The 116483-nt window shown below is 47.4% G+C and overlaps 6 protein-coding genes across 16 annotated transcripts in view; 3 read left to right on the top strand and 3 right to left on the bottom strand.

Annotated features, from left to right (window-relative positions):
* The window catches only part of PIGR (polymeric immunoglobulin receptor), a 15389-nt gene extending 3442 nt beyond the window's left edge, over positions 1 to 11947 (bottom strand). The window contains exons 1-6 of the mRNA XM_064732921.1: positions 11750 to 11947; positions 8077 to 8172; positions 5636 to 5965; positions 4470 to 4793; positions 3553 to 3879; positions 2119 to 2436 (exon numbers count right to left, since the gene is read on the bottom strand). Coding sequence (XP_064588991.1) covers positions 2119 to 2436; positions 3553 to 3879; positions 4470 to 4793; positions 5636 to 5965; positions 8077 to 8158 — 1381 coding nt within the window. The 5' untranslated portion in view covers positions 8159 to 8172; positions 11750 to 11947. The remainder of the gene's footprint in view (positions 1 to 2118; positions 2437 to 3552; positions 3880 to 4469; positions 4794 to 5635; positions 5966 to 8076; positions 8173 to 11749) is intronic.
* Positions 11948 to 38884: 26937 nt separating this feature from the next.
* C26H1orf116 (chromosome 26 C1orf116 homolog) lies at positions 38885 to 49962 on the bottom strand. Of its 5 annotated transcripts, XM_064733010.1 has the most exons (5): positions 48711 to 49323; positions 47669 to 47752; positions 44625 to 44754; positions 41705 to 41867; positions 38885 to 40749 (listed from the first exon to the last, which is right to left on the bottom strand). In XM_064733010.1, the coding sequence occupies exons 3-5, from the start codon at positions 44709 to 44711 to the stop codon at positions 39635 to 39637; spliced, it is 1365 nt and encodes a 454-aa protein (XP_064589080.1). In that variant the 5' UTR covers positions 44712 to 44754; positions 47669 to 47752; positions 48711 to 49323; the 3' UTR covers positions 38885 to 39634. The 5 variants fall into 5 exon arrangements, with proteins under 5 accessions (XP_064589080.1, XP_064589081.1, XP_064589078.1 ...); XM_064733011.1 differs by lacking the exons at positions 47669 to 47752; positions 48711 to 49323 and adding an exon at positions 49832 to 49962; XM_064733008.1 differs by lacking the exon at positions 47669 to 47752.
* A 5814-nt stretch (positions 49963 to 55776) lies between these two features.
* YOD1 (YOD1 deubiquitinase) lies at positions 55777 to 60238 on the bottom strand. 2 transcript variants are annotated; one of them, XM_064733294.1, is made up of 2 exons: positions 60201 to 60238; positions 55777 to 59086 (listed from the first exon to the last, which is right to left on the bottom strand). In XM_064733294.1, the coding sequence occupies exons 1-2, from the start codon at positions 60235 to 60237 to the stop codon at positions 58380 to 58382; spliced, it is 744 nt and encodes a 247-aa protein (XP_064589364.1). In that variant the 5' UTR covers position 60238; the 3' UTR covers positions 55777 to 58379. The 2 variants fall into 2 exon arrangements, with proteins under 2 accessions (XP_064589364.1, XP_064589363.1); XM_064733293.1 differs by lacking the exon at positions 60201 to 60238 and adding an exon at positions 59650 to 59866.
* A 286-nt stretch (positions 60239 to 60524) lies between these two features.
* On the top strand, positions 60525 to 79880 carry PFKFB2 (6-phosphofructo-2-kinase/fructose-2,6-biphosphatase 2). Of its 6 annotated transcripts, none has more exons than XR_010442880.1 (16): positions 60525 to 60777; positions 61354 to 61479; positions 61589 to 61685; positions 61992 to 62058; positions 62185 to 62259; positions 62358 to 62414; positions 62827 to 62951; positions 64078 to 64285; positions 66744 to 66890; positions 68625 to 68729; positions 69364 to 69493; positions 72486 to 72548; positions 73084 to 73157; positions 74425 to 75017; positions 76051 to 76114; positions 77811 to 79880. XR_010442880.1 is itself a non-coding variant. In XM_064733289.1 (16 exons), exons 1-15 carry the CDS (start codon positions 60714 to 60716, stop codon positions 76075 to 76077), a joined length of 1608 nt encoding a protein of 535 aa, XP_064589359.1. In that variant the 5' UTR covers positions 60527 to 60713; the 3' UTR covers positions 76078 to 76114; positions 77811 to 79880. The 6 variants fall into 6 exon arrangements, 4 of the variants coding, with proteins under 4 accessions (XP_064589359.1, XP_064589361.1, XP_064589360.1 ...); XM_064733289.1 differs by having other exon boundaries at positions 60527 to 60777; positions 74425 to 74667; XR_010442881.1 differs by having other exon boundaries at positions 60528 to 60777; positions 74449 to 75017.
* Positions 79881 to 82635: 2755 nt separating this feature from the next.
* Positions 82636 to 104058, top strand: CR2 (complement C3d receptor 2). Its single transcript, XM_064732819.1, has 23 exons — positions 82636 to 82790; positions 83436 to 83581; positions 84949 to 85140; positions 86764 to 86863; positions 87365 to 87450; positions 87886 to 88098; positions 89284 to 89466; positions 89749 to 89937; positions 90313 to 90510; positions 91149 to 91331; positions 91752 to 91940; positions 93632 to 93811; positions 93926 to 94089; positions 94222 to 94372; positions 94940 to 94944; positions 95411 to 95519; positions 97802 to 97975; positions 99163 to 99342; positions 100950 to 101132; positions 102033 to 102218; positions 102450 to 102629; positions 103258 to 103451; positions 103775 to 104058. The coding sequence occupies exons 2-23, from the start codon at positions 83494 to 83496 to the stop codon at positions 103925 to 103927; spliced, it is 3480 nt and encodes a 1159-aa protein (XP_064588889.1). The 5' UTR covers positions 82636 to 82790; positions 83436 to 83493; the 3' UTR covers positions 103928 to 104058.
* A 1722-nt stretch (positions 104059 to 105780) lies between these two features.
* OLFML3 (olfactomedin like 3) lies at positions 105781 to 109309 on the top strand. The gene is made up of 3 exons (XM_064733206.1): positions 105781 to 105958; positions 107097 to 107382; positions 108329 to 109309. Exons 1-3 carry the CDS (start codon positions 105848 to 105850, stop codon positions 109114 to 109116), a joined length of 1185 nt encoding a protein of 394 aa, XP_064589276.1. The 5' UTR covers positions 105781 to 105847; the 3' UTR covers positions 109117 to 109309.
* Positions 109310 to 116483: the final 7174 nt, after the last annotated feature.

Consider the following 116483-nt stretch of genomic DNA (forward strand, 5'->3'; position numbering starts at 1 on the left):
GAAAAAGTCTTGTGTTTATAAATTCTGCATCTAATATTTCCAGGTCAAATTTTACCTCCTTGCTTTGCTTTTTACTCCTGGCTCTTTGCCCACCAAAAGCAATGCAAAGGGGCTGTTTTACCCTGCTTTCACTTTGGCCATCACCCACTCAGGATGGGTAAATATCAGATACCCAGGGCTCTATTCTTTCTCTGCTTCTAACAATATTCCTCCTCCCAAAACCATTTCAATTCCAAAATACTCCTCCAAAGCTGAGACTAAGCCCCTTGCTGTTTATGTCAGCCTCTCCTGCTCCTTCCTGGTTTCCTGATTATTAAGATAAGAAGTTCCCTGGAGCTAGAGCTCTGAACTTAATCAGTTCTTCACCTCAGAGATGCCAGATGTTGCCTAAACTAAATAAACTAAGTAAATTATTATTATAAAGTATTATATAATACATTGCATTATTATAAAATGGCAATAATTATTATTAGATAATAACATAATAATACATATATGTAATTACTATAAAACTAAATTAATATATTATAACATAAATAAAATTTTATGTTATATATTATATTATTAAATAATAATTATTATTATTAAATAATAACATAATATGTATATATAATTATGGAATTATGATTAAAGATTATTTATTGTAATTAATTCTATAATAATATAATTATAATCTAATTAATATAACGATATAATAAATAATTGTTATATCTAATAATATTACTATATTATATCTAAATAATATTACTATATTATTATATATAATAATATAGCAATAGTATTTATTAAAAATTAAAAAGATTATAAAATAAAATATTAATTGTAATAGGAACAATTAATCAGCACGGGGCTAAAAGTAAAATTGATATAGAAATAGGTGAGTTTTAGACTGAAAGAGGTTTTTTACGATTGGGAAGTCAAAACTGAGAGACAAGAGCCCTGAAGGCAAAGTGTGCAAAGCCGGGAGGCTGCGAGGTGCCAGCGCTTGTGCTTTGAGCTGCTGCTGCCTAGCGGTGATGGAGAGCACAGGGACCCGCAGGCACAGCCAGCCGAGAGCTCTCTCGGCACAGGGACCAGCAGGCACAGCCAGCCGAGAGCTCTTCTGGGCACAGGGACCAGCAGGCACAGCCAGCCGAGAGCTCTCAGCACAGGGACCAGCAGGCACAGCCAGCCGAGAGCCCTTCTCAGCACAGGGACCAGCAGGCACAGCCAGCCGAGAGCTCTCTCGGCACAGGGACCAGCAGGCACAGCCAGCCGAGAGCTCTCCTCGGCACAGGGACCAGCAGGCACAGCCAGCCGAGAGCCCTCTCGGCACAGGGACCAGCAGGGACAGCCAGCCGAGAGCTCTCTCGGCACAGGGACCAGCAGGGACAGCCAGCCGAGAGCCCTCTCGGCACAGGGACCACACACACCCACAGTGGGGACCACCAGGGCACAGCCAGCCGAGAGCTCTTCTGGGCACAGGGACCAGCAGGGACAGCCAGCCGAGAGCTCTCTCGGCACAGGGACCAGCAGGGACAGCCAGCCGAGAGCTCTTCTGGGCACAGGGAGCAGCAGGCACAGCCAGCCGAGAGCCCTCTCGGCACAGGGACCAGCAGGGACAGCCAGCCGAGAGCTCTTCTGGGCACAGGGACCGGCAGGGACAGCCAGCCGAGAGCTCTTCTGGGCACAGGGACCGGCAGGGACAGCCAGCCGAGAGCCCTCTCGGCACAGGGACCAGCAGGGACAGCCAGCCGAGAGCTCTTCGGCACAGGGACCAGCAGGGACAGCCAGCCGAGAGCTCTTCTGGGCACAGGGACCAGCAGGACAGCCAGCCGAGAGCCTCTGTCAAATCAGGGACCCGCAGGGACAGCCAGCCGAGAGCCCTCTCAGCACAGGGACCAGCAGGGACAGCCAGCCGAGAGCTCTCTCGGCACAGGGACCAGCAGGCACAGCCAGCCGAGAGCTCTTCTGGGCACAGGGACCAGCAGGCACAGCCAGCCGAGAGCTCTCAGCACAGGGACCCGCAGGCACAGCCAGCCCAGAGCTCTCTCGGCACAGGGACCCGCAGGGACAGCCAGCCGAGAGCTCTCTCGGCACAGGGACCAGCAGGGACAGCCAGCCTTGCCCGGAGCTCACCTTCGCTCATCTGCAGCTCCACGGCCATGGTTTCCCCGAAGACCCCGTTGCGCTTCACCCCGCACCAGTACCAGCCTTCATCTTCCTCGGTCACCGGGTCCAGGCTCAGCACCACCGTCCTGGCGTTTGGTTCACAGGCATCCCCTGGCTGGGGCAGCCCCTGCTGCTGCTGCACGGGCAGCATGGCACAGCCCGTGTTGCTCCACCTGCACCAGTATTTCTCGTAGGAGTAATACTTGCAGGGGTAGCAGCAGGTTAAATTCACCCGCGAGCCTGCTTGTGCCTTCACCACCTTCTTTCCCGTCAGTGAAGGTTCTCCTGTGAAGGCAAACAGGACATCAGGGCTGGGGGAGAGGTTTCAGGGGTGGGAGAGGCTCTCAGCTGGTGGTGGTGCTGCCGGGGATAAATAAAACCCCTGGGAGGAGACATCCTTGGGACCCTTGCCCCTTGGGACAGCCTTGGGACAGAGTGCAGGCCTGTGGCCACATCTCCCAGCTCAGTGGCCTCTCTCCTGCCTCCTCTGACCCTTCTTGCCTTCCTTGTGTTGGCAGCACTTTCCTGCTTGGAAGGAAAGCGCTCCTTGTGTTGCTAAATTAACATGAAGATGCTGTTTATGGTTCTCTTTGTAATAGATGGTGTGTATAAATTCATGCTCAGGCTACAGTAATCTCACCTGATGAAAATCCTGATTACCTACAGTAATCTCACCTGATGAAAATACCAAAGGAGGGTTCTGGGAAATTTCCTCTCACGAGATTACAGTGATCTGCACCAAGATCCTAGCCTGAATATTCGTCTCCAGAAATGTTGATTCCAGAGGATTATTTGTCTGAGCAAACCCCAGCAATATGCATTCATCATCCATAAGATAAATATGCATCTCCTGGAATTTGTGTTGCAGGAGATTTTCCTCTAACAGTTTGGGAAACTCTCAGCAAGAGCTGGCAGCAAGAAAGGAAAAACTACATGAATATGCTAAAAGGATAAAATCAACAATAAGGAAACAAGAAACCCTTCCCAGCAACCCTTGAACCTTAGAAATGTATAAAAAGACTTTGTGAGAGCTGTGTCTTTGTGATGTACAGAGGAGAGGAGATAGAATGCCCTCCCTGTCTCACCCAACCTGGTTCAGCACCAATCTGATCTTTGCTTGTGGCCTTTTTACAATTGTATTTTAATTATGGAATAAATTCTCCTTATTAATCAAATTGGCGAATTAATTTATAATGTCTTCTTGTAAGGCTTAGAAAATATTTCATGAGAATTTTCTGTGAATGCCTTCCTGTAAAACTGAACATTTCTGTCTCAGTTTTAAAGCTGCTGGGGTGAGTTCAGGCTTGGAGCTCACATCCCTTCCCAAAAAGCCAGATTGCTCACGTGGGGTGGTTCTGTAGCTCCTGAGCAGGCAGAGAACTGCCAGTGCACAGCCCTTACCTGGAACAACCGTCAGGTCTGTTGATGATTGCTGCTCCCTCAGCTGATTTGACATGCACCAGTAAGTGCCTTTGTCCTTCTCCTGCAGCTGGTTCAGGATGATGGTGAGAGTTTTGTTTTCGGGGTTCTCAAACATGGTCACTCTTCCTTCATAGGTGTCCTGCACACGGCCATTGTTGTCTATGATTGTGGTACCACACTGCCTGCCTCTCTGCTTGCACCAGAACCTCGAGGAGTCATTTAGCAGAGGGTCATAGAGGCACTCGAAGCTTGCTGAACCTCCAACTTTTCCAGTTATGTTGGTCTTGAAGTGAGGGAAATTTTTGTCTGTTGGTAAGAATGAAATGAGCAGTTATAAGAGTCTCACTTGTGTCCATGGGGCACCCTCCCAAGGAAATCAACATTATCAGATCAAACAAAGCTGCTATGGGAAGGCTCAGTGGTGCAAACATCAGGAGATTGTCCTGGCACTGGTGGGAATTCATCCTAAAAGGTCAGTCAGGCCTTGCTTTTTCCCAAATTCACGGAGTGTTGTTGGCTTTGTGGACAGATATTCCAAAGCTTTGTTCCCTTTGCTAGAGGGACCATCTACATCTGTCAGTTTGAAATTTCAGGAGCTGGGGGCTTGAAGAGACAGCTTGCTTGCCTCACACTGGGAGGGTGGAATTTGTTTCCTGCAGTTTTGGGTTGGGGAACAGAGCTACCCAGGTCTGGGAAGGTGAAGTCTGGCTACAAGCTTCATTTAGTGATGGTTTAGTACATTACAGGTGGTTAAATGAATAGAAATAAGTATATGGATGAGAGAATAGGGTAATAGCAAAGAGAAATTCAAGTTCCTGCTAAATCAAGTGACACTGCTGCTGATGCTTCTGAAAAGCAGAAGAGAGGAAGGGGAGAACACTCTGGGAACAGCTCACCCTCGTAGATAAACACATCCAGCTCCTTCTTTGGGTCGTCCTTCTCATAGTCACCGGCCCCACAGTAGTACAAGCCTGCATCTTCCCAGTCCATCTGAGTCATGGTGACACGGAACGAGCCTGAAGTGTCCTCAAAAACCAGCTGAAGTCCCCCTGGGACATCTGTGCTCTGATAGCTGTTGATGATGTTCCTGCAGCCGTCCTTCTCCTTCTTGCACAGGTATTTCTTCATGTCGGCTGTCTCCTTCCCAAAGCTGCAGGTCACGGTCCAGGTGCTGCGCAGCTTCACGTAGAAGAGCTCAGCATCCTCAGGAACAGGTGGGGCTGTGCACAGAGACACTCAGGGGATGAAATGAACCCTCCCTGAAAGCTCCTGCAGCCCTCTCACACCGGGCAGGCCAGAGGTGGAGCCTTCGTTAAGAGGGAGAGGGGGAAAACTCAAAGAAAATGGTGTTTTAGGGAGTAAAATATTGGTAAAGTACCAAGAAAATGGTATTTGAGGGAGGCCTAATATTGGTAAAATACTAAGAAAAAAACTCAAAGAAAAGTGGTATTTTAGGGAGTCTAATACCAAGAAAATGGTAAAATGCCAAGAAAATGGTCTTTGAGGGAGGACTGAGGATGTAATAACTTATGTTTAAGAGGGAGAGGGGGAAAAAACTCAAAGAAAATGGTATTTGAGGGAGTTCTAATATTGGTAAAGTTACAAGTTGGTAAAATACCAAGAATATGGTACTTTAGAGAGTTCTAATATTGGTAAAATACCAAGAAAATGGTATTTGAAGGAGTCCTAATATTTGTAAAGTACCAAGAAAATGGTATTTTAGGGAGTTTCAGGGGTGTAATAACTAATGTTCAAGAGGGATAGGGGGAAAAACTCAAAGAAAATGGTACTTTAGGGAGTCCTAATATTGGTAAAATACCAAGAAAATGGTATTTTAGGGAGTCTTAATATTGGTAAAATACCAATTGGTAAATTACCAATTGGTAAAATACCAAGAAAATGGTGTTTTAGGGAGTCCTAATATTGGTAAAATTACCAAGAAAATTGTATTTGAGAGAGTCCTAGTATTGGTAAAATACCAAGAAATGGTATTTGAGGGAGTCCTAATATTGGTAAAATAGCAAGAAAATGGTATTTGAGGGAGCCCCAAGGTTGTAATTACCTTCAGCAACGCTGAGGGTGACTCTGAAGGAGAGCCCTCTGCCATTGATGCCCACGCCACACTGGAAGGTGCCGGCATCGCTCATCTCCAGCGCTGAGATGTTGACCAGGAAATGGTTCTCCTGGGGGTGGTCAGTGAGGGTCACCCTGCCCTGGTAGGCAGCAGCCACGAAGTCGGAGGACACCACGGTGAGGCAGCTGGAGCCCTTCTGCCTGCACCAGTATTTCCTGTCGTGCTTGTTCATCGGTGTCGGGGGGTAGAAGCATTTCACGGTGACCGAACCTCCCTTCACGCCGTGCACCTCCCTGGGGCCGAACACGGGGCTGGAGACTGCGGGAGAACAGGCTGGGTCAGTGTCCTGTGTGCCCCAGGGCTGTGTGTGCCACCCTGTGTGCCACCAGGTCCATGCCTTGTGTGCCACCAGGGCTGTGTGTGCCACCCTCTGAGCCCCCAGGGCCCTGTGTGCCCCGGGGCTGTGTGTGCCACCCTCTGTGTGTGCTCCCCCAGTGCCCTGTGTGCCCCAGGGCTGTGTGTGCCACCCTGTGTGCCCTGTGTGCCACCAGGTCCATGCCTTGTGTGCCACCAGGGCTGTGTGTGCCACCCTCTGAGCCCCCAGGGCCCTGTGTGCCCTGGGGCTGTGTGTGCCACCCTCTGTGTGTGCCCTGTGTGCCCCCCCAGTGCCCTGTGTGCCCCAGGGCTGTGTGTGCCACCCTGTGTGCCACCAGGTCCATGCCTTGTGTGCCACCAGGGCTGTGTGTGCTGTAGCAGATAGGGCCTGGCGTTTGGAAGATCTCGTGATGTTACGGGAAGACAGGGCCCCTGTCCCCTTAGATAAGAAAATTAACATAGGAATGTAGCCCCCTGAACCAGATGCCAGTAACTTTCCACTTGCCCAGTAACTTTCCATCCCTACTAACCATAGATGGTAAAGACAGACCCTCGCCTGACGTAGAAGCCCCTTAGACTATAAAACCCCACGAGAAGAGAGAATAAAGGCCTTTGACCGTCCACCATGTTGGTGTTAGCGTGTTTCTTAGGCCCGAGCGACCCTGGGAAAGGGGGTCGCCGTGCTGTTTCCTGAAACCAGGCCACCTGCCTTGTATCAGAAGGCAACAGTGTGCCACCCTCTGAGCCCCCTGGGCCCTGTGTGCCCTGGGGCTGTGTGTGCCACTCTCTGTGTGTGCCCTGTGTGCCCCCCCAGTGCCCTGTGTGCCCCAGGGCTGTGTGTGCCACCCTGTGTGCCCTGTGTGTGCCACCAGTGCCCTGTGTGCCACCAGGGCTGTGTGTGCCACCCTCTGAGCCCCCAGGGCCCTGTGTGCCCCAGGGCTGTGTGTGCCACCAAGGGCCCATGAGGTCCTGTGGCAGTGAGGGACACCTGTGAGGTAAAGGTGCTCCCCATGACGCCTTCAGATTTTAGGTTTTATATTTTTCACATCCTGTACTGCACTGGTGTAGAACTCTGAACTCCCCATGGAATGTTAGAAGGCCTCCACATTTTGGTCAGACAAAAATCCCTTTGGGCCTGCAACTCAAGGACACCTCGTGCCTCAGGCCTCAAATATAAACAAAACTGAATTTTGGGGAGCAAGCTGGGGGTATCTGCCTTCATTACCTGAAGTTGGAATTGGAGAATTAACCCTTGATGTGCAAAGAAACCAAACTTATTTCAGTCTGAGAAACTCACTACCAGTGCCCATTTTGGGTGTAGCCTCATAGGAGGCTTTGCCTGCCCTCAATGTACCTGAAGACCCTTCATGAAATACATCCACTTTTATCCTTTTTATCTGGCCTCTGTTTCGAGAAACTCTAAAAACTGTTTTTGAGAAACATTGTCCATTTTGGGTGTAGCCTTGTGGGAGGCTTCGTGTGCCCTCAATGCACCTGAAGGCCCTTAATGAAATATATCCACTTTTATACTTTTTACTTTTTGTTTGGCCTCTGTTTCAAGAAACTTGTGACCATCATCCATTTTGGGTGTAGCCTCATAAGAGGCTTCATCTGCCCTCAATGTACCTGAAGGCCCTTCATGAAATATATCCACTTTTATCTTTTTAACTTTTCGTCTGGCCTCTGTTTCGAGAAATTAAAAAAAACGTTTTTGAGAAACATTATCTATTTTGGGTGTAGTCTCATGACAGGCTTCATCTGCCCTCAATGTACCTGAAGGCCCTTCATGAAATACATCTACTTTTATCTTAATTTTTTGTCTGGCCTCCATTTTGAGAAACTCATGACCATCATCCATTTTGGGTGTAGCCTCATGGGAGGCTTCATCTGCCCTCAAAGTACCTGAAGGCCCTGCATGAAATATATCCACTTTTATCTTTTTAATGTTATATTTTTCTCTTTTTAAGCACCATCCAGATTCTCCTCCTCCCTTCCCAGTGCCACCCCTGGTCCTTGGCCACCCCAAACCTGTGCCCCATGCAGGTGACACTCACTGGCTGCCTTGGGGGGGTGTCTGCTCCTTACACACCCAGCTGGGACCAAGGTGAGCAGGAAGAGGAACGCCAGTAAAGTCATTTTTCTTGCATTCCCTGGAAAAAAAAACGTGGAAGATATTGAATAATCATATTTGCAAAATGTTAATCATCTAATAATCTTCGTGCTTGGAGGATCTGAGAGTTGTGGCTATGTGAAGTAGAGAGAAATTTGGTTTTTAATTGCTCCTGTTGAGGAATTAGATGGGAAAAAGGGAGTTAATAATAATTCTGTTCTTGCCTGGGCTGCTGCCTGTGGATCTCATCCCAGCACCCCAATATTCCCTTTGTCACAGAATTCCTGATTGGAGCCTCTATTTAGTGACTCTTTGTTTCCCTGGTCTCTCCAAGGACTCACAAAAGAGAATAAAGAGGATATTTTCACCTCTACTTTTCAATTCTTTCCTCATCTGCTAAGGAATTGAGTGAGCTGTAGGGATTTACCTCCAAAAATCAGATTTTATATGGATTTCCTGAGCACACCTCTTGATCCACCTGCCTGTTCCAACTTCATAGAAGGCACCCACAGGAGCTGATGAGAGGTGCCAAGGAAAACCCTTGTAAACAACCAGAGCAATTTGATTTCAGGGCATCAAGTGACACAATTTTATTGAGGGTAATTCCCAGCAGAAGAAAAAAATTTTTATTTCCCTGTTAAGATGAAAGGTGTTCTGTTGTGCCTCTTCCTTGTATTGTGATTTCTCCTTGCTCAATGGCCACTTGTCCATGGCTAATAATTAACTCACTGAGCATGAAAAATTCTCTTTCAAACACATCCCAGCAGTGGCCAGCAAGGCAAACATAACAAATTCTGCACAAAGCAAACAAGGTGGCACAAAGAGAACCTTGATGTTTGCCCCTGGCTGACAGCAGCTCCTCTGCCTGATGGTCACCTCCAGCCTGTGGTGCAAGCAGGACCCAGCTCAGCCTTGCCCAGCTGGGCAAAGTTGAAATAATCTCTTATTCTGATTTCTTCTAAAAGTTCAGCTGGTTTTGGGGTGCAGCCCATGTTGTTCTGTCAGGTCTGGAAGGGTTACCAAGATCTGAACCCACCCAAACCAGAGGTTCCTGTGCTCTTGCACCACCAACACCGACAGCTCTGAGCTGTCCCCAGCCCTGTTTTCTCAGATGCTGTTAAAATGTAAATGGAAAATGACAACATAATGACCTTTCCTCTTGCTTTCCAACTCAGGGCAGATAATTTTGTTGTTGTTGTTGTTGACTTCATGTAGTCCTGAGAAGGAATTACACTGTTATTTATCTGTTTTGATTTACTGCTGGGCTCTAAACCTTGCTGCAGCTCCTCTGCCTGACAAGGACATTTTACACATTTTGTGTGTAAAGCCCTGGGGAGGGCAGACCCCCCCTCATCTCTAGAGATGTGTTTTTAGTGTCTTTACCCTTAAAACTGGCTGATGGTCATTTCCAGGACACTTCTCTGGATGTGGGTTGGGACCATCACCTTCCTCTCCAGTACTGTTTTATGGCTAAATTTTGATATTTTCCAGGTTTCCAGCAGCAGTGCTTTCTGGCCAGGCTGGCTTTTCCAAATCTCCTCCATAACAAGACTTTCCTCATATTTCTGTTGTGCTTTTGGGATTCTGTCAGTTCTGGAGAGAACCATCTTCAGATTTATGGTGATTTGGGAGAGACCAGGACCTGACCCTCAAGCTGTGCAAACTTAAGCCTACAGCTGCTCTGTCTGGGTATGGAACACCAGACTCCAACTCCCAAATTCTGCTGAATTCCTGCTGCAGGGATTGCCAGGGATCAGCCCAGTCCAGCCCATTAGATATTAACTATTGCCCCTAACAATGACCAGCGTCAAGGCCATGCCATGGCATTGACAAAACACGAAGGTTTAATTGTGACATTTGTCACTCCAGCCTGGGATCCCTTCTGGCTTTTTGTGGAATGTTTGCTGCTATTCAAATAGTTGAGAAATAATAACATAAATGCAATATATTGCATATATTCTATATATTTTATATATATGTAATATTTTGCCCCTCAAATCCTCTTGACCCATGGGGAAGCTGTGCAGATGCAAATTGTTGTAGAGAGAGTTGTGCTATGAGGAGGTGCTGGAGGCTTCTGTGCCCAGAAAAAGGGCACAGCAACAAGTTTAATTTTGATTATTCACGTCTTCAACTGCCCATCAAAGTCACTGCTGATCTTGCCTTGCCATGGGTTTTATTTGCTGCAGTGGAATGGGAAAAGCCACCAGTCCACCCCATTTCCATGGGGTTAAGAATGAGCAATCAGCTTCCAGATAAAAGATCGAGCTGACCAAACATGTGCAGATAAAATAAATAAATTTTTCCAGTTCCAAGCAGATACCTCCTTTACAATATTGAGAGAATAAATAAAGGGGGGCTCATTTGGTGATGCACTGAGCAGAAACAGCAAGATAATTTCTTGCTGAAGATTATCAGGGTTTACCAAGAAATCAGCAGTTTTTAGGAATGCTTGGGACCCTCTGAACTAAGATTTTTTGTGTCAGTTAAACATATGAGCAACTTATTTCAGAAAAGAAATAGAATAGAATAGAATAGAATAGAATAGAATAGAATAGAATAGAATAGAATAGAATAGAATAGAATAGAATAAGCAGCAGCTCTCATGGCAGTGACTGCAATCCCATTTGAGGTTGTGCTGCTGGCTCAGTTTTATGTTCCTTTCAGCTGTTGGATCCACTCTACACTAACCTGAAACCTGATTTTATGTTCCTTTCAGATCCTCCATGCACCCGCTTGTTGTTTTTCAGATCAGACCTTCATGGTTCATTTGTGTCTTGGGCCAGAAAGTGAAACCAACTTCAGCACTATTAAATTATTTTAGTTTAATTCTCCTCTGCCTGCAAGGAGCAGGAACATTCCATGGCCCAAGAGCACAGGTTCACCTCAGTCTGGAGGGATGGATGGTGCTACTGTGGATTCATTAACAATTGCAATTAGGTGATGTTTATTGGTAATTCAGAAATGTATTCCATCTATAGGAATGTTCCCTTTGCAGAGTAGGGATTCAGGTGTGTAGGACCCACACCTTCACGGGTCTGAGTGGGACAGGGCTCTGCCAGGCTCCTCTGATTTCACTTTTAGGACACCACATCCAGTCCATTCATTTAAGCTTCAGGTTCTACTTATCCTCCTGTAACTGTACAAACGTCTCAGGGAGCTTCCAAAGCAGCTCCTTCAGGACACAGCTGCACCAATTCTCTTCTAAAATTTCAAAATATGTCTGTTGGAGTTCAAAAGCCAGTAATGACCTCAGGCTGCGTCGCAAAATTTAGATTCCTACAGTAATAATTACTGACTTTTCTTTCCTATGTTAAAACTTAATGCAAATATTGTAATGATAATTTATGTTGGGTTTTTTTTTCCCAGAAATTAAGTATTAAAATTCTGCCTCAGAGAAGAAACCATAACTGCCACAAGCCTGTTCCTATGGTTCTTCCAGAAGAAATCAGCCTCCCACCAGAGAGCTCTGAACACGAAATGGCTCCAAATCGCTGCTTCCCTCCCGTGTGAGGAAGGCTCCTCAAAAGTGGCTCAAGACTCGTGTTCTTCTCCTTCCCCATCCCAGCACAGCCCTACAAATTGGCATTCCCAGATGCCAAAGCAGCATTACTTACACTCCAGGCTCCTCCTGGCACTTCTGTCTTCCCCTCTCAGGCTGACCCTGGTAGCTCTGTGAATGTCCAGTGTCCTGTGTCCCCGTGGGGCTGTGGCAGTGCCAGCCTGCTTTAAATACTCCCTGCACCTTCAGCCCTGCCTTTCCACCTGCTGTGCCTTAAAGGAACAACATCCAGCAGCGCTGCCAGGTGAGCTCTGCCCACATGGGGCTGGGAGCCAGAGCCCAGCCAGAGCCCAGCCAATGCCCAGACTGCCCAGACACTGCCCAGCCATTGTCCAGCCAATGCCCAGCCAGAGCCCAGACAATGCCCAGACAATGCCCAGTTACTGTCCAGACAATGCCCAGACAATGCCCAGACAATGCCCAGTTACTGTCCAGACAATGCCCAGCCAAAGCCTGGCCAATGCCCAGACACTGCCCAGCCATTGTCCAGCCAATGCCCAGCCAGAGCCCAGACAATGCCCAGACAATGCCCAGTTACTGTCCAGACAATGCCCAGCCAAAGCCTGGCCAATGCCCAGCCAATGCCTGGTCAAAGCCCAGCCACTGTCCAGCCAAAGCCCAGCCAATGCCCAGCCCATGCCCAGCTCATGCCCAGTTAATGCCCAGCCACTGCCCAGCCAGGGCCCAGCTCATGCTCAGTCAATGTCCAGCCAAAGCCCAGTCAATGTCCAGCCCATGCCCAGTCCATGCCCAACCAAAGCCCAGCCATTGTCCAGCCAAAGCCTGGCCCATGCCCAGAACTGGGATCTTCAACAGATTTATCAGATCCTAAAGCCAGCCTTGGAAGTATCTTTCATTTAGCTGAGGGTGTTGAGCTCCGTTTTTTCTATGAATGTGTAGGTCTTGGGGTGAGAAATGATCTTTTGGGGTGAGAAATGATCTTTTGGGGTGAGAAAGGAGCTCTCGGAGCAAGGAAGGATCTTTTGGGGTGAGAAAGGAGCTCTTGGGGTGAGAAAGGAGCTCCTGGGGTGAGGAAGGATCTCTTGGGGGAAGGAAAGAGATCTTGGTGTGAAAAAGGATCTTTTGGGGTAAGGAAGGAGATCTTGGGGTGAGAAAGGAGCTCTTGGGGCAAGGAAAGAGCTCTTGGGGTCAGGAATGATCTTTTGGGGTGAGGAAGGATCTCTTGGGATGAGGAAGGAGCTTTTGGGGTGAGAAAGGAGCTCCTGGGGGGAGGAAGGATCTCTTGGGGGAAAGAAAGAGATCTTGGGGTGAAAAAGGATCTTTTGGGGTAAGGAAGGAGCTCTTGGGGCAAGGAAGGAGGTCTTGGGGTGAAAAAGGATCTTTTGGGGTAAGGAAGGAGATCTTAGGGCGAGAAAGGAGCTCTTGGGGCAAGGAAAGAGCTCTTGGGGTCAGGAATGATCTCTTGGGGTGAGGAAGGATCTCTTGGGATGAAGAAGGAGCTTTTGGGATGAGGAAGGATCTCCTGGCTGTCGCTGTGCTTGGTGGGGATCTCGGACAGAGGGAGCAGCCTCCACCACCTCTCCTGGATGGGAACAAACCCTGCTCCCCTCCAAGCCTCCCACCAGAGCTGCTTCCCTGGGCATTCCAAACATTCCCCAGGTCATGCTGGCAGGACTTCTTTGGTCTCGTGGCCACCACTTGTGCTGGCTGGGCCATGGTGGCCACAGCTGTGTTTGCTCTCCTGGAGCTCCCACTCTCCCAGGCACGGATCCCAAGGGATCAGCTTCCCTGCTTGGTCCTGCAGAGGGATGGAAATCTGCTTTTAACACCTTGCAGAGAAAGGCAGCATGCCCTTGAGCAGAACAAAACCTACAGAAATATGGGAACTTCTACCTGCTGGTGCATCTCAAGGAGTAAAAATTAATCCAAGGTGAATGAAGAATTTTTTTAAAACCAAACCCCCCTTTTCACCCTCAAGGTTTCCAGTAAAACCAACTCCTTGCCTCATGCAAATATATTTGAAATGTATTTCCTTGCTTTAGCACACGAGGAAGCGTTTCCCTGCCAAGTCCCAGGTTCCAAAGCATTTTGGCATCTCCAGAAAACAAACAACCTTCGGATTGCTTTTATTTGGGGAGCGCAGATTGCAGCACGAGCCCTGGTCTGAGCGTGGAACCAACGCTGCTGCTCGGGGCTGGGCTGAATTTCAGCTGCTTCTGAGGCTGTGGAGGTCCCTGCAGCAGAGGGGAAGGAAAATCAGCACTTTGGGGACATGGGTGTCTGAGAAACTGAAATGAGACGTGGTTTATGTGTTGGAAAATTAGTCCATGGATCAGGATTTTTTAAAAAACACAAAAAATCCTTATTTTTTGAGCAGCCTGATCCTTTCCAATTCTGTAATTCTCTGATATGAGCAACCCTGAAGCCAGGAGAGGTAAAGGAAAAATATCACTTTGGGAACGTGGGTGTCTGAGAAACTGAAATGAGATGTGGTTTATGTGACTCCATGGATCAGGATTCTTAAAAAAACAGAAAATTCTTATTTTTTGAGCAGCCTGGCCCATTTCAACTCTGTGATTCTCTGATATGAGCAACCCTGAAGCCAGGAGAGGTAAAGGAAAAATATCACTTTGGGAACGTGGGTGTCTGAGAAACTGAAATGAGATGTGGTTTATGTGACTCCATGGATCAGGATTTTTAAAAAAACCAGAAAATTCTTATTTTTTGAGCAGCCTGGTCCATTTCAACTCTGTGATTCTCTGATATGAGCAACCCTGAAGCCAGGAGAGGTAAAGGAAAAATATCACTTTGGGAACGTGGGTGTCTGAGAAACTGAAATGAGATGTGGTTTATGTGACTCCACGGATCAGGATTTTTAAAAAAACCAGAAAATTCTTATTTTTTGAGCAGCCTGGTCCATTTCAACTCTGTGATTCTCTGATATGAGCAACCCTGAAGCCAGGAGAGGTAAAGGAAAAATATCACTTTGGAACGTGGGTGTCTGAGAAACTGAAATGAGATGTGGTTTATGTGGCTCCACGGATCAGGATTTTAAAAAAAAACCAGAAAATTCTTATTTTTTGAGCAGCCTGGCCCATTTCAACTCTGTGATTCTCTGATATGAGCAACCCTGAAGCCAGGAGAGGTGAAGGAAAAATATCACTTTGGGAATGTGGGTGTCTGAGAAACTGAGATGTGGTTTATGTGTTGGAAAATGACTCCATGGATCAGGACCTTAAAAAAAACCTCAAAAAAATCCTTATTTTTTGATCAACCTGATCCTTTCCAATTCTGTCATTGTCTGATATGAGCAACCCCGAAGCCACAAAACTCCTTCCTTCCCCCCTCTCCCCAGTTTTACCTTTCCCTCAGAGGAACAACCCACAAATAGTTGGTTTCAGGGCATTATTTTATTCTCTCTTCTGCAAAACAAGGAGCAATTTGGGCAGTGTGGGGGTTCAGCTCTCAGCAAAGGGGATTTGGGTTCTGAGGAGTGCAGGGGGAGGTGTTGGGGGCTTGGCTTCCCACAGAGAAAATTCCCAGCTCAGACACCCAGGGGCTTTCACAGAAGGTTCTGGCTCAAGTCTTCATCAGGCACCTTGAAAAGTAATTTTTCCCCATAGGGTAACTGTAAAATAATGAAACAGAAGAGAAGCTGTGATCTGGCATTGGTATTTCTGGGTTTATGCCAATATTTCTGGATATTTTAAGGAGTTTCGAGAACAGAAAGGTGGAAAAACCCCAGGTCAGAGGGGACTTCTGGAGTCACCCTCCTGCTGGGTTTGGAGAATTACCCCAGGCTTTACCCCAACCCAGACATTTGGGAAGGAAAGGCACAAATAATTTCTGGGTTCCATCCCCCCTTTTAGGAGTTCTTAACTGAATGCTGATTTAGTTGATTTTCAAGATTTTAGGGGAAATGTAATTTTTCCTTTTGTTATTTATATTTAGGAGCCCTATTGGCTCTGAGTGCATTGGAGTGAGAACATGAAATCATCAAATTTCTGAGCCACTATGCCACTAATTTTTTTTCAGTGGAGTCCTTCTCACTGGTACAAATTCCTCCAGATTAGAAATATTTAAATTATAATATTAATATTTAAAATATTTTCTGAGATGATTTTTACAGGGGCATTTCTCCAAAAAGCATCAACAATCTGAGACTCTTACATAGAAGCTGGTCATCCTGATATTTCCAAGGATAGCAGAGATTGTCCTGCACAACAGAACAAAAGAGAATGACACGGTTGCAACACTGTGAACAATAATTACTTTTGTGTAATGTTGAGAAATGAGATAAGAAATAAGAATTTACTGAAAGAGGCAGGAAGTCAGATAACAGCTTTACTGCTTGCAATCAAAAATTGTAATCAACCCTACAATAAATATATAAACTTGATGTAGGATTGAATCCAAATCTTATGAAATCCACACCTTAAGGATTCTTGGGAAGCAGTAAAGGCAGGAGTTTGGCAGCAGAATGTGATTCTTGGGCCGTGGCTTGTGATTTCTGGACTGCAAACCTGATTTTCCTCACCGAGCCACAAATCCCCTGCTTAAAATGTCACTTTACTCTCTTTTATCAGGGGAGATGACACCTGCAGTGCCGGTTGCAGCAAGCACCCACCTACATTTGCCAGAGCCCATCCTGAATTCCTGCTCCTCCCCTGGGCTTGGGCTCTCCTCCATCCTTTCCTCCTTTCCAGCACAAGCCAAAGCTGGTTCCAGGCTCCCTGTGCTGCTTCTTCCTCCTCCTGTAAAACAAAACACAGGGAAAACCCCCACCAGCACCTCTTGAAGTGTTCCAGCGTGTCAGACACCAAATTAGGCCATTATTGGGCCATTATTTCACAGTTTCCTTCTTGTGAATTGCGTGTTTCCCCTCACCGCTGTCACCCCTGAAGGTTCTCTGTCCCTAAATTTATTTCTGTGGATATAACATGGTCTGGATTGAGATAGATGCACTTTGCAAATCAGTTCTCAGAAAGGATTTTTTGGGCCTTTGTCACTTTGCACAGAATGAGTTGGATTTATTTTTCTGGACATAACACAGTCTGGATTGAGGTAGATGCACCTAACTTTGCAAATCATTTCTTAGAAGGGATTTTTTGGGCCTTAGTCACTTTGCACAGAATGAGTTGATTTATTTCTGTGGATATAAAATTTTGGCCTTAGTCAGTTTTGCACAGAATGAGTTGGATTTATTCTGTGGATATAACACAGTCTGGATTGAGGTAGATGCACCTAACTTTGCAAATCATTTCTTAGAAGGGATTTTTTGGGCCTTTGTCACTTTGCACAGAATGAGTTGTATTTATTTCTATGGATATAACACTGTCTGGATTGAGGTAGATGCACCTAACTTTGCAAATCATTTCTTTGAAGGAATTTTTGGGCCTTAGTCAGTTTTGCACAGAATGAGTTGGATTTATTTCTGTGGATATAAAATTTTTGGGCCTTAGTCAGTTTTGCACAGAATGAGTTGGATTTATTTCTGTGGATATAACACAGTCTGGATTGAGGTAGATGCACCTAACTTTGCAAATCATTTCTCAGAAGGGATTTTTTGGGCCTTAGTCAGCTTTGCACAGAATGAGTTGGATTTATTTTTCTGGATATAACACAGTCTGGATTGAGGTAGATGCACTTTGCAAATCAGTTCTCAGAAGGGATTTTTTGGGCCTTTGTCACTTTGCACAGAATGAGTTGGATTTATTTTTCTGGATATAACACAGTCTGGATTGAGGTAGATGCACCTAACTTTGCAAATCATTTCTTTGAAGGAATTTTTGGGCCTTAGTCAGTTTTGCACAGAATGAGTTGGATTTATTTCTGTGGATATAACACAGTCTGGATTGAGGTAGATGCACCTAACTTTGCAAATCATTTCTTAGAAGGGATTTTTTGGGCCTGTCTTTGTCAGCTTTGCACAGAATGAGCTGGATTTATTTCTATGGATATAACATGGTCTGGAATAAGATAGATGCACCTAACTTTGCAAATCAGTTCTTTGAAGGGATTTTTTGGGCCTTAGTCAGTTTTGCACAGAATGAGCTGGATTTATTTCTATGGATATAACATGGTCTGGAATAAGATAGATGCACCTAACTTTGCAAATCAGTTCTTAGAAGGAATTTTTTTGGGCCTGTCTTAGTCAGTTTTGCAGAGAATGAGCTGGATTTATTTCTCTGGATATAACACAGTCTGTATTGAAGTAGATGCACTTTGCAAATCAGTTCTTAGAAGGGATTTTTTGGGTCTGTCTTTGTCAGCTTTGCACAGAATGAGCTGGATTTGGCCCAGAAGCTGCCCAGGGTGAAGCCACTCACACCACACAGGTCCCTCCCTCCAGGGTTTTCTGTCACCCACAGAGCCACAAATCCTCCACACACAAAACCCCAGATTTCCATTTCCTTCATTTGCTTTGCTTTTCAGCACGTTTCCAACAAAACCAAACAACTTCTCAAGGACTTTGCTTGCAGGTCCAGTCACGTTCTGTGGCTCCAGGACAGACACGTGTCTGGGAGATGGAAATATTCCATGGGTCAGATTCCAGCCCTTGGAAATCACAAGCAAAATCCTTGCAAAACAACCACTGCAGCCCCAAAAATTAGTTGCCTGGCCAATTTACCGGTCTGCTTTTGAAGCTTGATTTTGGCCAGGCTGAGGATGATGATGGTGATGCAAATCAGCAAAAGCAGAGCTGATAACACGACTGGGAGCAGCTGTGGTTCACCTGAGGAGCTGGGAAGATGAAAGATCAGGATTAGATGAGGTTTGGAGTCGCCTTTGTGGTTCATACAGGTTGTTGTTTTCACACTAAAGAGTACCAAGGAACTATAAACTCTGAATCAAAGCAAAGTCAACAGAGTCAAGGAGAGTTGCAATCATTTGATCTGGAGTTTGGCTTATGAGGAAGTGATTTCTACAGCTGCTGTGTGGGGTTTGTGCTGCCAGCCGAATTGGCCCCTCCAAAGGGAAAACGAGCTGTTTACACAACACAAATTCACAAGCACAATGGGAATTCACAAGCAATCCATCCTTGTGGTGGGTTGTTACAACCCTCACACTTTTGGAAGCTGTTTTGCCTCTTTCTGCCAGGATGGTGTGGCTTGGGGGAAGCTGGGGATGGGGAGGATGGGGTGGATGAGGATCCCAGGTGCCCACCTTGGTACTTGGGTGAGGATCCCAGGTGCCCATCTTGGTACTGAAGGGGATTTGGGGACTTTGCCCAGCTGGGTTCTGGTGTTCCCTGCAATTCCTGGAGCAGCTGCAGGATCCCTCCAGCAGGGCTGGCTGGGGGAGAAGCTGGAGCTGCTCACAGGTGGGGAATCCACTGGGGACAGCTTGCACTGGGGTGAAATACAGGAACTGGTGTGGAGAACGACCAGGGAATAATTCCTGCCCAAAACCTGCCAGCCTTGGGATGAACCTTAAAGCCCAAAGCTCACTCCTGGTTCAACAGCAAGCTTCTGCCTGTGGGCTCCTGGTGTGATATTCACATTTTCTGAACAGAGAGAGACAGAATTCCCTCTCCCAGAATTTTCCTGGGAAGCTGTGAAAGTATCTGAGAAAGCTCAGAGAAAGAAGAAAATCATTCTTACCTCTATTTGCTACTCCTGTTGTTTAGCACATGTGGAATGTGTTAGAGAAATTGTTTATCAAAGAGTGATTTCTTAATTGGCCACTAGTGGTAGTTGTTTTAGATTGATTGACTAATTAAGTCAAAGCTGTGTTGTGACTGTCTAAAAGGAGGGGTTTTTTAATATTATATAGTTTTAGTATAGCGTAATATAATATAATGATTTATTAAGCACTTTGTATAGCTTAATAAAGCATTCATATATAATATAATATAATTAATATAATATAATATAATATAATATAATATAATATAATATAATATAATATAATATAATATAATATAATATAATATAATATAATATAATATAATATAATATAATACAATATAATATACTTAGGACTTTGTTAAGCCCTAAGTATAGCTTAATAAAGCATTGATATATAATATAATATAATATAGCATAATAAAATATAATATAAGCATATTATAATATAATATTTAATATTAATATAATATTATTTATAATATATCTGTATTAAGCTCTTCGTATAGCTTAATTAAGCATTTCTTCAACCTTCTGAAATCATAGAATCATTACACATTATTCCATAAGAGTCACCCTGCTGCTCCAACACTCCTGGCTGCTGCAGGGCTCAGAGGGCTGCCCTGGGCTGAGCAGCAGCCCCACATTCACCAGGGCTATTGCTCAAACGTCCCCAAGGTCCTGGCAGTGCCCTGGGCACAGGGAAACAGGCAGGAGCACGGCTGTTGACTCTGGCATCTGCTCCAGGGCAGCAGCCAGCACCAGCAGGGTCACAGACAACCTCAAAGTGTGCACGGACATGAGTTGGCCTCGTGTGGCATTCACATTCCCTGGAAAAATCCCTGTGCTCGGGATTTTTCTCCTGGGAAGCTGAGAAGCCTCAGAGGAAAGGGAAACAATTCTTGTATAATTTGCTTCTCCTGTGTTTTGTTCATCTGGAATGTGTCTGGAGATTGTTTACCCACAGGTGATTGTTTCATTGGATTCTGCGGTAAATTATTTTGATTTATTGGCCAATCAGAGCCAAGCTGTTTCAAGACTCTGGAGAGAGTCATGAGTTTTCATTATTATCTTTTTAACCTTCTGTCTGTATCCTTTCTGTATTCTTTAGTATAGTTTAGTATAGCATTTTAAATAACATAGTATAATAAAATAATCAATTAGCCTTCTGAGAACATGGAGTCAGATTCATCATTCCTTCCTTCATTGGGGCACCCACAAATGCAATAACCTCACTGCCTTCTCTCCCTTCTGGTGTCCCTGGAGGTGTTTTAGCTGTGCACAACCTGCACAGGGCCCTGGCATGGGGCAGACAGGCTGGAAAACACCAAGGATGTGGCTGTGGACTCACCTGTCCTGAAAGGTGTCACCTGGGGAGGCTGCAGAGGTGCCAGGGGTGGCAGTGGGCAGCAGGGAGATGGTGCCATGGGTGACAGGGCCCATCGTGGTGTCCTTGGGGGCAGTGCCCATGGAGGTGTCCTGGGTGGCAGCGGTCATGGTGGTGCCATAGGTGACAGTGCCAATTCTGGTGTCCTGGGTGACAGTGCCCATGGAGGTGACCTTGGTGACAGTGCCCATCCCGTGGGTCCTGCTGCTGTGCCTGGCTGTGCTGTGGGCAGCAGGACGTGGTGCTGTGGCTCTCTCAGGAGTGGCTGTTCCTGGGTCCCATGAGGAGCAGGTTTCTACAGAGAAAGGCTTTATTATTGACTTATTATTTATTTATTTGTGATTATTATTATTTATTCATTATTTATTTATAATTTATTATTTATTTTATTTATGTCCAATTTTATTTATTTATTCATTTATTTAATTATTCTTTTATTTATTTCTTTATTATTTTATTTTATTTTTTATTTATTATTTTGAGGCTTTAGTACCCAGGCTTTGGCAGGGGCAGTGCGTTTGTTAGATTTACCACAGATTTACACATTTCACCCGGCATCTCATGTGGAAAACCACCAGACTCAGGCATTCCTGGGAGTGCTGTAAAAGCACTGATGAACACCTGGATACCTGGCAAACACTCCTGCTTTAACCCCCCTCGTTGTGCCTTTGCCAGAGGAGCAGTTCCATGGATCTGTCTGTTTACCCTCTGCAGTTTCTCAAACTGCAAAATAACCTTCAGCTCCTCTCCAGAGCCAAACACCTCCCTGTGCTGCGCTTGCCAGTGCCAGGACGTCACATCCTGGGGGTTTGCATCATAACTAATCAATAAAATCACCCAAACTATTCCATTTCTTTGGAAAGCTCAGCTCTCCCACCCCTGAAAACGTTCACCATCACTTCAGCTGCTTGCTAATAATGAAAGGAAAATGTAGAATGGTTTGGGGACTGTTGTATTTGTGGGGTGCCTCGTGGCAGGAGGGAATGATGAATCTGACTACGTGTTCTCAGAAGAATAATTAATTATTTTATGATGCTATATTATATTAAAGAATACTAAACTATACTAAAGAATGCAGAAAGGATACTTACAGAATGCTAAAAAGATAATTATGAAAACTTCTGGCTCTGGAAAGAGTCACAGCACAATTTGGCACTGATTGGCCAATGAGACAAAACAATTTACATGAAACTGATGCATTGAAAATGGAACAATCTCCAAACACATTCCAAAGCAGCAAAACACAGGAGAAGCAAATGAGATAAGAATTGTTTTCCTTTTCTCTGAGGCTTCTCAGCTTCCCAGGAGCAAAATCCTGCGTGAAGGGATTTTTCCAGAAAACATGAATGCCACAGGGGACCACCCAGGCCATGCCACCCACCATGCCACCTACCCTTGTGGATGAGCAGCTTCAGGGGGGCTGTGAGCTCCGTGTGCCCACTCCTGGCCCCACACCAGTACCAGCCTGCATCCTCCTCCTTCAGCTGCCCCAGCATCACCGTGGAGCTGCTGGACATGCGTGCCCGCCCTCGGTGGGACCCCAGCACGAAGCCCTCGGTGTCCAGCAGCACCTGGCAGCTCCCTGCCCTCCACCTGCACAGGTACCTCCTCTCGTAGGTGCCCTGGGGGTCGTGGTGGCACTGGAAGGACACCGAGCCCCCGACGGTGCCCTTGAGGAGTTTGGGTCTCCTGGGAAGGGTGGAGGCTGCAGGAGAGGGCACAGAGTTAGAATTTCATATCCTTCACCCAGCACTGAGACCCCCATCTGTAAGAATCCATAAAATCAGAGGGTTTTGAGAAAGCTGCAAAAGGCCTCAGAGACAGCAGGACTGGGATTAGAGTTAGGAGCAGCCATGAGATTGGTCAGCAGAAAAATTATGTAAGAAGTAGAAAAGTAAGGACAAAAGAACAATGGTCTGTGTATTAATGCTTGTCTAGAATAACTCCCTAAGCTGCAGAAAAGTATATCAGTGAGATAATATAATATAATATAATATAATATAATATAATATAATATAATATAATATAATATAATATAATATAATATAATATCATATCATATCATATCTAGGGAGTTCTAAGCTTAATAATGGAGCTCTGTGCATTGTGTTTTAAGGCTTACAAGCAAATATTGTATTTTAAATAAGCAAGCATTGTTTTAACCAAAGGTACCTGTGCTTATAGTGGTTGGATAGAGCTACTGTCAATATAGAATATATACTATACAGATATAAATACTGTCAATGTGCTTTTGCGTTGTGTGATTGGTCAAAAAACTTTTAAAATGAGTTTTAACATTGAGTTCTTTGTCTGCTGCCTGGGATGTGAGCTGATGGCATCTTCCCATTGTCATAACCATGTAATGAGGCTGATGCTGGAAAATAAAACAGCTCAAGGCACATTCCCAGCAGTCCCATCCCGTTTGTGATTGTACAGGGTGACAGTGAGGCCCCAGCTGTGCCCCTGAGGAATTTGAGTCTCCTGGGAAGGGTGAAGGCTGCAGGAATGGGCACAGAGTTAGAATTTCATATCCTTCACCCAGCATTGAGCCCCCCATGCCCTGTCCTACCTGGGAAGGGTGGAGGCTGCAGGAATGGGCACAGAGTTAGAATTTCACACCCCTCACCCAGCACTGAGCCCCCCATGCCCTGTCCTACCTGTGGCCACCTGCAGAAGCACCTCCTCTGGGCTGTCCTGACCCTTCAATCCTTTTGTCCCACACAGATACAGCCCCGAATCCTCCTCCTTTAAGTCGTTGATCAGGACTTTGAAAGCTCCAGAGCTCTCCTGGGGGGCGATGACGATGCGTCCTTGGTACCTCCTGCTCACAAAGCCGTCAGAGCTGGCGATGGGAGTGCAGCCGCTTCTGCCCACCTTGCACCAGAACCTCTTCTGGTCACTGTGGGTGTCCCCAGAGTGGCACAGGACTGTGACAGAGCCATGGAGCTGCCCTTGGATGAGCTGGGTTGGCTTTGGCACTGTGGCATCTGTAGGGAGAGAGCAGGACAGGGACTGTCAGAGACCCCCAAACCTGCCCCGTCCTTTTGGCTCTACAACTTTTCTCAGGCCATGCTGCTGAGCTCTGCTCTAGGATAATAAATATTCATCTTTTTAGCTTAAAATATCTCAGAAATATCCACACATATAGTTCACACCCTGCAACTCCAGCAGTTATTTCCTTTACCTCTCCAAAACCTGTTAATTCAGACATTACCCCTGTGCCCTTCCCCAGAACCTCCAAACCTTTGTTTCCAACAGGCAGCAGAAGGAGAATCCTTTCACATTTCTGAACAGCTGATTTGGCAAAACCTGGGTGCTTTTACACCCCAAAATTATAAAAGTTATAGAATAACTTCATATAAAAATATATTATAAAACTCGGTTATCTGGCTTGTCACCGTTATATTTTGTGGAAAAATCCCTTCATCCAGGATTTTTCTCCTGGGAAGATGAGAAGCCTCAGAGAAAAAGGAAAATAATAATTATCTGATTTGCTTCTCCTGTGTTTTCCTGCTTTGGATTGTGTTTGGAGATTTTTTGCCAACAGGTGTTTGTTTCATTGGGTTTCTGCTGTGAATTATTTTGATTTATTGGCCCATCAGGAGCCAAGCTGTGTTGGACTCTGGAAAGAGTCCTGAGTTTTTCATTACTATCTTTTTAGCTTTCTGTCTGTATCCTTTCTGAATTCTTTAGTATAGTTTAGTATTCTTTAATATAATATTGTGTCATGGACATTTTCTGAAAAATGCTTTTGCTAAAATTTTTCTCTTGAGAAGCCGAGAGGCCTCAGAAATGAAATGTAAACAATGATTATCTGCTGCTGTGGAATGCAACAGGTGCATCTGTGATTGGTCTCATGTGGTTGTTTTTAATTAATGGCCAATCACAGTCCAGCTGTCTCAGATGATCTGGTCAGTCACAAGATTTTATTATAATTCAATTTTTTTTCTTTTGCTAGCCTTCTGATGAAATCTTTTTTCTTTCTTTAGTGTAATTTTAATATATAATTTTCTTTTAATATAATATATATCACAAAATAATAAATCAGCCTTCTGAAACATGGAGTCAAGATTCTCCTCTCTTCCCTCATCCTAGGACCCCTGTGAACACCACTACAATATAGATAATAAAAAAAAAAAAAATTAACCTTCTGAGAACATGGAGTCAGATTCATCATTCCTTTGTCTGAGAACCCCATAAATACCAGACTGGCTAACAGCTAAACCTGAGGCTGACCCCAAACCTCTGCCAGGAGCCCAGACAAAGCCCTACCTGCCAAAACAGCCAGGGTGAGGCTGGCATGGAGCCCTCGGTTGGTGCTGCCAATGCCACACCTGTAGGTGCCCGAGTCGCTGCTCCTCAGCCCTGTCATTGTCACCGTGATGGTGCCATTCTGGGGGACATCCCGCAGGGCCACCCTGCCCTGGTGCTGGCTGGAGGTGAAGCTGCTGGAGATGATGGTGGAGCAGAGCCCCTTTTCTGTTATTTTGCACCAATATTTCCGCTGGTGTTGGTTGGCTGGGCTGGGGGTGTAGAAGCACTGGTGGGTGATGGAGCCCCCAAGGGTTCCTGCCAAAATCCTGGAGCTGTGCAGGCTGCTGGCCACGGGCTCTGGGGGACGGACAGACAGACAGACACTATATTATATTAAAGAATACTAAACTAAACTATACTAAAGAATTCAGAAAGGATACAGACAGAAGGCTAAAAAGATAGTAATGAAAAACTCAGGACTCTTTCCAGAGTCCAACACAGCTTGGCTCCTGATTGGCCAATAAATCAAAATAATTCACAGTAGAATCCAATGAAACAATCATCTGGTGGTAAACAATCTCCAAACACAATCCAAAGCAGCAAAACACAGGAGAAGCAAATGAGACAATAATTGTTTTCCTTTCCTCTGAGTCTTCTCAGCTTCCCAGGAGAAAAAACCTGGGTGAAGGGATTTTTCCACAAAATATAACGGTGACAAGCTTTTCATTAGTGAGGCACAAAATGGCCAACAATCTCTTGTTATAAGGTCTTCTAAGCCTAAACTATCTAATTAAGAAATGACACTTAATTATTTTCTCTTTTAACTCAATAACTGATCTCTCGAAGCCCTCAGTGCAGACTTTTCTGTCTAATTACAAAACATCCCTCACACTTATGAAGAAGGAAGAAGAAGGTGAAGAAGAAGGAAGAAAAAAGTAAAGAAGAAGGAAGAAGAAGGTAAAGAAGAACAACTTGCTTCTACCCTAAAACCTCTACCTTGCTTCATATTTATTTCTATATTCTAAAACCCCAAACTTTAAGTTTTCCACCCTGTGACATTACACACTTCTAACCAACTCCACACCCGTAATCCCAGTGCTATTAATCAATTTTGGGAAGCTTTCTTTACAGCCTCTGATCAAATGCAGTGTTCTCGGGTGAGTCTGTGCCAATAGTAATAACAATAATAATATTTAAAATTTCAAAATTTCAAATTCTGAGCATCCAGGATTCCAACCCAAGTGGAGGTGTGGGGTTGTCCAGGGGAGGATCCAGCCTGGTGCCCAGGTCCAGCTTGACTCTTACCTGGCAGCAGAGCTGCTAGAAGGAGGAGAAGCACCATGTCCAGCCCTCCCGAGTGTTCCCTGGGCAATCCTCACCGTGGGGAGGGAATTTTGCTGATTTCTGTGTTATCAAGGAGAAAAGAGAGAGATTGTGGCAACCTCTGCAATGCTCTGGTGGCCACCCAGGGCAGGGCTCTGCCTCCCTGCTGAACTGAGGCTCTGACCTGTGCTGGGCCAAAAATAATTTTAGAAGAAATTTTAAAAGGAAAAAAAAGGTGATAATGGTGCTCTGCAGATCTCACACTCCTGCTCTGAACCCTGTGTGTCCCCCCAGTTTGTGCTGGTTTGGGGCACAGCTCCAGTGTTCCCAGTTTGTGCTGGTTTGGGGCACAGCTCCAGTGTCCCCAGTTTGTGCTGGTTTGGGGTTTGGGGCACAGCTCCAATTCCCCCAGTTTGTGCTGGTTTGGGGCACAGCTCCAGTGTTCCCAGTTTGTGCTGGTTTGGGCACAGCTCCAATTCCCCCAGTTTGTGCTGGTTTTGGGCACAGCTGGAATCTCCTCAGTTTGTGCTGGTTTGGGGCACTGGGCACAGCTGGAATCCCCCCAGTTTGTGCTGGTTTGGGGCACTGGGCACAGCTGGAATCCCCCCAGTTTGTGCTGGTTTGGGGCACTGGGCACACTTCCAGTGTCCCCAGTTTGTGCTGGTTTGGGGTTTGGGGCACAGCTCCAGTGTTCCCAGTTTGTGCTGGTTTGGGCACAGCTCCAATTCCCCCAGTTTGTGCTGGTTTGGGGCACAGCTGGAATCTCCCCAGTTTGTGCTGGTTTGGGGCACAGCTCCAGTGTCCCCAGTTTGTGCTGGTTTGGGGCACAGCTCCAGTGTCCCCACCTCTGCTCACTTCAGAGCTTCAGCAATTCCCTCACTGCAGCCAACAGACACAGAATATGATAAAAACTGGGATTTTCACTCAAAGTCACAATTCCCACCAGACTGGAGGACTTGAAGCAATGAGAACTAACAAAAATGCCCAGTAAAAATGCAATTCTAATGCTGATTTCATCTTTTTTGATGTCCAGCAGTACAATCCCTCTTTTCCTTATTTCTGCTCTGCAGGACAGAACCCTCAGCTCCATTTTAATCTCATTTCATGTTAGTTTTTAGGCAAGGAATTGTTTTTTACTGCCAACCCACAAATAGGCATTAAATATAACGCAGAAAGAGACAAGAGCTAGAGAAATCCCAGGAGTAAACCATGTATGGTTGGGTTTTTCCTGTCTTTATTTCAATTTTATCTTGTGAAAATGTTTTTAGGATCCATTTTTGGCACCATCCAGAACTGGGGTGCATTTTACCCCATCCATATAATTTTTTTGGTTATTCATGGCCAAAAAGGGCAGTAATTCAATTCATAGCTTTAAAAGGAAAAAAAAAAATAAGGGCACAGTGGGGAGAAAAATCATCATAAGTTGCTACCTTTATTTTTATAGAAATAATTATGTTGAATTTCAGAACTATTACATCCAGTAGGTGAAATCTTTCTCCTATAATCACTCTAAAACAGCACTGTTTTCCAAAAAAACAGTATTTTAAAGGCAAATTGAGACTCACCTACCTTAAATTCTGATGCTTCTGCTGTTGGAAATTTTCTCTTCCACCTCCAGCTCAGATTTTGTTTAATAAAGTTGTTTTTGCAGCTTGCAGATCAGTCTTTGCTTTTCTCTTGATGCCTAATTCTTTTTTTTTTTCATATATTGATGTGTAGATTTTAAAATGGATGCACTAAAAATCTTCTGAGGTCTTGGATTGCTGAGCAAAGTGGAGATGCACAAAATGCTCAGAGGAGTGGCAGAGATGTCATCAAAAACACCCAAAAATGGTCTTTTTTAGCTCTCTAGGGATGTGATGACACCATGGAAGGGGGGAAGAAAATGGTGAAGAGGCCAAGAGCAGAAATTGCAGAGTTTGAGAGGAATTCCCCTGCTTTACAGGCAAAATGCTTTAATATCAAACATGTAATATGGCACAAAATGGAGTTTGCTGTGAGCCACTTCCAGGCAGAACTTCCCACCAAGAACTTTGTGAAAGGTTCCTCAGCCCCCTGTGGTTTGACTGGCCCTTCCCTGAGCTCATGTCTGTGTTTTGATCCTGTTTTGGGGTCAAAAAGATGATTTCTGCTTCCATTTTCGCCCTAAACTGTCGGATCTCAAAATCTCAGCCCTGAGATTCTGAGCCTCCGAGACCACTTTGGGGGTCTCGGGAGTCCTGGAATGTTGCCAGAAGTGTCTGGTGGCAGGACTTTAACCCTGCACAGGAGACGACAAGGATGAGGGCTTCACTGGGTGAATGGTGAAGGGATTGGTTAATTAGAGGGTGAGAAACAAGGTTTAGGATTTATGTACAGGGGGTTTAGAGGAGTAAGATGGAGGAATTGGGGTGTGTCCTGTCCTCCTCCTTCTTCCTCCTCTCCTCCATCTTCTTTGGCCACGGTGGCACCTTTCTATTGGTTATTACTAAGAGTACACCGAGTTATAACAATAGATGGTATTGGGGAAAAATGATAAATATTGTATACGTAGCAAAGGGTATAAAGATAGGTGCCTGCCCCGGAGGGAGGCACAGTGTGCCCATGGCTGACTGCTGTGCAGATCTCTGCTGGCTGAAAGAACATCTTTTAGATAAACAATTAATAAACATAAAACCAGAAAGAAGAACTGAAGCCTCTTCTCGTTCTTTGATACGCGGGTGCCCCAAGGCCACCTCCGGGCCACCTCCGGGCCTCCCAGGCCCCTCAAACAGCTGAGATAAACCGGACACTTGGCGTCCCTGGGTGGGCTCCACCACCACAACCTTTCGGGGGAAGATAAACAGAGCATTTGGCTTCCACTGGGTGAGCTCTGACCACCAGAACCTTTCGGAGGGGGGCACCACCACCACCTTCAAAGCCCTGAAGAAAAAAAAGAGAGAAGAAGAGAAAAAAAGCCAGCAGAGACTGCAAAAAAAAACAGCAGTCACTGAGAATTCCACCTCTCAGTTTCTGCCGAAGAATATTCGTAGCAGAACAGCCCGGACTGGAACCAGAAGGCGCCCTGGGTCCACCTCTCGTGATCTGCTGGACAGATCGAGACGTCCAGACTGCTCTGGCGACAGATTTGGTAAGAAAGCCTGAAAATAAGAACATGGGAGGCACACCTTCCCAGGAACAACGGGAAATTTTGTCCACCTTATAAGGTGTGACACAAACATACAAAAATTAATTAGCTCTGGCCTTAAAAGGCCGAGAGGAAAACCCCCGAGACGCACCAGACGTCCGGGGGGGGGCCCTCGGAAGAGGGGGGAGCAAGACTCCGGAAAAAATTAGCTCTGGCCTTAAAAGGCCAGGAAGAAATAACCCCGAGACGCACCAGACGTCCGGGGGGGGACTCTCTGAAAGAGAGGGGGGAGCAAGGCTCCAGGAAAGGAAAAAATTAGCTCTGGCCTTAAAAGGCCGAGTGGAAAATGCTCTTGGAAAAAAAAAGAGCAAGAAATATTATTAAAACACCCGGTCCCAAAACCCAGAAACCCTGGGAAACTCCCAAATAGCGTCCAGAAAGCCCAGAGAACATGGAGGATTCAGGACCGAGGGGGGAGAGCAGGGGGGGAAGAAAAAGGGATCAGGGGAGGCGCTTTTTCGCGGCAGCCAGGCAGCGGCGGAGCAGGCGGGGAGCGCGGCTGAAGAAAAAACAAGAGACGCGTGTTCAGATACGGCTTTGCTAAGCTCAGGGCCGGGGGGTGCAGCGGCCCCGGGGGCCGGCAAGGTAGCAGAAACGCGCGCGGCAGGCAAAACTCGCAAGAACCCGGGGCAGAAGTCACATGCCAGCGCAGCAGGGGCGTCCGACATGGGCAGCGGCATTAGGGGAATTGCGCAATCCCAGAAAAGCTGCGTGAGACGCAGAGGGCGCGCGGTTGTGACGCAAAAAAACCCGGGACGCAGATGGGAGCGAGTCGCGGCAGAGCGCGGGTGCCGGCGGGACGGCCGCGCACACACTGACAAAGGGCCACACACACACACAGCGTCGGAGGAGGCGGAGACACAGTCAGGGGCAGACCGAAGGGGGAAAATTCAGAGGCGGAAGAAAAAGGGAGAGGAAAAAATTACCTCGGGAGAGACAGAGAGCAGCTCGGAAAGCACGCATGCGCCGAGCGCGGGCGGGGGCGGGCCAGACCCCCGGTGACGTCTCAGGCGAGGAGGGGCCCTCTCCAGACTTGGTGCCTTTGGTAAAAACCCTCGGAGTCCTAAGCCTCTCCCCTCCCGGGGAGGCTTGTGTGTTTTCTAACCCTATTGTCAGTTGAATCAAAAACTAGGTAACCCCTGAGTGCACGACATGCCAGATCGGTTCAGCAGAGCTACAACATCATTTCGTAACAAGTCTGCAACTATCCAGCGATTTTCCTCAACAAGATATAAGAAGAAACGAATACTCAGACAAAAGTCGGGACTCAGACTGCAAAGGACAACTCAGAAGAGAAACAAGAGGAACGAAAGACTCTGGGGGGTTTTTTTTCTTTTGGGGTCTTGAATATTTCTGTATAAGAACGAAAGACTAGGAGGTTTTCTCCTTGGGATCTTGAATTGCAATAAGCAATGGGGTAAATTTATCTATTACAGGGGAAACTGACAAAGGATCATAAATTGATCAGCTGGTAGGATTTCTTTGACATTTCTCCCATTTGGAGAAGAATTTTAAGGGTAGATTTCTTTGACATTTCTCCCATTTGGAGAAGAATTTTAAGGGTAAGATTTTATGTTTTAATAGTTTAGGATTTTATATTGTAATAGTTCTTCTAGTCCTCATCCATGTCGTCCCAGATGCCATGAATCGGATTGTAAAAGAGGTTTTCTTGGGGCAAACAGAAGGGGGAGATGTCGGATCTCAAAATCTCAGCCCTGAGATTCTGAGCCTCCGAGACCACTTTGGGGGTCTCGGGAGTCCTGGAATGTTGCCAGAAGTGTCTGGTGGCAGGACTTTAACCCTACACAGGAGACGACAAGGATGAGGGCTTCACCGGGTGAATGGTGAAGGGATTAGTTAATTAGAGGGTGAGAAACAAGGTTTAGGATTTATGTACAGGGGGGTTTAGAGGAGTAAGATGGAGGAATTGGGGTGTGTCCTGTCCTCCTCCTTCTTCCTCCTCTCCTCCATCTTCTTTGGCCACGGTGGCACCTTTCTATTGGTTATTACTAAGAGTACACCGAGTTATAACAATAGATGGTATTGGGGAAAAATGATAAATATTGTATACGTAGCAAAGGGTATAAAGATAGGTGCCTGCCCCGGAGGGAGACAGAGTGTGCCCATGGCTGACTGCTGTGCAGATCTCTGCTGGCTGAAAGAACATCTTTTAGATAAACAATTAATAAACATAAAACCAGAAAGAAGAACTGAAGCCTCTTCTCGTTCTTTGATACGCGGGTGCCCCAAGGCCACCTCCGGGCCACCTCCGGGCCTCCCAGGCCCCTCAAACAGCCGAGATAACCCGGACACTAAACCAGCCCCTGAAATGTGACCAGCGTGGGTTCAGACCGTGGGGTGTGATGAACAAACCCAGGGCAGTTTGTTCCATAAAAACAATTCCTCTTTTGCACCAACCAAAGGATTGAGAGGAGTTTATTTGTTATTTATTTATTTACTGAGAGATAGCTCCAAACCTACAGAGGCATTTCAGTTATTGCCAGGGACTTGGGGGCTGCTTTGCTTTCTGTTAAAAATGATGGATTAAAAATTAAATTTTCTCGCCTGTGGCACCTCTGAGAGGGCCTGGGCTCTCCTGAGCTCTCAGAGGAACACATCCCACCTGAGATAGCTCTAATACTTCAAAATGCTGCTTCAAATGGCATAAAATCAGCAGGATGGCTTCTGAAGTAGTGCTAAAAACACAAAAAGGTTTAATAAAAGGTAAAATAACAAAGCTTTTATAGAGAAAAACCGAGCTAGGGGTAAGCGGTTCTTGCTGCTGCTAAAACACCCCACAGAATTATTTTCTTTGTTGTTATTTCCTTTATTCTCTCCTTTTTCTGGTGGATTACCCAGGCTGGACCTCTTGGCCTCTGTCCAATGGGAGCCCCAGGTCTGAGGTGAAGTCCCAAAGGTTCTATGAGGTGTCTTTGTACCAAATTAAGGAGAAAAACTTCTGGGCTTTGTCACAGACATCTTCCATGAAAAATCCTTTTCTCCTGAGAAGCTGAGAGGCCTCAGGAACGAAATGTAAACAATAATTATGTGCTGCTGTGGAATGCAACAGGTGCATCTGTGATTGGTCTCATGTGGTTGTTTTTAATTCAAAATGTTTTTAATTCAAAATGTTTTTAATTAATGGCCAGTCGCAGCCCAGCTGTCTCAGACTCTCTGGTCAGTCGCAAGATTTTATTATCATTCCATGTCTTTCCTTTCAAGCCTTCTGATGAAATCCTTCCTTTTATTCTTTTAGTATAGTTTTAGTATATAATTTTCTTTTACTATATCATAAAATAATAAATCAGCCTTCTGAAACGTGGAGTCAAGATTCCCATCTCTTCCCTCATCCTGGGACCCCACCACAGGGCTTTTTACCCTTTTAAGCAGACAAAAAAAAAATTAATTTGGTCACTCCATCAGCAGGGAGCACATTCCTACACCTGGGTGAGGAGCGGGAAGGGCTCAGAGGGAGATTTAGAGATTTTCTCAGTCCTGTGGGCTCCAGGGCCTTGATCTTGCCCTCTGTTTTCTGTGTGAGACAATCCCTGAAGCACTTTGGAATCTCCCTGGCTGGGGATAAATTTCCAGTGAACAGTTCTGCGCTGTTAATGGTGATATGATTAATCTTGGATTGCAGTAATTGTTGTGTTTTGTACCAAACCTGGGCCATAAATTCCCCCCTCCTGGCTGGGCTCCAGCAGAACTGAGGGCATTTATTGCCCCGAGAGCAGCAAAGCACCAGGATTGGCTTTGTGGGAGCAATAAAATGGGATAAAAGTGCTGGTGGGAACCCCCTGGGAAAAATCAGTGTTATTCCAGAGAACCATAAAATCATGGAATTCCAGGAGACCCTCCTGGGGCACTACCACTGCCTTGCACCTTCCACTGCTAAAGGAGAGTCAAATTCAATTAAATTTAAGTTTTAACAGTCTATAAGTTATATTTAATTTAAAAATGTATATATTTAATAAAAATTTATATATTTATTTATATATGTATATATTTAATTTATTCACATTATATTTATTTATATTATATTTATTATAATTTATTTCTATATTTATATGTTTATATAAAATATATCTACATATAAATATATTTATTTTATTTATATTGAATTTGTTTTATTTATATATATTCTTATATAAATTATTTTATAAATATAAATTTATAAATTTGCATTCTAAAATATATTTATTATTTATATTTATATAAATATATTTATATCTTTATATATTATATTTATATAACTTATATTTATTATTTATATAAATATATAAATTTAAAATATTTAATTTTTTAAAATTACATCTTCACTAAAAAATTAAATCTTGATTTTAAACTTAATTTTAAGTTTAAATTGAAAGTTAAAATTAATTCAGTTAATTAAAGGAGTGTTAAATTCTTCTGGGCTGTGCTAGTAAAGCAAATTCCTCTTCCTTCCTCTGACAAAGGTGCTGGAGGGGGAGCAGCACCAGGACAGGCAGAGACTCCATCCCTGTGCAGATGTGGAGGTCGCTGCCACCACCTCAGCCCAGCCTGTTTGTGCTCAGAGCTGTAATTAATAAATTAATTAATTAGAACAACCCCTGGCTGCTCCTCAGTGCCCAGTTAATGATTAAACCCCTCTTTGGAGCCAGCCAGGGCTGGTTTTGTGCACACAAACCCCTCTGCAAGGAACAACACTGCCCCTGTCTGTCTCCTCCTGGACTTCCAAACCCAGGGGTGTTGGGAAGAAAAGAGACCTTGGGGAGGTGGAGACCTGCAGTGATCCCAAACCCAGCGGGATTTAACAGCAGGAACTCCAGGTTTGGCTCTACTTTAAGATATTATCAGCTAAATTTGCATCACTGGCAAATAGAGGAAAGCAAAACCCAAACGAATAAAATGTGGTTGCTCTGACACAGCAGTGAGAGGCTGCAATGGCCCTGGTGGGTGTTGGTCCTGTGGGGCCAAGCACGGCTTGGGTGGGAGCTGCAGTGACGAGCTTGGGCCTTTTTTCATTTACAGCTCCATTAGGAACAAAGAACAGAGGCAAAAAAAGAGAAAAAAATGATAATGGATGCTGCTGGACCAAGCTGGGGAACAGCAAACCTGGGCTCCAGGGTCCAGCTGGGATCTCCAGGACTGATCTGGGCTCTCTCCATCCCTGTGGGAGATGCTGGAGGTGTTTGAGGTTTTTAACCCCATTCCAGCACGGTCTGGTCAATAACCAGGAGCTGCCCTTTCACAAGAAGACAAGGACCTTCTCCAACCCCACCATGCTTCTCTCTGTTATATTTTTTTTTCTCTTTTTGCCCCTGTTCTTTGTTCCTAATGGAGCTGTAAATGAAAAAAGGCCCAACCTCGTCACTGCAGCTCCCACCCAAGCCGTGCTTGGCCCCACAGGACCAACACCCACCAGGGCCATTGCAGCCTCTCACTGCTGTGTCAGAGCCACCAGATTTTATTGGTTTGGGTTTTGCTTCCCTCTATTTGCCAGTGATGCAAATTTACCTGATAATATCTTAAAGTAGAGCCAAACCTGGAGTTCCTGCTGTTAAATCCTGGTGGGTTTGGGATCACTGCAGGGCAGGGTGAGGGTCTGCACCTCACTGTCAGCCCCAATTCTCCCCTGATGCAGCCCTGGAGGGGCTGTAATTAACTGCAATTAACACAAATTATTTCTGTGTGCAGCTGCTGCTCCCTGACACTGCCAGAGTCCCACCAGCCACTGCTCCTGGGTTTGATCTTTGTAATGAGAGATGTGCACAAGGATGTTTTTAACTGGGACAGGAGGTCTTGACAGGCTCATGTAGACATGGAAATGACAGGTCTGAGCCAGGGTGGGACAGCTGGGTAGGAATTAGATGGATATTCTCTGCAAAATGCAAAGCTGGGTGTTTTCTTTGTTGTTTCTAACATTGTTAACACATAAACTCAGTCTGGATAATCAGCCTGATGACACTGAGGGTACATTTACCAACCCTTCTGAGACTTGCTCCTTCTGCAAGGCTGTGATCTCTCTTCCTGGCTGTTTTGTGTCTGGGCCCTGCTGGGATTTTGCCTTCCAGGCACAAATCAAGCTAAATATGCCCTGAATTAGATTCCCAGAATCACAGAAGGGTTTGGGTTGGAAGGGACATTAAAGCTCATCTCATTCCACCCCCTGCCACAGTGTGAAGCCTGATTCTGATTTCAGGGGTCCCAAACAAGACCCCAGGAGTTCTGCTGGGCTCTGCCTGAACCTGGGGGTGGATTTTGTTTGTGTTGTCCCCACCCAGCCTTGGAACAAGCTGGGATAGTGAAAGGGGATGGAACTGGAGGAGCTTTAAGGTCCCTTCCAACCCAAACCATTCCATCACTTTATGGTGATGACAAGGAAAAGCCTCTGTTCCTTACAGGCAATTTACTTTCCAAACTAATGCAGGCTTTCTTTAGAGAGAGAGGCTGACCCGTGGAGGTAATTACACTGAACAATTAACTGACGTTAATGAACTGCCTGCAGCACTGAGCTGCACTCAGTCCTTGCCATCCCTGACCTTGCAGCAGCAGCACCTTCCCAGGACAGGCTGGGAATCCCAAACAGGCTCAGGCTGGCACAGTCCACAGCCAGGCTTTAATCCCTCTCCAAACATCCCTGGAGGTGCAGGGCATCCTCCTCGAGAGCTGCACCACCCCAAAGGTGTGCACAAAGTGCTGACCCTCAGAAGGAGTCCAAGGGATGTGAGGCACTGAGGCAGGGAAAGGAGCAGGGAAATGCTGGTTTGTAGCTGAGCAATGAATTGAATTCTTCTGGTGTCGCAGACATCTTTTATGGAAAATCCTTTCCTTAGGATTTTTCCTCCTGAGAAGCTGAGAGGCCTCAGGAACAAAATGTAAACAATGATTATGTGCTGCTGTGGAATGCAACAGGTGCATCTGTGATTGGTCTCATGTGGTTGTTTCTAATTAATGGCCAATCACAGTTAGTTGGCTCGGACTCTCTGTCCAAGCCACAAACCTTTGTTATCATTCCTTCTTTTTCTATTCTTAGCCAGCCTTCTGATGAAATCCTTTCTTCTATTCTTTTAGTATAGTTTTAATGTAATATATATCATAATAAATCAAGCCTTCTGAAACATGGAGTCAGATCCTCGTCTCTTCCCTCATCCTGGGACTCCTGTGAGCACAGTCACATTCTGGGGCTGGCACAGTCCTCAGCCAGGCTTTGAATCCCTCTGCAAACATCCTTGGGGCTGCTCTGCATGGAGAGAAGGGCAGGGCGTCCTCCTCAAGAGCTGCACCACCCCAAAGGTGTGCACAAGGTGCTGACCCTCAGAAAAAATCCAAGGAATTTGAGGCAGGGAAAGGAGCAGGCAAATGCTGGTTTGTAGCTGAGCCATGAATCCAGTTATTGTGGGGCTGGCCAGCCTGGTGCCAACCCCTGCAGCAGCAGGAGAAAACTCCCCAGCAGCAGCAGCAGGGAGGCTCCTGAAGGTGCTCCAGGTGGAGCTGAGGTGGCCTCAGTCCCTGCAGGAGCAAGAGGAGGAGTGGGGCAGGAGTACGAGTAGGAATAGAAGCAAGAGCAGGAACAGGAGCAGGAGCAGGGTCAGGATCCCTCCACCAGGAGGAGAAGGAGGAGGAGGAGGAGGAGGAGGAGGAGGAGGAGGAGGAGGAGGAGGAGGAGGAGAAGGAGAAGGAGGAGGAGGAGAAGGAGGAGGAGGAGGAGGAGGAGGAGGAGGAGGAGGAGGAGAAGGAGAAGGAGGAGAAGGAGAAGGAGAAGGAGAAGGAGGAGGAGGAGGAGGAGAAGGAGAAGGAGGAGAAGGAGGAGGAGGAGGAGGAGGAGGAGGAGGAGGAGAAGGAGAAGGAGAAGGAGAAGGAGAAGGAGAAGGAGAAGGAGAAGGAGAAGGAGAAGGAGAAGGAGAAGGAGAAGGAGAAGGAGAAGGAGAAGGAGAAGGAGAATCCCTCTGCCAGGAGCAGGGGCAGGAATAGGAGTGCAGGAGCAGGATCCCTCTGCCAGGAGCAGGGGCAGGAGCAGGAGCAGAGGAAAGAGCAGGAGTAGGATCAGGGGCAGAAGCAGGGACAAGAGAAGGAGCAGAAGGAGCAGGAGAAGAAGGAGAAGCAGGAACAGGAGCAGGATCCCTGTGCCAGGAGCAGGAACAGGAGCAGAAGGAGCAGGGGCAGGAGAAGGAACAGGACCAGGAGTAGGATCCCTGTGCCAGGAGCAGGAACAGGAGCAGAATCCCTCTGCCAGCAGCAGGAGCAGGAGTAGGATTAAGAGCAGGAGTAGGAGTAAGAGCAGGAGCAGGATGCCTGTGCCAGGAACAGGAGCAGGAGTAGGATTAAGAGCAGGAGAAGCAGCAGGAGCAAGATCCCTGTGCCAGCAGCAGGAGCAGGAGCAGGATTAAGAGTAGGAGCAGAAGCAGGAGTAGGAGTAAGGGCAGGAGCAGGATCCCTGAGCCAGCAGCAGTAGCAGGAGTAGGAGTAAGAGCAGGAGCAGGATCCCTGGGCCAGGAACAGGAGCAGGAGTAAGGGCAGGAGCAGGATCCCTGTGCCAGCAGCAGAAGCAGGAGCAGGAATAGGAGCAGGAGCAGGATCCCTGTGTCAGGAACAGGAATAGGAGTACAATTAAGAGTAGGAGCAGAAGCAGGAGTAGGAGTAAGGGCAGGAGCAGGATCCCTGTGCCAGCAGCAGGGCTGGGCTCTGGGTGGCACCAGGCACAGTCGTGGGCTGCTCTTGCATCAGGCCCCAGCCCTGGGGCACAAACAGCTCAGTTTCTAAGGGCTACAAACACATCCAGCAGGTAAAATTCTATATTCCCCTGGCAGGATTAAACAGCTGGTGGAATGGGGCTTGCCTGTGGTGAGTGATTCAGCCCAGAGCATCCGGCAGCTCCAGGAAAGGCACAGAAATGTGGAGTTCATGCCCAGAGGAATGACCCTGCTGCTCCCTGGCTGTTGTTTTAATTTGTTCCCACTTCATCCCAGCTCCTGTTTGTGAGCATCACCACGTCACAGAGTGATAAGGGATCTTTGGGAGTGAGGTTTCTCCTTGGAAATCTGAACAAATCTCAGCCCTCACGACACCAGCACACAATGGCTCTGACAAAAGCCAAGGATTGGAAGAGAAGCCTTTTGTTTCCAAAACAATCTGGTTTTAAGAAATGTTTAGGTTCTGTTTCAGGGCAAAAATGCTTTGAGAGAGTCCTTCATGCTCTCCTCCTTTCTCATAGGTGAACAAGGTGAGATTTCCCTTGGGACTTGCACCATGCAGGTGCTGAGCAGTCAGAGCAGAAAAAAGAATGGAGCACAGGGATGAAAACACAGCTTTAACTGATCAGCTTTGCTGATCAAATAATTCCATTTTCTAGGTGGTGCAGACCTGACCTGCCTCATCCTTTCTCTCAGAACTCTTTGTTTTAAACCCCTTTTGTTTTTTTTGTTTTTTAAATATTTAGGGGGCATTAATTATTTACCTGACTGTGACATAAATCTGTACCACATGGCACTTGGTGATCACACACAGGTTTATTTAGGGACATCAGCCACCTCTGTTCCCCAGGGTGAGCAGCAAAGTGTTGGCAGCATCAGAGGGGCCAGGACAGCTCAGAAGGGAGGAGCTGGAGCTGTCCCAGCCTTGCATCTGCCCCATTTTGGGCAGCACTTCTGGGTCTGACACCAGCACAGCTTCTGGCCTCCTCAGCTGTGTTTTCCTGCAGTTCAAGCCTCTTCCAGGTGCTGGATGCAGGTGGTCAGGGCTGGGTGGGAGAGCAGAGCGTGCCAGGGAGGCAGGGATGGTTTTGCAAGGCACTTTGCAGTCTGGGCAGCCCTCCAGCCCACCCAGCAGGCAGTGATGGTTTTGCAAGGCACTTTCACATGGCAGGTGAGTGCTCAGCTCTCAGAGGCTGTGATAAAATTAAAAAAATAACCCAAAAAAGTCCGAAAAGAGCAGCAAAGTCCAGCAGTTCTTCCCAGAGACGCTTTATCCACAGGCAACCCTTTTGAAAACAAGCCAAACCCCGAATTCCACGGCTTCCCTGTTTTGATGGGTCCCCAAAAGCACTACAGCCCTTGCAGGAGAACACACCCCATCCACGCTGAGAGCTGCTTTGTATAAATATCCCATGTACACCTGCTATATACAAAATATTCTGTACACGCCGCCTTCCTTTATGAAGCTCCCAGCACCTCTGGCAGCGGATGCTGTGCAGGCCACTGGATTTGGGGTGAAAACCCCCATTTCCACCAGCCCCACCAGCTACTCCTTGAGCAGCCCCAACTTCTTGAGCGCCTCGCGCCGGTTCTCGTCGGCCGCGCCTTTGGGCGAGATCTTCACGCTGACAGCGGAGCGCGGCGGCCTGGGGAAGCCGGGCAGAGGGTGGGATCTCCTCTTGCTGCTCTTGTCCTTCTCCTCCTGCTCCTTGGGGCCCCCAAAGTCCTTCCCAGCCCCGAGGGAGGCGGGCCGGGGCCGGCTGCGGAGGAAGCTGGGCGCCAGGCGCTCGATGAACGACATCTTGCCCAGGGAGCTGCTGCTGCCGCGCCCGTTCTGCTCCTTGGGGCCGCCCATGGAGCTGCCCAGCCCCACCCCAGAGCGCTCCAGGGTGTTGGATTTGAAGGGGATCTGGCGGATCCCCGGCACGGAGCCCTCGCCAGGATGCCCAGGGATGGGCAGTGGTGTCTCCCTGGGGTGGGGATGGAGGTGGGCGCTGGGCTCCCGCCTGTCCTGGGACAGTCCCAGCTTCTCCAGGGCCTCCCTTCGGGCTTTCTCCTTCTCCTTGGGGTCGAGGTGGCCTGGATTGCCCTTCTCAGCCGTGCTGTCGCTGGCAGGGCTGGCCTGGCCGGTGGCTGAGGGTGGAGGTGCTGTTTTTACCTTCTGGTTATGCTCCGGCATGGTGCTGCTCCTGCTGGTTTTCAGGATGATGTTTGGTGGCAATTTCCGCGGTTTGGGGGCGGTCGGAGGCCCACGTTTGGCATCGGGGTCCTGAGGGGCCTCCTCCAGTGTGGATTTCTCCAGGTGGCCCCACGAAGTCCAAGTCTTGGTCTCCTTGGGCGCCTCCCCCCTGGCATCTGAGCGCTGGCTGCGTGACCACTCCAGCTCATCCTGGAAGGGGTCTGGAGGTTGGATAATGACGGACTTGGTGTGGCTTCCTAGGTCCAGCCTGCCCTCCTTGAGCACCTCCTGGGCTGGTTTTCCTGCTGGCACCGTGGGGACACCTCCTTTGCTGCCAGAAGCTCCATTTGCTGCAGGGATGTTCCTTGGGCCTGGAGCAGCTGCTGGGGCTGAGCTGGATGGGGCAGGGATGATTTTGCCACTCCTCTGTTCAGCCCCACGCTGCTGGGCTCTGCTTGCAGGGGGAGTCTTGTTCCCCAAATCTGGGAAGAGAGGGAATTGGAGTCATGCTCTGGTCACAGAACACCCCTCACCCGTTCTGGGCCAGCACAGGCACCCAGGAATCCCCCAGCTCCTCTGATGTGCAAACCCAGAGCACCAGGAATATTTCTCTGTCTGTTCTGGGGTGCCCTGACCCCAGAGGAGCACTGACTTTGACCCTCATCTATGGAGAAAGTTTCCTAAACTTCAAATTAAACTAGAATCCACAAAAGTGTGAAATAGATTATACAGAGCAGTGTAGGTGTGTCACTTGGTGAGAAATTGAGGTTTTGGGATTTTAGTATGTTGTGGATGGAAGCAAGATGGAGGGCACAGGGTGTCATCCTGGGTTTCTTCTTTTTCCTCCTTCTCCAAGGGTTTGGGTGGCGTTTTGTAATTGGGCACAAAAGTCTGCACTGTGGGCTCTATGGGATCAGTTATTGGGTTAAAAGGGAAAATAATCCAGGTGTCAGTTCTTAATTGGATGGTTTAGTCTTAAAAGACCTTGTACCAAGAGATTGTTGGCCATTTTGTGCCTTCTAATGAAAAGCTGCCCCACTCACAGTAGTGAGACTGTTTTAGTGATAAGAAATAATGAATATCTGAGTCCAAACATGAACTATCATCTCAACTGCCTTCAATCCACGCCCAGAGAAACCCAGAACTGGTACCCCCACACTCTGATCCATCACTGCTGGGGAAATTGGATCCTTTGGGCCTGATAGAGCCTCGTTAATTACTGTGATTACTGACACTAAGCAAGATCCCTGCAAGGTATTTATATATTGTAGAATTTCAAAGCCATTGAGTTGTGGTATCAAAAAATTCTTGAAAATATTCATATCTAGACAGGACGTGTATTGTACAAATCTGTACTTGAGAATAAGGCCTGTATGAAATACATAGATTTTTATATTTTATACTAAAATCTTATCTGCAGAAGGGTTTCCAGCTCACCCCGGGGCACAGGGCCTCTCCTGGGCTTGGAGGGCTCCCCGTAGTCGGTGTCATCCGTGGACACCCCACTGTCCCCCTCTGCATCCAGGGAGCCAATGGTTTCCTCCAGGAACATCAAACACTCCTTCTCTTCCACAGATAAATAGTCATAGCTGTTGTCACTCTGGAAAAAAAGAAGATAAAGCAGAGCAGGTAAGAAAAAGAAAAAGCATATATACTACATATATGTAGTTTGTATATATAGTATATAGAAATATAAATATATAAGTATATATTTATTATATATACATATAAATATACAAATATACATGCATATATTTATAATATATATGTGTGTATAAATATATATAAATATATATAAGAAAGAATGTTTACTTTATACTACATATATATATAAAATATATAAAAATATATATGTAGTGTGCATTTATAGTATATAGAAATACAATTATATATATATTTATTGTATATACATATAAAATATATATATGTATATATTTATAAGATATATATGTATATATTTATGATATATGTGTATATAAATATATAAAGATATATATAAGAAAGAGAGGTTTACTTTATACTACATATTTATGTACATATAAAAATATATGCAGTATATATAGTAAATATAAATATATATCTATTTATTATATATATAAAATATATTTATTTTATACTACATATATATTATATATACATATATAAATATATATAAACATATATGTAGTATATACAAATATATATTAATATATATGAATATATATATTTATAAGATATATATGTATATAAATATATATATAAGAAAGAGGTTTACTTTATACTATATATATGAGAGGTTTATGTTATACTACACACATATAACTTTATATCTGTAACTTTTAATATATATTAATTCTGTATATATTTTAATATATTATATATTATTTTAATATTTTATGTATTTATATTTAATGTCCAGGTAGTTTAGAGAGCCTGTGACAGCTGCTTGGCTGGTGGCTGTTCAATAATGAGTACTTACAGCTCCAGAAAATTTGCCAACCTCCTCTAAAAATAAGAAATATATATGTACTTAAAACCTTTTTTATATTACCCTCCTCTGTGGGTCAGAAGGTGGATAATTCTGAACATGGGAACTCGGTCTCTAACTTTCAGTTTTTTAAATTGAAATGTGAGCAGATGGGTAACAAATCTGCAGGTACAGACACCTGCAGTGCTCAGCAATGCTGAACCTTCGAAAACACCACCAACACTGAAGGGTTCTGTGCAGGTGATGAACTCTCCTTGTTCTCCCATTCATTCCTGAGCCAGAATTGTTTCGTTTTATTTGTATTTTGAGCACCAGGAGTTGTTATTGTAGTATCAGATATCAAGGTGATTTCTGCAATCTGTCATGAACAAAATGAGGCTTGGGACAGGATGGAATGTGCATCAGATCAACAAGCACAGGGCAGGAATTATTATCCCAGGTGGAGTTGTTTTGCAGAGACACCTTATCCAAATCTTTTACCAGGCAGTATCACAACCAGTTCTTCCATCCCCATTAAACTCAGAGGGTTTGGTTCTGGTTTGCAATACATCAAATGGAAAAGCTGCCAGCACTGAGCTGCTCTCACACATATCAATTATGCTCCAAGCCAGGCAGGATGTAATTAGCCCATCAATCTTGGGATCAGTGTTGGGAGACAAACAAGCTTTAATGCACAGATAGTGAAAAATTACACATCTACACCCATGGTCCCAACTCATCCCTGCCTTAACTGGGAATTCATCTGGTGCCAGGCAGGAGGAGCTCAGCTCGCTGTCTGCTGCAGGTGTTGTCACTGCTCGGAGCCAGCGTGACCCAGTTACACAACTGCTGTCATCCCTGCACCCCTGGCAGCACAGGAGCCTCTGCAGGGACAGGATTCCATCTCCACAGATCCTAGCTCCAGAGAGAGGATCCCCTTTCTAGGTCTCCCCTTTCCAGAGACAGGATCCCCTCTCCGAGGATCCCCTCTCCAATGACAGGAATTCCAGTCCAGGTACAGGATCCCCTCTCCAATGACAGGAATCCCACTCCAGGTACAGGATCCCCTCTCCAATGACAGGAATCCCACTCCAGGGACAGGATCCCCTCTCCGAGGATCCCCTCTCCAATGACAGGAATCCCACTCCAGGGACAGGATTCCCACTCTAGGTACAGGATCCCCTCTCCAAGGATCCCCTCTCCAGGTACAGGATCCCCTCTCCAAGGATCCCCTCTCCAATCAATGACAGGAATTCCACTCCAGGGACAGGATCCCCTCTCCAGGGTTCTCCTCTCCAATGACAGGAATTCCACTCCAGGGACAGGATTCCCTCTCCAAGGATCCCCTCTCCAATGACAGGAATTCCACTCCAGGGACAGGATCCCCTCTCCAAGGATCCCTGCTCTAGGTCTCCCCTCTCCAGGTACAGAATCCCCTCTCCAAGGATCCCCTCTCCAGAAACAGGATTCCCACTCCAGGGACAGGATCCCATCTTCAGGACAGGATCATCTCTCCAGGAATGGGATCCCCTCTCCAGGATTCCCCTCTCCAGGGACAGAATCCCTTCTCCAGGGCATGGATCCCCTCTCCAGGGATGGGATCCCCTTTCCAGGGACAGGATTCCCCCTCCAGGGCTCCCCTCTCCAAGGACAGCATCTCCTCTTCAGGCACAGCATCCCCTCTCCAGGGAATTCCTGCCCCAGAGCAGCCCCTGCAGCACCGAGGGCTCCCCACACAGGATGGGAAGTGCTCTGGGGCAGGAATTCAGCAATCCACCTGGTCCTGCTGCTGCTCAGGGCCTCCAGCTGCCCCCAAAGCACCACCAGAGAGCAGATTTGGGCTGAGATCTGCCCAAAATCCTTCTCCAGCCCAGAGGTTTGAGCTGGGCTGGGCACCCCAGGGTTACTCACCCGCTGGGAGTGGTTGGAGGCCGTGCTGACCATGCTGTCACAGCTGCCAGAGTTGCAGCCTGCCATCCCCAGCTCCTTCCTAGGCATAGCCTGGGCTGCCCTGGAGGCTGGCACGGCGGGAATGTCCTGGCTGGAGCAGGAAAAAGGAGAAAAATTAAGTTGTGAGGTTCCCCCAGGGGTGACTCAAGCACGCTGGGAGGGAGACAGGCTGGCTCTGCTGCATGGAGGAATTGTGCTCCATCTTCAGCTGCTGGATTGAGGAATTTTTCTCCATTTCTAGCTGCTGGATGGAGGAATTGTGCTCCACCTTCAGCTGCTGGATTGAGGAATTTTTCTCCATCTCCAGCTGCTGGATGGAGGAATTGTGCTCCATCTCCAGCTGCTGGATGGAGGAATTTTTCTCCCTCTCCAGCTGCTGGATGGAGGAATTGTGCTCCATCTCCAGCTGCTGGATGGAGGAATTGTGCTCCATCTCCAGCTGCTGGATGGAGGAATTGTGCTCCATCTCCAGCTGCTGGATGGAGGAATTTTTCTCCCTCTCCAGCTGCTGGATGAAGGATTTGTGCTCCACCTTCAGCTGCTGGATGGAGGAATTGTGCTCCACCTTCAGCTGCTGGATGGAGGAATTGTGCTCCACCTTCAGCTGCTGTTTCCAGGAGAAGGCACAGCTGGGCTTTTAAAAATCATCCTCGAAGTTTTCCTGAAAATAATTGGCCATGGGGAAATCTCTGCACAGCCAGCTCGTGTTGGCGGCTCTCTGCTCACCTCACAGGGGTGGATAAGGCACAAGAAAAGCTGCAAGCCTGGCTCAGAAATCCCAGCACAGCCCCAGCCCTGACCCATGGGATCTCTTTCCTCTGCCACACCCTGTGCCAGCCCTGCAGCTTGAACTTGTGAACGCGCTGGCCCAAAAACGCTGCTGCTTACTCACATCCTTGCTCTGTCAGGAGCTTCCTCCTGGCCAGGAGCTGCCTCTGCCACCCTTCCTCGGGGGCCCTGGGGAGGTGTCCCCAGGGAGGTGGCCCCAGGGAGGTGGCCCTGGGCCTTTGGGGCACGCCTGGGTGTGTTTGGGCACGGGGCTGGGGAGCAGGGCAGGCTGGGGGGGTTCAAGCTGCACCCCAATGTCCCCTCTGCTCACAGCAGTGACCTCCCATCACCAGTGGGACCCCAGGGTGGCAGCAGCAGGGTGACAAACAGCCTGGATTTGGGTTTCTCACACTGGGACAGGGTTCCAGGGGGTAGAGAGGACAATTATCCCTGCCCAGAGCTCTGCTGGGCACCCATAGAAGGTGCCATTGCATTCCACATGCACCACCCTGTTCTTGGGGAGGGATTTGGGTTTCCCCTCAGCCAGGGGGCAGAGGGCACAGTTATCCCTGCCCTCAGCTCTGCTGAGCACCCACAGAAGGTTCCATTACTGATGGGAGCAAAGCACTGAGCTTCCAAAAATTCCTGGCACCACAGAAGGTGCCATTACTGATGAATGCAAAACACTGAGCTTCCAAAATTTCCTGGAGTCTCCTCCACATGCACCACCCTGTTCTTGGGGAGGAATTTGGGTTTCCCAGGGGGCAGAGGGCACAGTTATCCCTGCCCTCAGCTCTGCTGAGCACCCACAGGAGGTGCCATTGCCATTACTGATGGATGCCAAGCACTGAGCTTCCAAAATTTCCTGGCACCACCAATGAGTCTCCTCCACCTGCACCACCCTGTTCCTGGGGAGGAATTTGGGTTCCCCCAAGCCAGGGGGCAGAGGGTACAGTTATCCCTGCCCAGAGCTCTGCTGAGCACCCACAGAATTGTGCCATTACTGATGGGTGCAAAGCACTGAGCTTCCAAAATTTCCTGGCACCACAGAAGGTGCCATTACTGATGGATGCAAAGCACTGAGCTTCCAAAATTTCCTGGAGTCTCTTCCACATGCACCACCCTGTTCTTGGGGTGGGATTCGGGTTTCCCCTCAGCCAGGGGGCAGAGGGCACAGTTATCCCTGCCCTCAGCTCTGCTGAGCACCCACAGAAGGTTCCATTACTGATGGGTGCAAAGCTGAGCTTCCAAAATTTCCTGGCACCATCAATGGCATTAAGAAGGTGCCATTACCGATGAATGCAAAGCTTCCAAAATTTCCTGGCATTGCCAATGAGTCTCCTCCACCTGCACCACCCTGTTCTTGGGGAGGGAACTGGGCTGTGGGGGCGAGAGGGAGCAGCAAAACAAACACCAACAGCCCCTGCACGACACACGGACCCACGCGAGAGGATTTGCTGCTCGGCACACACAGAGCCCTTTGTGCTGTAACCTGCAGGCAGGAACACACTGCTGCTTTTTTTTTTTTTTTTTTCCTTCTAGCAGGATCAGGGAATTAGATCCAGAGATAAAGTGAGCAGAACTGGCTGCTTGTTCAGAGTGTTAGACCCTGAAAGAATTCCTTTGTAATTGGAATACGCCGCGAAAATCAGATTTCGACACCCACGCCCTGACAGGTCTAATCCTTCCACGCAGGAGGAGTTTAATATTTCAGGCTCAGCTTTGCATTATTTACTGCTTAAGTGACGTTGAGGTAAGTGGTGGCTTTGGAACAGCAATTCCCTGGATTCTTTGAATTCAGATCTCTTCACAGCCGGGGATTTGAGCTGTGAGGAAGCAGAGCTGAGCTTGGGGGGCTTCAGGCCTCTGCAGGGTTTTGCTGTGCACTGGAGCATCCACAACGTGAAATTTAGATTTATATCAAAACTATTCTAGATTTACATCGGCTCCTCAGTAGCAGGAGGCCTGGCCATGGTTGTTGTGCTGTTCCTGGCTGCCTCCCTCCCAAATTTCAGACAGCAAAACCCTCCTGGGGAAGTGAAAGCCTTGCTGGAGCTCGAGCGTGCAGCTGCTTGGGGCCAGCAGGGAGGCGTTTTCTCCACGAGGATCCCCCTCACCACTAAAGAAATCATTTTCTCTCATTCAAAACCAGCATTTCAGGGACCTCAAGCAGCTGCCAAGGCTTTGACACCCACGGAGCCCCAGCTCATGGGAGGCAAAGTCCAGCCTGAGCTCACCGGGCACTGCAGAGGAACTGCACCGAAACAAGAAGTTCCTTTTCCTCCCTCTGATGTGATTACAGCTCCAGCACACTCATCCAGCTGAGGAAAGGGGAAAAAAATCAGTATTGAAACCCCCAGTTTTAATGATTCAGAAGGATTTTAGTTCCTTCTTTGCCACAACAGTAACAGCCACAAACTAAAAACGTGACTGAGCGTTTGATTTAAAAGACACGGGACTCAAAAAACTGCTTTATAGCTGGGTTTCAGTGGTGTAGCTCTCTTCCCCAACTAAAAACATATTTAGAAGAAGCTATTTTTTATCAAAATCCAAAGGCCAGGTCCCTCAGCTCGTGTGGCCGTTGCCGTAACTGTCCTTTAAAAGCCATCAAAGAGGTGCCGGGTAGCAATTAATGCTAATTGCTTTAGAGAAGAGGCTACTTTCTTTCAGCCAGCACCACTCCATGCTCTTCATCCCGGCTTAGAACACCTCGGTTTTGCTGTCTGGGGTATAACAACCAGACCCTTCCTGCCTGGGAAAGGCTTTGTGCTGCCAGCCCCAAACACAACCCAAAGCAAACCCTGTTTTGCAGGCACTGTCCCAGCTCTGGGCAGCTCAGGGGAATGGATCCCAGCTCTGGGTATCCCAGGGGATGGATCCCAGCTCAGGGGATGGATCCCAGCTCAGGGGATGGATCCCAGCTCAATTCCAGCTCTGAGCAGCCCATGGGATGGATCCCAGCTCAATTCCAGCTCTGGCTATCCCAGGGGATGGATCCCAGCCCAGGGGCAAAGGGGTCAAGGGCAGATCTGAATTTCCTCCTATCTCAACAAGTAAATTAGGCACCCCAGCAGCTGCCTGAGCTGTTTGCTGTCCCCAGCACAGCTTTCCCCAGCCTTCCTCCCACCTGGTCCAGCTTTGCTGGTGAATCCCCCACCACATTTCACCCTTGCACAAGCAGAGTACCCAGAGCCCCCCAGCCCACCCAGCAGCAAAAGCACAGAAAGCAAAGCACAAGCAGGAACAGAAATGAGAATTAATCCATTTTTGCAGTTTTACCGGGCTGTCCGTCGTTCCGTGCTGGCAAATTCCTCGTCCCGGCCGTGCCTATCCCGGGACTTCTTTACTTTTCTGGGCTAACCAAACACGGCCGGGTTACACATTAACCCCGCTCCGCCGCAGATAAGGCGGAGTGCTGGGCAGGTCCGTCCTGCCAGGCGATCCCTGGCCCCTCACCTGCGCCCAGCCCGGCTGCAGCTCATCCTGCAGCCCTGCCAGGGCGCTTTTCCTGCTGTCCCAGCGCGGCTGAACCCCCAAACCCGGAGCGCTGGGTGTGAGCTGGGCCAGCTCTGCCGGTGCCACCCAGCTCCTTCCCTTCTGTCCCCTGCTGTCCTGGGCACGGCTCGGCCGATAGGAGAGCCTTAATCCGACATCCTGTTCTGCAGCATAGCTGCTGGCTGACAGCGGAGCCCCGAGCCCAGCCTTGCCCTCGGTAATTGCCGGTTCTGCTCTCCGCGATGCCGCAGCTCAGCTCTGCCAACAGGTCGCTGCTTGCATTGCGCCACAGCTTCCCAGAGGCCAAAAGTTTGCTGCTTGCGAAGGAAGGAGGTTGTAAAAGGCAGGCAGAAAGTGTTTTGGGGAGGGAAGGTTCGGCACCGATTGATTTACGTGCCCGGGTCTGCGCAGCTCCCCGGCTCCTGTGCCTGTCCCGACCTGCAGCTGCTTTTGCCCCAGTTGGCACCGTGCCCTGTGGGCACCAAAAAAACCCTGCAAGCTCCTGCCCTGTGCTGGGACTCCTTCCACAGGCGGCTCCTGCAGCTCTGGTGAAAGCTGAAGCCCCTCAAGGTGCCCATCAGGCTCATCCTCACACTGACACCTTTCAGAGCTTCTGCTGGTCAAAGCTGAAGATGCCCAAGATGCCCATCAGGCTCATCCTTACACTGAAACCTTCTCAGAACCTCTGCTGGGGCATTTCTCCAGCAGCATCTCCTGCCCTGAGCCCCTGGTGCCACCTCCAAAGAGGGGCCCAGATGTCCCCACCCTGTGCAGGGTGACACTGACCCCCAGGGGCAACAGAGCCTCCGTCTTACCCTGACTTTGGGCTCTGTTGTTAAAATTGGAGCTTTTCCTGCTGGTTAACAATGCTTTGGCCATCCCCCACACACAGCATGGACTTGTACCTGCTTGACAAGGTGCTGCTCACTGCAAATCCACAAACACCCTGCAGGAAATTTCCAGGGCTGACACAGCTGCTGCATTCATTCACATTTCCACGCTCCAATGATTATTATTTTTTTAAATTGGTATTTTTAGCAAAAGGATTTGTTAGCACACATGTTCCCTGCTCCACAGAACAGGGAAGTGGAAACATCAGCTAATTAAAGGCAGGGGAAGATGGAGGGAGAGCAGATGAGGCAGAGGCTCCCACGGGCAATGCTGAGCCCAGCCAAGTGCTGTTCCAGAAGGGAACATGTGCTGCAGAGCAAATGCACAAAGCTGAGAGCCCCAGCCAGCCCCGGCCCTTTGAGATGTCCCACACTGGCCTGGTGAGGGATGGGGATGCAGCCAAGGCTGCTGGGGCATTGTCACAACCAGGGATTGAGGGCAGGACTGGTGCCAGGGTGTCACAGACATCTTTTATGGAAAATCCTTTCCTTAGGATTTTTCCTCCTGAGAAGCTGAGAGGCCTCAGGAACAAAATGTAACCAATGGTTATCTGCTGCTGTGGAATGCAACAGGTGCATCTGGGATTGGTCTCATAGAGTTGTTTCTAATTAATGGCCAATCACAGTCAGCTGGCTCAGACAGAGAGCCGAGCCACAAACCTTTGTTATCATTCCTTCCTATTCTATTCTTAGCCAGCCTTCTGATGAAATCCTTTCTTCTATTATTTTAGTATAGTTTTAATGTAATATATATCATAAAATAATAAATCAAGCCTTCTGAAACATGGAGTCAGATCCTCATCTCTTCCCTCATCCCAGAACCCCTCTGAGCACCATCACACCAGGGCTTTTGGAGCTGTGAGCTTAAACATGGTATTAATTAATTAAGTAATGAACTGGGTTTGGTTGATGCACCCCAGCAGCTGCCTGAGCTGTTTGCTGTCCCAAGCACAGGATTCTCCAGCTTTTAATGAATTAATTTTAATTTGAAGTGGAAGTTTTAGACCTGTGTGGGTTTTGTTGAGTCGTGCCCTGTGCTGAGGCTGCTCTGAGAAGAGAGGAAAGTGATGGGTGATTTTGGGGTGATTTTGGGGTGATTTTGTTCTTGCAGTGCCAGGGTGTGAATGAGCAGCAGCAGGGCTCCAGTCTGGGCAGCCCAACAGGCAGAGCTGCAGGAAAGTGTCAGCATCCATTAGGGGAAATGTGGAGCTCCTCTGAATCAGGAACCCAAAAAAGAACCTGTTCTTTTGCCACATACCTTTCCCTGCTATAAATATAAATATAAATATAAATATAAATATAAATATAAATATAAATATAAATATAAATATAAATATAAATATAAATATAAATATAAATATAAATAGCTGCAACCCAAAATTTCAATGAATTAATTTTCATTTGAAGGGGAAGCTTTAAAGCTGTATGGGCTTTGTCGAGTTGTGCCTGGTGCTAAGGCTGCTCTGAGAGAGGGAGGGAAGCAAAGCTGGGGTGATTTTGTTCAAATTCTAATGAATTAATTTGAAGTGGGAGCTTTAGAGCTGTGTGGGTTTTGTCGAGTTGTGCCCGGTGCTGAGGCTGCTCTGAGAAGGGAGGGAAGCAAAGCTGGGGTGATTTTGTTCAAATTCTAATGAATTAATTTTAATTTGAAGTGGGAGCTTTAGAGCTGTGTGGGGTTTGTCGAGTTGTGCCCTGCTCGGAGAAGGGAGGGAAGCAAAGCTGGGGTGATTTTGTTCAAATTCTAATGAATTAATTCTAATTTGAAGTGGAAGATTTAGAGCTGTGTGGGGTTTGTCGAGTTGTGCCCTGCTCTGAGAAGGGAGGGAAGCAAAGCTGGGATAATTTTGTTCAAATTCTAATGAATTAATTTTAATTTGAAGTGGGAGCTTTAGAGCTGTGTGGGTTTTGTTGAGTTGTGCCTGGTGCTAAGGCTGCTCTGAGAGAGGGAGGGAAGCAAAGCTGGGGTGATTTTGTTCAAATTTTAATGAATTAATTTTAATTTGAAGTGGGAGCTTTAGAGCTGTGTGGGGTTTGTCGAGTTGTGCCCTGCTCTGAGAAGGGAGGGAAGCAAAGCTGGGGTGATTTTGTTTTGCAGTGGCAGCAGCACAGGAGTGGGCAGGGGTGTCTGAGAGCAGCTCCAGTCTGGGCAGCCCAACAGGCAGAGCTGCAGGAAAGTGTCAGCATCCATTAGGGGAAATGTGGAGCTCCTCTGAATCAGGAACCCAGAAAGAACCTGTTCTTTCTCCACATTCCTCTCCCTTCAACAAACATAAATAGCTGCAACCCAAAACAAGGTGTGATTTCACACAGGTGGCATGAAGGATATGCCAGGAGTCAAATGATGCAGAGAAAACTTCCCTGAAGTGCCCTGGAAGGACTTTGGCAGCTTCACAGCCCTGCTGAGCCTCACCCTGTTCCTAAACACCAGGGCACGAGTGACTCAGGGCTGGCCCTGCAGGAAAAGCATCCACAGGCGTCACTGATAAGATTCCTGTCAGGGTAAGGAGGTTTGGGTGACTCTGTGGGCACTTTCCTGCAGCCAAACTGCAGGCACAGCCTGTGTGCTGACAAATCAGGGATGGGAAATTGCACACAGTTAATGCCTCCTGTTGCACTGCACTCAGCAAACCTTCCTATGGCCAAGGAAGGTTTTATTTCTTTATGAAATTAATATTTATTTATTATATAAACATTATTTTAATATTTATATAAACATTATTATATATTTATTTTCTCTGTTTCACAAAAAGGAGCTGGAGAATGTAGTTAAACCCTCCTGTTGCACAGTGCTCATTAAACCTTCCTATGGCCAAAGAAGGCTTTATTTATTAATTAAATAAACGCATATTTATTATATAAACATATTCTATAATAGTTATGTAAACATTATTATATAATATTTATTTTCTCTGTTTCACAAAAAGGAGCTGGAGAATGTAGTTAATGCCTCCTACTGCACAGCACTCATCAAATATTCCTATGGCCAAAGAAGGTTTTATTTATTTATTAAATTACTATTATTTATATTATTTAATTTTTTAAATTTATTTATTATTATTTATTAACTAATTATTTATATATTTTTTTTCTCTGTTTCACAAAAAGGAGCTGGAGAATGTAGTTAATGCCTCCTGCTGCACAGCACTCATCAAACCTTCCTATGGCCACGTTTATTTATTAATGCAATAAATATTTATTTGTTATATAAACATTATTTATATAATATTTATTTTCTGTTTCACAAAAAGGAGCTGGAGAATGTAGTTAATGCCTCCTGTTGCACAGTGCTCATTAAACCTTCCTATGGCCAAAGAAGGTTTTATTTATTTATTAAATATTTATTTATTTATTATATAAACATTATTTATATATTTATTTTCTCTGTTTCACAAAAAGGAGCTGGAGAATGTAGTTAATGCCTCCTGTTGCACAGTGCTCATTAAACCTTCCTATGGCCAAAGAAGGTTTTATTTATTTATTAAATTATTATTATTTATTTATATTACTTATTTATTAAAACCTTATTAAAGGTTTTATTTATTTAAAAATTATTTATTATTATTTATTATATAATCATTTATATAATATTTATTTTCTCTTTCACAAAAAGGAGCTGGAGAATGTAGTTAATGCCTCCTGTTGCACAGCACTTATCAAACCTTCCTATGGCCAAAGGTTTCATTTATGTATTAAATAAACACATATTTATTGTATAAACATATTCTATATTATTTATGTAAACATTATTATGTAATATTTATTTTCTCTGTTTCACAAAAAGGAGCTGGAGAATGTAGTTAATGCCTCCTATTGCACAGCATTTGTCAAACCTTCCTATGGCCAAAGAAGGTTTTATTTATTTATTAAATTATTATTATTTATTTATATTATTTATTATAACTTTATTAAAGGTTTTATTTATTTTTAAAATTATTTATTGTTCTTTATTATATAATCATTTATATAATATTTATTTTCTCTTTCACAAAAAGGAGCTGGAGAATGTAGTTAATGCCTCCTGTTGCACAGCATTCATCAAACCTTCCTATGGCCAAAGGCGGCTTTATTTATTAAATATTTATTTATTATATAAACATTATTTATATATTTTTTTTCTCTGTTTCACAAAAAGGAGCTGGAGAATGTAGTTAATGCCTCCTGCTGCACAGCACTTATCAAACCTTCCTATGGCCAAAGAAGGTTTTATTTATTTATTTATTATTATTTATTTATAAATATATTATTTATTAAAGGTTTTATTTATTTTTAAAATTATTTATTATTCTTTATTATATAATCATTTATATAATATTTATTTTCTCTGTTTCACAAAAAGGAGCTGGAGAATGTAGTTAAAGCCTCCTATTGCACAGCATTTATTAAACATTCCTATGGCCAAGAAAGGCTTTATTTATTAAATAATTATTTATTATATAAACATTATTTATATATTTATTTTCTCTGTTTCACAAAAAGGAGCTGGAGAATGTAGTTAAAGCCTCCTATTGCACAGCATTTATTAAACATTCCTATGGCCAAGAAAGGCTTTATTTATTAAATAAATATTTATTATGGAAATATTATTACATAATATTTCTTTATGATCTGTGTTTCACAGAAAGGAGCTGGAGAAGGGAGCTGAAGTGTTCCCATTGCTTGCTTACCTTTAACACCAGAAGGGAGAATGCAGCTCTCAAGCTTTAATAGTTCCCCAACGTTTTCCTCAAGACTTTAAATTAAAAATAATAAACAAGAATAATAAACAAGGGCACTGTGATCCTGGACAAACTGATTTTGTTACTCCTCTGTTTAATTCCTGTTTCAGGGGGAGTTGGTGCTCAGACAGCTGACACAGCAGGAGTGATTTCACCAATTTGCAGGAATTTTATTTGGAACAAACCCGACAGCAGTTTCAGAGCTGGATGCAAAGTCTGATTTAAAATGCAGGCAGACATTTCATTGCACGGCAGCTGCAATGTTGCAAACAGCAAGCTGACAACTTTGAGTTCCTCTTGTGGAGTTCCCTTGGCAGGGAGAGGCTGCAGGGCTGGCCCGTGGGTGGGTTGTGCAGTGAAATCAGGCACTCACAGATGATTCAGCGCTCGGCCTGTGCCAGTCTGATTGCTCAGAACCTCCTGCAGCCGCACAGAATTCCTGCTCTCCTCATTCAGCCCCTCCCCAGAGGGGAACAAACACAACACAGAGAGGTTCCAGCTGCCCCAGAGCTGGGATGTTCTCCAGGAGGGGCACAGGACACTGTCCCCAAAGTGTCACCACGGCCCCCTGTGAGTGTGCCCAGGGAAAGGTGCTGCTTTGAGATGTGCCATGGAACAGGATGTTCCTTCTCTCAGTGCTCTTTTGATAGGAGTTTGCTCAGAACTTCAGAAATTAGGTTTGTCCTTCAGAAATTCCAGTTATTACTGATTTTCTCCTCCAACTCCTCTCTCAGTTGCATCCATGGAGTAGATCTGTGTAATACTGGACACAAATATTTGTGAAGTTGCTTTAATAATTTGTATATAAGATTCTGGAGGGATGCAAAACTCTCTTTACAGCTGAGTCCTGATATCCCAGGTACCAAATTTCATAGAATCCCAGAGTGGTTTGGCGTGGAAAGGATCTTGAAGCTTATCTCATCCCATTCTGATATTCAGAGTTCATCCCACCACTAGAAGAATGCCATTTTTGGGATAATTCCCTGTCTGTGTCATTAAGAGCAGGAAAATCCTAGTTAAAACATATTAAAAAAACACTCTAGTACAAATTTTTAAAAAGGAGTTGTACTTTAAATCTATCCAGTTGTGACTTGGAGATACTTTTTGTTTGGGAAAGTTTAGGAGAAATTTTTCTTGCAGTCAAGGAAAGTTGAGGAGAGTAAGGAGAAATTTTTCTTGCAGTCAAGGACTTGCTCTTTGTCAGCCTGTAACAATATCAGCTTTTACCACCACAAATTACAGGTATATCTTTTTTTAACCAAAGAGATTTTATTTTTCTAGGCAACAAAAGAGAAACATCCAAGCAGTGATAGTGACACGTTCTCCCTCCAAGGGAACTGATTCTCTGGTAGCAAATTCCCAATGCAAACATAATCTAGCAAAGCTCAACACTCTGGATTAAATAAAGCTCATTTTTCAAATACTGCAACTGAGAAACACCAAAAAAAAAAAATAAAAATGTTTCACACACTTAGAGAAATCCATCCAGGACGCAAAGCTAAAATCTAAAGGTTGCTCCCCAAAGTCAAGGCAGACAATAAATATGGATCTTCCACTTGTGTTTCAGACACCTGGTGCACCTCTCTGAGGTAGGTATTGTGTCCATGTGGCAGATGGCAAAGGGGAGGGTCAGCTCCGTGTCCCAGGGTGTCCCTGCTGCCCTGGGACAGGCAGAGCACACCTGGGGCTTGCCAGTCCCTTGGTCTCGTTCCTAGCCAGTATTTCAGCTCCAGTGTCATCTTCAAGTTCCTTTGAGCTGTCAGGTATTTCTGGAGGGTTTTAAGCATCAGCTTCTACAGGGCTGGGTTTAATGTTGGGTTTTTGGGGGGGTTTAATCTTCTTTTCCTAATGACAGGCTAAAAGCAGAGTGGGGTTTAACACTGGAAGCTAAGTGGCTTTCTATAGGGAACTCCTACCAGTGCTAATGTGTGTTTTAATACTGAATTAAAAACAAACCCAGTCCACAGTGCTCTGGGTGATCCTAGAGCTGTTGAATTATTCATGCCTTAATTCAGCAAAGCACTTAAGTAATTCTGTTCTTTCTTCTGTAAAACCCTCCTGTATTTCAAGATCTCTGCTGAGAACCAGAAATGGGATTTTAGCAGAAAAGGTGATGTGGCTGCACCAGTTTGGTGGGGTGCCTGAGGGAACAGAGCCCTTTCAAACTGGGTTTCAGGTTAAACCCACGTGGGGTTTATTTCTGCCTCAGTCTGAGGATGCTCCTTCTTGTTCCCCAGTCTAAAAGTGCAAGGAAGGTCACTCAAAACAGTAACAGAAGAATGGCAGGCAAAGGATATTTTAAAATTCAAGAAATAAGGATGTGTTGCAGGCATTTCAAATTCAAAAAAAAACAAACAAAAAACATAAATCCCCTTCAGTAATATGCACCTTTACAGCACCTTTTAAAAGCCCTCAAAAGCACTTGCTGTTAAGCTTCACAACCCCACTGTGAGGTAAAATAATTCCAATTCAACCTTAAATTTCACCTTCCCTGATTCTGAACAGTCCAAGGAGTGGGGAACTTTCCCCAGCTTATTTTCATCTGAATATTCAGCTGTGATATTTCATTATCACAATGAAAGTCTTGCTACTCCACAGTCAGTGGTGACAAATCAAACACATTAAGGCAGAAAGCAGATGGAATTTCAAGCCTCCCTTCTGGCTCTGGCCTTCAGAGGGCAAAAAACTTTTTACCAGCAAAGAGTGAGAACTCAACCTTAAAGTGCTCATTCACAGTATTTGGAAACTGGAACAGCTTAGTAACACCATGGCCTTAATTGGCTCTACTCAAGTAAAATATTCAATGTATTCATTAACAGATGCAAATGAAGTCACTTCCCTAACTAGTCACTTCCCTCTTGCAGGAATTCCCAATGCTATTATGAAGAAGAATCCCAAGTATTCCAGGCAACATGCTTATGCTCTGATGCAGTGTAAACACCAGGGGGTTCAGAGTTATTTTTCAAGCAACTAAAAACTACCTACGGAGGATTAATAAGTTTTATTCAACACTTATCCATCTACTCATTAATTTAAAGGCTACCTTAAAGCTTAGAGGCCATTGCTTTCCCTAAAGTTCTCAGCACACAAACTACACAGGCTATTCCTGATGGTACAGGGCAGCTCAGAGATCCTTTTTCCACTACAACTTGTATTTTTGATATTGTACTTGGTATTTCCATTATAAATCATGCACCACACGAGCAGTTTCCCCTCTGAGAGCTGCTCATATGTGCAGAGCCCAATTCTCAGTGTGAGTGATGCTGATATGTGTGTTTGCCAAAGCCTCAGATTAACTGAATTCCTATGAAAATGTACAATCAGCACCTCAGAGGTGGATTTTACAGCAGTGTTGGTGTAAAATCCTGGCTGAGGATTTTACAGCAGTGTTGGACAAGCCTGGCTGTGCCTGTCTGCTCATTCAGCACCTCAGAGGTGGATTTTACAAGGCCTGGCTTTTTCTGGCTGCTCAGATCACACATTCAGCACCTCAGAGGTGGATTTTACATCAGTATTGGTGTAAAATCCTGGCTGAGGATTTTACAGCAGTGTTGGACAAGCCTGGCTGTGCCTGTCTGCTCACACACACACACACACACAGAAGGTGATGCAATCGAGGTGTGGCTGCCACTGTCCACCACCAGCCCAAGTGCCATCCCTACTCCCAATCCCCTACTCCCAAACCTGCGCGTTGGCCACCATGAAGTTAATTTAGTTAATTAGTTAATAAGCTTTTCAAGCTCTGTGAACGGAATTTTATGATTACAAACAGCTTATCTGGGACTCCAGAATCTGATTCCAGAGCGCTGAGGTAGTCGATGGCATCCTCCTCGTGCTGCTGAGAGAGCTCACACCTCCCCAAAGTTGGTGTGTCCGGTCTCCCTGGCGTGCTCCCTGGCCTCCAGCTGCCCCGTCAGTCCCTTCTGGCACACCATGCAGCGCAGGGCGAAGCGATTCACATCCGTGAACTGCCTCTTCCTGCGCGCTTCATCCGCCAGCTCCAGAGCCTGGGCCAGCACCACGTCATCGCTGCTGGGGAAGATGGTCTGGGGAGGAAGGTCCGAGGAGGGCAGGCGGCGCTCCAGCGGGTCGTAGTGGATGCCGTCGTAGATGAGCAGCACGCGCTTGCTGTAGCCGGCGTCCTCGCCGAAGCGGTCGATGCGCACGGTCTGCGTGTCCACCACGCAGATCTCGCACTGGTAGAACTTGGAGAGGATGGAGACCTCGATGGCTCCTCCCCAGGTCTCCTCCCTGCGGATCCAGTCACAGTATTCCCGGTTGGTTTTGCCCAGCACGGCCTCGCAGTACGACTCGGGGTCGCTGGCCACGATCTGCGCAATGAGGTTGCGCATCTCCGGCGCGCAGCCGGGGTCGTACACGCCGCCCTCCACCACGTAGAACACGCTGGTGAACAGGCAGGAATTGTCTGCTGGCACCACCCTCCGGACCAGCACGGGCACGGCTTCCCTCACAGGCTGGGACATCGCTTTTTTGGCCACCACCGGCGAGCCGGGCTCGGGTTTGGATGTGTCCTCTTCCACTATCAGAGTGTCACCTGCCACACAGGAGGAGGGACATAAAGGGGGAACTTAAAGCTGGTGCTGCTCCTCCAGCATAACAACACAGCCGTGCTGGCATTGCTGAGAGTCACAGAAGAGAATCACAGAATAGTCTGAGGTATTAAACATCACCAGTCCCACCCTGGAAGGGACAGGGACAATTTCCACCAGCCCAGGCTGCTCCAAGCCCGGTCCAGCCCGACCTCGCCCGTTTCCCCCAGCTCGGTATCCCGCCGGGAAACAGCCTCGCCCAACAGCCGCCGGCACCACAACGGTCCCCGCGGGACTCACCTGGCCTGGCCCGGACCCCGTCCCCTCCAGCCCCGCCGCTTCTCCCTCCGGACCCCCGCGACGCAGCCAAAGCACCGGCGGCGAGCAGGAAGCGCTGCCGAGCCGGGCGCTGACGCCTCCCCCAGGAGCAGGAACCGGCCCGACCGCCGGTTGATGAGGGGCGTGTGTGCCACGGCCTCTTTAATTAACGTAATTACAGCCGGCGGGGCGGCAGAGCCCTCAGAGCGCCGCCCGCCTCCCTTCTTCCTCCGCCCCCCGGGGCCCTCACCCGAGTGGATGCCGAGCTCGCCCAGCCGCCGCTCGCCGTCGCTGAGGTCGAGGCTGCGCGGCGGGAAGCCGAGCAGGAGGCGCTGGGCGGGCGCGGGCACTCCGGTGAGCGCGGCGAGCGCGGCCTGCATGTCGCGGAGGCGGGAGTGCGGCGACAGCCCCGGCAGCGCGTGCGAGCCGCTCCGGGCCTTGCAGCGCAGCCGCAGCATCCTCGGGGCCGCCGCCGCACCGGCCACCGCCGCTTCCGCTTCCGGCCCGTGCCCGCCCCGCTCTCGCGAGAGCACGCCGAGTCCCACCCCCCCCCCCCCCCCAGCAACCCCAGCAAGCGGCCAATCAGAACACTCTCGGCGGCCGTTCATTTGCATAGCGCCGTTTATTTGCATAGCGCGCGGCTCATTTGCATAGAGCCCATGTCATAAGTATGGCACGCCGGGCGTCTGATTTGCATACAGCGGTGACACCGCCCACTTAATTTGCATGCAGCCGGGCACCTCCTTGCCATCTCATTTGCGTCGCCGTGATTTGCTGTCCCCTCCCTTCCGCGACGATTACCTCCTATTTGGTTTGCATAGCCCGCCTGAATTGGCATAAAGGCGCGAGCTCCTCTCCCGTCATCACCGCCCATCTCATTTGCATGGCGCGCGTGCTCCGCTTCCCCTCTCGCCCCGCCCACCGCCCTTATTTGAATACAGCTCGCGGCTGCCCCGCCCTCCAGATCTTATTGATCTTATTTGTATAGAGCGCGCAGCTCTCCCTCCCTCCTGGTCTTATTTGCATATAGCGAACGGTTGCCCCGCCCTCTTGGTTATTTGCATACAGCGCGCAGCTCTCCCTCCCTCCCGGTCTTATTTGGATATAGGGAACAGTTGCCCCGCCCTCCCGGTCTCATTTGCATACAGCGCGCGCCCCCGCGCGCGTGACGCGGGCCGCTTTTTCCCGCCCCGCCGCGCCCCTTTTCCCGCGTGTTCGGTGCCCGGTTTCCGTTCGCCGCCGCTCCGCCGTGCGCGCGAGCCCCGCCGCTCATTTGCATGCGATTTGCATGCGGCGGGGCGGCGGAGCGGAGCCATGTCGGCGGCGCCGCGGGGCGGCGGCGGGGCCCCGCGGGGCAGGGCCGGCGAGAAGCAGTGCTGTGAGTAACCGCGGGGCCGGGAAGGAACGGAACCGGCACCGGGAGGGGGGGATTGGGCTGCGCGTTCGCCCCGAGCCTCGCGTCCGTGTCCTGGCTGTCCCCTCCCGCCCGGATCCCGTCCTGCTGTCTGTCCTGCTGTCCCCTCCCGCGCTTCCCCTGTCCCCATCCTCCCGGATGCTGCATCCATCCCCATCCCGAGCTTTTCGCCCCAAATCCGCCTCTCCGCGGGCGTTTTGGGAGCCGGTTCGGGCTGTTCCCCGAGGGAACGTGACCGTTTTGTTAAAAACATCTTTGGTTCGCCCTTGACGGCGCTGCCCGGGCGGGAAATGCTGTTAACACTGAAAGCCCCATTAGGCAGCGGTGCTGCCTCATTAACAAACACCTGGAGACCACAGAGCGGTCACAGCAGCTCATTAATGACAAGGACACAAAGCGAGCCTGTCCTGGGATGCTCGGAGATGCTTTAACCACCAGGAGATGGGATAACGCCGTGCTGAGTCTCACTTTATACTCTCCAGCGCCCCTGATGCCGTTTTGGGGTGGTTTTGGGGTTGTTTTTTGTTTTTTCTTTTTCAGCATGGGCTTCCTACATGACCAACTCCCCGACGCTGATCGTGATGATCGGGCTGCCTGCCAGGGGCAAGACCTACATGTCCAAAAAGCTCACCCGCTACCTCAACTGGATCGGGGTGCCCACCAAAGGTGGGTGGGTGTGTGGGGACATCCCTGTCCCGTGCTGTGACATTTCTAACATTTCTGGGACATCCCTGCCAGAGGAATGCCCTCACCCTCCCCTCTCCCGTGTGTGAAGTGTTTAATTTAGGGGTGTATCGGCGTGAGGCAGTGAAGTCCTACAAGTCCTACGACTTCTTCAGGCACGACAACAAAGAGGCCATGGAAATCCGCAAGTGAGTCCCTGGCAGGGCTGCGGGCACTGGAGTTTTGGCAGGCTGTGGGTGTGAGGAGCAGAAAATAACCCAGAGTCCCTGGGGAAGGCAGAAGGAACAGCACAGGCTGTGCAGGGATCCTGCCAGGGATGGACGTGGGAGTTTGGGGTGGCACAAAGCTCAGATCTTGGTGCCCCAAGATTTTTGGGGCTCTTAGGACAATACAGGGATGTGAGGGAGGTGTTTGAACCCCTCCCTGCTGGCTCAGAAGCTTTGCTGTGGGAATGCTTTCCGTCAGCTGTGACCATCCCTATTTCTGTCCCGCAGACGCTGTGCCCTGGTGGCTCTGGAAGATGTGAAGTCTTATCTCTTGGAGGAGTGTGGGCAAATAGCGGTAAGATCCTCTGCACTAAAAATAGCTTTACATCAGGGCAGTTCAAATCTGGGGTGTTCAGGCACCCCCTGATTTGGGGTTTAAAAGGCTTAAGATGCTCAGTGCTCCTTCCTCATTTTCTGCCAGGTGTTCGATGCGACCAACACGACTCGGGAGCGCCGGGACCTGATCTTGAACTTTGCTAAGGAAAATGCTTTCAAGGTAGTGCTTTAACTGTGTGTGTGGTTTAATTTGCAGTCACTGTGGCTCTCTGGCACAGAAGTTTTGGCTCTGAATGTGCTCCCTTGCCTTTTCCCCAGGTGTTTTTCGTGGAGTCTGTCTGTGATGATCCAGAGGTCATTGCTGCCAACATCCTGGTGGGTGCTGCCCTTCCCAGACTGGGCTGCCGTGGGAGTTTGGGTGCTCAGTGCAAGGTCTCAGGCTCAGGGAGCTCCCCATTGCCTTTCACCTGCCCAATAAGCAGCTGGGATTTGCAGGTTTATTAAAAGCCAGAGATGCCGTTATGTGAGAATGTGGGAATCGAGCGGAGCCGGGAATGGGTGACCTTGAGGCTGTGCTGGCCAGGGAGGGAGGGCAGAGCTCTGAGCCAGGGTGTCTGTCAGGGCCAACCACTTCAGTGCCTTAAGAGTCGCCCTTTGTTTCCTCTCCAGGAGCAGGTTTTTCCTCGGGGCAGTGTTAAACAATGTGGATTTGTTTCAACAGGGGGGAATGTTATTCATCTTTTGTTCTCTCTTGAGTTTGCTTAACTCACAGCTGTCTGTTGGGCAGGAGGTGAAAGTTTCCAGCCCTGACTACCCAGAGAGGCACAGGGAGAACGTGATGGACGATTTCCTGAAGAGGATTGAGTGCTACAAGGTCACCTACCAGCCCCTGGACCCGGATGCTTATGACAAGTAAGCAAATCCCTTTGTCCTTGGGCACAGGAGCTGCTTTGCTGTCAGGATGCTCCAACACCTCTGCCCTCCTCAGGTGTGGCTGTGTGCAGGTGAATCACAGGTGCCCAGTGAGGTTTGAAGGGATTTTTCTCTGTGTGCAGGTGAATCACAGGTGCCCAGTGAGATTTGAAGGGATTTTTCTCTGTGTGCAGGTGAATCACAGGGTGGTTTGGGTTGGATGGGATCTCCAAGCCCATCTCTAAGAGCCGTGGGCAGGGACACCTGCCACTATCCCAGGGTGCTCCAAACCCTGTCCAACCTAGATTTGGTCACTTCCAGGGATCCAGGGGTGCCCACTCAGGGCAGGATTTTTAAGCCCAGCAGTTCAGAGCCTGTCCTACCTTTCCTAGAGGAGTAGTAGCTGGATGACACCAGGTGCTCCTGCCTCATTTTTCAAGCCACCCATGTGGGTGTTCTTATTTTATATCCACTCCAGAGATCTCTCCTTCATTAAAGTGATCAACGTGAGCCTGGTGAACCAAGTGCAGGATTATATCCAGAGTAAAACTGTCTATTACTTCAAACAAGCCACCCATGTGGGTGTTTTTATTTTATATCCACTCCAGAGATCTCTCCTTCATTAAAGTGATCGACATGGGGCAGCAGTTCCTGGTGAGCCGAGTGCAGCACTGTCACAGACCTGTTTTATGAAAAATCCTTTCCTTAGGATTTTTTCTCCTGAGAAGCTGAGAGGCCTCAAGAACAAAATGTAAACAATGGTTATCTGCTGCTGTGGAATGCAACAGGTGCATCTGGGATTGGTCTCATGTGGTTGTTTCTAATTAATGGCCAATCACAGTCAGATGGCTCAGACAGAGTCCAAGACAGAGCCTTTGTTATCATTCTTTCCTATTCTGTTCTTAGCTAGCCTTCTGATGAAATCCTTTTTTCTGTTCTTTTAGTATAGTTTTAATATAATATATATCATAAAATAATAAATCAAGCCTTCTGAAACATGGAGTCAGATCCTCATCTCTTCCCTCATCCTCGGACCCCTGTGAACGCTGTTTACATCCAGAGCAAAGTTGTCTATTACTTCAAACAAACCACCCATGTGGCTGTTTTTATTTTCTATCCACTGCAGAGATCTCTCCTTCATTAAAGTGATCAACGTGGGCCAGAGGTTCCTGGTGAACCGAGTGCAGGATTACATCCAGAGTAAGATTGTCTATTACCTGATGAACATCCACGTGCAGCCGCGCACCATCTACCTGTGCCGCCACGGCGAGAGCGAGTACAACCTCCTGGGCAGGATTGGAGGGGACTCTGGGCTGTCACCCCGGGGCAAGCAGGTAGGTGGGAGCCAGGGCTGAGGCCTTGGAGTGGTTACCCTTCAGTTTTAGCTTTTGGGTTTCTCGGATTCTGTGCTGGCTCAATGTGGGGTTCTGAGCTTTGTATGAGGTGTTGGCACAGATGTGTTTTATGAAAAATCCTTTCCTTAGGATTTTTTCCTCCTGAGAAGCTGAGAGGCCTCAGGAACAAAATGTAACCAATGGTTATCTGCTGCTGTGGGATGCAACAGGTGCATCTGTGATTGGTCTCATGTGGTTGTTTCTAATTAATGGCCAATCACAGCCCAGCTGTGTCTGTCTCTGGTCAGACACTGGATTTTGTTATTCATTCCATTCTTTTCTTTTGCTTGCAAGCCTTCTGATAAAATCCTTTCCTCTATTCTTTTAGTATAGTTTTAATATAATATATATCATAAAATAATGAATCAAGCCTTCTGAGACATGGAGTCAGATCCTCATCTCTTCCCTTATCCTAAGACCCCTGTGAACACCACCATGAAGTGTTAGTGAGTTCTCTTCATGGAATCACAGAATCACCAGGTTGGAAGAGATCTTTAAGATCATTGAGTCCAACTCAGCCCTAACCATGGCACCCAGTGCCACATTCAGTCTTTTTTAAACACATAGGAATGGTGACTCCACCACCTCCCCAGGCAGACCATTCCAGAATTTATCACTCCTTCTGTAAAAAACTTTTTCCTGATATCCAACCTAAATTTCCCTTGGTGCAGCTTAAGACTGTGTCCTCTGGTTCTGTCAGTGCTGCCTGACACATTCAATTCCTTTAGAATTCCTGACCTTTTCTCAACACTTTTATCATCTATCATTTTCTCTCTAAAGCAGCATCTCCTTCATATTCTGTCCTAATCACTGCAGAATCACCTGCTTTGGCTTTCACTACACATGCATCACCTTTTCAGTCTTTACAAATTATTGCAGCAAATTCCTCTCCCTTGGCCAGGCTGATCCCCCAACATTCCCTTCTGAAGCCTTACATAACTTACACTTTCAAAATAAGACTCAACTGAAAAATGCAGTTTAATAGAATCAGAAAATGCTCCAAAGTACAGTTGAAAAAGCAAAACAGAAATGTTGGAAATAATAACACTAGAACATAAGTAACACCTTATTGAAAATATATCCTGATATAAACTGTGTCTGGTTTTCAAACAGGGTAGTTAGACTAAAGAATCCTTTTCCAGCTGGAGAAAATCAAAAAGCATAAACAAGAGTGAATTGAGGGGAGCAGACTTGAGGATGGGACTTCATGACCTGAAGCTGTAATTGGACAATTAACCCCAATATGGAAATGGACCAAAACTTATAAAAGTATAAAACCCTGTGACTGGGATCCATCCTGGGTGTAGCCCTGGCCAGGCTCTTGTATCCTTTAAAGGCTTTTCAATAAATACCTGTTTTATTGCCTTTCAATCAATTCCTGCTTTATTCTTTTAACTCTGTTCCAGATCAGCCTCTCTAAGCATCACAGGGGCTGGACAAGACTAAGAAAATAAAAGTAGATATTTATTAAAGGCCTAAATAGTTACACCTTGGGCAGTCAGAAGCCTCCCAGAGGCTGCATCCAACATGAAATGATGGTCATGAGTTTTTCAGACTGAAATAAGTTTGGTCCATTTGCATATCAGGGGTTAATTCTGCAATTACAGCTCCAGGTAATGAAGTCAGATACCCCCAGTTCCTCTCCCCAATTCACTTTTGTTCCTTTTCTCCTTGAATTCCAAGCCCAGAGGGTTTGTTTTGCCTGACCAAATGTGAAGATGTTAGTTAACTCTTTATATGGAGTTTAGAGTTAGGCACTAATGCAGTACAGGATTTGAAAATTATAAAGGTAAAAATAAATTAGAAAGGTTAAAATTTGAAGGCATCAGGGCTCCACATCTCCACATCCCCCGAGGATGCTCTGAGCAGCTGCAGCTCCCCTTTCCCCTCAATGCCTTAGGATTTTAGCTTTTATGTATTTAATATATTTGTAATTCTGCAGTTCTTTATTGTATAACTGTAAACTCCATATTCACTGTGAGCTGCTGCTTTCCCATTTTGGGCAGACACAACAAATTCCTCTCCAGGCCTGGCAATCAGGGACACCTCACTGCCTCAGGTCCAAGAGATGTGCACAAAAGTGAGTTGTGGGGAGCAAACTGAGAATAAATTACTTCATTTTCTGAGGATACATTATTTCACTACCTGAAGCTGTAATTGGAGGATTAACCCCCAACATGCAAATGGACCAAATTTATAAAAGTGTGAAAACCTGTGACCTATAGACTATTTTTGGGTGTAGCCCTTGTGGGGCTTTTTCTGCCCTAAATACACCTGAATATTTATATTCCATAAATATACCTGCTTTTTATTCCCTCAATTTAGTCCGACCTGTGTTTTTAGGGAGCCCAAAAAGGCATCACCCTCCTCCTAACCTCCCTGGGGCTTTTCTCCCCAGTTTTCCCATGCTCTGAAGAAGTTCATTGAGGAGCAGGAGATCGTGGACCTGAAGGTGTGGACGAGCCAGCTGAAGAGGACAATCCAGACTGCAGAGTGCCTGGGGGTGCTCTATGAGCAGTGGAAGATCCTCAACGAGATTGATGCTGTGAGTGAGAGGCTGCTTAAAAAAACTCAGCTTTTCCAGGTGGGGAATGATGTTTAAAGCCAAATTAATCGCCATGAACCCAGCTGATTTGTGTTGGAACCCTGGATGGTGAGGATTTTCAATTTTCTGTGCAGAGCACTGCATTTGACCTGTGGAGAAGGCTTCCAAAATTGATGAACAGCAGTGAGATTTTTGGGTGTGTAGTTGGTTAGAAGTGTGTAATGTCACGGGGTAGAAAACGTAGAGTTTAGGGTTTTAGAATATAGTAATAAATATGAAGGTTTTAAGGCAGAGACAGGTTGTTGTTCTTTACCTTCTTCTTCATGGGTTTGGGCAGGAAATAATGTTTAAAGCCAAATTAATCACCATAAACCCAGCTGATTTGTGTTGGAACCCTGGATGGTGAGAATTTTCAACTTTCTGTGCAGAGCACTGCATTGGACCCGAGACTGTGGAGAAGAATTGATAAATAGCACTGGGATTACAGGTGTGGAGTTAGAAGTGTGTAATGTCACAGAGTGGAAAATTCAGAGTTTAGGGTTTTAGAATATAATAATAAATATGAAGCAGGATGGAGGTTTTAGGGCAGAAGCAAGTTGTTCTTCTTTACCTTCTTTTTCCTTCTTCATGGGTTTGAGTGGAGAATAATGTTTAAAACCAAATTAATCACCATAAACCCAGCTGATTTATGCTGGAACTTTGGATGCTGAGAATTTTAAACTTTCTGTGCAGAGCACTGCGTTTGACCTGTGGAGAAGGCTTCCAAAATTGATGAACAGCAGTGAGATTTTGGGTGTGGAATTGGTTAAAAGTGTGTAATGTCACAGAGTAGAAAACTTTAAGTTTAGAGGTTTAGAATATAGTAATAAAATTGAAGCAAGGTGGAGATTTGAGAGTGGAGATAGGTTGTTGTTCTTTACCTTCTTCCTTCTTCTCCATGGGTTTGGGTGGTATTTTATAATTTAACAGGAAAGTCCACACTGAGGGCTTTGAGAGATCAGTTATTTGGTTAAAAAGAAAAATAATCTAGGTATCATTTCTTAATTAAATAGTTTAGCCTTAAAAACCTTATAACAAAAAATAATTTACCATTTTATACCTTCCTAATAAAAGGTTACAGGACTCATTGCTGTGAGGCTGTAGCACTAACAAGAAGCAATCAACACCAGAGTCTAAACATCTCAAGTGCCTTCAATCTTAACCCCAACAAAAGCAGAGAAAAAACAAACAAAACCCCACAATTTCTGTTGATTTGTAGCCATGGTTTTGTATTATGGAGCTCAGCCTTCCAGGATGGGGTTTGGGGTGGTTTTTAGAGGGCTGAGAGTGTTGAGAGCTGCCAGGGGATGTATTCCAGGTGGTGTGGAGGAGGAAAAGAACACTGAACATCCCAGACATCTGTCACACCCTCCTGCCTGGCCAAAGGTTGCTGCTCCCACTCTGATTCCCTCAGGAAATTGCAGGCCGGTTGCTGGGGAGGTGAGGGCTCATTTGTCATCCCTTGCAAACACCACGGATGTAATCTTTTTTTTTGGTTTTGAGATAAAAACCAAAGCCCAGCCTCTTCAAACCAGCCTGGCACCCACACCAAGGGCAGGGCTGGGTCACTTGGAACACCTAAAATTTCCATGCCAAAAAGGGATCTTGGCCTCAGCCTCTGCTTTTCCCGCCCTCCCTGCTGGCCCTCTGATGAAATGGGGTTTGTTTGTGGTAAGCAGTTTTTCCTTCCCTCAGGGGGTCTGTGAAGAAATGACCTATGCAGAAATTGAAGCCAAGTATCCAGAGGAGTTTGCCATGAGGGATCAGGAGAAATATCTTTATCGTTACCCTGGAGGGGAGGTGAGGACCCTAAAAAACAACAACAGCACACAGTGCAGTGAAACAAACATTTATGTGGGGGTTGGACTTAAAACTGATTCCATTTGAAGTTATTCTGCCAATATCTGTATGCAAAATTGCAAATTTTCATCCTAATGAAAACTATTAGGATCCCAGTTGTCTTTTGGGGGAAATGTTTCTTGATTTCCCCCATTGGGGTGTGCAGATCCATTTTCAGTCCATTCATTTGGCCCTCAGACACCACCAAGGGGTTTCTGCATCCCAGAATTGTCACTGAGAAACCACCTGGGAAACAAAATTATCCTGGATGTGGCCTGGAGTCATTTCTGGCTTTGCTTCACAACCTGTTTAAATGAATCATTTACTATTTTATTTGGTTTTTTCCCTGGCTGCCCTCATTGAATTCCCAGTAATCCAAGCCCTCCCACAGTCTGAGGCTTCTGACACTGAATTTCACTTTCTGCTGTTGCCTTTTTTTGGTTTTTTTGTGCTATTTTTACCCCACCACCCATAACCTCCTTGAACTTTCTGCTGCTTTAACTGATATTTCCCTGAATGTGACTGTGTTAATTGCCACCTCTGTTTAACCCTGTGTTTACACAACCCCTTGACCAATTCCTGTTTGGTTTTCCAGTCCTACCAGGACTTGGTGCAGCGCCTGGAGCCGGTAATTATGGAGCTGGAAAGGCAAGGAAATGTCCTGGTTATCTCCCACCAGGCAGTTATGAGGTGCCTCCTGGCTTATTTTCTTGACAAGAGTGCAGGTACAAAAATAAAGGGATGGCTCCTGTCCTTGCTTCCCCTCATGGGGTTTTTGGGAGGGTGGTTTGCAATGACTGGGTGGATTTTTAAATTTTATTTTATTTTTATTCTATTTATTTTTATTTTTTATTTTACTTTATTTTTATTTTTATTTTTATCTTACTTTTTTTTTTTTATTTTACTTTATTATTTTTAATTTTTTATTATTTTTATTTTTTTATTTTAATTTTTTTAACTAGGTGGTGTTTTTTTAACAAGCTGTTTAAAAAAGGAGGAAAGGAAATGTTTCAGCAGTGGTTTAACCTCATGGGGTTTTTGGGAGGGTGGTTTGGAATGACTGGGAGGATTTTTTAATTTTATTTTATTTTTATTCTATTTATTTTTATTTTTATTTTACTTCATTTTATTTTTTATTTTTCTTTTATTTTACTTTATTATTTTTTATTATTTTTATTTTTTTATTTTTATTTTTTTAACTAGGTGGTGTTTTTTTAACAAGCTGTTTAAAAAAGGAGGAAAGGAAATGTTTCAGCAGTGGTTTAACCTCATGGGGTTTTTGGGAGGGTGGTTTGGAATGACTGGGTGGATTTTTAAATTTTATTTTATTTTTATTCTTTTTATTTTTATTTTACTTTATTTTTATTTTATTTTACTTTATTATTTTTAATTTTTTATTATTTTTATTTTTTTATTTTAATTTTTTTAACTAGGTGGTGTTTTTTTAACAAGCTGTTTAAAAAAAAGGAAAGGAAATGTTTCAGCAGTGGTTTAACCTCATGGGGTTTTTGGGAGGGTGGTTTGGAATGACTGGGTGGATTTTTATTTTATTTTATTTTTTATATTTTATTTAATTTTTTATTTTTCTATTTTATTTTTTTTTTTTAAATTTTATTTGTATCTTATTTTACTTGTATCTTATTTTATTTGTATCTTGTTTTATATGTATCTTATTTTTATTTTTTTTACTTCATTTTATTTTTTATTTTTCTTTTATTTTACTTTTATTTTTTTTTTTTTTTAACAAGGTGGGGTTTTTTTAACAAGCTGTTTAAAAAAGGAGGAAAGGAAATGTTTCAGCAGTGGTTTAACCCTTGAATTGCAGCAGTGCAAGGAGCTCCCCAGGGATGTGCTGCTGTTTTGCTGCCCAGATGTTGTTTCTGGAGCTGTTTTCAGCAGAATGTTTAAGGGAGTGGTTTCAATGGAAAGGAAAATAAAAATTCATCATTTTCTGATGAATTTAAGAGCCTCAGTGGCCTGGAAGGGGTGGCAGGAGTGCTCCACCCCAGGGAAATGCTGATTTCTTGCACAGCACACACACCTGGAATGTTCCAGTGTCCTGCAAGCTCCAGTGAGTGGCACTAGAGCTTCATAAAACTTTTAATGACATTATGAAGTTTTTTAGAAGTTTATTAAACTTTCAAATACAGCTCTGAATAAATCTCCTGTGGGCAGCTGTTGCTGAGGTGCTTTCCCAGCCCTGTGCCATTGAAGAGGTTTCCTCTGGCTGGCCCTGTGCACTGGAAATGGAATTATGGAATTATTTGGGTTGGAAAAGCCCTTTTAGAGGGTGGGATCCAACCCCTGAGCCAGCACTGCCCGGTGTTGGAGAGCCCTGAGCCAGCCTGGCCTCCTCTCTCATTCCCAGCTCCTGTATTTTGATTTTCTGTGCCTCGCTGCTGTCCTGAGGGACTGTCTGGGTGCCATCCACAGGCTCATCCCCAGGACAATTCCCATTCAATCCCAGAACAGTTTGGGTTAAAAAGACCCTTAAAAGATTTATTCTGGGTGCCATCCACAGGCTTGTTCCCAGCACAGTTCCCATTCAATCCTGGAATGGTTTGGGGTGAAAAGACTCTTAAAAGGGTTTAATCTGAGAGCCTGAGGGCCATCCACAGGCTCTGACTCCCAGCACAATTCCCATTCAATCCCAGAACACTTTGGGTTAAAAAGACCCTTAGAAGATGTATTCTGGGCGCCATCCACAGGCTTGTTCCCAGCAAAATTCCCATTCAATCTTGGAATTATTGGGTTAAAAAGACCCTTAAAAGTGTTTAATCTGGGTGCCATCCATAGGCTCTGACTCCCAGCACAATTCCCATTCAATCCTGGAATTATTGGGTTTAAAAGATCCTTAAAATGGTTTAATCTGGGTGCCATCCACAGGTTCTCATCCCCAGGACAATTCCCATTCAATCCCAGAATGATTTGGGTTTAAAAGACCCTTAAAATGGTTTAATCTGGGTGCCATCCATAGGCTCTGACTCCCCAGCACAATTTCCATTCAATCCTGGAATTATTGGGTTAAAAAGACCCTTAAAAGGGTTTAATCTGAGAGCCTGAGTGCCATCCACAAGCTCTCACTCCCAGGACAATTCCCATTCAATCCCAGAATGATTTGGGTTTAAAAGACCCTTAAAATGGTTTAATCTGGGTGCCATCCACAGGTTCTCATCCCCAGGAAAATTCCCATTCAATCCTAGAATACTTTGGGTATAAAAACCATTAAAATGGTTTAATCTGGGTGCCATCCACAGGTTCTCATCCCCAGGAAAATTCCCATTCAATCCTGGAATGATTTGGGTTAAAAGAATCCTTAAAAGGATTTAGTCTGGGTGCCATCCACAGGCTTGTTCCCAGCACAATTCCCATTCAATCCTGGAATGATTTGGGGTAAAAAGACCCTTAAAAGGGTTTAATCTGAGAGCCTGAGTGCCATCCACAGGTTCTCATCCCCAGGAAAATTCCCATTCAATCCCAGAATGATTTGGGTTAAAAAGACCCTTGAAAGGGTTTAATCTGAGTGCCTGAGTGCCATCCACAGACCCTCACTCCAAGGACAATTCCCATTCAATTCCGGAATTATTTGGGTTAAAAAGACCCTTAAAAGGGTTTAGTTTGACCCCTCTGTGGTGGGCAGTGCTGCTGTGGGGCTGGGGAGGGGACAGGGGGGCTGTGGCATCCCAGGTGACCCCAAAACATCTTTTTGTGCCCTAGATGAGCTGCCCTACCTGCGCTGCCCCCTCCACACCATTTTCAAGCTCACGCCTGTTGCCTATGGTAAATAACTGCTTTGTTTTCATTTTTCATTTGAATTCCTCTCCTGGTTTGTGTGTGGGGATGTTGTGGGAGGTTTGGGTCCGTGTGTGGCAGCGCCTGGCCATGCTCTAGAAGCTTTGGTAATACATCAAGAGGTTATTTCCTGGTTAAAATACAAAAAGTTAACATAGAAAAGGGTTCTGGAGGGGTGGGGAGCAGATGTGGAGGTGCAGGGTCTTCTTCCCTGACCTCTCTTTTAAACAATTGGATTTTCCCAATTTTTTCCCAATTTTTTTCCCAATTTTTGTGGGTCAGCAAGGCTGTGCCTCCAAACTTGGGGTGCAGTCAGTTAAAATTGGCTTTTCTGTGCAGCCCAAACAACTCAGGGCTGTGCTCTCACACTTAAAAACCACCAAGTGTAAAATTCTGTTTGTGGGGTGAGCTGTGGATTTATGATCTGTGTTATTTTTATAAATAAGAGATTTATTCCTGTGCATTTTCCCTGCTGTTTTGTTAACAAATTACTCATATAAATTTCTCTTTCTCTGGGGTGAAGGCTGCAAAGTGGAGACAATTTCCATGGGTGTGGAGGCAGTGAACACCCACCGGGAAAAGCCCTCCCTGAACTCAGTAAGTTTTGCTGCACCCTCTGGCTCCACCTTTTCCAAAACAAGCCACAAACCCTCTTAAAACACTTGCTAGAACTGCCTGGTGCCTTTCAGTGAGCACAAGGATTCTCTATTTTGGGAGAAATAACCCCCCAAAAAGCAGAATTAATTTTAAGGTGCTTCCCAGGCCAGTGGGGACATTTTTCAGAGCTGCAGAAATGGGCAAATTTAGGGTATAAGATTTTAAACTCCAGGTTTTGCTCTCAGTTTTCAGTGCAGTGTTTGTTGCTGATGCTTATTGGTAATTTCAAAAAGACTTAGCAGAAGGGTTAAAGTGGATTTTTCTCCTTGTCTTGATGAGTTTTCTCTTTCTGAAATCCTCTCTGCCATCGTTTAAATGATTGTTGCCATTGTTTAAATTGCTATTTAACCTTGTAACCACCTCAAAGATCTGGGTGACATCTCTGAGGGCCTTGACTTTGCAAACCCTGTTTTCCAAAGGGACTGTAAGGAAAACCTCAGTGATTGCCTCTAATTAATTCCCCCAATTAGAGAGCAGAGATCAGCTCTGCTGGCTCACAGGAACTCTGAATGCATCTGATTTTAGGTTTTGTCCATTTGGGCTTTTTGTTGTATTTTATGAAGATCCCTTGGGCTGGGATCTGGTTGTTCCTTTGTGCTGAGGGAATGGGGAAATTGGGAACCTGCAGCTGTGCCTGGAGGCTCTGTCAGATGCCAAACTGAGGACTTTGGGCATGATTTGTGTGGATCCTCGTGGTTTCCAGCATGTCCCTGCTCACAGGGGGTTGGATTAATGATGTTTAAAGGTTCTTCCAACCCAAACCACTCTGGGATTTATCACTTTTCCAACTTCTCTGTGACCCCTGCATGGAAATCATTGCTGCCCACTTGGAGGCTGCTTCTGTTCTTTGCTTTGCTTGGGTAACACAGCTGTTTTGGGGCAGAAGAAACAGGAAGAAGGGAGAGTTTTCTATTTGCTTATTTTTTTTTCACTCAAATTCTTTGTGCAGAGAGAAAGAAAAACAAACATACAAAAAAAGAAAAAAAAACCACCACCAAAACAGAACCACCTAAGCAAAACAAAAGTCCCAAAGGGAAGTAAAACTGCTGAAAAATCACTTTGCAGTTGTCTCCAAGCTGGATGAAGTTGTTTCCAAGCTGCTGCAGAGCTGGGGAAGGCCCAGCCCGGTGCGGGGCCGCTCAGGGTGGGCTGCTGGAGGTGTGTGACCTACGTGCCTTTAAACTCTGGTTCCCCCTTTTCATTCCTGGTGATTCCCTCTGTGTGGGATCAGCACGACCTCCCCAGCAGGCAGAGCCCTGTGAGGATGAGGAGGAACAGCTTTACCCCGCGGGCCAGCGCCGACACCGTAAAGCGCCCGCGGCACCACAGCCTGGGCAGCAAACCCCTCCACCTGCTGGGGCCTCTCCCATCCCTGGATGCTCGAGGGCCTCTCCCATCCCTGGAAGCTGGAGAAGGGGCTGAGCAGCCACAGCTGGAAGTCACTGTCCAGGTGGTACCATCCCTTTGCTCTTCCTCCCCATTATTGCCCGAAATCCAGGCCCTGCCCAGGATCTTGAGCAGGGTCTCTGTTTCTGCATGGAAATGATCCAGCCTGGGTTGGATTAAGGAAAAAAAACAACAGAAAAACCCCTTCAAAACCAACCCCAAAACTCAAAATCCCCCTGTCCAGCTGGAATTGTGGTGCCAGTCTTTCAGAATGAGGCTCCACACAGGCAGGTTTCCATCAGTGCCACGGGGTTTTGGCAGGGGCCTCTCCCATCCCTTGAAGCTCGAGGGCCTTTCCCATCCCTGGAAGGTGAAGAAGGGGCTGAGCAGCCACAGCTGGAAGTCACTGTCCAGGTGGTGCCATCCCTCTGCTTCCCCTCCCCACCATTGCCCAGGGCCCTCTGTTGAATTTGCAGGCAACCCCAACAAGGGAAGAGATGAGAATATTGACTCCATGTTTCAGAAGGCTGATTTATTATATTATTTTATATTATATATAAATATATATGTATAATATAATTTTATATTACATATATTATTTCATATTACATATTATTTTATATTATATATATTATTTTCTATTATATATATAATATATTTTAATATATATTAAAAGAAAATTATATAATAAAACTACACTAAAGAACAGAAGAAAAGATTTCATCAGAAGGCTTGAAAGGAATAAAAAGGAATGATAATAAAATCTTGTGACTGACCAGAGAGTCTGAGACAACCGGACTGTGATTGGCCATTAATTAGAAACAACCACATGAGACCAATCCCAGATGCACCTGTTGCATTCCACAGCAGCAGATAACCATTGTTTACATTTTGTTCCTGAGGCCTCTCAGCTTCTCAGGAAAAAAGATCCTAACAAAAGGATTTTTCATAAAATATGTCCGTGACAGTCCTCTCCGAAATCCAGGCCCTGCCCAGGATCTTGAGCAGGGTCTCTGTTTCTGCATGGAAATTATCCAGCCTGGATTGAATTAAGGAAAAAAACCAACTGAAAAACCCCTTCAAAACCAACCCCAAAACATCCAAATCCCCCAATCTAACTGGAATTGTGGTGCCAGTCTTTCAGAGTGGGGCTCCATTGCAGGCAGGTTTCCATCAGTGCCACGGGGTTTAATTTTGGATAGGATTTTGCTTCTGGGCTAAAACCTGATTGGAAAAGTTACAAATACCCTCTTTGTCCCAGTTTTTTACTGCAACCCAGTGCTGTCCCTGCCTTCTGTCACCTCCTGCTGCAACACAACCCTGCCCTGGGCTCACAGGAAATTTTGGGGCTGCTTCACTCCTCCCTCATTTGCTTTGCTGCTTTTCCTATTTCAGTCTCTCTACGATGCACTTTGAGCCCTGCTGTGCTTCTCTGTTTCCTTTGCAGCCTCCAGAGGGAAATGCTTGCCTCTGAGCACCACTGCAAGCAGCTTGGGTGTGCTCTCTTTGGGGTTAGTAAGTTGGATTTCTCTTGATTCCTGTTGCATGGAAACCACCCTGGGCAAAGACAAACCCTTGGAGCAGAAGGAATCTTGTGCTGGATGAAACCTGAGGTTTTGGGGGACCTCAGTGGGGGCTGAGCCTGCTGATCCAGGGGCTCCAGCTAGTCTTGGCTGCTGGAAATTGTGGTTTTAGCCCAGCTTGCTCCATCCCTGGAGCAGGACATGGGGTGGCTCCTGGTGCTGAGCAGGGCAGGGTCCCAGCTGTGGCCCAGGACAAGGTGTGGTGACATTGCTGCTCTCAGGGAGTTTGTAGGAGTCTCTGCATCGTGGATTTATCTTTGATTTTCACTGTCTGAGTGTGTTCCTGGTGTCTGTTGGGCCCTGAGTGAGGCAGAGGAAGGAGTTTTGTCAGAGCTCTGAGTATTTGTTGTGGTTAATTTGCAATGTGGTCGCTGTGATGGTTCTTGGGTGGTTCTGGCAGTGGGATTCCCCTTGGAGAAAGTAAATTAAAGTGAGAAACCCTGAGTAACCAACCTGCCTCCCTATTCCTGAGCTTCTCCACCTCTCTGAGCTTGTGTGGGCTCAGGCTGAGATGGGAAAACCCTTCAGGGTTTGGCAGGAGGCTGAAGTGTCACTGTAGGACACAAAACAGCACAAGTGCACACACACCCGCTGCTCACAAGGTGAAGAAAAGGGAAGTTTATTTTCTGACTCCAAAAGTGACAGTGGATTGGAGGGTGACAGTGCCACCTCTCCAATGACACTGGACAAACCAACTGTCCATCACATTTCTCCTCCTCCATGAAAGAATGCAAAACAATCAGTTATTCACATAAAGTGTGTGAGAAAGTTCATTACAAGAATGTAAACATCAGAAGGCTTAAAAGAACTTAAAATAATAATAAATAAAATAAATAATAAATAAACAGCGTGACAGGGTCTTTGGGGGATCATCTGTGGGGTCTTTGGGGGCTCTGTGGGTTCTTGTTGCTTTAGGACATGAAATAAAACCATGTGGACACTGGAATCTCCAAAGTAAAAAAGAAAGAGGTTTAATTTCTGACTCCAACATTTATAGATTTCCTGGATTGGAGGGTGACAGTGCCACCTCTCCAAACCAACAGTCCATCAGATTTCTCCTCCTCCATAAAAGAATGCCAAACAATCAGTTATTTACAGAAAGTGAGTGAGAAAGTTTGCTACAAGAATATAAACATCAGAAGGCTTAGAAAATCTTAAAAAATCACTGAAGGGTGATGTAAAGAATGAAACACATCTTTGTGTGTCAGACAATACCTTTTCCTGACTTAGAGATGGGGCAACTGAGAGGTGTTTAAAAACTTTTATTCCATTTTCAGTCTCATTTGAAGGGTGAGACAACACAGACGTTATAATTCACACTATCACAATTATTTCCTAATTACTATACCATAAGCATTTCTTGGCTTTTCAGCTTTTTGCCACACCATGCTGTAAATGCCTTAAAGCCAAAAATGTAAAACTGCCCCTTGTGGGTGTCACTACACACATTTCCCATATTTTTGTGCTCGGATGGAAGGGATGCAGCAAATCCTCAGGTGGTTCCTGCCCTGGGCAGCAGCTCCATGGAGCTGTGGCCTCACCTCTCCATGAGCTGAGCTGCCTCCAGCTTTACCCCCTCCTGCCTTCCTTGCTGTGACCTCTCCTGTTTCTCTTTTCCCTGCAGAAAATGGCCACTTTGGGAGTGTAGGAGTTCCTGCTTTCCCCTTGGATCCAGCTGGGGATTCCAGCACCAGGAGGAGCCGGGGCTGGAGCATCCCTGGGGCACCGTGAGCCACCCTGGCCAGCACTTGCCTTGAACTGTGATTCTAGAGCCTGTCTGTGTCTTTTTTTTTCTTTCCAAATGCTGCAGTGTCTGTCCATGGGGCTGGAGATGATTTCCTGTGGAGATTTTTCCAAGCTGCTTTTAGTGCTCCCAAGCCAACGCATCCCCGGGTGTTGAAATCGTGTCCCACGCCTTTCCTCCTGGCCAGGAGCCCAAATTAACCACAGTGGGAGGACAAAATAATCATGTTTTCACTCGCTGAGGCAGCTTTTCTTTGGAAAAGGCATTTCCAGGCCAAATCCCCCGGGTTTTATTTCTCCATGAAATCCAAGTTATTTCAAAGTTCAAACTCATTTTTTTTTCTGGTTTTCTGCCATCCAGGGAGCTCCTGGTAGGGTTTGACTTTCCCTCCTTGAGTGCTGGTGTGAGTCCCCCAATCTGAGCCGGTTCCTTTTGGCTTGGATGTTTGTTCCAGGATTTTTCTTGGATCTGACACCCAGAAATCCATCCCATGGGCTGCCTCCTGTGAGGGGACAGATGGGAATAAACCCTCCTGCCCCTCTCTGGGATCAGCACAGCTCCCAGTGCGTTAAATCCCACCTCAACCCCTATTTTAGCTTCTCCTCCCTACCAAAACTCCATCCTCTCACTCATTTTTCCTGCATTTTTGGGGTGTTTTTATCCATTTACCCCCAAAAATGGGAGCGTGGCTGGGACCAGCAGGGCTCCTGGGCAGGGTTTGCAGGAAGCACAAGGTTTTTTACCAGTTTTCTTTATTTTACACCAAATTTTTAGGCCCAACAACAAGCTTTTAACTTGCCTCTGAATAAGCTGTGAATGTTCCCAATGCTGCCTTTCATAGTTTTAAGCTGTTGTAGAGTTTGCAGCTCTGTGTGGCCGTGTCTTAACTTAAATCCTTCCCTTAAATCCCCACCAAACCCCGAATTTTCAGTTCTCTCCCACAAGTCTTGACTTGCATTTTGCCAAACTCCATTTTACCCCACTCCAGCTGTTCTTGCAATAAGGGCAGGACCCTCAGGTTGGGTGAAAAAAGGAACATTTGGGTACAGAGCAGGAGGCTGTTCTGGACCTGCTGTTCCCAAATGACTCCAGGATTTATCTGAGCAATTCTGGGCCCCAGAAATTGCTTATTTTAAATGTGTAAATAAATGTTGAATATACCCACAGCAGGGAAAATATGCCTTGGCTGTGGAGGAGCTCGGTAACCCCAAAGCTTAAGGCTTAACCTGGGCATTTTGAGCTCAAACTTTGCTGTTTTAAACACTCCCAGAGTTGTAATTTGATAAAACTGAGATAGAGAGGACCAAGGCACAAATCTGGACCCCTCAGGATTTCTGAGGAGCAGAAAAATATGTTGATCTAAAGCAGTTGTGCCACAAAGGGGTGAAATTTGCTGGTGAAAAATTGAGTTTTTATTTGTTTTTCTCCTCAGGGTTTTCCTACCCCAGGTCTGGTTTTGGATTTTAAATGTTTTTATGTTTAGAAATAAACCAGAAAAAATAAAAAGTTGAAGGAAGGTATTTAGAGCCTGTCCATGGCAGTCCTGACTGTCACACTCCAAAGTGCTCTGAACGCACAAACCCGTCCTTGTCAGGCTGGCTGCTCTGACCAAACCCCTCCTGCTCTGGAAAAAGGAGTGGAAAATGTACTGTAGGATGTTTACACACAAAAATGCTGGCATAACTTGCTGAAGAGTTCAGGATGTTCATATCACTGAGCAGTAAATGATTGTAAGGAGACAAAAAAAAAAAAAATCTATATTTTTACCTGCTGGGATTTGTGAACGTCGCTGTTGATTTGTTGTTGGTGGTCGTGACTTTTGTTTTTTAATCACTGCTGAAAATCTGGTGTTTTGCAGTTTGGCTCCTTTTGGGGGCTGTGGGGTGGAATTCCATCTTTCTCTGCAGTGTTTGTGCCTCAGTGCTTTAATTAAAGCTTTTTCCTCCTGCATTTTTAGCCTTGAAAAATGGTTTAAAGCAAACACACCTGGAGCAGAGCAGCAGATCTGGGAGCAGCTCATTGCCCCGAGGGGCTGCAGGGCTGGGGTGATGCCAGTGGGCATCTCCTGGCAGCTCCCTGTGCCAGGGATTTCCTTGAAACCACCTGATTTCCCTTGGCACTGGGCCTGCAAACACCCCAGAACAAACAGACCTTGCACAACGAGGGTTTTTTGGGATGTTTTTTGGTGGAACAGCTCGCGCTGTCAGTGCGATCTGTGCCGTGACGGATCTGGGCCTGGTGGGTTTGGAGGTGTGGATGGGGATTTGGGGGTGTGAATGTAACTTTGGGGGTGTGAATGTAACTTTGGGGGTGTGGATGTGAGCCTGGCACCTCCCTGAGCATTTCCCCACGATTTTGGGGGGTTTTGTGAGCCCCTGATTTTCTGTGCCTCTGTTTCAAGCAGCACAGGTGGAGCTGGCTGCTGTCACCTTCAGCGAGGCCTGCCTGCCCCTGTGTGTGTCACTGCAGAGAAAAAGGAGCATTTGGGCTAAAAAACTGCAAAATGGGGGTAAAGAGTTCAAGCCAGCCTGGCTGGCTGCTCTGTGTACACTGCTGTGACCTCAGAGCTGTCACCTGTGCCAGGTGTCCCCTTCCCAGCAGCTCGGCTGGGTGACACTGAAACCCAGCCTGGCCTGGCTTGCCAAGGTAGTAGAAGAGCTGGGAATGTTACTGAGATGAGGATTAGTGGGATTCCTAGCAAGGATGGGCTTGAAAATTGGTCAAAAGAGCTTCAGTTCATGGTCAGGTTCAGGGGGCAATGCTTGGAGCAATGGGTGGTTTGTTAGAGGGGGGATTTATTGATACCAATGACAGAAGTTCGGGCTGGATGATTAAAGAGAAAGTGAGTCATGATAAAAGATCAGGGGTTGGGGTTTAGCTGAGGCATATCATTAAGGAGGCCCCTCTTTAGATTAAAAGGCTAATGCTGGTTCATAGCTCCTTAATGATTAGGATGATATCAGAGAGAATCAGTTTCGAAGTTGGCGAGGGGAGTGGATTCTACTACGATTGATAAGAAGCTGAGGGAGGAGAGGCACCAGCACCAGCCTGGCCAGGGCCACCTGCCCTGGGGGTGTCCCCAAGGCTCACCCTGTGCCCCTCTGAGGGTGAGCAGTGCCAGTGCCACCCCTGCTGTCCCCCTGCTGTCCCCTGCTCTGTTTGCACTGCAGCTCTGCCTGCATTGTTTGGTCAGAGGGATCTCACCCAGCTGCTTGTCAGCTTTCCTGTTCTGCTGCCTTCTCTACGTGGTTTATTTTTTTTTTAGGTTTAAAAGCTGCAGTGTCTGTTCGTGCTGTGCGTTGTGTGCTCTGTGCACTTGAGCATAAATATCTGTCAGTGTTTATTTGCAATAAAGAGACTTAAAAAAACACAGATAATGTTCTCTGTTCTTTTCCATTGTTTGCTCTGACTCTCCACTGGGTGCTGGTTTTCTGAGGAGCTCAGGGAGTCCTTGGGATGTGTTTGGAGGGGTGGGCAGGTGTCCTCTGGTTTGGGAATCTGAGTTGAAAATGGGGGCTCTCAAACCCTACTGCTGTTCCCCTTGTCTTCTCACTTTTAAGGGTGTTTTTCCTGGAGGTCAGGATCCCAGGGTTTCCATGGAACTGAGCTTTAAGGTCCTTTCCAAGCAAACCATTCTGGAATTTTCTGTGTGTTCAGCTCCAAGCGATGCTCCCGGCACCCTCCTGGGCTGCTGAGCTCCAGCTGGAGCTGCTCCCATGGAGAAACCCCTTTTGGAATGCTCTGAAACCCCTTTTGGAATGCTCTCTGAAACCCCTTTTGGAATGTTTTCTAAAACCCCTTTTGGCCATGGCTTCCTGAAATCAGAGGGTGTCAGAACAGGACATTCCTCTGGCTGCCCTGGAGGGCTTGAGACACTGGGAAGGTGCTCAGAGTCCTTGGCACGGAATAAAAACACCTGTGCCTTTGATTTTAAACCATGGAAACAATTCCCAACTTTGTGTGGGGAGTTACAAGCCACAAGGGTTTGAGCAGAATAATAGTTAATTTGTCACAGGGTGGAAAAGTAGAATTTTGGGGCTTTTAGAATGGGGGTTCAAGAGGCAAGATGGAGGAATCTCTGTTCTATCTTTCTCCTTCTTCTTCTTCTTCTTGTCCTCCATTTTCTGGGTGATGTTGGCACTTTTGGATTGGTTTAGAGTAGAGACAGACTGTCTAACATAGGTGATAGGTATTGGAAAATTATTGTAAATAATGTCCATGTAGTTTTTAGTATAAAAAGCCAACATCACCCCAAGGGTGGTCAGTGTGCCATGAACCAGCCTGCCAGACAGATCTCAGCAGCTCAGAAAAAGAATGGAATAGATAAAAGAAAATAACCTTGAAAACCAGAGCAGAGGAATCTCGACTTCTTCTTCTTGGGGCTGGGAAAAAAGACTTTTTAATACCTCAGGAGCCATTCCAGCAACACAAAACCTGAGGAGATGAACTCAGGATGGCCTTGCCCTGGGGTGAAGCAGCTCCCTTGACACCCCTCAGTGCGCCTGAGGTCCCAGTGGAGCAGCTCAGCAAGGATTATTTCAAAGACTTGGCACCTCCACACGTAAAAACCAAACAATTTCAACATCTGCTTGGGTTGCTTTCAGTTTTTTTGTAGGATTTTGCTGTGGGGGTGGAATAAACTCTTTCCTTCTTGCTCGGGAGGAGTTAATGATTTATGGGTCAGCGGGCCAGCTCTGATTTCTGCAGAATTGAAGTTTCTCTCTGTGGGGCCAGATCTGAGCGTGTGGGCACTATAAAACTCCTCCTTTGCCTGGGGAGACCTGGAGGAGAGCAGTCCCTGTTCCATCCTGTGAGTGCTGAACACGCCAGGGCTCTCCATCTCCTGCCTCCACTGCCCAGGTAAGGCAAATATCCAAGGGCTGCTCCTGGGAGCTCCTGAGCAGCTCCAGGCCAGGAAATTAAATCAGATTAAACCAAAAGGTGTGAGAAGGCCTGAAAGAAAGGCAGAGGAGTGAAGCAGGTATGGAGGTGTTGAGTTTGGGTTTAAGGCAGGGAGCACCTAGGTCAGGAAGTTAAATTAATCCAGGAGGGGTGATAAGGGCTGAAAGAAAGGCCCAGGAGTGAAGCAGGGAAATGTTGGGTTTAGGGCAGGGAGCACTCAGGTCAGGAAATTAAATCAGATTAAACCAAAAGTATGAGAAGGGCTGAAAGAAAGGCAGAGGAGTGAAGCAGGGAAATGTTGGGTTTAGGGCAGGGAGCATCCAGGTCAGAAAATTAAATCAGATTAATCCAGGAGGGGTGACAACGATTGAAAGAAAGGTGACTCCAGTAGGATTTCTCCTGACTAGGAATTTATTTCCTTCCAAAGAGATTTATTACTACAAATATAAAGTGTTTTACTCCTAAATTTCCAGAAAAGAAATTCAGCTCCTGTTCCTTCTGCTCCTCTCCTGTGACTGTAGGAACTGCTCAGGGGTGGAGAAATCAGACCTGTGCATGTAGCTGGGTAAAACACCCCCAAATACCCCTCTGCTCTCTTCACAGGTACTGGCCCAGGAGGGGAATGTGGTGACACCTGTGGGACCTCCAGGCAGGAATAACCATGCCAGCTTTGGAGCTGGGGAGGCAGAGGAGCTGTGCAGCCCTGCTTGGGTCCCTCCTCACTGCTGCTCTCATTGTCACTGTCCACAGTAAGTGCACGAGTCCACCAGGATGGAATGAGACTCCTGGAGGAAAACCTTTTTCTGGGTTTTACAAGTCATGAATCCTTCTCTTTTCCTCATTGCTTGTGCACTTCAAGGCCTCTGTAAATCTTTGTGATCAGCTCTTCCTTTGCCTTTTTTTTTCTCTTTCTGTGGGAAGCAGGTACAAAACTATGGTAGCTGAAAAAGTGCAATAATTTATACTAAGTTGGGAGAAGAAATGCTTCATCTGGGCTTTGTGTCCAGCCTTTGAATCTATGACATTATATTACATTATATTACATTATATTACATTATATTACATTATATTACATTATATTATATTATATTATATTACATTATATTACATTATATTACATTACATCATATCATAATATATCATATCATATTGTACTAAAACTGTACTAAAGAAAGAGAAAGGATACATCAGAAGGCTTCACAAGAATGATAATAAAAGCTCATGACTGACTCCTCAGAGTCCGACACAGCTGGCTGTGATTGGTCATTAATTAAAAACAATTCACATGGAACCAATCAAACATTCGCCCTGTGAAAACTGCCAATCACTTGTTTTTAAAATTTTAGGAGTTTAAGAGTTTAATAGTAATAAAATGGTTATAAAAATAGCAATATAATTAGAGTAATATAAATTTGGACAATTTGGATTAGGACAATATGAGACAATAAAAACAAAGAGTTATGGACAGTCCAGATACCTTTTTCTGGACAAAATAAGCCAAAGGACTCACATTAACAGAGGATTAACCCTTAAAAACAATAACCTGTTGCATATTCATACACCTCATGCATGATGCATAAATTCCATTCAAACACAGGATTCTGTCTGGTCAGTGTCAACTTCTTCCTCTGAATCCTGATGGCATCTTCAAGGCTGAGGAGACAGGAAGAAGTTCGTTTCTCCTGATAATGGGGCAATAAATTCCCTTTCTCTGAAAGATTTAGGTGTCCTGTGGCTGCTGTCTGGTCTGAGTACCTCATTCCTTTCTTAAAAAAATATCTCACATATATAGTTTCTATTTTAACATTATTTTATACCCTAAAACTATATTTAACACACTACTTAAAAAAAAAATTAATACAGCATAACTTTCTAACATAACACACATAATATTCATTTGAATATTTGCAAAAAGCCAATCATAAAATACGCACTTTTCACACACCTGATGGTAAACAATGTCCAAGCCACATTCCAAAGCAGCAAAACACAGGAGCAGCAATCAGATAATTACTGTTTTCATTTTTCTCTGAGGCTTCTCAGCTTCTCAGGAGAAGATCCTGGGCAAAGAGGATTTTCCAGAAGGTGCCGTGGTGACAGAGCTCTGTGTCCGCAGGTGTCTGTCCCCCTCCACCACGATCTCCATCAGCAGAGCCCAAGCGGCGGCTGGAGGGCATCGAGCACTTCCACTATGGCTACAGGGTTGAGTTTGTCTGCAGGCCAGGCTATGTGAGAAACACTCGCGTTTCAAACGTCCTCACCTGCGGAGTGAGCGGGGTGTGGCGTGGATCCAGTGACATCTGCATACGTGAGTGTGTCTGGGGGGGTCCCTGCCCTTGGGTCTGGTGGTTTTGGGGTCTCTGAATGCAGGAGGAAGGAATGAATCTGACCCCATGTTCTCAGAAGGCTGATTTATTATTTTATGATATTATATGGTATTAAAGAATGCTATACTAAAACTGTACTAAAAGTGTCAGAACCCACAAAATTCCTCTGGCTGCCCTGGAGGGCTCGAGGCCCTGCCCAGGGGGCTCAGAGACCCTGGCACAGAGCCCAAGACCCCTGTGCCTTTGATTTAGCCCCTGGAAAAACAATTACATACCTTTATATGAAGAATTACAAGCCACAAAAGTTTAAGTAGAGTAATAGTTACTTTGTCATGGGGTGAAAAATAGATTTTTTGGGGTTTTTAGAATGGGAGTTCAAGAGGCAAGATGGAGGAATCTGGGCATGTCCAACCTTTATCCTTCTTGTTCTTGGCCTCCAACTTCTGCTGTGATGGTGGCACTTTTAGATTGGTTGAGAGTAGAAGCTCACTGTCTAATATAGGTGATAGGTATTGGGAAGTTATTGTAAATATTGTACACGTAGTTTTTAGTATAAAAAGACAACACCACCTCTGAGGCGGGCAGTGCGCCTCAACCCAACCTGCCAGACAGATCTCAGCGCGTCAGAGAAAGAATTTTATAGATAAGAAACAATAAACAACCTTTGGAACGAGAACAGAAGAGTTCTGACTCTTCCTTCAACTGCCGGGCTGGGAAAAGAGGCTTGTTACATATATCAGAGTCACTCTGACCAGCAGAGATTCTGAGATAAGAGAATACTAAAAATAGAGAAAGGATACAGACAGAAGGCTGGAAAGAATGATAATGAAAACCTGTGACTCTCCCTTCAGAGAGTCTGACACAGCTTGACCATAATTGGCCAATAAGTCAAAACAATTCACATGCAACCAATGAAACAAGCACCTGTGGGTAAACAATGTCCAAACCATATTCCAAAGCAGCAAAACACAGGAGAAGCAAATCAGATAATTATTGTTTTCATTTTTCTCTGAGGCTTCTCAGCTTCCCAGGAGAAAAATCCTGAGCAAAGAGGATTTTCCAGAAAATATGACAGTGACACTTGGGTTGGTACAAGATCACCTCTAGGGTCCCTCCCAACCCCAACCATTCTGGGATTCTGTGGCTTTTGGTTTTGATTCCTTCTGTTGGAGCAGAACCCAAAGTGAGCCCTGGGGATGGTGGCAATGAGTGACCTGAAGGGAAGCACTGGGTTTGTTCCTCTGGGTTCTGGCAGGGGTGGCAGGAGCTGAAATCACCTCTGGTGCTGGCTGTGCTTCACTGCTGACTCAAAGGATGTCCTTCTGCTCAGGCATTTTGAGCCCCTGTGTCTAGAAAAGCATTGGAGCTGCAGAGGGAGGGTCCTTTAGCTGGGCAGAGATGGTGCCACGGGTCTCTGCAAACAAACCCCAGAGGCAGCAGCTCACGGGGCAGGTCTGGCCAGCACTGGGAGTCACAGAATAACCTTAGGTTGAAGGGGACATCTGGAAGTGTTTGCTCCGCCCCCTGGCTCAGAAATGGGCAACTCTTTGGCTTTCCTGCCAAGAAACTGAGCTGGGAGCTGACTGGAGCCCTGTTGTCCCCAGCCAGGGCGTGCAGCTACCCCGGGGAGCTGGCCAATGGCAGACTGGTCGTGCCTGAAGCATTCACCTTTGGTTCCAAAGTGACCTTCACCTGCAACGCTGGGTAAGCCACGAGCACCTGGGCCACAGGGCTTCTCCCTCTCCAGCCAGTTTTCCAAAGCTTTTTGCCCCCTTTGCAGTCAGAGCCTCCCCCATGTAGGTAATTGCAGACCCTGACTGAAATACCTTTTAAGCTTTAAGACTGACTGTGAGTGTCTCAATCTCCTTCTTTGAGGCAGTTCTTCCCAAACTCAGGTTCACCCTCCTGCCTCTTTTCAAACCATTCCCAATGTTTCAGGGTCCTTTTGAAGGAAAGAGGTGAATACTGAGCTCAGAGCTCTAAGTAGTTGATAAAGATTATGCATTTCCTTAGAAACGGGTAATTGTTTAAATTAAAAAAAATGTTTTTGTCAAAAGCCAGCGTGTCCTTGAGGAAGTGACACTTTCTGACTAATTTCTGATCTCTGGAATTCTGACAAAGGAGCCCAAATGTTGCTGGTGGTGATGTGGGTAACACATCAGGACTGAGTCTGTGGGATAATTCCCTCTCCCCTGTCTCACACAGGTACAGACTGATTGGAGACTCTGAGATTGAATGTGTGATCAGAAATGAGGCTCTTACCTGGGATAGAGATATTCCCACTTGTCAGGGTAAGCAGAGTTCCTTAATTATCAGTTCTTTAATTATCTGGGATGTGGCTGGGGCTGCATAAAGAGTCTGTTGTGTTGCTCTGCTGAGGATTTTGGTATCTCAGTGGCATCTGCAGTTTGGCATCTGCTCAGGATTTTGGCGTGGTGGAGCCTAGAAATACATTTTTAATCTGTGTTCCCCTTCCTGCAGAAATGTTCATTCACTCTCTGGGAGTGATGCAGCTGCATTTGAGTCCGGGATATCCCAAACCCCCTCAGTGCCCAGCCAGAGCTCAGGGCTGCTGCAGCTCCTCAAGACCTGCCTTTGATTTCTGACCCTTCTGCTACCTCCTGTTCCCACCTTTTTCTGGCCAGATCCTTGGTTTAAAACTTATTAAATTCTTTTTTTTTGCCTCTTCTTCTCATTCCCATGATGATCTTCCCCTTCTTCCACAGCGATTCCCTGTGAACCCCCTCCAGAAATAGAGAATGGGCAGCACAGTGGGATGGACAAGGACCATTTTCAGTATGGGGACTCTGTCACCTACCAGTGCCACAGGCCCAGGAGGGGAGAGAGACCTTTCTCCTTGGTGGGAGAGGCCTCCATTTTCTGCACAAGCAAGGACAACCTGAACGGTGTGTGGAGCAGCCCAGCTCCAGAATGCAAAGGTGAGCTGCTCCCACATCCCAGCACCAGCCCCTGCACTGCTGCCTGCTCCTGCTCTGCTGTTTCCTCCCTTGGAACTTCCTCTCCCCTCCATCCTGCTGGAATGGAATCACCTCCTGCAGATGGGACCCTCTGAGTGTGGCAGCTGTGACAGGAACTGGGGTCTCCCCTCACGGTCACGGTGTCAGCAGGGAGGTGGGAGTGGGATTTTACTGTGCTCACAGGGCAGGGGATCCCTCTCACCTGCTGTGAACCAGAACACCTGCAAAGAATTCCCAAACCTGCTCCCTGGGTTCTCATTATGCCTTGCCTTAAAAACCTCTGCTGTAACAGAGGGGGCAAGATGCTGGGGCAAGATGTACAAAACCACCACGTCACCGTGCTGCTGTTTTCAGCCCTTCTGAAAAAGGTGATGGGGTTTTTTCAAAACCCTCATATTCCATATATCTGTCTCAGTTTGGAAAGCCTGGTGTCTGCTAAGGAAGGCAGGAGCCTCCCCTGAAATGGAAAATGTAAACCCCTTCCCTCCAAACTGTTATAAATTTGAAATTAAGGGCCTCTCAGGCAAAAATTTGGGAGTAGGAATAACAGTTTTTTATTAGGGAAGAAAATAAAAGGATAAAATAAACAATGCAGGAAACCAAACCAACACTGCCAGAGTCAGAACCCAACCTGACACCCTGTGGGTCAGGCTGTTGGCAGCAGCCCCATTGGAATTGTGGCTCAGCCCTCCTGCAGTGTCAGGGCTGGCTCTGCTGGAGCAGGGATCCTGGAGAAAGGTGCAGTCTCTGCCTCTGAAGATCCAGGGGAAGAAGAGGCAGCTGCTGTTCCTCTGGGCAATCCAGTGCAGAAGCTGTGCTGGTGTTCCAGAATCTCCAGATTATATCTGGGTAGGAATGCTTGGCTCCTCCCTCTGGGCTCACATCTCCCAATGGGATGCTGCAGTTCTTATCAGCCATTCAGTGACATCCAATAGCTGTTATCAGCAGATGGCTCTCTGGAGGGAGAAAGAAAAACTTGTGGAAGAGATAAAGAAAAACTGCCTAATTAACAGAAGATAACTGCCACACCTCTAACAGATGGCAAATAGAATACACCCTGCCTTGCAATCTGGGACAATATCATAACCCTCACATCTCCCATCTGGAGCCTGACTGCTGCTTCCCTGTGTGCTTCCCCTGGCACAGTGGTGACCTGCAAGCAGCCAAGAGTGATGAATGGGAAGCTGCTGAGTGTGTCCCAGCCTGACTACAGCTTTGGGGACACGGTGGTGTTCGACTGCGACCTGCACTACAGCCTGAGCGGCAGCGAGGCCTCCACCTGCAGGGACAACGGCCTCTGGGAGCCCCCCGTGCCCCTCTGCCAGCGCAGTGAGTCTGCAGGGACAGTGCTGTACTGCACTAAATAGTTTATTTAGTTGTTGCTTTGCACTGGGTGATTGGAGATTTGCACTGAGTCGTCTTTATATTGCACTGAACGGTTTATATCACATGGTTTGTTCTTCCCCTCTCTTATCACATGTTTTTTCCCTCACATACCCCTCTCCCCAGTACCCGCTGGTGGTGGTCTCTCCCCTGTGGTTTTCACCCAGATTCCCTCCATGCCAGGCCCTGTGATGCAGCACTGTCCCTAAAGTGCTGTCTCACCCCCAGGCAGCTGTGATGACCCCCCAGATGTGAGGAATGCTGTGAAACCCAGGCTGGCTGGCAACCTGTTCCCTGTGGACACCGTGGTCACCTACGAGTGCCAGCAAGGCCACCAGTTCAGTCCAGGGCAAACCACCTGGAACATCAGCTGCCTGCAGGACTTCGTGTGGAGTGAAGCCCCACCTCCATGTGAAAGTGAGTGCCTGGGGCTTTTGTGACTGCCAGAGTGTGTGAAGAAGCTGCATGTGGGGTGGGGACAGCCTGGGGGACAGGGGGATGCTCCAGGGCCCTGCTTGGTCTTTGCTGACTCTGGAATTCCTTTGATTTATTCCCCAGCTGCAGAGTTTGCTTTGCTTTATTTGCCAGCTCCTTGAACCTCTGGCAAACACCCATTGTGCTCTTGAGGGTGCACCACCAACATTCCACACCCCAGGAAAGCCCAAGGATGCTTTTGAGGCAGATTTAATGTCATGAAGTGTCTTTCCATCCATCCTTGTCTTCACAACAAATTTCCTGTCACCCACTTGGCTTTGCTGTGGTTTCACCCTCTCTGATTTTGGCATTTCCCAGGAATTCCTTGCCCAGATCCACACATCCCAAACGGAAGGCCCTTGCACCCATGGCAAGTGAAAGAGGATTATGAGAGCGGGGACAGGCTGGAGGTGGCGTGCAGTGACGGATTTGCTTTCAAAGGCCGTGGCAGCAGCATCACCCTCCTCTGTGGCAGCGATGGTGAATGGGATCCAGCAGTGCCAGAGTGCATTCCAGGTGGGACAGAGTGGTGAAATGAGCATGGCAGAAACCATGGAGAATTTTCCCTCACTCCAGGTGGCTCCAGGTCTACTTCTCCTGGGTTAATGTGGAATATACAGGCAGCAAAATGGGCCCCGTGGAAAAAGGGCAGGGTTTTGGCAGGGCTGAGCTGGTGTCTGGAGGGTGGAAGTGTGGTGGGTTGGAAGCTTCTAGAGGCTTGGGAGGTTCCTGAGGAACCCAGGGAGACATTTACCCAGCTGGAAGGGGATGTGGTTGGTGTTTGGGGTTGCTTTGCTGACATGAGGCTGGGGAGCAGGGGATGTTCCCAAGGCATTTCCCCTGTCAGGAGAAAATGAGTAAATAACTGACACTGCTCCAACTCCTGACCCAGCACCACCCAATATGCCCAAAAAACTCAGGAAAACCTTGGCAGGAGGGAAAAACCTGCTCCACCTCCCAGGACAGGCAGATTAGAGCATGGAGAATTCTCTGTACTGACCCTTCAGGGTTACAGAGGCAGCCTGAGACCTGCACCTGGGGCATGGTCACTTTTCTACCATGGTTCAGATTGGTTGGTAGCTCTTCTCCATAGAAAACATGACCGGAGTTCTTTTTGGAAACACACAACATCCTTTCTTTCCCATTATTTCCAGAGCCACATTGCCCAAAGCCAGACATCCCTCATGGAAAGGAGGTTTATAAAGGCAGAAGTGACTATTCAGTGGGGACCCAGGTGAGGCTGGCCTGTGAGGAGGGCTTTGTCCTCAGGGGCTCTGAATCCATCACCTGTGGGGCTGATCAGAGCTGGGAGCCCGAGGTGCCCTTCTGTGACAAAGGTAAGTGTGACACGCAGGGGACAAGAGATCTCCTGCCACCAGTGGGAGATCTGCCTGCAGCTCCTGCTCCTGGGGACACCACCTGAGCCAGGTGTCCCCTCCCCAGAGCTGGAATTAGAATCATTAAGGTTGGAAAATACCTCCAACATCATCAGGTCCAGGCTTTGAGTGAATGCCCCAGTGCCACATCCACGTGTTTCTTGAACACTTCAGGAGTGGGGAGGCCACCACTGGGAATATCCTGATATTTCTGGGGTGCTGTAAGAGCCCTGAATCCAGGCAGCAGCTCCCTGTGAATTTGCCTCACACCAACCACAAAATGAACTTTGTGCTGATTTCACAGAAACGCTTTTGGCTCTCACCTGAAGGTGCTAACTGTGCTGCACGTGTCTTTCTTTCTCAATTCCCTTTTTTCCACAGCCTGTGGGCCCCCTCCCCAGATTGCCTTTGGGCAGCACTCTGGCAGAGGTGGCAGGGAGTTCTCTTATGGCTCCAAGGTGACCTACAGCTGTGCAGAGGGGCTGTCCCTGGTGGGGGATGAGTCCCTCTACTGCACCTCGGACGATGGCAAGAGCCTGGCGTGGAGTGGACCTGCCCCGGAGTGCAGGGGTGAGTGGTTTTGGTAGGGAAAGATTTTAAAATCATAGAAAATTCGGGGGGTTAGACAAAGTTAGGCTTAGTAGGCCCTGGGAAAATGTTAAAGGTAGGCTCTGGGAAATAATTAATGTGGAGGAGACACGAACAAGACTTTGTATTTGCTAGAATATGTTAGGCCTTGTATTTGCCAGAATATGTGAAACTGCGCCTGTGTAGTCAGTATATGATAAATGATAGAATTGTAAGATGTGATTGGATATAATTATTGTTTAAAGAATCATGAGAAACTATGTTAGAGGTTTGAGGGGGATCACGAGAAATCCATCCATGCTTGGATGAAATCAATGTATACAATAGAACAATGTAAGTTTGATAATTAATATATAAGTTATATAATGATAGACTATAAAATGCATATAATATAAAATATAAATACAAATTATAAAATATAAAATTATAAATAAAATAGAAATATAGTAATTATAAATATATAAATATGTAAACATATAGACATATAGATATATAAATATATAAATGTATTAAGGATATTGAATATATAAAATATATAAATATATAAATATAGAATATATATAAATATAAAAATATATAAATATATAAATTTATGAATATATAAATTTATAAATATATAAATATATAAATATAGAATATGTTCAGCTCGAAACCATGTTGGGTCAGATTTGGGTCTGTGCACCCCTGACACCCAGAGCTCTTCAATAAAAGCACCTGCATGCAATCATTCTGTGATTCTGTGTTCCTGAACGCTGACAGTTTGGGGTCACTGTGGGATCAGGGCATGGCAGTGCCAACACTCAGCACAATGGGGTTAAAGTGAGCAGGGCTGCCTGCAGATGCTGCTTCCTCTACAGGAGAGGGGATGATCCCTCTGGAAGTGACAGACTGTAAAAACTGAAATGAGAGATGCAGGACTCCAGGCAGCTCTCCAAAATGCAGTTTATTCCATCCAAGATGTCACAGCAGTCCAGGATTGTGGGTGACAGAGCTGTGCCCACAGCTGTCAGCTCCAGCTGCAGGCAGGCCTGGAGACCCCTAGTTTGGGTTACAATGCATTCTATACTTTTCTTTTGGTTACATTGCATTATATACTTTTCTTTGCTGAGCATTTTAATACAGTAGAACCAATCTATACCTTAACTTTTATCTATAGCCCACCATAACTACTGTAATTACCATATTCATGTTACTGTTCTCCAGTCACTCAAAGTCAGTACATTTACAGTTTAAGCTAGAAGTTGTTTTTCAGTTTTCTTGCAGTAGAAAATTCTGAGACCTTTTTTCTACTTGCAACTTTGCTGACTTTTTTGCCTGTGCTATCTTTCTGCTTGGTAAAAACATCTTGTTTGGGGTGGGCTTATCCTTTGCTCTAAGTCATAAAAACCCTTTCTAACTAACATACTTTTTGCTTTCCTTGGTTATCCAGTAAAGACTGGCTTTGCAATTATTTTCTTCTCTATCAAAACTTGCTTCCATCTCTATTCCTTCTTCATATCCTACATTCAAAACTGTTTCTGCTAAACACACATATCTGTGAGACTTTCTTGTCAAACTTTCATCCTTCCCAACGTCAGACCCTGGCTCTCCTCACCATCAGGGGTTGGGAGGAGCAGCCCTGCCCGGGTTCTGCTGTGCCCAGAGCCCAGTGCCAGCTCTGCTCTGTCCCACAGTGGTTCGGTGCCCCAAGCCCGTGGTGGAGAGGGGAAGGATGACCCCACAGATGTTCACCTTTCCCTATGGGCTGCTCCTGAATTTCTCCTGTGAGGAAGGCTTCAGGCTGCGTGGTGCTGCCCAGACTCAGTGCCAGGTTGATGGCACCTGGGATCCGCCCGTGCCCACCTGCCAGCCAGGTGAGTGCCAGCCCTGCCCTGCACGGCCCGGGGGCTGCTCTGCTGGGTCACAGGGAGAGTTTTCTCCTCCATCTCCTCCCATTATTGGGTTTTTTGTGTGTGTTTCCCCCTCAGTTCAGTGCCCCAGCCTCCCCAAGCAGGATGATGTGGTGATCAACTTCAACAAGATGTGGTATGAGGTGAATGAAACTGTGACCTTCTACTGTGATGGGCACTTAGTGGCACCCTCCAAAACCACCTGCTCAGCTGATGGCACCTGGACACCACCACCCACGTGTGTAAGTCCCACCAGCTGCCCCGTTTTTCCTGTTTCTTGCCCCATTTGTAGCTTTGGTCCAGCTTCGTGAGGGTGGTTGCTTTGTCACCCCGCACTGGAGTCTCACTCTGCCTTTGTTTTGGTTCTTTTTAAGAGGAAAAATGAGGTGTGTGAGAGGGTGCTTCAAAGCAAAGCAGCTTTTCAGTGTGGAATGCCTCTGTCAGAACTGAAAACCTGGCTGGAAGTCCAAAAGCTCTTCCTGGAGATCCAGAAACTTGAAAAGGAGCTAAGACTCACCACCTACGGCTGACTGGTGGCACTGGGATTGTAAGAACCATCCTCTGTGTGTTGGATCATGATGCTGACTGAGGATTTCTATGACTTTGAAGTAGCCAGGACAAAATCTAACAATTGGCCATGGATTTGGTCATGAGGAATCAATGACTTGTGAGTCAATGACTTGTGAGTCCATTTGTAGAGCTCACCAGGTTCAGTTTGTAGGTCACTTTATGCCTTTCAAAGCTTCACATTTAGATCTGTTTGCTACACTGGCAGTGCACAGTTAGGAAGGAACGGAGTGGAAAGTGAATTTTGGTGGTAGAAAGAGGCATGAACGTGGTGAGAGCCACTCACCTCTCCAGTCTATCCCAGTGCTGCCCAGTTCACACACACTGCACTCATTAGTGGGAACAACCCCTTCACTGCCTAATTACTTTTCTCATCACAAAGAAAACCTCAAAGCCTCTGTCCTAGCAAAGCAAAAATGTCAGGTATTCTTCCCAAGCAGGATGGAAGTGTGTGCCCCAAGGACAAATAACAGTGTACAGAAAGAAATGAATGGTTCTGATTTTATTTTTTTCTGCACCATCCAGGGAAGGTGAAGCACTGTGTGGGCCACGTGTCTTGTGATGGGATTAAAATAAACCTGAAATTGTAAAAACAGCTCTGTCTGGGTTTTAATAATCTCTAATACATATGAAGCACATATGAAGTACTACTCCTATCTCTAGTAAAGGGAAGTATTTCTGTAATAGGTATGAAGTACAGATAATATATAAAGTGTATATAACAAATAGGTTTATTTAAAGTGTATGCAAATAAACAGCTCAGTTAGGTGCTGTTCCATGAGTGCAGGGATTTGGGGGGTGTTTCCACAGCAGCCTGACCCCCCACCCCACCTGCCCAAACCTGCTCCAGACACGAGGCCAGGCTGCTGCAGAGCACTCTGAGCTGTGAACCCAGAGCAGCCTCCCCTGCCTTGCACATCCCAGGGCTGGGGGTGGTGTCAGTGGCATCTTTGGCCCGTCCCCAACTTCCCACTGCTGCTTCCCCTTCCCTGGCAGGCTCTCAGGGCAGAGGAGCTCTCCTTGCCAGGGCAGCTCCCACCCCTCACCATGCCAGGGCAGCTCCTGGCAGTGCTGGCTCTGCTGCTGCAGCCCATGGGGACTCAGGGTGAGTGTCCTGCCCATCCTTCTTGGGGTCTGGGCTTCTGGGGCTCTGCTTTCCTTCCACAGGGGTTTTGGGAGGAGCTGATAGAGCTTTGCAGTGCCTGAAGGGGCTCCAGGAAGGCTGGAGAGGGGCTTTGCACCAGCAATGGCCTGGCAGGGAAAGGGGAATGGGTTTAGGGTGAATAAGGGCAGGGTTGGATTGGGTGCTAGGAAGGAATTGTTCTCTGGGAGGGTGGGCAGGCCCTGGCACAGATGCCCAGAGCAGCTGTGGCTGCCCCTGGATCCCTGGCAGTGCCCAAGGCCAGGCTGGGACAGTGGGAGGTGTCTCTGCCCAGGATGGGGTTTAATGTCCCTTCCATCCCAACTTTATTGTCCCTTGCATTCCGAATTTTGTCCTTTCCACAATGTCCCCTCCCTGATTCCCTGACTGACTCTGTGAGGCCTCAGCCCTGGGGCAGCCCCCGGAGCTGGCCAAGGCAGCTGGGCCATGGGCAGGCATCACCCAGGCTGACCTCAGAGCTGCAGAAGTGCAAATCTGCTGAGTGCTGAATGTCCCTGGGAAGGGGAATAAGCAGAAGTTCCTGTCTGGAAGTTGGGGGTTCAGTTAAACCCAAACCTTTCCAGAAACTTCCCCAGGGTGCAAAGCCCTGCACCAGCACTGCCTGTGCACTCTGCTTTTATTGTTAATATTTATTGCTTTTACTTCCTAATGCTTCTCAGCCCATTTCCCAAAGCCAAACATTGCTAATGAGGTGCCAATAATTAATGTGGAGGAGACACAAACAAGATATTTTCCAAGATATTTTCCACGGTAATGGCACCAAATGGCAGCATGGGTGGCACTGCCCTGGCACGGTGCAGGTGTGGGATGCTGCAGCACCTGGAAGAGGACCAGGATGTTCTGACAAGTTTTTAACTCTATCTTGGTGACCTGCCAGCACTGCCAGGCATGAAGAAACCCCAGTTAGAGCTGTTGGAGTTTTGTTTTCTCTGTTATTTGTGATAAGCCCCCAAATATTTCTCATGGGAGGAATGGAAAGAGGAGTTTTTTGTAGGGACATCAGTCATGTGCAGGTGTGACAGAGGTTATGCAGTTGTTGTAGAACCTCTTTTTTTTTTGTCAGGCTGGAGGGAGCTGCTGCACCTGAGCCTGAGAAAGGGCTCTAAGGGAAGGCCAGGGAAGGTTTTGATTATGTAGAAAAGAAATCCTACAGGTTTGGGGTTCTGCTGATGGCTCAGGATATTCATTAACCCCCAAACCCCTGCTCCAGTCATTACACAGCTTTGTCTCTATGGATATTGACAGTTTGGTCAGATAAACTTCCCCAGGAATTGTTTTGGGGAGTTTTGAGAAGGCTGAGAGAAAGAACTAAAACAATCTTGCACCTGGTGTTTTGAACAGTTGTTTTCTCATAAGGTGTTTACCAAAGGGGATTTCCTTAATTAGCCAGTGGTGAATTTCTTTAATTAGCCAGTGGTGAAGGGGTGTTGATTAAATGACCAATCAGGTACACCTGTATCAGAACAGTGTATAAAAAGGAATGGGTTTCTAATAAAGAGATAATATATAATGTGTGTGTATATATATATATATATATAAATGAACCTATAAATAGGTTCATTTATAGTGTATGCAAATAAACAGCTCAGTTAGGTGCTGTTCCATGTGCTGTTCCATGAGTGCAGGGGTGTGGGGGGTGTTTCCACAGCAGCTGAAGAGTTATTGTTATTAGCCTGCTGAAGAGAGTTTGTGTCATCTTCCCTTCTGTTCCTGACCCAACAGTGCCACATCTCCTCTCCCCCACAGCCAGAGCTGCTTTGACATTTGGCCACTGTGGTGCCATTATGCAAGAATACCCCTAAAAACTGTGACCGTGTTCACAGGGGTCTTAGGGAAGAGATGAGGATCTGACTCCATGTTTCAGCAGGCTGATTTATTATTCTATCATATATATTAGATTAAAACTGTATAGAAGAATAGAAGAAAGGATTTCATCAGGAGGCTAGCTAAGAATAGAATTAGAAGGAATGATAACGAAGGCTTGTGGCTGAGACAGAGAGTCCGAGCCAGTTGGATTGTGATTGGCCATTAATTAGAAACAACCACACGAGACCAATCACAGATGCACCTGTCGCATTCCAGAGCAGCAGATAACCATTGTTTGCATTTTGTTCCTGAGGCCTTTCAGCTTCTCAGGAGGAAAAATCCTAAGGAAAGGATTTCTCATAAAACATGTCTGTGACAAAAAGCCTTTTTTTTTTTTTTTTTTTTTTTGTGCTCCACAGGGGCTCAATGTCCCATCCCTACCATCGCCCACGGGCAGCTGAGCTCTGCAGAGAACTTCACCTTCGGCAGCACAGCCACGCTGCAGTGTGACCCCGGCTTCGTGGGCACTGCCAGCACTGTACACTGCACGTCCATGGGCAGTTGGTACCCACGGGTGCTCTCTTGCATCCCAGGTGAGCTCATACCCTCTGCTGGCCTCTGGAATCGGCTGCTCCCGTTTCCCCAAAAGCACTTGGAGGGGGGGTTGGAGGGTGGGCATCACCAGGAGCGCTGCGGGCTGGCAGGATTCAAGCTGCACCAAGGGAAATTTAGGCTGGAGATCAGGAAAAGGTTTTTTACAGAAAGAGTGATAAAGTTCTGGAATGGCTGCCCAGGGAGGTGGTGGAGTCACCATCCCTGGGTGTGTTTAGCAAAGCCTGGATGTGGCACTGGGTGCCAGGGTTGAGTTGAGGTGCTGGGGCTGGGTTGGACTCAGTGATTTGAAGGTCTCTTCCAACCCAGTGATTCTGTGAATTCTGTGAATTCCCTCTGGGATCACTCTGAGGAGCATAGCAGGGCTGTCCTTCCTGCAAGGGACACCCACAAGGTACCAAAGCACACAAGAATAAAGATTCTCACTCAGTTCACATTCTCTGGTGAATTTTCCCCACTGGTTTTCCCATTCTCTTCACCCCACAGCCAAGCTCAGTGGTGCTGCTCTCCCTCACTTATTTTTAGGGTTTTCCACAAAGGAAAACCTCCCAGTGCTGAGGCTCCGTGCTGTCCCCTGCTCTGTGTCCCCAGGGCAGTGCTGAGGTTCTGTGCTGTCCCCTCCTGTCCCCACGGCAATGCTGAGGCTCTGTGCTGTCCCTGCTGTCCCCAGGACAATGCTGAGGCCCTGTGCTGTTCCCCTGCTCTGTCTGACCCCGGGACAGTGCTGGGGCTCTGTGCTGTCCCTGCTCTCTGTCCCCTGCTCTGTCCTGATGCTCTGTGCTGTCCCTGCTGTCCCCAGGGCAGTGATAAGTTTCTGTGCTGTCCCCAGGGCAGTGCTGAGTCTCTGTGCTGTCCCTGCTGTCCCCAGGGCAGTGATAAGTTTCTGTGCTGTCCCTGCTGTCCCCAGGGCAGTGATAAGTTTCTGTGCTGTCCCCAGGGCAGTGCTGAGGCTCTGTCCCTGCTGTCCCCAGGGCAGTGATAAGTTTCTGTGCTGTCCCCAGGGCAGTGCTGAGTCTCTGTGCTGTCCCTGCTGTCCCCTGGGCAGTGATGAGGCTCTGTCCCTGCTGTCCCCAGGGCAGTGATAAGTTTCTGTGCTGTCCCCAGGGCAGTGCTGAGGCTCTGTCCCTGCTGTCCCCAGGGCAGTGATAAGTTTCTGTGCTGTCCCCAGGGCAGTGTCGCCACCCTCCCTCTGTGGAGTTCGCCGATTCCCAGCCCCGGCGGGAGTTCCCTGTTGGCACCACGCTGTCCTACTCGTGCAGAACCGGCTTCTCCCCCATCCCCGGGGTGTCCCCAACCATCACCTGTCTCCAGAACTTCTCATGGTCCGCGGTGCCCCGGCTGTGCCAGAGTGAGTACAGCAGTGGTGTATCTGTCATATTTTCTGAAAAATCCCTTTGCCAGGATTTCTTCTCCTGGGAAGCTGAGAAGCTTCATCTTCTACGTGTTTTGCTCCTCTGGAATGTGATTTGGAGAATTATTTACCCAGCATGTGAATTGTTTTAACTTAATGACCAACCCCAGTCCAGCTGTGTTGGGCTCTCTGAGTCTGTCACGGGTTTTTATTATTCATTCTTTTCTGGCCTTCTGATGTCTCCTTTCTTTTTCTTTAGTGTAGTTTTAGTATATAATTTTCTGTTAATAAGAATAGAATAGAATAGAATAGAATAGAATAGAATAGAATAGAATAGAATAGAATAGAATAGAATAGAATAGAATAGAATATATTCAGAATAAAAAGATCGGTTTCTGCCAGCATGTTCTGCCATCATGCTCTGCCAGCACATCACCCATGGGGGGACACGGCTGTCACACCCCGTCCTGGCTTCCCGCAGCATCCTCGGCTCTCCCTGGCAGTAATTTCGCTGCTCAAAAGGTGGCGTGCCTGGATAGGAAAAGCTGCGGCTCTCCCTGGTTATTTAGAGGCTCCAACAAAAATTCAGAAATGCAGCCAGTGAGGAGCCATCCCCCCGCGCGATTTCCAGCTGATCACAGGCTCTCACATGGAGCCCCACATTTCTTTTCGCACAGAAAAGCGAGGCACAATTCTTCCCAAGAATATTCTTATCTCATTTGCTGTGCCTGTGTTTGTGCAAAAGTAGAATGCAACATGGAGATTATTTACCCAAAGTGATGGTGTTTTGTTCTCTTGGCCTGTCAGGGCCAGGTGTGTGTGTGTGTCAGGACTGTCGGGTGACAATCACGAGATTCTGTGCAGTGTGTGCAGGGTTGAGTGCTTGGCAGATTCAGTTCAGACGTAATGTAATATTGTGTCATATAATATAGAATAATATAGTATAATAATATACTATATAGCAATATATTATATTATTATATTTATTATTATAATTATATCATTAATATATTACTAACAATAACATATAATATTTAATAATATATAATATTAATATTATATCATTAATATATTAATTATATATTATAGAATATCGATACATTACTTATATTATTATATTTAATAATATATAATATATACTATTTAATAAGATATAATTATTATAATTGTGTTATTAATATATTTATTATAAGACTATTACAGTATTGTTGTAATATATTAATTTATTATATTATAATATATTATTTTATTATTATACTATACTTTATTATTGTCATACTATTATTGTTATGTTATACTATTATTATACTATTATATTTTATATTATACTATACTGTTATACTGTTATATTATTAATATAATATAGTAATTAATTCGCCTTCTGATATCAATAGACTCCTCCTTATCATTCTCTCCCCTCGTTGGGGTTGCCTGTGAATAAAATACTCACATCTTTCTGCCTTCCAAGAGCAGCTCTTGTTACCCTGTAATTGCCATCCCTGAGCCTGCCAGCTCTGCTCAGAGGTGCCTGGCAGCGCTGCCTGGCAGCTTGGCTGGCAATGGCTCGGTGCCAGCCTCTCCTCTCTGCTGCTGCTGTCCCCCAGAGGTGCAGTGTCCCCGCCCGGCCATCCCCCACGGGACAGAGAGCAGCCCCAGCAGAGCCGAGTACACCTTTGGGCAGCAGGTGGAGTTCCAGTGTGACCATGGCTTCAAGCTCCGGGGCGATGCCAGGGTGCAGTGCTCCTCTGATGGGATATGGAGACCCCCCGTGCCCCACTGTGACAGAGGTGAGTGGGGACAGGGCTGGGGATGCCATCCGTGGGGAGGTGTCACTGTCATATTTTCTGGAAAATCCCTTTGCCCAGGATTTTGTTCCTGGGACGCTGAGAAGCCTCAGAGAAGAAGGAAAACAATATTATCTGATTTGCTTCTCCTGTGTTTTGCTCCTTTGGAATGTGTTTGGAGATTGTTTACCCACAGGTGATCGTGTCATTGGTTTCATGTGAATTGTTTTGACTCTTTGGCCAATCAGTGCCAAGCTGTGTCAGGACTCTGGAAGGAGTCACAAGTTTTCATTATTATCTTTTAGCCTTCTCTAAGTATCCTTTCTGTATTCTTTAGTGTAGTTTAGTTTGGTATTCTTTAATATAATATAGTATCATGAAATAATAAATTAGCCTTCTGAGAACATGGAGTCAGATTCATCACCATGGAGCGCCCTGCAAATACAATTGGGAGGGACAGCAGGGAGAAAATTGTGTGAGAAGGTGCCCAAGGCACAGCAGTGAAGGGCTTTGGCATTTCCATCTTCTCCCAAAACTGTGATTGGTGAAATGTGATGGTTAATGGGATTTTCAGCCATTTCTAAAAGGATTCTTCAAGGGGTTTATGATGCTCACCATTCCCTGACCTTGCTTAGGAGCAGGATGGAAAAGAGAGAGGATGAGGAAGGGGAAGGGGCTGAAGGGGAGGGAACAGGTGCTGCAGTGCTGAGGGTGGGTTCCTCTGCTGGGTCAGCCTGGGAGCACTGGCACAGCCATGGCCAAAGCTGGCCAGGGGCAGGGAGAACTGCGAGGAGAGCAACACATGCCATGAACACAGAGAACCAGCCTCTGGTCTTACCTCCCTGCATTCTGCCTCCCTAACGGGATGAGGAAAACCTGACTTTTCCCTTTACTCTCACCCAGTCTGTGGTCCCCCTCCCAAAATCACCAACGGGCAGCACTCTGGCATGTTCACCTGGTTCACCTACGGCTCTGAAGTGAAGTACAGCTGTGCAGAGGGGCTGTCCCTCATCGGGCACAAATCCCTCTACTGCACCTCCGAGGATGGGGAGAACCTGACCTGGAGCGGGCCTGCCCCCGAGTGCAGGGGTGAGTGGTTTGGGGTCACTGTGGCATCAGGGCATGGCACCAGCCTGATGCCAGCACTCAGAACAAACCGGGCAGGGCTGCCTGCAGATGCTGCTTCCTCCACAGGAGGGGGGATGATCCCTCTGGAAGTGGCAGACCCTGGTTCTCCTCACCATCAGGGGTTGGGAGGAGCAGCCCTGCCCGGGTTCTGCTGTGCCCAGAGCCCAGTGCCAGCTCTGCTCTGTCCCACAGTGGTTCGGTGCCCCAAGCCCGTGGTGGAGAGGGGAAGGATGACCCCACAGATGTTCACCTTTCCCTATGGGCTGCTCCTGCACTTCTCCTGCGAGGAAGGCTTCAGGCTGCGTGGTGCTGCCCAGACTCAGTGCCAGGCTGATGGCACCTGGGACCCGCCCGTGCCCACCTGCCAGCCAGGTGAGTGAGCATTTTCTCCTCCACCTCCCATTCCTGGATTTTTAATGTGCATTTTCCTTTCAGTTCAGTGTCCCAAACCCCCACAGCAGGAGTATATAGTGATTCATCACTAACAAACCATGGTATGAGGTGAATGAAACTGTGACCTTCTCCTGCATTTAGGGGTGCTTCCAAAATCTCCTGCTCAGCTGTGGCCCCTGGGATAGAGCAGAGGGCTTGGGGTGCAGGATTGCCTGGCTCTGTCTGTCCTTGGGGCTTCCTGAGTCCTTCTCCTCTTTGCAGAAGAAACAGCCTTCCCAAAGCTGGTGTTTTCCAGGTAATAGTTGAGGTTTTATTGACAGCTGTGTGTAAAGGAGGTCTAAGACAGGTCAGGAGCTCACTGACTTTCCCTTCCCTTGTTGCCAAATGTCCACCCCCACCATGGGGATGCCTGGATTGAGACACTGCCAGAAACAGCAAATCCATGAGGAATTCACAGCCCCTCGCAGGGGCTGCTCTGACCTTCACTCTCTTCTTGAAAAGAAGTATTTTTGATTTCACAGCTCCACAATTTTAAGTTCCTCTGCACTTCCCAAACTCCTTTCTGACCTCTGGCTGAGCTGCCTTCTGCCCTGGGTTTTCCTTTCAGTCCTGTGTCCAGAACCACGAGTGCCCTTTGCAAAGGTGAAAAGCCCTTTGGGTGAGCAAACGTGGTACCAGACCAACGAGACTGTCACCTTGGAGTGCCTTCCTGGCTACCAGTTCCCAGACAATGGAATGATGGAAAATGCCTGGACAGCCAAGTGCTTGCCTGATGGCAGCTGGACACCACTGCCCAAGTGTGTGAGTACCACAAAATTACAGAATGGTTGGGTTGGGGGGAGCCTTAAAGATCATCCAGTTCCACCCCTGCCATGGTGGAACCTTCCCAAGTGCTCAGAGCCTCAGGTTGCTGAGCCTGGCTGAGTCTCTGGGTGGGTGCTGCCTGATTTCTAACATGAAAACTGCCTAAACTTCTCAAAAGTTTTTCATTTTTGGTCCTGAGGAGGATGCAGCCCTGGCTGGGACAGGGCAGCCTCGCTGCTGAGGAGTGGGTGGCTCCGGCTCTGCCTCTGCTGCAGCCCATCCTCACAGGCTTTTCTGGGCTTTGTTTTCCTGTTTAACAGATGAAAGAAGGTGATGCTGATGTGTGTCAAGAGGTTCATTACATTAAATCGACCTTTGAATGTGGTGTGCCTGTGGAAAAAGTGAAAAGTCTGCTGGAAATCCAGAAACTGTTCCTGGAGATTAAAAAATTACAGATGGAGCTAGAGAACTGAAAAGAAACTGGGCCCTTGTAATGCTCACCTTTCCTTTGGTGAACTCACGGTTTGTGCAGTCCCAGCATCTCTAAAAAGGTTCTGGGTGATTTTGTGGTTTATGTTTGCATGCCTGGAGCCAGAAAAATAATCAGCAGTGCACGAGAGGCTGCTTTGCTGTGCTGGATGCCAGAGCAGGGAGTGGGTTTTGCTCTAACCTACAAGCTTGATTTGCTCTTTAACTAATAAGTTGTTTCATGTTTCATATTAGGAAGAATTAAAAGAAATTAAATTTAGCTTTTTAAAATCACTGTCTTAACTGTGGTAAGCTGAGGTAAAAGAGAGTGAAATCCAGAAAAGCTGAGATGAGTCCAGAGGTGGCTCTGAAGGTTCTGCTGCTGCCATGGTTTGGGTACATTTGGGTTCATGGTTTCTGCTGCTGAGGTTTGGGTACATTTGCACCCTGCTGGAAGCAGTGCTGGCAATAAGTGTTAAACCTGCTTTCTGTCCATCCAGCTTCTGGTTTCTGTTTGTCTGGGTAAGGGCAGCTCACAAGAAGTGTATTGTAAAGGCTGCCTCACCTCATCCCTGGGTTCAAACAGGTTCCTGGCCATGCCAAATATCCGAGCTGGTGTCATCTTCCACATCCCAGCTTTTGGTGGGCGAATGCTAACAATAATTATTGGTCAGTGCTCACTGCCAGCCTCAGCACAAAATAAGAGCAAACCAATACAAATAACACCTGCCTGGATCCCAGCTGGCTGCTCTGGGGCTGGGCTGGGGATGCCACAGATCCAGCCCTGGCTGGTGCCTTCCTGCAGGGGAACCCTGGGCCATCCAAGCACCCTCCTGGAGCAGGGAAGGGACCACAGAAGGGGTTCCTCACCTGAGGAGATGTTCTCCTGACACATGTGACTGCGGGGCCCCTCCTGCCATGACCCACTCCAGGCCCTCCAGCAGCTCCAGCAGCTTCCCAATGGGATCCAGGGTGATGCAGGATCCCAGGACTGCCGGACACCTCGGACACCTCGGAGTGTCTGCCCAGGGACATCTGCTCCAGGCCGCCCGAGCCCTAAATACCCTCCTTTATATCTGAAACACAGCCCCGGGCTAGCATCCCTGTTCCTCCTGCTGGCTGGCACCATCCCTGTCCCCAGGGACAAACCCTCTGTGCTGGCACTGTCCCTGTCCAGGGGAAAAACCTGCTGTGCTGGCAGTGTCCCTGTACAGGGGACAACACCACTGGGCTGGCAGTGTCCCTTTACCCAAGGATAACCCCACTGTGCTGGCAGTGTCCCTGTTCAGGGGACAAAGCCGGTGTGCTGGCACCGTCCCTGTCCCAGGGGACAAACTCGCTGCACTAGCATTGTCCCTATCCCAGGGGACAAACCTATTGTGCTGGCACCATCCCTGTCCCAAGGCACAACCCTGCTGGGCTGGCACTGTCCCTGTCCCCAGGGACAACCCCACTGGGCTGGCACTGTCCCTGCCCAGGGGACAACCCCACTGTGCTGGCACCATCCCTGAGGACAACCCTGCTGGGCTGGCACCCTCCGTGTCCCCAGGGACATCCCTGTCCCCAGACCTGGACGTGGCTCAGGTTGGCCGCTGCCTTTGGGCACCTCTGCGGACAAGGAGCCAGGGCTGTCCCCTCGCTGTCCCCAAAGTACGGCTCATGAGGACGTGTCCTCTCGCTCGGGGTTCCTGCAGCTCTCCCTGCACCCCAAACTCCTGTCCCCAGCCCGTCCCCAGTCTCCTGCCCCATCCCCACGGCTCGGGGGCAGCGCGCTGGCTGGGGCACGAAGGGGTTAAAGAGCCCGGGGCTGGCCTGCGGGGAAGGAGCAGCCTCCCCTCCCTCGCTGTGCACATCTGGATGCAATAAGGGCTGGGGAGGCCGGAGCATTCCTGAGCACTGAGCTGGAGGCTGCAGCGCTGCCGGCCATGGGGCCCTGGCGCTGCCTGCTGCTGCTGCTGCCGCTGCTCGCCCCGGCCCTGCGCGCCCAGCAGCAGCAGTTCATGGAGTACGTGGAGCGCCGCATCACCCTCCTGGAGGTACAGCCCTGCACCCCGAATCGCCCCGGGACAGGCAGCCAAACCCTTCCCCAGGGAGGCCATGGGGCTGGGAGCGGGGCTGGTGAGGAGGAGCTGGGCTGGGGATGGAGCAGGGGGTGGGGATGGAGCCCTGGCAGATCCTGCCGGGGTCCTGCACAGCCCAGCTGGGATACACCGGGGCAAGATGGGTGTGGGAGCACTGGAGGACAGGGGGATCATGGGGGCAGGGGCGTTGTGGCTGGGGGAGAGCCGTGGGGGCATCACAGGAATGGGAACATCCCAGGAGAAGGGGCATTGTGGGTCTGAGAGATCCATGGGGACATCACAGGAATGGAAACATCACAGGAGAAGGAGCATTGTGGGTGTGAGAAACATGGGGAGATCACAGGAATGGGAACATCAGAACCATGGAGACATTGCAGGAATGGGAACATTACAGGAGAAAGGGGCATTGCAGGTCTGAGAAACATGGGGACATCACAGGAATGGGAACATCTCAAGACAAGGGGCATTGCAGGTTCAGGAGAACCATGGGGACATCACAGGAACATCACAGGGAATATCATGGGAAAGCAGGAGCATTGTGGGTCTGGAAGAGTCATGGGGACATCAGGAATGAGAACACCACAGGAGAAGGGGCATTATAGGTCTGGGAAAACCATGGGGACATCATGGGAATGGGAACATCACAGGTCTGGGAACATCATGGGAAAGCAGAGACATTGCAGGTCTGGGAGCTTCACAGGGTCATCACAGCAACGAGGGCATCAAGGATGTGGGAGCAGTGTGGGAGACTGGGGAGCTCTGTGAGCTCAGGAACATCATGGGGGCATCCTGGGGGTGTCACAGGAGAGCAGGGCCTTATGGGTCTGGGGGTGGCACGGGAATGGGGTATTGTGGGTCTGGGAACATCATGGGAGCATTGCAGGAATGGGCATCACGGGTCTGGGAACATTGCAGAAGGAACGTGGGAGCTTTGTGTGCTTGGGAGCACCACAGGAGTAGGAACAGGGTAGGATGGGACCCAGAGCCACGAGCCCCATGTGGTCCAGGGCCTCCCCCAGCCTGGGCAGGCTGGCACAGCTGCCATGGTGAGCTGTGAGCTTTGGAGACCTCAGTGTCCCCTTGGCCACCCCAGGAGAGGATCTCCCAGTGGCACGACCAGAGCAGCCGCTACTCCACGGAGCTGCGAGACTTCAAGAACCAGGTGCTGGGGATGCTGGAGGCGGCCGAGAAGGAGCGGGAGGCGCTGCGGGCAGAGGCCGAGGGCGCGGCCGTGCGCGTGGACCGGCTGGAGAGGGAGGTGGACTACCTGGAGACACAGAACCCTGCCCCGCCCTGCGTGGAGGTGGATGAGACGCTGATGGACAAGCAGGTGGCCACAGCCAAGCAGAGGAAGAATGAGAAGTACACCAAGCTCACAGGTGAGGGGCTGCAGTGGCTCCCTGGGGGATTGGATATTATGCAAATCCCTTATAATTCAAATTCAATTTGTATCTGGTGTTATAGAATGGAGTTTAAATGTTAACCAAGCTCTTAGGCAAAGGTTTAAATCTTGGAGGCACCATAGGAAGAGCTAATATTTCCCACAAAGCTGGAATTGCCAAAAGCTGTGTCGGGGTGACTCGGATATGAATTGGATACTGCCCTTGATGGCTGGGTTCAGGGAGACCCAGGAGCTCAAACTCCCAAGGTGCTCAGCAACCTGCATCCCCCTGCACAGCAGATGAAACCACCCCAGGTGTTGGAATGACTCCTGTCTGAGGGTTACCCTGACCCTTCCCAGCCCACCCCAGTCCAGGTGTCCCCCAGCCATGGCCCAGGGCATTGTGTCACATCAGGGCATCTCAGATGTCTCTGGCACAAGCCCCTGCATCCCCCCCAGCCTGGAAGCTGCATCCAAGCCCCAGGCTGGAGCCCTGTGTGTCCCCAAAGCCTCTGGGGCAGGGCTGGGGTGAGGGTGGCTCCTCTCTGTGCCATGGATGCACTAGGGGACTTCCCAATGCCACCAGGGATGCTCCTAAACCCCTTCAATAACTTTCCAAGGGGTTTGGGTGGGACAGGTCCAGACCACAATTCAGTGGTTACCTGAGATAGTAAAGGTTGTTCCTAGGAGTAGGCTAGTGATGAAAATTAGATTTGCTTGGGGGTTCATTAGCAGGGGAAGGAGTTGAACCATCATTTTTGGGGTATGGGCTCGATAGCTTGTTTAGCTGACCTTACTAGAAAGTAATATAAAGGAAGTATGGAGGGTTTTGATTCCTCTAGTGTAGGTTTGATTCCTGCTTTTCGAAGCTCCAGCACGGAGCAGCAGCAGTGCTGCAGGGCAGGGCTGTTCCCAGGCTCTCACAGCCATCCCCTCTCTCACAGATTGCAGTGACACCATCGCCAGTGTCAGGGCCATGAAGATCCTGAAGCGTTTTGGCAGCTCCTCGGGGCTCTGGACCAAGGACGCTGCAGGGAGCTCGGAGAAGATCTACGTGTTTGATGGCACCGCCAACGACACCGTTTACGTCTTCCCCCGCATGCGGGAGTTCACCCTCTTCTCTGCCACCCGCAAGGCCGCTCGCATCAAGCTGCCCTACCCCTGGGTGGGCACCGGGCACCTCGTCTACGATGGCCATCTCTTCTACATCCGCCAGCAGGGCCAGTCCTTCCAGGTGATCAAGTTCAACCTGGCCAACAAGACGGTGGTGGACAGCTCGGTGTTCCCGGCCGAGGAGCAGATCCCCGTCTTCGGCCTCTCCCCCTCCACCTACATCGAGGTGTCGGCAGACGAGGAAGGCCTCTGGGCCATCTACGCCACCAAGGAGGATGAGAAGAACATGTGCCTGGCCAAGCTGGACCCCGCCTCGCTGGACATTGAGCAGATGTGGGACACGCCGTGCCCGCGGGAGAACGCCGAGGGCGCCTTCGTGGTGTGCGGGGCGCTGCACGTGGTGTACAACACGCGCCTGCCCAGCCGCGCCCGCGTCCAGTGCGTCTTCGACGTCAGCGGCACACTGGCCCCCGAGGACGCCTCCCTGGTCTATTTCCCCAAGCGCTACGGCTCCCACGCCAGCCTCAAGTACAGCCCCAGGGAGAGGCAGATCTACGCCTGGGATGACGGCTACCAGATCATTTACCGCATGGAGATGAAGAAGAAGCTGGAGGTCTGAGGGTGCGGCCTAACCCGGCCCGGCCCAGTCCAGCCCAGCCCTTCTCCCATCACTGTGAAATGAGGAAATGCTGGATCCCCACCCCAGCCACCCCCTGTCACTGGTGTCCCCACCTGGGAGCAGCCAGCAGAGTCCTGGACTAATTTAACGAGGTTTTCTTTTCTGATATAATGAATAAATAGTACGCAGCGAAGTGCGGCCGCCTGCCTGCGGGAGTGTGGGGTGCTGGGCAGGGCTGTCAGAGCCCTGAGCTCCACCTTGCCCCTGAGACACCCCAAAAATCACTTCCCAAGGGTGGGGTGTCCTTGCAGGGCTCAGAGCAGCACAGACAGACCTTGGGTGGGTGCCTGGGCAGGGGTTTGTGTTTGGTGAGGGTTTTGGAAGGGCTTAGGGCAGAGATGGAACACGAGGTTTGGGCAGGCTGCTGCTGAGGGCCAGCTCGTTTTACATGAACAAAACTGTGAGCAAACAGCAAAATCCTTTAATCTGGGAGGACAACAGGAGATTTCCCTCCCCTGCTGGGGCGGTGCTCCAGCCAGCAGGCCCCAGATGTTGCTGATTTACTGAGTTTGTCTCTAATGAAGCACAGGCCACCTCCCCCTGCAGCCACAGATTCTCCATCTTATATAAGGCCCTGGGCTGCCCCATCCCCTTCCCTCTTCCTCTGGCACAGAGCAGCCCCAGAGGGGATGGGGCAGCACAGGGCAGGTGCTGGGAGCCCCTCAGGGGCTGGGGACAGCCCCAGTTGTCCCCACACCATGTCTGTCCTTCCTGCCCCAGCAGAGACTGTGCCCCGTGCTCTCCCTCACCCCACACCCCTGCAGGGTGCAGGATTTGCCCCATTTCTGTTCCTTGAAACCAGGATTGCTGTGGTTTGTTCCCATCACAGCATCCTGAGAGCACAGAGGATGGATTAGGAGGTGTTTCAGTGCCATGAGTGTCCCTTTTTTCCCAATTCTGGGGACAAGCAGTGAAGCTATGGGCCAGGCTGGCTGGGTGAGGGTTGCATCCTGCTGGTGCCAGTGCCAGGCTGCTTTTTGGACACCCCAGGGAGGTGCCAGCCCTGTGGGGAGCACCTGCTCTCCCAGGGCTGTGGAGTGGCCATGCCACCCCGCTGCCACCCTAAATCCCATCCATCTGTGCCCAGCTCAAGCCAAACTGTTCTGTGACATGGTATTTGCCTCAAGTTCTTTGGTATTATAATCAAATTTGTTGCATAAGAAAAATCTTCAAATACCCACTTTGAATGACTGTAATTGGCTGGTGCTGAAAGTTCAACACACAGTGCAAGTCAAGCAGAGAAATTATTCAAGTGTGAAGGACTCTGTGAACTGTCAAGTTAATTTATGGCCCTTTTCAAGATCAATAAGGGCAGTAAGAGAAATATAATTTTCAGAAATCTCACAGTAGTAAATAATTACACCCATGATTTCTCCAGCCTGAATTAAAATTGATGGGGCAGTAATGATTGTGCACCAGAAACATCTTGTAGCCTGGAACATGTCCTGCACTTCCCTGTGACACCTGGAGCCTTCTCTGCTCCAGGTGAGCACCCCCAGCTCTCCCAGTGCAGGATAGATGGGGGAAGCATGGTTGGGATGGATGGAGATGAGAGATCTCTGCAGCCAGGGCTGGGAATTGTGGGTTATTGCAAAGGGCCTGGGTGCAGGGCCCTGCTGGGAGCTGCCAGCCACAGCTGGAGCAGGACTGAGAGAAGAGAGGGGGAGAGAGGATGAGACAGTAAGAGGGTAAGAGCGTAAGGGAGTAAAAGGGGTAAGAGCAGAGAAAAGTAAGAGCTAAGAGGCAAGAAGTAAGAGTTAACACAGTGAAGTTCCCATTACAATACCATAAATCTTCTTCTATGTTGAATATTCTAATTCTCACTAACCAATCCAGTACAAGATACAAATCCTATAGCATTTACATACAGCCTGTAAGAATCATTACATTGCCGTACTGTGTTACATTTTAAACCCTAAAAACTCCTCTTTGGGCCCCTTCTGCCAAGCTGTAGGGTCTGCTCTGACCCTTGGGCCTGTCTGCAAGCAGAGGGTGTTGTTTGATCTAAAGGGGATCACCTTCAGCTGGCCACACCATTGTTTTCCAGTTGTTCAGTAACTGAGGGCTCTCAAAGCTTGCTTTCATTTCAGTCTCCCTTATAGTTTCCATATTCTCAAAATCTTTTGCCAGGCAATCATATTTATAAGGCTTTTGTGTTTCATCTTCCCCAACATCCCAGCCTGGCTCTAGAGGGGCTCCATGGCTCCTCTGGAATCTCTGCAGCCTCCTCCCTGTGCTGAGCACACGGGCAGAGGTGCCACTCACTAAACCAGGTCAGCCAGAGCCTCACCAGCTCCTGTGGGATTTGTTTTTGTACAAACTCTTTGGGAATGAGGAGGAAAAGGAACAAAATTACTGCAGCACCCGATGGGCTCCTAGAGCACAGCACTTATCTCACACTCCACATCTTCAAAGTACTTCAGGAAACGTCAACTAATTAATCCTTGGAATAACTGCCGTCAAGCAGAGCAGCCTGATCTCCATCTGCTGGCAAACAAGAGACAAACCCCACGTGTCTGATCAGCAGGGATGGCTCAGCTCTGAGCTGGGGGCTCGTTGTGACACCGGGTGGGGACCAGGGCCCTCCAAGCTCTGAGTGCTCCCAGCTCCTGGAATCAGGAGTGTCCTGAGCTGGAAGGGACCCACAAGGATCCAAATCCAGCCCCTGCCCTGCACAGAAACGCCCAAATCCCACCCTGGGCATCCCTGGCAGTGCTGTCCAAACTCTCCTGGAGCTCTGCAGCTGTGCCCATTCCCTGGGCAGCCTGGGCAGTGCCCTGTGGGGGAAGAACCTTCCCTGAAATCCAACCTAAACTCCTCTGACACAGCTCCAGCCCTTCCTTGGGTCCTGTCACTGTCACAGAGAGCAGATATTGTCCCCAGGCTGCCTCCAGGATGGGGTCACCCTCCTCATCCCACCAGGGCTGAGTCCCTGCCATCCTCCAGTGCCATGGGAGAGTGTGAGGGACCTCAGAGACATCAGAGAGATGTGTGTGGGTGACTCTGCTGGGGTGACTCGTGGGAGAGAGGATCAGCAGGGCCACAGGATCCTGCTTGCCATGGCATGGACACCCCCAGCCCCATGGAGCTCTGCAAGTGCCAGAATTCATCTCCTGCTGGGGTCATGAATTCTTTTTTTACTTGTTTAAGTATTTATTGGCCCCATAAGGAGAAAGCAAAGGTTGTGCCACGGCTGGGGGAGTTGTTGTCAGAGCCCTGGGTGCCCTCAGGGGTGTGGATTGTCCCCACCAGCCACCCTGGCAGTGCCCAGCCAGGAGCCCCAGTGGGAGCAGCAGCACCTCCATGGGACCCAGGGATCCCTGATGGGATGCAGGGACCCCAGAAAGATGCAGGGACCCCAGAAGGATGCAGGGTGCCCAGAAAGATGCAGGGACTTCCAGCAGGTTTCAGGGACCCCAGTGGGATGCAGGGACCATGGCAGGATGCCACGAGCCCTGGTGGGATACAGGGATCCAAATGGGATGCAGGGATCAGCTGCCTCAGCTCCCTCTGTCCTGTGTGGAAATGGATTTTTGTGGCTGCTCCCAGCTGCCCCTGCCCTCCCAGCCATTCCTGCTGCACTGAGAGATTCTCAGGAAAACTCAGCCTTGACTCAGGGTCTCCAGTGGCAGAGACTGCCTGGTGCTGTGCAGGTCAGCTGGGGCTGGCATGGGCAGCCTTTTCCCCACAGAAGGCTGTGGAAAACCTTCATTCCTTCATTCTTTCATTCCCTCATTCCCTCATTCCTTCATCCCTTCATTCCTTCATTCCCTCATCCCTTCATTCCTTCATCCCTTCAGTCCTTCATCCCTTCATTCCTTCATTCCTTCATTCCTTCATTCCTTCATTCCTTCATTCCTTCATTCCCTCATTCCCTCATTCCTTCATTCCTTCATTCCTTCATTCCTTCATCCCTTCATTCCCTCATTCCCTCATTCCTTCATTCCTTCATTCCCTCATTCCTTCATTCCTTCATTCCCTCATTCCCTCATCCCTTCATTCCTTCCGTCCTTCATCCCTTCATTCCTTCATTCCTTCATTCCTTCATCCCTTCATCCCTTCATTCCTTCATTCCCTCATTCCCTCTTCTTATTCCCTCATTCCTTCATTCCCTCATTCCTCGTTCCTCATTCCCTCATTCCTTCATTCCCTCATTCCCTCATCCCTTCATTCCTTCATCCCTTCATCCCTTCATTCCTCCATCCCTTCATTCCCTCATTCCTTCATTCCTCCATCTCTTCATCCCTTCATTCCCTCATTCCCTCATTCCTTCATTCCCCTGCCCCTGGTCCTGTTCAGCCCCAAATGGGGGCAGCTCTGGGGCCAGCATTGCTCCTGTCCCCGCTCCTGGGCTGCAGCAGGAGTGGCCCCACAGCCAGGGCAGGGGCACTGGGATCATCCTTTCCCAAAGGATGGTCAGTGGGAAAGATGCTAATGGGGCTGCTCCAGCCTTCCCCCGAGTCTGCAGCTCCCTGGGCTTTAATTGCCAAATAATTTATCTCTTTAGAGAAGAGCTTCTATAAGTAATAATCCCTTTCATCTCTGCTCCTCTTGAAAAATGCTCCTCTTTGCAAGGCAATCTGGGCAAGTAAATTGAGAAGTTGTGTTATCAGTGGGAAAGAGAAACTCAGATCTTTGGGCTAATTTTTTTTCTCCTTTGTCTCATTCTCAAGGATATTGACTTTATTCCCCTCCCTGACTCTTTTCCAGCTATTGATAAAGTGAAATGGCTCAGTGTGTCCTGTTGGAAACAGGGGAACTAAAATTAAAACCAGGCAACTTAAACAAGTGCATTATGAAGCTCCCATTGTATTGAAACAGGAAGAGGGGGATAATTCTCCATTTAATACTTTCTTAATGGCTGGTTGGCAACGCTAATCACTGGCTTTTAACTTCAAATAAGTTCTCCTGCCCACGGAACATCTGGCTGAGGTGTAACCCATCACACACCAGCAGCAAAGGGAGGCAGAAAATCTCCCCTCAGGGGCTGGGAAGACACCAGGGCTTGGGGACATGCCAGGAGGGACATGGAGAGGCAGCCAGTCCTCAGCATCTCCTAATGGAAGTGCAGAGGAAGCAAAACCAGATTCACCCAAAACAGTTCCTGCCATGGGCATTGTCCCTCTGGCAGGGGGATCTGTGGTGGGGCACAGGGGTTTGGGGTGTGTGCTCCAGCCCTGCTCTGATATTTCTCATTTTGGCACTGTCAGTGAGGCCAGGGACCTGCAGAGCACTTTGTGGGACACTTTGTGTCCCTCCTTTGGGGACAGGAGGGCCCTGGGGCTGCTGTGGGTGCAGGGACAGGACTGTGGGGTGCCAGGGGACGTGTGCCCCTCCCCTGGGCCAGGGACAGAGCCCTGGGCCCCTCACCCACAGCCTGGTGGAGATCCTGGTGCTCGGTTGAGATCTGAGGATGGACACATTGTGCCCCTGTCGCCCTGATTTTTTTAAGATTTTCTAAGCCTTCTGATGTTTACATTCTTGTAGCGAACTTTCTCACACACTTTCTGTAAATAACTGTTTGTTTGGCATTCTTTTATGAAAGAGAAGAAATGTAATAAACTGTTAGTTTGTCCAGTGTCATTGGAGAGGTGGCACTTTCACCCTCCAATTTGTCTCTTTTAGAAAACTATAAATGTTGGAGTCAAAAAACAAACTTCCTTTTCCTTCACCTTGAGAACAGCAGTGTGTGTGCTCGTGTTGTTTTGTGTCTTACAGTAACATGCCCATCCCCACCTCCCCCTGCCCCATTTCTCCTCCTCAGACCCCAAACCAGCTCCTGCAAATCCTCCATGGCAGGATTGACCCCTTCAATATCAACATCAGTGTCAGCTGCCACCTCCTCCCATTCCTGACCTGGCCTTGCCTGGGAAATGGAAATGTTCAGCTTGTTAGAGAATAAATGAAGAATGAAATATAATCTAATCAGGAGACATCTGTACCAAAAAATGCAATGAAATTTTGCACAGCTGGGGTGTGGTGTCACCATCAGCTCCTCAACCCCTCAAACCCTCCAGAGCCTCACACCCCCTGCTCTCCCCTCTTGCTGCACCTTCCCAAAGTGTCACTATAGGACATGAAAGAACACAAGCTCACACTGCTGTTCTCAAGGTGAAGAAAAAAAATATATATATATCTATATAAGAAATATAGAAATATTTATATATATTATTATATTATATATATTATTATATTATATATATTATATATATTATATATATTATTATATATATTATTATATATATTATTATATATATTATATGTATATATATATATATATTTTTATATATATATATATATATATAAGAAATATATATAAGAAATATATATATAAGAAAGGTGAAGAAAAATAAGAAAATATACTCCAACATTTATAGTTTTCTAAAAGTGACAGTGGATTGAAGGGTGACAGTGCCACCTCTCCAATGACACTGGACAAACCAACAGTCCATCAACTCTCTCCTCTTCCATAAAGGAATGCAAAACAATTATTTACAGAAAGTGTGTGAGAAAGTTCACTACAAGAATGTCAACATCAGAAAGCTTAGAAAACCTTTAAAAACCAGGGTGACACCAAAGGAAGGGACACAACTAAAATTTCCTTTTAAAAGATGAATTTTGCACAATGACAGGGGCCCTGCAGATCTGGATCCCCCTGTCCCAGCCAGCCTGGGGATGCCCAGGCTCCTCTCATTCATCCTTCCCAGTGTTGTCTGCTCCTTCCTTCCCTCTGGAAAGGAGGAATAAAAATAAACTCTTCAAAGAAGGAGCTCTCAGCCCTGTCAGAGGAGCACTGGCTTGTGACACACCAAGTTTCAAGATTTTCTGGACAGTTTCATTTACTAAAAGATTTTTCTGCTATTTTGGCTCTTTGATCAAGATGGATTATTCTCCCTGAGCTGCTCCCATTGGTGGTAATGTGTCTCCATCCCCTCCAGGAAGGATTTTGCTGACACAAGGGAGACCCACACCCCATCCCAGGGATTTCACACATCCTGCAGGCTCTACATGATTTCATCAGGATTTTCTTTGGGGTGTTATTATTACTAATGCTGTTATATCAAAGTTGTTTCCTGAGGACAGAAAAATACCAGCTCAGCTATTCAGCTAAGCAGTTCTTTAATTTCTTGCCTCTCAAAATCAGCTCCCCAGTGCCTTTTTTGGAATGGATCTGAATTTTCTGCTTTAATCCCTCTTCCTGAGGCAAAAAGTGCTGAGGGGTGAAGTGACTCTCCCTGGGAAAGGAGGGCTGGGGTCTCTTTCCCAGTGCTGCAGCTCAGGGATTGTGAGTGTGCTCACAGAAATAT

The sequence above is a fragment of the Zonotrichia leucophrys genome, chromosome 26 (genome assembly GCF_028769735.1).
Source record: "Zonotrichia leucophrys gambelii isolate GWCS_2022_RI chromosome 26, RI_Zleu_2.0, whole genome shotgun sequence".
Taxonomy (NCBI): domain Eukaryota; kingdom Metazoa; phylum Chordata; class Aves; order Passeriformes; family Passerellidae; genus Zonotrichia; species Zonotrichia leucophrys.

What these genes read in the sequence shown, in the direction of transcription:
- CR2 (XM_064732819.1), top strand. Translation starts at nt 83,494, where the DNA reads ATGCCAGCTTTGGAGCTGGGGAGGCAGAGGAGCTGTGCAGCCCTGCTT. An exon ending in AGCCCCACCTCCATGTGAAA is followed by an intron (nt 89,938 to 90,312) that starts GTGAGTGCCTGG and finishes GGCATTTCCCAG; the next exon opens with GAATTCCTTGCCCAGATCCA. An exon ending in GGACACCACCACCCACGTGT is followed by an intron (nt 94,090 to 94,221) that starts GTAAGTCCCACC and finishes GTTCTTTTTAAG; the next exon opens with AGGAAAAATGAGGTGTGTGA.
- PFKFB2 (XM_064733289.1), top strand. Translation starts at nt 60,714, where the DNA reads ATGTCGGCGGCGCCGCGGGGCGGCGGCGGGGCCCCGCGGGGCAGGGCC. An exon ending in GATCGGGGTGCCCACCAAAG is followed by an intron (nt 61,480 to 61,588) that starts GTGGGTGGGTGT and finishes CCGTGTGTGAAG; the next exon opens with TGTTTAATTTAGGGGTGTAT. An exon ending in GCTCACGCCTGTTGCCTATG is followed by an intron (nt 72,549 to 73,083) that starts GTAAATAACTGC and finishes TCTGGGGTGAAG; the next exon opens with GCTGCAAAGTGGAGACAATT.
- YOD1 (XM_064733293.1), bottom strand. Translation starts at nt 59,857, where the DNA reads ATGCTGCGGCTGCGCTGCAAGGCCCGGAGCGGCTCGCACGCGCTGCCG. An exon ending in CGAGCTCGGCATCCACTCGG is followed by an intron (nt 59,087 to 59,649) that starts GTGAGGGCCCCG and finishes CCTGTGTGGCAG; the next exon opens with GTGACACTCTGATAGTGGAA.
- C26H1orf116 (XM_064733011.1), bottom strand. Translation starts at nt 44,711, where the DNA reads ATGCCTAGGAAGGAGCTGGGGATGGCAGGCTGCAACTCTGGCAGCTGT. An exon ending in CCTCCAACCACTCCCAGCGG is followed by an intron (nt 41,868 to 44,624) that starts GTGAGTAACCCT and finishes CTTTTTTTCCAG; the next exon opens with AGTGACAACAGCTATGACTA. An exon ending in GAGAGGCCCTGTGCCCCGGG is followed by an intron (nt 40,750 to 41,704) that starts GTGAGCTGGAAA and finishes CTCTCTTCCCAG; the next exon opens with ATTTGGGGAACAAGACTCCC.
- OLFML3 (XM_064733206.1), top strand. Translation starts at nt 105,848, where the DNA reads ATGGGGCCCTGGCGCTGCCTGCTGCTGCTGCTGCCGCTGCTCGCCCCG. An exon ending in GCCGCATCACCCTCCTGGAG is followed by an intron (nt 105,959 to 107,096) that starts GTACAGCCCTGC and finishes TGGCCACCCCAG; the next exon opens with GAGAGGATCTCCCAGTGGCA. An exon ending in GAAGTACACCAAGCTCACAG is followed by an intron (nt 107,383 to 108,328) that starts GTGAGGGGCTGC and finishes CCTCTCTCACAG; the next exon opens with ATTGCAGTGACACCATCGCC.